Source organism: Mytilus trossulus, chromosome 4 (genome assembly GCF_036588685.1).
Source record: "Mytilus trossulus isolate FHL-02 chromosome 4, PNRI_Mtr1.1.1.hap1, whole genome shotgun sequence".
Taxonomy (NCBI): Eukaryota; Metazoa; Mollusca; class Bivalvia; order Mytilida; family Mytilidae; genus Mytilus; species Mytilus trossulus.
Window position 1 is genome coordinate 67260296 of NC_086376.1, and position 129239 is coordinate 67389534.

A 129239-nucleotide genomic window follows, 5' to 3' on the forward strand; every position below is an offset into this window, starting at 1 on the left:
ATGTAAAATCTGAAATTTGTAAAAGTTGAAAGGGAGCTTACATCAATAGATATAAACAATTCACCAAAGTTTCATGGACATTGGTGAAAGCCTTTTTGAGTTATTGTCCGAAGTGTTAAAAATCCCCCTTTTTTATGAATAAAGCCCCATAAATCCAAAACTTAAAATCTGAAATTTATAAAAATTGAAAGGGAGCTTACATCAATAGATATAAACAATTCACCAAACTTTCATGGACATTGGTGAAAGCCTTTTTGAGTTATTGTCTGAAGAGTTGAAAATCCCCCCTTTTTTATGAATAAAGCCCCATAAATCCAAAACTTAAAATCTGAAATTTAAAAAAAATCGAAAGGGATCTTACGTCAATAGATATAAAAAGTTCACTTAAGTTTCATGGATATTGGTGAAAGCGTTTTTGAGTTATTGTCCGAAGTGTGGACAACAGAAGGACGGACAACGGTATACCATAATACGCCCCGTCAAAAAGACGATGGGCGTATAAAAACGGTAAAGTGACGCTACCCAAATTTGTTCTTTATCTGAGTTTAGTGTCAATAAGTATTGTGTATATGTTTCATAACATTTGGTTGAGGAAAACTAACGTTAGAGTATGGATTCGAAAAACTCCACAGATAAAAAGGAAAATAAATTGTAATTTCAGGATTACGAAAACCAGCTATATATATTAATTTTTGCAACTTTCAAGAAACATGGTGATAAATGAGCTTCAAGCACAACAAAAACAAAAATGTTGCACGATAATTTTACCATCTTTGTTGAAAACAAATTAGACTTACCCATCAGAATGACCAGTATGTGGCCAGTGGGTTTAATGCGTTGTCAGGCAATCAGGTTATTGATATCCAAACTGGACATATCCAAACTGGACAAACATTAAAGAAACAAGAAAATTCCAAACTGTTTGTGGATGTCTCTTACTTTAAACTTGAAGGTCTTTTACATTTGAATGAATCCCCTTCATCTGTGAGATGAAAAATCACAAATTCTCTTATGGTTGGGGCCTGTTATCTATTTCTCGCATGAATAGATAATTCTCGTATCACACTGTCCGGAGTGTGATACGAAAAAGTGATACGAAAAATGCGTTAATTTGATTGGCCAACGAAACCTCCTGAAACGATATTGCGGCATTTTCATTGGCTATTCTTTAGGTCATTGTTGACAGTTAAAGGTCACAATGATGTACATTTCCTCCATTGCAACGGAGATAAGCGATTTCTTCAATAATATAGAAAATACGCACACTTTTCACCTTATTATATATTCTTATTCAAATATTATTACATTCTGAAGCGTACAAAATGTTTAAAAAAGTCTTATGAAGAAGATTGACGACGAACAGGACATATGACGTCACAATGCAGTTATGTTCAAGCGACTGGGTCGACGTTTCGCGGATTTTTTTTATTAAGCACAAAAAGCATGTTTACCATAAGAGAAATAGGTTTCACAACTCAGGAGAATTAGATATCGTTTGATATCAACTCTCTTTATTTAATTTAAATAGTAATAACAAACTCGCCACAGGCTCGTTTATTATTATATTGAAATTAAATAACTCGAGTTGATATCAAGCGATATCTAATTCTCACTCGTTATGAAACCTATAATTATTACATAAAAGGAGAACTATTTTTTTCAATTGGGTGTTAAAGATTTTGTAACACAAAAATATTTTGCATACCATTTCAAGGTCAACAATTATTGTCTATTTCTGGAAACACAAACAAGGAATTATTTCAGATTTTAATTTTTAAGACACAATGTGTGTAAAATAAATTTTAAAATGCTAAAATAATGCATTTTTAATTTACTGAAAATGCTGCTTAGCAGATATTGTTATTCAAATTTATTTGTAAGAGTTGGCTGGAATGCAAAAATGTGAAATGTCATTTTTTTTGTCTTTCTGAAAATTGAAAGAAAAAAAATATGAGGACAGTGGATCTGTTAACCAATAAATTAAAAAAAACTCTAGCTAAATTCAGTTTTAACAGCATAAAATTCTGTTTTTGTCAAGGTTTAGTTGAGTCAGTTTTCATAAACATGTGCAACAAAAAATGTAAATGAAGATATATTCCATACAATAATCTTAGATTTTTTTCGATTCCCAGTTTCTTGAGATTTACACAATAGTAAGAATAAAAACATCTTGTATTTATGATATTATGAGACTTTATTTCATTATTACAATATCGTCATTATAAAAATACAGAGATGTGATTAGATTGTCTTTGACTGCCTTATGTCATGATTTTGATGATTCTTTCAGAGTGTTCAGAGTGTCTTCAGACTTGTTCACAGTATATTTACAAGACATAAGCAGGGCTGCAAAGAAAAAAAAGACAATTTTACTACAGAAAATTATAACAATTTTTAAAATACAGCTATAAGATTTTAAATATCAATTTGTACCAGCAATAAAAATAGAGATTCCCAATTTACTGTATTCTTTGATATCAGATGAATACACTGTATTAACAAAATATGTGTGCTGATTGTTTTTAGCTATTTACTTGATTAAATTTATAACACTAGAAGTCAATAACAATTTATTTTTTGTTCCTATTGCTGTCTTTTAAATATATACCATACATCAATCTTCTTTTGTTCATATTCTGAATTTATATTCATGAAGGGGAAAAAATCTGCCCTAATAATTTTAGCTTTTCTAGCTTAAATACTACAAATTTCACTTAGAAATAGTTGTGTGATTACTATAAATTCAATTTCTTTTTGACATATCACATAAAAAAAGACGAAGTTATGGCCCCTTAATTAAGGATTATTTATTATAAACATCAGTTTTGGTCAAATTTTTCAATAATTCTTCACAGTTTTTAGCATAATAAACTTTGGCTGCTACCCCTGATCCAGCAGATTTTTGTGTCTATTGATTCAATATCATAATTGACATTCTTTTGGATCGCAGGTTGCAGCCTAGTGTTTCCTGATGCTTTTAGTCCCATTTAAGAACCAAAATTATGACCATTTTGACATTTAATTATTAAGTTCAAATTAAAGGCCATAGTGGACCTAAAGTGAACCATGTTCTTTAGGATATTGAAAGTAATCTTTACAATTTCAGAGGATCTGGAGAGTAGTAAAAAATCAGTCAAAAAATTAAATAAAAAAATGTTTACTTTTTTTATTATCAATGAAATTTCTAAAATATCTATTTTAATCATTACCACTTTAAAGTTCTTTTGAGCTTGCCCTGTTCCATTTGCTTGTGTTCATTGACAAGAGTTTTAAAGAAAACATTGTCCATATTTTCATTCTAATGTTGTTACTGATCTTTTTTGTTCCAATGAGAATTTCACTTTATCATCTTAATTTTCAGTGATGACTTCCTAATACCGTATTGGGGGTCATTTTAGAATTTATAATACAAAATGGCCAAAATAAATTCCACCAAATTAAAAGTGTAAATGCAAAGGTTTGAAGAAAATTTTTGAATCCTCCAAAATAATAACCACCAAAATATTTTTATACCTTATATAATGAAAATTGCAAAATTTTACACCTGCAAAAATAACCTGCTTTACAGTAAGTAATATACCTTCCAGTTCTTCTGAGGCATCAGACAATATAGATTCTTCAAATTTATGTGATGGTTCCCAGTATTCATCTGGTACCCATTTTGATGGTTTTGGCAAGTGGCTCATTGACTCACTTTCTTGTCTTGCTACAAAAAGGAAAAACAATCTACATTATCTCATCATTTTCAACTTGTTAATTACCAAAATGACAACAAAGGACTTTTTGAACACACAGAATCAAAACAGGCCATACCTTGACCTATAATGATTTCACTTCTATAAATTGTTACTTGGATAGCAAGTTGTCTCATTGACACTCCTACCACATCTTCCTATATATCTATTGGTCATAATAATAGTCTTTTATTCAAAAGCAATACAGCTTATAGAAATTTACCTATAGAAATATAACAGCATCTGTGAATAATTATATATATGTTTTACAATAAGAAACAGTTTGTTCCATCGAATCATTAGTAGAGAATGGCAACAAATAATATAAATAATCATGAAACATGCTACAGTCACCAGCAATCACCAATCAATCAATGTTAATATTTTTTCTAATTATGTAAGTGAATGAATTAAACAAAGTCACTATTAATTGACACTTGGTTTACAGAAACATGGCCATGGCCTTGTATGACACAAAAAGGCTATATCTCAGTGATGACAAAAATAACATGATATAAAGAATGCTGACTTCTTGCTTTTCAATACACTGACTGCAAAAAAACCTTGTAAAAATGTGTTGGAGTGACTCAAATAAACCTTGTTAAAATGTGTTGGAGTGACTGAAATAAACCTTGTAAAAATGTGTTGGAGTGACTCAAATAAACCTTGTAAAAATGTGTTGGTGTGACTCAAATAAACCTTAAAAAAACAATCAAATAAACACTACAAACCTTCAAGAGCCTCTTCTATCTTCTGACACAGCTGAAAGACTTCACTACCTCTTCCTATCAATTTTTCACCTAAAAAAACATTGAAATGTAATTTTTAAAATTCTATAAAAAATAAAAACTTTCAATAAATAACAAATAAAAATGACTATCAGTGAATAAAAATATAGACTTTTGCACATTTAAATAAAAATTGTATTTTGAAAGATTTTTAAGAATTTCAACTACATGAACTTGTTTCATAGATATACTGATGAGCCATAAGGCTCAAAGTTAATAAAGAATTTGAATTTTGATATTTTTAAATTAGACTCTTGGTTTATGTCTACATTCAACAGATGAAAATTAATTGTAGGTAATTTTGTATAAGAAGTTCATTGTACCGGTACTACTTTTAATTCAGCATAATAAAATGACATGCATATTTTTCTTGTCTCAAAATGGGTCCCAAAAAATTTTATAAAAAAAGATTTAAGGTGTGAAGAACTATAAAGAATAGAGAACAATTGTCAGAAATCAATAAGAAGGAAGAAAAAGTCCAAAAAATAAAAGGATCTTCAAATGAAGACCCCCCACCCCCTAATACATCGTCTGGATAGGCTAGGAGTCTTCATGTGCTCATTAGACTTGTGTAATCCCCATCACCAAGTCAGGCTTTCTGGAACATGTGTTGTTTGTTATTATTTGTCTTTTGTGGTTGATGCTATCTGGTGTACAGTTTAGTTTTATTTGTGATGGTCATTAATCCTTTGATATTTTATCCTGTTCACCAAAAATTAAATCAAACATCAGTGCATCAATGATAATTTAATTATGAAAATGCTATTTATGTTTTTCTATTGTTACTGTACATTTATATGATTCTACATTACCATCAAGCCATTCCAGGTTTGGGAACATGCTGATCATGTCTGTTCTGTAATTCCTGTTCATACATACAGGATTAGACAAATCATGAGTTCTATCACACAGTCTCAGGGTTTTCAGTTTGTCTAGTCCAGTAAGACATCTTAAACTATCGATGCTGAAAAAATAAGGACAATAAGTTTACAAACATTACATACATCAGGGCCTTTTACAGCTGACTATATGGTATGGGCTTTGCTCATTGTTGAAGGCCATACAATGACCTATAGTTGTTTATGTCTGTGTCATTTTGGTCATTTGTGGACAGTTCATTGGCAATCATACCACATCTTCTTTTTTATGTTGTATAGATATATTGAAAAAAAAAAACTTCATTCCTGTTCAAACAGATATTGAAAATCTAAATTATCATGGTCGCTAAGAGTTTGATATAATTTCTTCATACCATTGCAATACAATTTCTGAATGTAAACATTCAGGATCTATAGCACAATTGACCATGTAATATCCATTAGGCCAGGATTTAATTGCAATACTACAAGTATGATTAACAGCCTTTAAAGACATCACATTATTAATCTATTTCAATAAAATGTCCATACATAATGGTGTGATGTCTAACAGATATTCTACGTTTCTGAACCCGTTTTTATAAAATTAAAATCTAAATTATTGTATTCTTGCAACAGTAAATCCAAGAGTTTACCAACACATTGAACTTATTTGTATAGTGTGTAAACAAACCTCATGACTGTCTTTTAGTGTTTTTTAAATTTTCTTCTTACATACAACACTTCATGTATAAACAAAAAAATTTAGGAAAACAAAATTTGTTGTAAATACAGAATTACTTCCCTTGTCACAATTAAGAAGTTTTTGCAATCAAGATTTAGTGGTTTGATATATTATTGCATAAATGAGAAAAGTTTGTGGTAAATACAGAATTATCTCCCTTGTCACAATTAAGAAGATTTTGCAATCATAAAAAGTGGTTTGATATATTATTGCATAAATGAGAAAAGTTTGTTGTAAATACAGAATTATCTCCCTTGTCACAATTAAGATAAGTTTGTACAATCAATATTTAGTGGTTTGATATTTTATTGCATAAATGAGAAAAGTTTGTTGTAAATACAGAATTATCTCCCTTGTCACAATTACAGTAAAAGAAGTTTGTACAATCAAGATTAAGTGGTTTGATATTTTATTGCATGAATGAGAAAAGTTTGTTGTAAATACAGAATAACCTCCCTTATCACAATTAAGAGAAGTTTGTACAATCAAGATTTAGTGGTTTGATATATAATATTAATTGCATAAATGAGAAAAGTTTATTATAAATACAGAATTACCTCCCTTGTCACAATTAAGAGAAGTTTGTACAATCAAGATTTAGTGGTTTGATATTTTATTGAATAAATAAGAAAAGTTTGTTGTAAATACAGAATTACCTCCCTTGTCACAATTAAGAGAAGTTTGTTCAATCAAGATTTAGTGGTTTGATATATTATTTCATAAATGAGAAAAGTTTGTTGTAAATACAGAATTATCTCCCTTGTCACAATTAAGATAAGTTTGTACAATCAATATTTAGTGGTTTGATATTTTATTGCATTAATGAGAAAAGTTTGTTGTAAATACAGAATTATCTCCCGTGTCACAATTACAGTAAAAGAAGTTTGTACAATCAAGATTAAGTGGTTTGATATTTTATTGTATGAATGAGAAAAGTTTGTTGTAAATACAGAATTATCTCCCTTATCACAATTAAGAGAAGTTTGTACAATCAAGATTTAGTGGTTTGATATATAATATTAATTGCATAAATGAGAAAAGTTTAGTATAAATACAGAATTACCTCCCTTGTCACAATTAAGAGAAGTTTGTACAATCAAGATTTAGTGGTTTGATATTTTATTGAATAAATAAGAAAAGTTTGTTGTAAATACAGAATTACCTCCCTTGTCACAATTAAGAGAAGTTTGTTCAATCAAGATTTAGTGGTTTGATATATTAATGAATAAATGAGAAAAGTTTGACTTTCTTGGCAAGAAGCATAACATAATCTGTCATTGGTCAATAAAGAAATTTATAAAATTTTAGATATAATTCAATGCTATCAAGAGGAAAAAGGTTGAAGATTGCCTGACAATGTATAATTACGTAACTTGTAGTCCAAATAATTATGACGCCTTGGAATGCTATTTAAAACATTTGTTTTGACGCTTTCCTGCGCTTTAATGAAAAAAAGTATTAATATGTTTTAAAAAAAAAGAAAATTACCTGCCAATTAAATTTCCAACAAGATTCAAATGTTGCAAACTGTCTAGTGCCTGTAGTCCTTCTGAAAAGAAAAAACATTCACATACAGGTATATATATATATAAACCCTGACCCCTATACTACCACATTGTATTCTTTGTTTATGTTTACCTATCTAAAAAGTGCAGGTTTAGATTCTGCAACTTTATTTACATTTTAATGAAAGATTGCAGAGAGGTAACAATCATATAATCTGAGATATTCATGTATACATTGGTGGCCTTCAGCTGTTGTCTGCTCTATGGTTAGGTTGTTGTTGCTTTGACACATTCCGTATTTCCATTCTCAATTTTATGTTGTTTGGTTAGTAAAGAAATGATGATTTTTCCCATTTGTCTCCAAAGTAATATTATATTTTTCAAATTTAATAATTTTCTTTCTATACTTAAACACCATTTATAAATGATATGACTTAGCCTTTAAACATTGTGAATCTATCAATTGCTTTTTGTTTGAACACGCTTGAAACAGGAATTTGTGATTTTACAGTCTTAATTGACCAATACACAAATCTTCATTCCATCATCGTAAAACATGTTGTGCTGTATCAGAATCAGTTTAAATAACATTCAGATAAATCAGAAATTTAAAAAACAGTTCTCATAATGTAATACATTTATGAATCTGTCTATCAGATACTGTAAATTCAGAAATTATTGCCTGCATTAATTATTGCAATTTGTCATCCTGTTTAGTTCATATAAAATATTTCAAAATGCAAGTTTAAACTATTGCGTTTACAACTCAGTCGCATTTTTTGCATTAATAAAAACCTTGCAATAATTTCTAAATTTATAGTAATAGTAATAGATGTCATGTGACTGTAATGTTATGGGTTTTTGGTGTTTTTTTTATTATTAAGAAAAACAGGTTTAACCTTAGTACTATTTGACAGCTTCAGAGAAAATATTCAGGAAGCTTCGGTATGTGTTGAATGCTTATTTTTGTTATAACAAAGACATTGTCTGATGAAGGAGAACATTATTGTATCTGAATGGATATCAAGTGCTCCATAAGAGTAGGTATATTCCCCCAATGAATTCAGCAGCATATAACAGAGTGGTCATGCCATTTATAAGTAAAATCAAGTAGCAGACCATGAAAGAAAATTTAAAAACACATTGTATTAAGTAAACTTAGCTTTGTGAACCTGGTGTTATGTTTTTAGTTCTACTCACCAAGGGAGACAATCCTATTAGCAGACAAGTTTAACTGTGTAAGGTTGTTCAGTCCTGCCAATTTGGTCAGTTTTGATATGTCATTTCTGGCCAAATTAAGTCGTTCAAGTGATGCACATTCACTTATGCAACCTAAATCTGAAATGCCTACAAAAGAAGATAAACAGTAAGGCCAAAGTAGATGATGGTGATGTCATCAGGAGTTTTTCATGTGATGTGGTTCCTTTATAATTAAAGAATGTATTGTGAACTCTCAATGTTTATTTTGGTTAACTTGTGTTGTTCAATTGCTGTCTAAATACCAAATATTAATCCAAAAAATAAATGTACTGTTTGATATTGTTAAATGTTTATTGCCAGTGGACTACATTGTATTAGTGTAACTATCCAGTACAAACATCTCAAACGTTTAATTTCATTGACCTTTTATGTGAATATTTATAAAAACCAAGGATCATGTGTCAGTTGATAAAAAAAAGATGTAAAAGATTATATAAAAAAAAGAAAATCTTTAGTATAAAATATACTGGTTCATGCTTTAATGTACAATTGTATTCCTTCTTTGGATCATCACATGGTGTTCTTTTCTAAGTTGTTATCGCTGTCTTACCTAGTTCTCTTAAATTTAAAGAATGAATACTCTCCAAGTCAAATTCACCACTTCTTGTCTTCAGTAAAACTTTTGTTATTCTTCCATCTATTATAAAATAAAAAAAGAACAATGAATAATTTGATAAAGGTCTGAAAGTTTTCATAAATATGTCATAGATATAGGAAGATGTGGTATGAGTGCCAATGAGACAACTATTCATCCAAGTAACAAGTATGTCATATTTACATTATTATTCTAAAACATGTTTGAAAATAGTGTTTCAATTAAAAGTGTGAAAGCCACACATTTATGATATAACCTCAAATCAGACAAAAAAATAGCATACACCTGGATTTTAGCTATTTTTTACTTTGTTGTAGGGCCATAAATAACAACAAATCAATCAAAGTGTAAAAAATGTAATCCTATTCTCATGTTTTTCACATATTTATGAGTGTGTTAAGGGTTATTTTCATGTAACGTTTTCAGCCTTTTTATTTCATGTATTTTCATGTTTTAATATTTTTTAAATTTCTTGTTTTCTCATGTTTGGCTTGATTTTTGTCCTTCGTGTTTTCCTGTCTTTATTTTCTCCTTGTTTCCTGTTGGTGCTCTTAATTTCTCTTGCATGTCTTGGATTTGATTAAAAAGTCAGTGTGTTATAATCCTTCAGAAACTTGCGTAATCTAATAGAAATTGATGTATATTGTTAACATTCTACTTTTGCAATAAGTATGGTATTAATGAAGTCCATCAAATTACTATGAATAACAGACGAACATTTTTTCCAAATACAATGTAAGATGCAAGTAGCGGGCGATAAAAAGGTGACCACAAGGTCTTCATGTCCATTATAAATAATACATGCATGATCTCCTAGAACGGCTGGTACTTTATCTTAATCTTTACGATTTTATTTCCCCTGCTTCTTTTTTCCCCGATTTTTAGTTTTTGTGAAATGATTTTGCTATTTTTATTTCATATGTTTCAGTGTTCAGTATCCCCCCTTTTAAAGTACCACCCTCTTTTTTGTGCATTAGTGATGTATAAATAAAGTTAAGGATAGATCCTTTCAAGACATCATAAATACTTGGACTAGCAAAGGGCATGCAATTTGAATTCAGGCGCGGATCCAGAGGAATCCGGGTCCGTTCGCGCCCATTCACGTTTGCACCCACTCATGTTTGCCTCCTTTCACTTTCGCACCCTACATATTCCCACCCAAAGTCTGTTCGCACACTACATGTTCGCGCCCAATTTTTATTGGTTTTGTGTTTAATAACTTTGTAATCAAGGTTTGGTAAGTATATTTCTATAAGTATACTTGTTGTCATTGTCTCATTACAAAGTGAGACAGCATTATTATTACTGTGAAAGTACTTTTATTTGTGGGGTACCAATTTTCGTGGTTTTTGTGGATGACTTAATCCACGAATTTAAGTGTCCAACAAAATAAAACAACCATTGTCCAAATCAAGCCATGGAAAAATAACCATGGGTAGGTTTGACTACTGATATGATCTAGAGAATATATTGAATAACGCCAAATCTGAGAATACGTTCATAGCAGTCACAGAACTACAATCGCATGCAGGATTACCCATTTAATATTTAAGTCTAAATTGTACAACTTTTGATCTTTTAATTCGCATAAAAAATATTTTTGATCGATGAAAGTCAGATTTCCGGTATTGCTATGCGAGTATGATAAAGTGTTCATTTTACTTCATCATCATTCTCGTACATATTGGTAATAATAGTTTCATGCTGGGCTTGATTTTGATAAGAATTATTTGACAACTCAAGATACGTTAATAGCATTTCAATTTGTTTATGTTACTGTTTTCTTTATGTGACATGTTTATGGCCTAATTAACACCTTTGATGGTTTATAATCTGTTGATCACTCTTTATCATGGGTTTATAATAATGACTATATGATTTGGCACAACTTTTTGGAATTTTTGGGTCCTAAATGCTCTTCAATTTTGTATTTGTTTGGCTTTTTAACTGTTTTGATCTGAGCGTCACTGATGAGTCTTATGTAGACAAAACGCGTGTCTGGCGTATTAAATTATAATCCTGGTACCTTTGATAACTATTAATAAGTGTTATCACTACAATTTACACGGGTCAAAGTTTACTTTGCAATTTACTTCAATCCAGACCTGAGATCCAGACTATTTGTAACCTTCGTTTCTGAAGGCTTTAATTTTTCCATTATGTTTTATTTTAAAAACTAAAATCCACGAATTTAAAAACCCACGAACATGTAAATATTGCTCAAACCACGAAAATTGATACCCACGAATTAAAGTACTTTCACAGTATTTAAGTTTTGGAAAGTGTATTGTTAAAAAAAATAACAATCCTTTCTAAATAAAGTGGGATTCTGTCAACGTTTTATTTTGTCGCATGTTGAATAACTCTTAATCATGTTTTGGTAAGTGTATCGCTATAACTTTGTTTTTAATCATTGACTTGTTTTAAAATAAAGTGAGATTCTGACTACGTTTTTTTTTAGTGTGTTGAATAAATTTTATCATGTTTTGGTTATATTTTATTGTTTCATTGTTTCAGATCAAAGGGACCAAGCTGTTAAAAACAATTATCTGTTGTATTTTTCATTTAAAATCTTCAATGTTTTTCTTATACCAAGCTAAATAAATACATTCAGTATTTAAACCTAAGAAATTTAAAACAACAATCTGAATCTGGAATTCGAACTAATATTGGGTGTGAACGTGTAGAGTGCGAACAGATCTTGGGTGCAAACGTGCGAGGTGCAAAAGTGTATTGGGCGCGAACGGACCTGATACCGATCCAGAGGGGGGGTTGGAACCCCCCCCTTTTTTTTGACAATCACTGCATTTGAATGGGAACATGTAATTGGAACATCTCCTTTGTCCTGGGTTAGGAACCCCCCTGGAATTAATGCATAAGTTAAGGATTCACACTGATGTATAGTGACCATTTTTTTTTAAATTTTGGAATGTTTAATCATGATCTTTATTTTGTTTTTTTTCTTTCATATAAAAACAACTTGTGTGGATTTATCTCTTTAGCCCGGACATAATATTGCACCTTCCATTCCAAGATAGATCTGCTAAATCAGACAGACACTAAGAAAGACAGGTTCATGGATGGATCAGTCTCTCATTTGATGATTGTTTACATGTTTCTATTGACACTATACACAGTCCACAAAAAAACTATAAAAAAACTATAGACTCTAAATAAAAGATATATAATAATTTAATGACAACCTGAATTCAAAATTTTAACATTTGAATTAAATTTAATATTATACAGAAATATGAATGAAAACAATGTTATTTATTTTACATGGCGTGCATCAAATCGTGTTACATTGTTACTTCCGGTCACTTTTGTGGCGGCTCGTTCGAAAGACTACCTGCTTTAATGTTGAATTTAAACATGACAACAGGATAAAAGTTAATCAATTTATTTCATTCTTATGAAGATAAAAGAGTAAGGTAAATAGCTAAGTCATTTAAATCACGAAATGCAAATCCGTATGCAGCATAAGCAGGTGCTTTTGTCGACATTCAAAATTCTCAACTTTCTAATCTGCTTACTTTTGTGCTTGTTTTACCAATGAGGATGTTTGAAGGTCTATGAACCTTCTCCATGATTGTGTAATACGAATATAGTTATAATTTATCAAAAACAACTAACAAATAGACCAGCCTTTTGTTTATATAGTTATTCCCTGTTTTGTACATGAGGAAACATACACCTTGTATTTTATATAGGATAGCGATAGCCATTGACAGTAAAACCTTGTCTGACCCACTAAACAAGCCCCTGTGGCATAGGTTAGAATTCTCTAGTCAACCAGTGCAGATTTATAAATAGCGATAAGGTGTATTCACAGAACTACACATCCTGTCCACCATATATATTAAAAAGCTTTCTTTGAATATATATATTTACATCGTACGACGTATATATATATATATACAAAGTACGACGTATAGATATATATATATACAAAGTAGGTACAACATTTTCTTCCCGTTGCCAATATTTTATTCCTATTGACAGAGTGTCTAGTGTCGGTGGTGTATTATACATGTAGTACTATGAGGCTAAAGCTACGATTTATATCATACATTTCTCATTAATAATCCATTTTTGATGAGCCTTGGACTTATGTCAAAAAAGCGAGACATAGCGATCCTAAATTCCAGTGGTGGTGGGGGTGGCATCAACATTATGTCATTCTGTCATTGTACGTGGATAAAGTTTTAAAAAATTTAATAAATTTCTTTAACTATCCAGGATTTCCACCAACTTTGGACAAAAGCTTGTTTATGACCATAAGATAGTATTCAGAAGTAAATTTTGTAAAAAAAAATATTTTTTTCCTGTATTTTTCTTATACATGTACATGTATATGGACTTAGTTTTTCTGCCAGAAAACATTACATTCACTCTGTAGATAAAGTGGTTAAAGTTTTTAAAAAATTTAATAACTTTCTTAAACTAGAAAATTTTGTGTGATCATAAGACATGAGTAAGATAGTATCCAGAAGAAGATATTTTACTTATTTAATGGACTTAGTTTTGCTCCCAAGAAACATTACTAAACATTTTTATTATTCATTGTATTTAAGTGTAACAGTGCTTAAATTATTTGGCTGATATTAAATCTAACTTTCTTGAATTATCCTGGATTTCTACCAAACTTGGACAGAAGCTTGTTTGTGATCATAAAATCATGTCCAGAAGTAAATGTTCTAAGAAAAAAATCCTTTTTTTTTCGTATTTTATTTATAAACAGACTTAGTTTTGCTTCCAGGAATCATAACATTCACTCTGTGGTTAAATTTTTAAAATTTTAATTACTTTCTTGAACTAACCTTGTTTTTCTACCAAACTTGGGCAGAAGCTTATTTGTGATTTTCCAGTTTTCTGACAATAACTAAAAAAAAATGTCACCAATTTCAGACCTGCCAAATTTCACGATTTAGGCGTGTACTACACGATTTTGACCCTTTGCCACGATTGTACGATCGTGTTCCTGAAAAACCCTCTAAAACACAATTTGGTGAAAATCTACACGAAAAAAATATTGTTGTTCCCGATTTTGAACTGTGTCCAATGGAGGAAAATCGTGTTCAGCCAATCAAATTGTGTGTTTCTCTCGATCAAATTAATCAGCCAATCAAAAACGTTTTCTCTCAAGATTGTTTTAACATGCTAGATATTGAACTTGTGTTGTATTATCGATCCTCTGTTTGTTGGTCAGAATTGTAAAAACGTTTTTCAACTGCAAGGAGGTTCTTACACAGAATAAGAATAAAAGCATGGCTGATTGACAAACTTCAATGATGCAGTACTACCATGAATATAATAAATAATAGTTTATTCACTAATTTATTGACATTACATGTACACTTGCTGTAACATAATTTATTTATGTATTCATTCATTTAAAGTATAATGTACTATTCATTATTTTTCACAAGCCCCCCCCCCCCCCCCCTAAACCCCAACCCACATTAACATGAGGAATCCCTTAAATGAGGGACTACCCTTAGTCAAGGGGTCACTCTTGTAAAAAATAAAATAGAAAAATGTAGATTTATTAACTTAAAAATGGGAAATTCTGACATTATATTTGGAACAGCTTTTCTAAATGAAGAGTCCTATTATTTTGAATAACGGTAATAAAGAAGATATAAGGACAAGAACATATCAAAATTCTTTGACATGTGTTGACCATATAATACCAGATAGATCATAAGATGTATATTTCTTTGGGAAAAGTGTCTTCAAATAATATGAATGTGTGCTCATTTGTACTTAAAAAGTGGTTTGTAATGTCCTAACATTGAGGGGGGGATCCCTATGTGTTGTTCCCAACCTGATAAAGGTCCTTCTTTGTGTATAATTTTTAATTGGAAAAGTCAACAACTATCATGACTATTTAGTATCCTTGCACATGAAAATAATTCCTGGTCTTACAGCTACATGTTCATATTTTCTGCTGATATAATAACTAGTATCATGTAAATAAACTTAAATAAAAGGGATGTAAGCTCATCTTATAAATCATGCAAATATGACTCTTTTTCTAGACTACAAAACAGCACGCGCAAAACAGTCGTCGCAAAGAATTTTAAACTTTGAAATTGTTGTCGCATGCTAAAACCCCCATGGGCATTTTCAAAAGTTGGCAGGTATGCAATTTGCAAGAAACTTTCATGAATTGAATTGTTTATATCTAATTTATTTTTATAGATTTTAGATTTTTACTTTTTCAAGTTATTGGATTTTATTCATTTAAAAAGGAGGGATTTTCCAATTTTTAGACAATAACTCAAAAATGCTTTCAGCAGTTTTCATAAAACTGGTGAATTTTTTATATCTAATCTATTGACCATGTTGACATGAGCTCCTTCAATTTTCATTTATTTTCGATTTTACGTTATCAGAGTTATGTGATTTTATTTGTGATAAAGTGTGGATTTTACAGTTTTCGGTCTATGCTTTGAGCAGCTATCATGAAACTTTGATGACTGGTTTATATCTATTTAGATAACCTCCCTTTAGTTTTTCACGAGTATCTTATATGACATTGAGAAGTTATTGAACTTTATTCTTTACAAAATTGATGGGAGTATCAAGTACTCGTCATGCTTATGGCATAGCTGTTTATTAATTGTTGCTAGCTCTTAAAACATTTATTAAAATTTCATGTTTTTTGTGTTGGATTTTTCAGAGCTGTTAGTTGACCAATTGCAATGATGGGTGATCCACTTGACATGAAGCAGATTTTCTTCACCAATCTGCAAGTGCTGGGATTTGATGCAGCTGCAGAAGGACAAGACAACAAAATTCCCTTTAATAAGTATGCACATGTATTTAAAATTTTAAGTATAGAATACAAAAATGTATATCTAGTTTTGGGAAACATTTGGTTGATTACATAGGGAGTCACTGAGGCATGACTGGAGTGGCCCCCCTCTTACAGAAATTTCTGGATCCCCTACTGAGAATGGTGGGAGAAGAGTAACTTGTATGGAATTTTGTTCAAATTTTGGGGAAAATGGTATTATGTTTTTGCAAGACTTCCAATGTATTGCTTCTTAATTTTTAGAAAGAAATTAGACATAAGAATGGAGATAATACAGATACATTTACTTAAACAATGTGCAAGACATTGAAGCCAACATAACTAAACTAGTTGTAGATATATCCATAATAGTATTTTAAACCATTAAAGAAAGTCTATCAATAAACCTTGAAAATGTAGTAAAATTTGCAATTAGACATTGAAAAATTATATCGTAATGTATCATAAAAAAAAGTTTTTGGTCATGTTAAATACTGATTTCTACTTTTTATTTTACAGAAACATGTTTGATTTGCCAAATAAGAGGGGCAGTGAAGTTGTTTTACATTTCCTGTTTGAGAAATTAAACCCAGTCATGTGCAGAGAAGAGTTCAGGTAAATATATACTTCAAAACAAAAAATGAGATTTCATAAAATAATAAAGAAAATCATGATGAATGAGTGTTCAATGTCCAGTGACAAATATCATTCATTTAGCACAGAGTTGCGATTTTGATGGAACTTTGCTATAAATTGAAAATTAAGACTGTTTCAATTGCCATGAAAATAACTTATAAAAATAGCCACCTACTAGTTTCTTTTCTTAAACATGTGTTTGAGGAATGTAAGAAAATGATAAATATGTGTTTTAAACTTTAATATTTGCAAATAATTAATGTATAGTTTTATCTTTAATAGAATGATGTTTTTGATTTAATTTTGTGTTTACTTTAGACATTGTTGGCCCATAATTGACAAGCAACAAGAAGCTCAGTACAGAAGGACTTGTAATAACTGGTTGAATAATATATCAAAGGTATACATACATACAAATACTCTGGTATTGATATAGCAGGGTCATTATAAGTAGTGCAGTGTTTAAGAATACAAAAATAAGTGACTGCTCATAAATTTATTTGACATATCATATGCCTTGACTGAACTTCTTTAAAACAATCCATTCCAGTACTGTCCAATCAAACACAGATCAACACATATAGACCCAACCTCCATCAACTATTAACATGTGCTAAGGCAGTCAAAATAGATCTTTAGTTCTTACAATAAGTAAATTGATATGTGTATCTAAATGTTTCCTGTCTTTTTTTTATAATCGTAATTTTTCAAGTGCCACCACAATTTTATGAACTGGACTGTTAATTGTTTGCTAACATATGGGATAATTATGAGAGGCAGTCAGCTTGTCAATCCTTGAAAATCTTTTGAAGCCTTAGTTTGTGTTCCCTGAAAAGGTTTTTTTCGATGAAAACGTATTTACTCAAGATATGAGGTTGGAAGTATCATAAGTATTTCACATGTTTCAGAATGAACCTGACTCCCATTTACCCCGGATAACTGGATCCCTGTTCCTGTCACCTGGTGGAGATAAATTTATCCAGTTGTTACTTCATTTTTCCAGATATGTTCTGCAACAGGATATTGAAAGAATGGGTTTGTATCATTTCAATGCCTAATGTTTTAATTTTAATATGAGGAAGGTGCAACCCTAATTGCCAGCTTTATACTAAGACAATGTCCTATATATTGATTAGTTGTTGGTTGTTTAACGTCCAGTGGCAAATAGTTCATGCATGTTCAGAACGAATGTCCTAGGCTACATTAAAATATTGTTTATGTCTAAAAGAAAATTAAAAGTTCAGAAGGAAAATGTTTAGGAAACAATCATTGAACTTGAAAAGGCAGGAGGGGTAATGGTATTTTTCCAAAAAAAAAATATTCTGATACCCAAATTAATGAATAAAAAATCTGTTCAAGCATAGGACAGAAAAAATATTTTGAATCCAGATCTTCCCCAAAAATGATTTTATCTTTCAGATATGCAAAATAAATTGAACTTTTATATATCTAAAAAAAAATTAAAAATCCCAAACCGCACAGGTAAGTCTGTTCACAGTAGTTTTTTTTAGGTTACCTCAAATATTTATGTTGAAATATATTCAATTACATTTATATGTATAGACAGGAGTGTATTTTTCCTTAATTATTGTCTACCAGAAGTGATCTATCCTGAGACAATGTCTTCCATTCAAAGCTTTACAACCTTATAACATTACGGAATGAAGCATTCAATTCTTATAATTATGTTTTTTTAGCTACTTTCATAAAATAACAGGTTTAATTGATTTTTTATGCATTGTTTCAATGTTGTCACATGACAATTTGATGTCATTGATGTTATGGTTTATACTGAAATAAAACTTTTGGAATGCCTCATTCAATTTCTATGTGACTGTAACTTGTTATAAGTTGTTGTACTCTTTCAGATTACAATGTTTTAATCTTTGATTTTTTTTTTCTAGGGGGTAAAGATAAAGACCATCTGCGTTACCCAGAATTAACACAGCAAACAGCCTCCCTTGGTGAAGCTGTAGGGAATTCTGTCCAATGTTCCATTGTTAGGAACAGGAAACATTTATTGGAGGAATCTCAAATTATACTGGCGCTGAATAGGGAATGGAAAGAATATTCCAAGTAAGAATAAATTTTTAGACCTAAAATTCTGCAATTCATTTTCAATTTCATCAAAAGTTTTACAAGGAAAAATATCCAGTCATAAATATTTTAGTATAATTTCTTAATTTTTTATTGTGACATATTTTTTTTTATTAACTGTTGCTGAATAGTCATGATAGTATAATTGTTTAATTAAGAAATAATTCATGGGGGCTTGAATATATCGTTATTTTACCACGGGTTGGCCCTTTATGACACATATTTTACCCTGAGCGATAGCGAGGGGTAAAATATCGGCATAAAGGGACAACCCGTGGTAAAATCTAGATATATTCAAGCCCCCATGAATCATTTCGATTCTAATAGGACAAATACGGCAATTGTTTTGGATCGAAGCGCTCCAGGTGGAGGCCATTATTTGCCGTTCTCATAAATTAACGCACTTTTAGATTGGCGTAAAAGAACGGAGCAAACAGAAAAAGTGACATGCTCAAACTATTCACAAAACTTATTTAGATAGATTTGGATGAATTCTAATGATAATTAACTTATATGTCTTCTATGTATAAAAAAAATGGGCTTATACCACATTTTAGCATCGTTTGTTGACGTTTCCTTGTTGTGATGATTTTCGGTATCAGAAGCGTGTATTTTCCCGTAAAATGCTTAAATTATAACGTCATCATTCTATGACGTCGGGTACTTCATTCGTGAAAAAAACATATGAAGTGGGAGTACGATCGGAACAGCCAATGCAATATATTCATATTTTACCACGGGTGTGTACTCAAAGCGTTTGAAGGACGTCATGTTAGAATACATTATTTTTCACCTGTTTGAGATTTATGTTAAATATAGAAATGAAAGTCTATTTTATTATGTATGGATGTACTCATTCATTACCATATTTGAACAGATTAGTAATAAACAGAAGTTTTATGGACAATACAAAACTCATTTCAAGTGATACAGAAAGTGTATAAAGACACATTTAGATGCTAATTTGAATGTTTCATTCATAATTGAAAATCTGTTAAGATATTAAAAACATTGTTAAGGGTAATAATGCTCTATTTTTGTACATTATCCTGCAAACCACCCCTGCAATACATATCTAATTGAGTCGGTAATCAATTTGCACATTACCACATAAATGATCATGAAAACATTTATTTTCATTGACACATATATTATCATGAGAATACTGATTTTCATTAACACATATATTATTATAAGAATACTGATTTTCATGAACACATGTATATCTTTTTAAGATGTGTATACATCAGTTTATTTCTTTTAGTGAGCTGGTAAAAGATTATAGGAAGCTATCGAAATTGGCTAGAGAAAAAGACCACAAGATTAGGGAAGAGATACAGAAAACTACTGAGAGAGGAGCAGAAAGAGGGAGGTATGTAGTAATTGCTTTTTACCATTTTGTAGTGCATACAATTACCACTGTTATGCATGCAAGTGATTAATCAGTGTCCTATTGAGATTAAAATTAAGCTTTTTTGATACTAGGGAAATAGATATTTGGGGTAAAGATTGAATTAATGCAATCAAAACCTGAGAGGGACCAGATTGCTAAGTATAGTTTCCAGACCTAATCACTAATTTAAAATGCTGACAAACATTATGTATTGAAGTCAACATGTTGAACATCTTATGCATCTACATGTACATGTTAGGCAATTTATCAAAAAATATATGCTTTTATTTATATTAGATATTGAAATTATGCTAAAAAAAATCATATTATAAAACCAAATTGACTAAAAATAACTTTGTTTCAGTTGAATATAAGTAACATCGTTATACTCAAGATGAATCAAATTTAGAATAAATGTAAACAGATGTAAAATGATTTTACACATATATTTATTACTTAATCTTGTGTTATTTGTATGCTCTTGAAAGTGTTTTTGACTAATTTCATGTTATTCTGTTGCAGTCCCATGGTTAGGAAAAGGCGTTCAACAAATGCATATGAATATGATTTTGATCCTCAGTCAATTAAGAGAGCTCAGAGAGTTCAAGAGGTAACTTTATGGATTTGCTCTTTGGTGAAATATCGTTTATTGTAAATACATATTAGTTAGCATATATTTCAAATGTTTTTCAGATTCAGATATTTATGAAGAAAAGTGAATTGAATTCTAGGATATGTTAAAGTGAGCTGTTTATGATTGATAATTCACTCTTTTGATAAAAAAGCAATGTTTAAAGTAATTTCAGTACTAATTTTTTTAAAAGAATAAATTTATATGGTTAAAAGATATTTACATATGAACAAAATATATTTATTTTGAATAGGTCCGTGACTTATGGAAGCAGTTTGACGATTTCTGTATCAGAGAGGCAGCAGAGAGGGAAGTTATAGAGTCTATAGTAGATAAAACAATGAACAAATGTAAAATTAATGCTTCTGATGTCAACATTAAAGTTCCTGATCTATTACTGACAGAATGTGAAGACGAAATAAGAAAGGTATAAATAATGCAAATCGCCCATTTATTGTTGAGCCTGTGACAAAAGTCGCAGAAAGCTAAACATAGGGATAGTGATCCGGTGGCAGAGGAGAAAATGTAGAAAATGATGCTTTAAATGATGTATTATTGTGAGCCTTGTGTAGCATATATATTAATTTTGTTGTTTGATCTGATCACCATATTTAATATCCCTAATAAGTATGGAATGCTGATAAATAAAGACTTCAAGTACAACCAGGCAGTGCATTTATCACATAAAAAAGGAGAATAGGAATTACCAGACAACAGACTTCATTTCCAAGAAAACAGATGTACAAACAAAAACAAAACAACCTACAGTCCAGGTAGTCTGGTCTAGTACAGGCGTAAAATTGGATTTGATTAAGCCAAACTCCCTTTGCCTATCTAGAGCATTTTTGGAAAAAGACAATCACACTGTAGAAACCCATACAGTCCTACTAGCAACAACATTATCACTACCTTGAACATGTAAATAATAAATAACTTCTTCAGGAAAACAGCTTATATGCAGAAACAGCTGTTTTCTCTATACAGTTTGTCTGGATCAATATATAGGAGGTCATTTCAATAAAATAAAGAGTGTGTTAAAATAAACTTATTAATGTACGAAAGTAAGAAAAGTGTGATTAGTATTAAATAGCAAGTATAAATATGAATATAATAAAACATTTATATCCAAGAAATGATAGAGGTTGAAATTAAATTTCAATAAAACAATATGAATTTAATGGTACACAGTGATTCTCATAATGCCATAATGAATAGTATTTACATGCGATTGAAAGTCTTTTATATATTTTCAATTAAGAAATAATAGCCAGGTTTTTATTATTGTGAAAATGTGACAAAGTTGTAAACTCAATAATCTAAACTTGCATTTTGAAATATTTTATATGAATTAAACAGCATTTTTCTCAAAATCGTAAAGATTTAAATCTCATTTGAGTCTAAAATGACAAAATTGCAATAATAAATGCACACAACAATTTCTGAATTTACAGTAGTCAATTTTAATTATGCAACAATTTCCTAAATATGTAGCATATTGGCACACTGTCCACTCCTGGTGCAGCTGTTTTTTTAATTTCTAACACTGTTAATTTTTGTCTGTTAAGTGACTCTTTAGATATTTATTTATTTATGTTTTGCAATGATAGAAGTATTTTGTATATTCCAGAGACATGTAGACAGTAACTTCCATCATGGGAAGCTTAACCTTGTTAGTATAATACAGCTATGGAATTTATGTCTTCATTTGTATATAGAAAAAATACATCAAGGTGAGTTAATGTGCATATTTGTCAAAATCTAATCAAGTAGTCTGTCAGATGAAAGCAATGTGTTTGAACTTGGTTTTAGTTTAAACATATTTATTTTTAGTGGATTGGGAAACAAGTTTTGCAACTTATATTAATCCCTTTCCACTTTGCGGGTGCTAAACCATGTCTTATGATATACCTTCTTGAATTTTCTGAATAATAGTGAATAAATATTTATGATATAAGAAACACAATTACTGAAACAAAAAAAATAGCTATTTTGGCCAAACATGTAAATTGTGGCAAAATTTATTTGCTACTTGACTAAACAGCTACCCATCATCATCCTCAATTCGACTTTTCAGAATATAAAGGACTATATGTAATCTCATTGTTTGTACACCAAAATGAAAATAACGTCCTGTTATTGGTTGAATTTCAATTGTTTTGAAGGTTTTAAACTAATCAAGGTTTTGGTGTAATGTCAAGAGTGTACGCTTTTGAAAATATGACCCAGAATACATTAGATTCTGAAACGGCGAATTGACAGCCAAAAATTATCTCAGTTTTATATCTAAACATGATATTTGCACTAAACTTTTTTTCTGATGGTAATTGAAGTATTATGCCACTTGTTTGTAGCAAAACATTCAGGTTCTAGCAAAATGTATCAATGTAATATGATTAGTGGTTTTTTTCAATAGGAATATTAGTTTGCATGAGATAATATAAAAAAAGAAGTGGTATGCTTGCCAATGAGTCACCACAATGACACAGAAATTAACAACCACAGGTCATCATACATGTATGTGTTTTTCTACATCATTAGTTCTATGCATGACTAAAATTTCATCCCTTTTCAGCTGGTGTTCCAAAATTTGCAGAGGAAGTGAAAGCAGTAACAGATAAAGTACATACAAGTACAGCTTATCTTTTCAATACACAGTCATTAAAGGAGCAAATAGCGAGTATCTTGCCTGAGCTCAAGGAATCGATAGACTATCTCAGGAATAAAATCGATAAGGAAGTGACTATCTCCAGTACTCCACGGAGTTTACGAACTACTGTAAGTCCTCAAAGTTTTGTTCAAATTGTGGTAGGAAGAGACTGACAGTGCTCCTGCATTTCTTTTAATTAAGATGTTTGTAAATTTTAATAATTTTGATTTGTGCAATTTATACAAATTTAATAACTTTTTGCAAATAAAATTTTAGAATTTTGGCTTCTGCTTTATTAAATTATTTCAAGGAGAGGAATTCCCAATTTTGTTTACAAGCAATTTTATATCTTCTATTTATAGTTATTATTAAGAATTATTATTTGGATGGATCTTACATTTTAGATGACTTATGATTAACAAAAATTATGTTATAGATTTCCTATTACAAAACTTAAGTAAATAACACTTGTAATAATCAGATTCAAAACAGGACATTATTTATATAGTCAGACTATAATTATTTACTTCCATGTCATTTGAACTCTGGTGGATAGTTGTCTCATTGGCAATCAACCATACCACTTCTCCCTCATGTCCCTATTTATCACTGTCTGTAAAATAAGAAGTTTTTTGAAATTTCTCTAATTTGTAGAAATGAATATTGAATCTTATGATGCTATTTTTGTATAAGATATTACTTTATTTGGTGAAACAGCCATGAACTGATAATAAATTCAGACTATACATAGATATAGGAAGATTTGGTATGGGTGCAATGAGACAACTCTCCATCCAAATAACAATTTTTAAAAAGTAAACCATTATGGGTCAATGTACGGCCTTCAACACAGAGCCTTGGCTCACACCAAACAACAAGCTCTAAAGGGCACTAAATTTTGGGTTATACATCTTATCTCAATTATCATTTCTGAATGAATGTCATATTTGTCAACCATATTTGTTATTAGTCTGTAGGTATGGGTTTGATGGAACCTTCTCCACCTGTATCTTTCACACCAAGAAAAACAACCGAAATCACACCAGAGGGCACTGCAATTAAACTTTCTCCTGATGATGGTATGTACATAATGATTTTACATTTAATTTGTACAAAGTCATGACTATTTATGATGAGAGAAAGAACATATTTCAGTGTTTATTAGAGGACTCCCATTAATCGAAGTTGAGAGCAGGTTTAGTCACCTTTTGAGTCCATTTGTCCAGCCTTCTGTTAAAAAAACTTTGTGTAGAAAACCTTCGTCAAACTTTTCTTGGCTTTTATGATAAACATCAGCATGTTTGGATGAGAATGATTTTATAATAATCAGTTATACTTCAGTATACAAGTTACTTTAATTAATTGCATGCAGCAAAACTGGTCTTGGCACATTATTGGTCTTGTTTTAACAGTGATAGGATCCAAACATGCTGATGTTTATCTTTAACATTCATTATAGCAAATTGTAGAACAAAGGTTAATGTTGTTAAAAGCTAAATGAGCTGCAAAAAACAAAATCACATAATACTGAACTCCGAGGAAAATCCAATACAGAAAGTCCCCAACCAAATGGCAAAATCAAACGATAGATATGTCAAATGAATGGACAACAACTATCAGTGTCCTGACTTGGTACAGGCATGTAAAAAATGGTGGACCAAACCCGGTTTCCTAGCACTAAACCATTCACTTGTATGACAGTCACATCAAACTCCATGATATCCACAACAATGCGTGAACCATACAGACATAATAGATAAAATTGTCAAAATAGGGGTACAGCAGTCATCACCTTGTGTTACAAAGAGACACTCCTGATCACCAAGGACTCTTGGCCTTTTTATATATAGATTAAATAAGAAATGGAATAAAAGAAGACTCATAATGTCAATGAAACAGACACCAAAACTATACATCAAGTTCATTTAATATCTTGATTTGAAATACTGTGAAAGTACTTTAATTTGTGGGTATCAATTTTCGTAGTTTGAGCAACACATACATGTTCGTGGGATTTTAAATTCGTGGATTTTAGTTTTCAAAAAAACAAAAATGAAAAATTGAAGCCTTTAGAAATGAATGTTACAAATAGTCTGGATTAAGGGAAATTGCAAAGTAACCATGGACCCGTGTAAATCGTAGTGACAGCACTAATTAACCCAAGATAAAGTTATCAACAGGTTAAAGAACATCAAAGGTGTTTTAATTAGCTTATACATATGTCACTTAAAGAAATCAGTATTATAAACAAATGCTATAAACGTATCTTGAATTGTCAAAAAGTCCAGCATACAGTTATTATTTCCCATATGTACGAGAACTAAGAGGATATAGAATGAACAATTTATCATACTACCACATCAATACCAGAAATCTGACTTTTATCGAAAAAAATATTTTTATGAAAATTAAAAGATCAAAAGTTGTACAGTTTAGGTGATAAAAGATTAAATGGGTATATACATTTATTCTGCATACAGTTGTAGTTCTCAGATTCAATATATTCTCTAGATCATATCAGTAGTTAAACCTTCATGGCGATCTGTACAGGTCTTTATTTGGACAAGGATTGTTTTATTTCGTTGGACACTTAAATTTGTGGATAAAGTCATCCACGAAAATTGGTACCCCACGAATAAAAGTACTTTCACAGTATGTTGGTTAGTTTCACAACAGTTCAAAGTTATAAAGAAAAGATTTGTGGACTTTTGTCAGTGTTTTTTTTTTATGATCTTGCTGCAAGCAGTGCAAGCCAAAGGAGGCATTAAATGTTACCCAGTAACCCTTGACCATCTATCCCTCTGTTCTTTTGTTTCACCGCTCTTTTGATGGAAAAGCAAGCTAAGCTTGAGTGGGAGCATTAGTGTCCTTAGATACATTCTTCTTTAAGTTTTTGGTTAAAGATTGCAAAAACTTGATATTGACTACCTTTAATACACAACATAGTGCATTGGTCATAATATTCCATACATCCTTTCCATACACATTTATAGAAATTTATCAATGTAATATATGCTCAGATATTCAAGTCACACTGATACATTAAAGCAATATGTACCCTTCAGTGCTTACAGGTTCACAGGGATATAGTAAAAAGTAAGAATTTCAATTGAAGGATACGTATGACAGGAGCTATTTATTGTTTGGGAAAATGTTGTTACAGAATCATACATCTTGTCCAGGGAAGGAGATTATTACCATATAGAAAAGCATTGACATATTTAGAAGTAAAATTATCAATATAAAAGGTCCAAAATTGCAAAAATCCAGACCATGAAGTGGAATTAAGATATAAAGATATATTAGTGAGAAAAGTTTGAAACCTCATCTGATATCACACTTGAGTAATATTGTGTCACTGTATATAAATATATATAGACATTCAAATTAATCAAAAACATACTTTTCAGTTTTTTGTAAAACATTAAAACATACAAATATTGCAAAGCCTAATTCCATGAATTCAGAGCATGAATCCAATTTGTATGTTCAGTATAAAAGGCATTCTTAGTGATATTTTAAAAAGCTAATTTGGAAATGATTAGATTGATTACAATTTTTGTTTGAATTCGACGCTTTGCATTCTTATGACCACTACTGATCATTTAAAGTTAATTACAGTGACCACACCAGAGGCAGTCTCTAGAATTGCAGATAATGTTACAGGGACTGTTAGAAAGGGTCCAAATAATCTATTCCAAGGTACCCCAGTGTATGCTGGATCTGTTAAACAGGATGCAAGAACAACAGGAAGGTATTAACTACTTCTACCTGTACTACAAGATTGTTTTTCATTATTTAATTACATTTAATCGACATCTTAAAAGTTGAATTTTTATATCTGACACATGAAACATCTGAATGATTTTGATTATTTAAACATGTGACTTGTACTGAGATTCATTAAAAAAAATATTGAGGTTTATCAATTGAAAAGAAGTATGTGAACTTAGCAAGGAAGAAGGAGAGCAGTTTTTCACCAAAAATCTGGCACATTTGAAGCTTTATGTAGGAAACAGTGTGATTTGTATTAGTACAGGTTCAAGTCTTTATTCATAATGCTAGTCATCTTGAGGTGTTTTTTTTTACAGGTTCATATTTTATTTCAAAATAAGAATGTCAAAAGAAGAAACATTCAAATTCATGCATTTTTTATTATTTTTTATGTATCTGCTCAAGCAGCCATTTCATTTCAGAATTGATCTGTAAATTATATCAATTTTTGTATTATTAAAAAGCAGCCAGAACTTTTATTTTTATTAGAAAGTGATATAAACAAATCTAACAGAAACATGAAGAAAAAAACAATAAATTTGTGTATGTATCGTATTAAATTGAATGAAATCTATTGTAGGGTCAATTCTAAATTACCAAAGAAAACAAAAACAGAAAGTTCAAATTCTAGAACAGTAGATGTTAGAGGTCACTTGCATTCTACACCAACAAGAGCTGCTAGACCAACAGGAAATTATCATGGTATGGATATATAAAATTCTGCATTGGTCATGAAAATAACACAGTAATGTTTGAAAAGCAATGCTTCATATCACAGTCTACATATATTTATTCGATTTCATGAAAGAAAAAGTGAAAAATATCCCAACCAAAATTGTAAGGAATACCCGCATAAAATCTCTGATAGTTGTTTTTTTTTTTTTTACCAAAGTAAGAAAAAATATCCCTGTTAGAGGAATGCTACTGATGAAAACTCTGATTGTTGTATTTCTTTTGTGCCAACATTCCAGTAAGAGATGGACAACACAATAAAAATGTCTATATAGAAATTAAACATACCAAAAAAAATCTAAGTTTAAATGTTTTTTTGTTGTTAAGTAAAGAAATAAAAGTGATCCCTGAAATAAACGTATTTTGAAAGGATGCATACCTTGCCATACATAGTGAAATTCTTTTTTTTATTATCCAGAATTTTTCTGTTGTTTAGTCTATAATAATGAGAACTGTAATACTCTTTTATTTTGATGAACTCATTAACTTTTTATAAATTGTAAATTCTCATTGTCGTTTAGATTGGGATGGAATCATACAACAGCCAGAGACATTAATTTCACAGCTAAAATATTCACCACCCCACAGTGAGCAATCTTTTCATAGTGACAGACACATAAACAAGAGTAATATAACTCAAGCATCAGGAACCATAACTCCTAAGCTGTCTCCAAGATCTGACTCAGAGCCTGTTACTCCTAGGAACAAAAGTTACAACTCTCCATTTATTTCACCCAGACAAGGACAAAGGTCAGCAGAGGTCACACCAAGACAAGGTCATAGGTCACCATCAGACATGATAGTAGATGAGGTTATGGGATTTGGAATGGTTATGTCTCCTGGGATGTCAGGTAAATTTAATGATTAATGTGTTTTAATTGTGCAAGATATGTATTTATAAATTTATAAATTTGGAGGTTCTTTTACAAATTGTTTAAAGGGTAATAGTTCCAAAACATAGGATGTTAGTTTTCAGTTCAGTAGGATTATACAAGGAATGATAGATATTCAGGGGCGTAGCTAGAAAGAAACGATGTGCAAGCAACAACCGCCGAGCGGAGCGAGGCGAAAAAATTTTGGGACCCTTTTATGCAGGAAAATGGTTTTTTTCGGTTTTCGGTTATAGGACAGTTGATAGAGGAGCTTCATGTAGTTAGAATTTATAAACAATTTATGAATGTGAAACTATTTATAAAGCTGCTGAATAGAGTAAATCATGGTTAATTGAAAACATAAACTACACATTTTTCTAATACAGAATTTACTCGAAATTGTCAAAAATCTGCTCTTCGAGTCTAGGCCGAAACGAACTTCTCTATTTATTTGTCGGCAATATTCACACTATCCCGATGCATATGCAGTAATGCTAGCGATGATAACCTGTCATTGTTCATTGGTGATCGTACATTTGATTTAAACAGACGTAGTACATTGATAGATCTCCACGGTAGCACTCGCGAGATGTTATAAACCAGTGTACGTGTTCGCCATCGAGCGACCTTTCAATTGAATTCGTCAAAATTACATACCAGGTCAGTTTCGTATGTCTCTGACAATGTTGAGATTTGTTCGTTTGTTATATTTCCTACAACAGGAGGAAGAAGATAAGACACAAAGAAGCGATTTTCTGATAATACCAGACGCGACTCCACTCTCCAGTTCCATTATCATAGGCATTCGATTTTCATATGGTCTATAAACGCAAAATATAATGAGACTTTCCAATACTGTTTTGGCGTGTTTGCAGGATGAGTTGCTCTGTTAGTCCGTCGAACACATCGCCATGGCATAATTTCAACGATATCGAAGGGTTCTGATAAATCTCATGCCGATTGATACATCTCATTCCAAACAGATAAACCGTACTCTGTAAAATGTGCTCCGAAACTACATGTGTTAGACTGCGTATAACAAATTCAAATCTTGTAAAAGATACAAGTTACACTGTCCGATTTCGTCATGCATGATCTTCAATAAAACTTCTATTCTGAAACCAAATGCCGTTATTTAATGACATTTCATAAATTAAAAAAGGGACAACATGTGTGTTTCCTTAAAAATTTAATTTGTATTTTTTTAATTTTGCAATATTTTTTTTGGCATGCCGAAGCGATGTGCACGCAACTGCGTGTTGGCGTATAGGGAGCTACGCGCCTGATATTGATTAATAATTTTCTATAAAGAGAAGTCTTTTTAAAGAAAACACTTTTTGATTGACTTGTATTCTAAAAATGATAGGGGGAAAAGTTAGGCAAGATAACTTTGAAAAATTTAATTACATTTTAATTCTTTTATTGTTTATGCGAATTGATCATTTTGAAGTAGTTGGTGAATATCATCAAACAAAAGGTCTCTAAGTTTTGCACATTTGACAACAAAGTAACTAGGAATAGGCCCCTTATGATTTGTAAGATTATTCTGTTTTATATGATTAATATTTAAAATAAGAATTTGTAAATCTGTATAACTCAGTTTATTTAAGAATGACGTTTTGCATGCTGATAGTCACTGTAAATATCTTACTTTTCAGGTGCAGATGCATTTCGTACAAAAGCAGAAATCCCAAGAAGTCCTATTAGTGTTGAAGTCAAAATGATGTTTAGAGAGGCAATGTCCAATGAAAGTAGTCCCCAGTCTGACAGGTCAAGGTCTTCTAGAGGTCAAAAGTCAGCTGAACATAGTTTCAACATGAGTGATCATGGCTTAAACATTCAAAAGGACAATCCAACTTTTGGTTTTAAAAATGTTTCAAAAACTTTGAATAGATCCAAAAATACAACTTCAAGTTCAAACCAAATGGCACTTCAGAATGACCAAGTGTTGTCAAGTGATGCCATTAACAATTATAACGAGGAAAAAAAAACTAATGGTTCAGAGTTGCAAAAAGACAAATATTTAGTAGAAAATCGTCCAAAATCTCCTGTAGGAGAAACTTTAGACGATATTGAGACTGACCCAGAAGATAATTCTACAACATCTAAATTTAAATCAATAGAGAACAGTTTTAAAATACAAAGACCCCCGTCTCCTGTGGCTGAGTTATTAGAAAGTTTTGATTCTGGAAAAGAGGAATCAGACAAAATGTTGGAGGAGGAAGTTTTTCCAAAAGAAGAAGAGGATGATTTCTACTTAGAACAACCCGAAGGTTTACTCTCCTCAGAGGAGGCAGAGGACAGTCAATATGAAACCTTATCCAAAAAATTTGAAGGTAATTAATCTATAGTGTGTGAAACAACTTTTTGATTCTTTCCATGCTATTATTTGAAAATATACTGAAGGTTTAGCAGTATGAGAATGCTGTAGTGTTGCTGAAGAAAAATATATTTACTCCTTTTTGGTTTGAATTTATGATTGTTTTCTGTCTTTTGAAAAAATCCTTTAAGTATATGAAATGTGACCTTATGATAGGGAAAGCAATTGTTGAATTTTGAGTTGCAAAGATTTTTTTACTTGAAAAGGTGTCATCATTGCATATCATATAAAAAAGAAGATGTGGTATGATTACCAATGAGACAACTATCCACAAAAGACCAAACACAGACATTAACAACTATAAGTCACCCTACAGCCTTCAACAATGTCAGCATAGTCAGCTAAAAAAGGCCCTGATAAGACAATGTACATCCCCAGTAGTCTATTAATTTTTCACCAGACTTAAAAGGTTAAAAAGTCATACAGTTAAGTTTTTTGCAAGAATAAAATAATAAAAATCCTGTCTGAAGTTGTATGTTTATGTTACAATGTGTTTGCTGATACTCTATGTATGCTCTAGATAATATCATATGCCTGTATTCTTGTAGGTTTTAGTCAAACCTGCTTTGGAATCTTTCCATTGTCTTGATTTGGACAATAGTTATTGTATTCCATAAGACACTTAAATTCATTGAAAAAGCCATTCATAAAAACCATGAAAATTGTTACAACAAAAGTATTTTCACAGTTCATATTTTAAATTTCAGAACAAAAAGCTTTCATTCAACAAGAGGTCATTCCAAGAAGCCCTCTGAAGGATGAAATAAGACGAATGTTTAAAGAAGCAATGTCTGATGTAGAGGATTCACCATTACATAAAAGTAATTATTATTATGTTATGCCAGTTTGGTATTATACCTTCAATATAACCAAGCACACGATAAATTTTCTGCATTTTGTGAACTGAATAATTTGCCTTTTCTAAAACCTGTCCAATATTTTTTCCTAAAGTATGGTATCTTATTGGCATACACATTTCTGTTCTATTGATAAAGAATTTATATGAAGTCACCAAAATTTTATCAGTAGAGGAATCTTTAGCGAGGTTTTAAGATTTATCAGAAACCCATGCATACATAATTTTGCAATATGCTTTTTGGGACCCCCTACAAATTTATATAGCAATAAAATAAAAAGTTTTAATGCTAAAAAGATAATGGTAACCTATTTAAAAAATTTGAAATTGACCATTACCTTGATTAGAAATTTTTATTGAATGAAACTGCCTTACAATTTGATTTAATTGGATTTAATCAAATAGATGTATATGTTGGTTTTATTGAAAGAAGATCTGGTTAGAAGTTAGTTGAATGATAATTATACTGATAGGAACATTTTATTTATATTTTAATTTGAGACAGTAAAATCTTATTTTTTTTTAAATCGAAAGGTTTGACCTTCCATGTATGTAGAATATTAACTTATTGTTATATTTCTTTTAGGTAGTAATAAGCCTCACTCAGATAGCTTTTCAAGGTCAAATAACAGTAAAGGGAGAGCAGCAGGTATTGATGATAGTTTTTATGACCTGCAAGCAGGTATATTTGTTTACATAGCAAACAAAATTGTATGTAATCATGAATAATTCCTAACTGATTTCTATATATAGTTCATCAAATTGGGGTATAGGTCAATAAGACAGTAATCCAACGAAAATATCTAGAAGCAACATATAGTTTTCAACAATAGACTTTGTTGAGTTATACTGTTGTTAACATCCAATTAATCAAATAGAGAAATCATTAAGATACAATTTGTGACAAAGTTCTTAAGACATGGAATTTTCAGGACAATATTTGCATATGGGATCCTTGCAAGGTTAACGTGTTTGTATGAATTATTATAATCATGGGGTACAAATTTTCATGGATTTCATTAGTTATGGTAAACCAGGAATTAGTTTTCAATAGGCTTGTGTGCAGATTTTGGTAAATGCATAATCTCAAATTTCCACTGATTTAGGAAAAATATTTGTTCTAGAACTTCAAAATGATGAGTGGAAATTATAAATGTTAAGTGGTACCATGTAGGGATTTTCAGCCTGTTTATAGATAAAAGAATATGAAGTATGAGTGCCAATGAGACAACTCTACATCCAAGTCATAATGAGAAAAAAGTAATACAATTGTAGGTCAAAGTACGTCCTTTAACATGAAACTAGTGTAAAACAATTTAGACAGGAAAACAAACAGTCTTAATTAAAATGAACAAACAAGAAACACTTGGGCCTGTTCCAGAAAATACTATGTCCCCCCCAGAGACGGCAATTTTTTTTAACCCCCACCACCCACAGAAATAAAATTTAATTAGAACAGCACTCCCTTTGCATTTTGGTATTTCAAATACAACCACCCACATAATATTTAAAAAAATTGCCTTCCCTGGGGGGGACATAGTATTTTCTGGAACAGCCCTTATAAACATCATGTGCAATTACAGTTTATATTGTATATAATATTGATTGTATATTGATTTATTCTATTTTCAGGTAATAGCTTTGATTTGCAAGGAGCAGGTGATGGAATTGGTCTTGATGACATAGAAATGCCAGATATGCCATTAGAAGATTCTTTCTGTGAAAGTTATGGTGCAGGAATGTCCAACAACACTTCAAATTATTCTAACAAAGCTATTAATCGTGAAAGTGTAGGTCTTGATTTGATGTCATTCACACCAAAATCAGAGGTGAATTTATTTCAAACTTATGATGCAAGAAAATTAGACGAGGCAAAACATGATTTAGATGAAATATTTAGCCAAAGTCTTCCATTAAGGGTGGAAAACATCCGTCAAGCAGAGACAAAACAACAGCTGACAGAGAATAAAACACAATTGAAAGAGTTAGAAAAATCTATTGGAGAACTTGAAGGAAAATTACTGGAAATTAGTTCAAATGAGTTTCTAAATCCTGATTCAAAAGATGATTCCGATTTAATCGATAATTTAGACGATTCATTTGTACCTCTGAAAGGTGGTGTTTTATTTGAAGGTGGAACACCTTTAAAATCTAGGTCACTTCAGGACAAAGACGAAGTACCTATAAACAATAGTAATGATATACGGACTAGAATGCAACAACTCAAAGAGGTTGCCAAGAAAATTAGTTCAGATTTTAATGTATAGCCTGTCTCGCAGTATTAAATTATTTTTAAACTGGAATGTATTAATTGTTTAATTTAATGTATTGAATCCTTTTTAGCTGTGTTTAAAATGATAAGTTAGCGCATCTTATATGTATAAGTATTTATAATTATAATAGAATAATAAAAGGAAGAAAAATAGGAGTTTATTTAAATAATCGTCAGCAAAATTACGTCTTATTTAAATTTGTCTTCCTAATAGATTTTAATTCATTTCACTCGTGTTATAGTAGATCCTACAGTTTAAATGCTACAATTTATCTGATTTCTTGTTTTAGAAGACTTCAATGGTGTGTCTATTTTAGAACAATTGTGTATTGTCCTAACTCAGGCAAACTGACCCCCAAAGAACCTTGTCCAGAATACTGTTGTGTATTTTTCCATATTTATATGAAAGTGTAAACGTGTGAAATAACCAATCAATTTCTATTCTGAGTTTTCAAGGTACAAAGTTTTATCAGAGTAAGACATCATGACTTAAATGGTACAACTTAACAGATTTTTTCCCTTTTACAACAGAACCAACAGAACCAACAGATTCCTTTCTTACTATCTAATTAGTAAATAGTAAAAGTAATTTGATTAATTTTTTTTGACATTTGTTGTTAGGTAATTTTTTATATCCTCAACAATTTTAGAAAGTGTTAAAAAAATTTGTTCACTTACAAGAATTACATTCTTTTAATGTTTTATATAATTCTAAATCAAATTTCAATACCCGTAATTGCAATACTTAATTTTACATTGTCTTTGGTTGTAATATTTGCAGTAATAAATACACATGATGTATATTTTAATTTTAAAAAAGCTTGTTATAAGTTATTTTTTTAAGTTATGTTAGGCCATTTGTTAAGTGTTATGTATTATAAACAAAAAAGATATTTATTTGAAACATAAATGATTTGTTTGTACATTGCAAATAATGAAACATATACAGTATGTAATAATTACCACAAGGATATGTTGTATGTATTCAAAACATAGTTAAACCAGATGGTGCTTTTTCTTATTTGAAACTTTTTGTATGTTGCTTAATATCAAAACTATAAGAAAACATGGGTGTCTTTTCTTACCTCTTCACTGTAAACAACTTCATACTTTGTTAATCTGCAAGTTCTAGATAATTATAGGTTGACAAAGTTTCACATTTTTTTCTACAAAACTTGAAATTGTGCACCAGTTATTTTATATATTGATCTCAGAGCTATTTTGGAGGGATCTTTTACCAAAACCAGAGCTTCTTCATTCTTCTTGTATTGTCTCGTTCAAAAGATTCATATTTTTTGACATTTTGTAGCAGCTTTGTATTTAGATTCATCTTGAGAAATTCAGATCCTTGCTCTATAGATGGATTTTGATTGATAAAGTTTCAGCAAAAATAACTTTCCATTTGTAGCCTTGATGTAGGTTTTTTAAAATCCTTCATAAATAAAAATTCAAGGTATTATTCTGAATGCTAGCCTTTAGAAAAAGGGCTTTTCTGAACAAGTTTTATTTTTAGCCTTGCTTAATTCATCACTCAGAATGATCAAGTAAGGTTCTTTTATCAGACTAGTGTTTTGCATGTGTCACATGTGTAATCTGGTTAGTCTGATAAGAAAATCAATCTATTATTCCTCCATTAATAGTAAACAAGGGAAATAACTCCAACTCAAATTATATCTCTTTGAATGGTTGTTTCCTGTTTCCATGAAAATTGAAATGTTTGTTTCAGTCAACCCTTATTCCAGAAGTAAGTTTTATAAATATCTGCTGAAAATTGTTAGCAATTAGAACATAAAAAGCATATTACTAACAGCCACTTCCAAAAATATTTGTCAGTTAAATGTTTTCTGCTTTAATAAATCTAGTGGATAACAATGTCATTGTTTGGATTTCTTACATTTTCTTTTTTTCCTTTTGAATCCATGTTAGTGTTCCTAAAAGCATTAGTGACTAGGAATACGTTCCTGTGTGTAACCTGGCTGTTATGGGTATGAAAAATAAGCATTCTAGATATTTTATTTTTGTATTCTCTCATTGAAGTTTTTAACAAGATTACATGAAGTATATATTTTTTGTGAGAAATTCATGAATTTATTTTAAATATTTCATTAAATATTATATTGTATGCAAATAAGTGCTGGAGTTTTAGGATCTAATAAACTATTTGAAATGTTTGATTTATAATTATTCCAATGGCTGAAATATCGGCTTTCATATTGATCATCTAATCTTTACCTCCTTTTCATCATCAATGACTTAACCATATTGTAGTGGTAAACTTTTCAATGATTCACATTTCAACATTTTATGTCAGTGATACTTGGATAAAATATTCACAGTCCAAAAGCTAATAAAAACATTAAAAGAGCTGACAAACCAAAAAGGACCAATAGTCGAACCAAACCTAAAACAAGAAATCAGAGAAAGCATTAGGGAGATATAGATTCCTAAATTAAAAATCACTTCCATACATTACAAGAGATGAGTTGAATTTTAAAGTGAGATGCAATGTCATATCTTTACCTTCTTTCCCTGCATTGTACAAGACTTTAGTGAAGAGATATAAGAAGATGTGGTATGAGTGCCAATGAGACAACTCTCCATCCAAGTCACAAGTTTTTAAAAGTAAACTATTTTATAAGAGACATTTGTGTTATACTAGTTCAATCTTGGGTCCATATACTAAACGCTGTCCACAGATATGGTATAAAATAAATACATACAGTTATAAAATTGTTCATTTATGATTTGGAAGAAGTTTGAGGTCAGGCAGCTTTGCCATAAGAATAGTGCTACTTATTAATGTAAAGAATCTGGTTTGTTGTCATTTCAATAGCCTCTTTCTGGTATTTGTATCTGCAGTAAATGTGAAATAGTGTCAGTGAAAATATCTAAATGTTACATGAAGGATAATGTGGTCTATATTTGATGGCGAAGGACTTAAATAAACAAACATGTCAGTTCATCTGTCAATTTATGAACACAAACATTTGGGAGAGAATTTGAATGCAAAACAAAATTGAGCCACACAAATTGTGTGGATAAGCATCTCTTACTTTGCATACGTCTCCAATCATATGATTCCATAATTACATCTATTTACCTTAAAAACTTATATCAACCTGCCCATGGGGGTTTGGCAAGATGGCTGCTATAGTCCTAAAAAACCTTCAAGGGGGCCTGCAAATACATGTTAATGGTTTTTTTTGGCTTCTTCATACTTTTATAAGCCTTAAGTCATTGTAAAATTAATTGTTTTGTTTAAATTGAGGACAAAATTGGTCTTTCAAAATTTCAATTTGGGAGCCTCCATGGGGGAAATCCCCCGCAAATAGTGACAGTTGGCAGGTATGCTGTCTATTCACTTTTAGATCACATGACCCAAAGCAAACTGCTCAATTTTAGCTCACCTGCTCCAAAGAGCCACTTGAGCTTTATAAAGTTGTCCATCTACTTTAAACTTTTCTATAAAAATCGTCTCTGAATGTGCATCCAATTTATGGATTGAAGCCCAAAAATGCACATATCAAAAAGAAGATGTTGTATGATTGCAAATGAGACAACTCTCCACAAGAGACCAAATGAAACAAAAATTAATCATCAGGTGGATACAAATACAAATACATCTAACAAAAACACAAAATGAACATACCTTGTAGTTTATGACCATATAGTTCAATGTGTCAATAAAAAAGGTTAAAATGTTAAATTTGTACATGAATTTTATGAAAAATTAATATAGTTACAAATCAAAATGATAAAAAAGAAATTGATAACTGTCTGGATACTTTGTTAAAATGGCCAGTACAAATTACATGAAAATCCACATACTTTGAAGTTATTTCCTCTGAATGTGTTTTTTTTTAAATATTTTTTTGCATTTCCTTGTCATTTTTCCAAAATATATAGAGGAGTTAAAATGACTATACCCAAATTGTCCCTTTAGCAAAAAAAGCAGAGAAAATCTTACAAGGTACTTTTTTTAGTGACTTAACAATTGTATTTGTTATGATCTGACATGTTGAACATATTGAAACTCTTATGGAGAAGATGTTCTAAGTTGGTCATTTTTTTTGGACAATAAAATTTGTTTAAAATTTCAACACAGATAATTATATCTAAATGTACACAAAACACAGTAAATATGAATATATGATTTAATCACTAGAAAAGAAAAATTTACAGAAACTAAGTAAACTTTTGAAAATTAACAACTAAAATATGGTACAGGCATCCATTTCTTAAAAAAAAATATTTGGTGACCTTGAACTCATTTTAACAGTTTTTGCTCAGATGACTTTTTGTGTTTTGGTCTGTTTTTCTTAAACTATTAGCAATAGGTCAACAATATTTGTTGTATGGAACTGAGACTACTATAACACAGTAGTAGTCTCAGTATGGAAGGCATTGTTAGCTGTAAATGCCTGTCTGTCATGGTTCATCTGACCTTGACCTCATTAATTTTCCATGGTTCATTGTTCAATGTTTAATTTTCTTGGTTAATGTTAAGTTTATGTGACAGTTGTAATAGAGCTTTATATTTAAGATAATCAACATAATATCAATGATTAATAAAGAAGGCGACACATTTAAGCGTGTGCACTCTTATATTGTTCACGTGTTGCTTTATTTAAGAGGGCAACTTATTTTTGATTACTTCCCTTGGTTAAGCTCTTTAGTTTATTGCCTCGATTTCACGAATCACGTTTGGACAGCAAAAGGGACGCCGGTTTTCTGTTCACTTGTTTTGCAAATAATTCCAATACCTCTAGCAATCATGGTGCTAGAAGAGATGGGAGAGTTGTTAGAAATGTTCAAGCACAGTTTCCCCCTCTCTTTCCTATTTTTTGTCCCGATTCTTGTATTGATTTCACCCGTAAACACAGCACATGAGTTCTCAGCGTTTCGGATGCAGCAGTACGATCTTCATGGCTCGCATCATGGTAAACATATACATTTAAATTATGTGCACCCCCAAGCGTGCTTTGGGTTTGCCATCAAGCGCCAGACGTTCTTTTTATATTGTTCGATCAGGAAAATTCTCTAATGTCATTATAAAATATTTTGAGGTTAAGTAACGGATGTCATTTATTTTCTTTCAGCAAATACATTTGTACTTGGCTTAAATTATACAGTTAAGTCTTCTCTTTCTACGGGGGATTTGTACTTCATGTTTAGCAGAAATGTCCCTGAAAGACTAGGGGAATAGCTCTGGTAGCATGGATGGAGGCGATTACATACAGACACATAAAAACACATCTGCTTCCATTTCTACATTTTAATCAGACAAAGCTTGACATCACAAACATAAATACAACGTCAACATACTGGCAAAAGGGGAAAAACTCTCTTTCACATAGAAACCTAATCCAACCATTCACACTGATACATAGCACCACGGTTCGAAATTGTAAACTAGACGTCCATTTTATGTATGCCCGGCTGTATCAGAAGGGGCATTAAGTATTAGGCAGCAACCAGGCATGATTTTATGTTTTGTTTTATCCTGATGACTGTGCCCTAGGCACAGAAACATGTCGATCAATAAATTACTGCAGCAGTCCCTAAAGTGTTGTCTCTACATTTTATGTATTTTATCATAAGGACCCTGCATACCAGAGGTATTCACTTTATGGACTCTACTGTACTGCAGATTCATCAGGCGTTGGCTCATTTTTTGGGGAATTTATTTTGCACAGGTTTACCAGAGGTTAATCACCAAAAATTAGCCATTGAACAATCAGATCTTACTGTTACGTTTAACATTCCATTGTGAGGAAAGAAATTTATGGTTAAATGCAAAAAAACCTAAATACGTCTTTTTAGAACAATGTTTTGTGACTTCACGAGTAGAAAAATAACTATAATTATATAAATTGTCGCAAGTATGGAAAACTTTGATCTTTCCTTTTTAAACTACATCAAGTAAATTATAAAATTGTGAATTTGAATAGCAGGGAAGTGGACTAGAAATGGTAAATCGCAAAATTAAGCATCCCCTTAAAATAAGTTGGGTTACACAACTTTTAATAGGGAGCTTGAAAAAAATGTTGTACTGTTATGAATTTTAATCTATAACTATTGTTATGTCCCTTTTATTAATTTTGCAGGATGTCAAGCAGCACAGGTAAACATGGAAGCCAGACCAATTGATGCTAAAATGATCACAAGAAGATGCATTGTTACAAAAATGAAAGAGTTCACTATGGCCAAGTATCGTGACTTGATTCAGGAAAATGCTGGTGCATTACTTATCATACTGCCAAGAAATCTCACATCACTATCAGATGATGACAGACAGGTAACTAGCATTTAATTAACCCACTAACCTAAAGTCTAAAAACATATTAATTAGGATCTTCAAATGGCAAAGTAGGAGAAATGAGAAGTGTTTCTGTTTGTTTAACCTTTTCAGACCACGATTGACACTTCAGACAGCTGATGATGAGTCTTGGTTTACCTGGATTGAAATACCTCTTTTATATTTCCCGCTGAAAAACATGGCAAACACTATTGTTCTTTTTTTGTTGAATATCTGGATGAAAGTGTAAACATGGAGCTTTCCTCTTGTGGAAAACTGTCAAAATCAGATGAAATTTATGGATTTTACTTCAATTTGATATGAGGGAACAATTTTTTTGAAGAATTGAAGCCAGACTAGTATCGACTAGTATACTTGTTTGACAAAAATGCTGTTTGACAAAAATGCTGTTTTATTTACTAAACATTTGGAATGGACATCATTTGGTGACGAATTTTGGTCAACCTTGCTAAAAAAAAAATTTGCTGTTTAGGGATAGAAAATTACCGTTTAGGTCAAAAAGTTGGAATTTTAGAAATTTCTAATGTTTCAATGCCGAAAATATGCAAATTTTGATTTTTTTATGACAAAATTAACTTGAACAAAAAAACTGTCTATTGAATAAAACAAAAACATAAATCAAAGACACCTTTTTATTGATATAAAAATGAAAATTTCTCACTTGTGTCACAATAGATAGGGAAGCAATCATCACAGAGTAGATTCTGTCGAGGCAGGTATCATTGAAAGGGTTAAGTCAATGTTGGCTGTTTCAAAATTATGATACTATACCAGTTTTCGTCACATTTACATTCTGAAGAATAAAAACACTGCTCACCCTTCAACCTAAATTAATTTGTTCAAAAGGATTTATGTTGGTTAGATATACATCACAACAAAACACAGGTTGTGTAAATACATGTGGCCATTGCTTTATGAATTCAATCATGCTAAAACTAAATGAATACACTAAAGTACACAAATAAATGCTTAAAATAGATTTAAACTTTATCCAGATAATCCAGAGATCTTTTATGTGTAAATTCATTACTCAATTTCTTGTTGATATTTGTAATTCTAGCACTTACAGACAGTAGAGAAAGATTTAGCAGAGGAAGGGAGCGTTAGTATTCCTGTTTACTTTGCTGAAGAAACAGATGAGTTACTACAGGTTTATGATGCTATACAGCTTGGTAATACTGGAGACCAAGCAGCATCAGCTCTGGAAGGTAAAAACCTCAGTGTTCTACTATGTATCATGTTCTGTAAATTCAGAAATAATTGTTTGAATTTGTTATTGCGATTTTGTCATTTTGGACTATAATGTGATTTTAATTAACTTTTTACCTGAAATATTGCTCAGGTAACTTTGTTGTTTGAACACCATTTTAAATGTTTATGGAAGTATTACAATAATCAAAGTAGTATCAGAAATGGACCTAAAATTAAAAACAATCACATTATTTCAAAAGTGATTGTAAAGTTCTCAGTGAAATTTGAATTTCTGTCTCTGAAATTTGCACTGAAAAATAAGTATTTAAAATTGTTTCTTTGTACAAGTTTTAAAATATTTTCTTTGTTTAAATATTTATGAAATTGTTTCTTTGTATAATAATGGCGTCCTTATCCATATTCAGTATTGGATGAATATTAAATGAATAATTATTTCGATTTTTTTTAGCCTTGATGAGTGGGGCGAGTGCTAATGGTTTTCAGATGGTAGTAGGTGGACCTCAGTCAAAAAGTCTACCAGATTTCCAGATAACTAATATTCAGGTACAATATAAAGCTTTTATAGTCAATATGGAAAATAAAAGGTTTGGAAGATACCAAAATGAAAATCTGAACCCATAAATCTAATTAGAGACCAACAAAATTGTTTGTAAAAATGAAAAACAACAAAGATTAAACTTCTCAAAATCAAATATATTTTTAATACATGGGTAAGTGGGTACCATAGCGATTTCACACTAAGATGCATTATGATTCTCAGTCTCAATTGTTGGTGTGGCAAGTTCTAAAACAAACTGCCTTCTAACCTTCCCACACACTTTTTCTGCAACAACCCTTATGATAGCGTTTGATAATTTTGTAACGTCAACTAGTCTGTGTATTTTTGAAACACGCACTGGACAGATTATTACTCACATTTTGTGCCTATTTGTTCATTTCTTTAATGGAAAGATTTATAGGGTTAACTTTTAGTCATATCTGCACACAATAGAAAATATTTTTATCAAGGGAAAAAAAGAAGGGTCAGGAAAAGACATATGCACTATAGTTTAGACATGGCATATTTCTATTTCATAATGTTTATATCAATAATTTCAATTATAGGGCCATCTGTCAGGGTTTGGAATAGAAGAACAGTTACCTACAATAGCTATTGTGGCTCACTATGACGCATTTGGTGTGGCTCCTGTAAGTTTATAAAAATATAAAAAGAATTTAATAAAAGGCATCAATTCATTTTACTGAAAAATACTATAAAAAAAAACATATTTTGAGCAAGCAACAAAAATGGTGTTATATAGAATCACTATTGAAAGAACCATATTTAAGAGTACTCTCAAAATGTATGATAGTAACTGTCTTTGGGAAAATATTGTATATCAGTGATATGAGAAATAATTCTGGTTTGAAAATACATATTACTCTTATGCACAATACAAGTGTTCAAATTTTCTAGCAACTTTCCCAAGGTATTCTTAATTTTATCAACATGCTATTTTGGACAATTATTAAGCAAGAGGGCTCATTAAAAAAATGTAGGATGAGTTATGTAACATTTAATAGTCATTTATACCATAAACAATTTTTTAAAGTGCAATTTTCACACATATAAATATATACTTTTACATATTCTGTTTTATTAAATGTTAATCAAAACATTTTTATTTTAGGGTATGTCAGTTGGTGCAGACTCCAATGGTAGTGGTGTAATAGCTTTGTTGGAGTTGGCTAGACTGTTTTCTAAACTTTACACAAACTCCAGAACTCATGCAAAGTATCCTTGCTTCAAATTATTATATACTAATGTGGCGTAATCAACCAACAATCAATCAAATTATGATTGAGACAAAAGTTTGAAAAAAAATTACACAAATAAAAATAAATTAGTGTAAAGATGATTTTAATCATGGGTATGAATTAACTTTATGATGTCTTTCCTTAGATAAAATATTGTTCTCTATTTTCGTTTCATTGAAAATTATCCTTTTTGTCCTATTTCAAAATCAGCCATGGCTAGAACATGTAAAATATCCAAACTCCATGCATTTTAGCAAACCATTTTGCTAAAATAAAATATTTACAAATTACTTAGTCTTTAAAACTAGTGCAAAATTTATAAAGAATTTAAAATGAAATTGGATAGCTGTTAAGACTGCTGTACCTATAAGACCCTGCATCACATCTTCGTAATAACAGAATTGAATAGTTAAACACTTATTACTTTTTCTTTAACTTGTGCAAGATATAACCTCATTTTCCTGCTGTCTGGTGGAGGTAAATTTAACTACCAAGGAACAAAGAGGTGGATTGAAGACAATATTGAAAATCAGGGTAAGTGTATTGATTCAGATTAAAGCAAATATTTCATCCTAATGAAGCAAGTATCTACACTATATTATATAAAAGATTAAAACAGGATAGCACTGGGTTACAATCGGGAAAAAAACCATCTAGAAATTATTTAATCTGATCCTGCATTCTAGATCAATAAAGAAACCCCTAGTAGCTAACATGTAGAGGTATGTAATTGGGTGAAATTAAATGTCAAGTAAGAAAGGAAGCATTTACAAGATGCCACACAACCTAAAATAAAATTCAACAAAAATATATATTAAAAGGTTATACACCCTGCCACCACCAACACAACAAAAAAATAATGATATTAAACCTTAACATACAAAAAAAAATTGCAGAAACAAAAACAGTTTTATCTTACTGTGAACTCTGAGTCAACAAAATCATGTATTAATAGTTAGACGTCATGTATTGGAAAATTTGATTTGAGATATATAAGATACATGAACATTTTATACATAATTGAAAAATTGGGATAGAGGATTGTATGCTTTCTGAATTGTCTTTAGGCAATTAATCTTTCTTGAAAATGAAGCCATTCAGAAATATCAATTAACATAAATTTTAAGAATAAAACATTGGTTAAAAAATAGTTTCTTAAAATAACAAAAAATCATCTCACAACAACAGAAACATTGTGAATAGTTGTATTTTGATCTTTTACAGAATCAAGTCTGTTGACAGATGTAGCCTATGTTTTGTGTTTGGACAGCCTTGGTAGGTCAGACAATCTCTTCTTACATGTATCAAAACCACCTAAAGAGGGAACAGCAGGACATACTTTACTGCAGGTACTGTGTTGGAAGATAATTGTCAGAGATATCCAAACCATATTGAAATTAGCCTTGGAATACATTTCACTGCAAATGCAGGACACTGCACCTCAAATGCAATATATTTGTGAACATTCAGCAGAATATATAATAATTACATGCTTTTGTTAAGCTAAATGGTGTATACTCTTGTCATTCATGAAGTATTTTAGAATTTAAAAGACTTTTCTAAGTTATTCTTTGAAGAGAATTTGCAATTATGCTGTTCAAAATTTACCACAGAAATAAAAAGATGTCAAATAACCAATTTTACGAAATATATTTATTTATAGAACATAGAAGATGTGAGTAAGTCGTTCTTTGAAGAAGTTAAATTCAAGATGAACCACAAGAAGATTAACCTTGCTGAGGACATGTTAGCTTGGGAGCATGAGAGATTTAGTATTAAAAGATTACCTGCCTTCACAATGTCAAGTCTGGAATCACATAAAAACCCAGACAGAACATCTATATTAGATAAAAGGTAAACAAGATTCTTTACTCTAGACTTACTAATGTAAAATATCTACAAATATAATGCCTACCCATTTTAATATGAACTTAGAGCATGAAGGAATTATTTCTAATTGAAATCATGTAAGCTGCAAGGAAGTTTATGAAATTTATAACACAGCATAGCATAATTTTAAGAATATACATTATGGATTCAATTATTTTGTTGGTATCTGTCTTTTGCCAATTAATGGAGTTGTATTTTAGTTGATACTTGATATTGTGGTTTGTCAAAGTCTGTATTCATACTTCAATGAACGTGGTTTAGTCTGGAATATGGTTTATATAAATTTACCCGCATGATCAACAAAAAATTTGATAGAAAAACAGAAATATGATCTCAATTTAATCAGATTTTCTGAGTTTTCAAGTACAATTATATTGTTTCTTGTGGTGTCAATTGAAATTTGATAAACATAATTTCATTTACAAAAATGATTTTTTTTTATAGAGATTCTGTAGAAGTTTCAAAATTAACCAGAAACATACAGATCCTAGCAGAAGCATTAGCTAAACATGTATATAACTTAACTAGTCAGGGAAACCTTCGTCTGTTCTCAGAAGGATTGGTGAGTCAAATTTAAGTTGAAGACCACAGAAGTACTTTTTTTATAATTTTAAGTTCAACATTAAATTTATTAAGATATAGTTTCTAAACCATGGAAATTGTAGAATATTACTTATTTGGAAATATGTAACAAATAATTGTAATAAATATACTTCTATATATTTTTATCACCATATACCCATATACTTAGCAGTGTTGTCAAAGAGTGGGAAGGATGTGTTATTTGATGTGTATATTTTGGACTTTAACATTTCAATTTCCATACAAAGGCTTTGGAGTCATTAGCAATATTTGTAACATTTGTTTTTTGTATGCCCTTTGGGTTGAAGAATACTCTGATCACTAGTGCAAAGGTGAAGGTTGCAGCAGCTATTGTTAGATAGAAATTTTAGCAATAGTTGAGCTTCAGGGTATCTTTTTAACCACATGTCCTAGTTTTAACTTACTGGAATAGATAAATGACCATTTGATGAAGAAGACTTCGATTTTTGACATGACTAAATATTAGTGTTGTTCCGATGATGGGAATAAGTCGGAAATCAGTTGGTTGGGACTGGCGATGTCGATAATCGATTGGGATTTTGTTCAATCGATTGTCGTTAAAGTTTCCGGACTTTTAGCTTATTAACTTCCAGTCCGTTTCCGGTTCTCATTTTATATGCGCAGTCAAACAAAATATATCAGTCGATGACAATAAATATGTCAAACATCCTATAATTAAAGACATAACTAATTTCCTTCTTTCTTAACGTGACAGAAGCATTGACTTTACATATTTGCAGATTGATGGAATGTTATTTAAGCTTAATAACTTTGTATGAAATACCGGTACTTGTTCCTTGAGAGCGTACAAATATTTCAGATTTTAGACAAAATAATGTCTTTGCTTCATTAGAACGTGTTTCAAATTGCCTGATATTATTGTTTGATCCATTTGTAGCATCAAAAACGTCATATTCCTTTCCAAATTGCTTGCCAAACTTCGTTTATTTTTGTAAATTTTCCGAAATTCGTCCGCCATTTATGAAAATAAGAATCACGAATCGGATACAGTTCAACTACGTAATAATTCCGCATTCTTGCAATTATAACTTCAGACGCACGAATGACACAATGGACAGAAATTAATGATAACAAAAGTGAAAAATAGCATTCTACACGAATTAACAGACATTTGCCTTATCCCCTTTGTCTACTGCATATATTATAGTGCAAATGCATTGTTTTATTTTTTTCTGTTAATTTTAAAGGAGTAGGGGCTATAACAGCCTAAAATGGCCCCAGATTTTCAAAAAAATTAAAAGTTATATTTTGCCGATTTTTTGCGATAATTTACTAAAACATGATTCATAGAGTTGAGAAGTGTTGTTGTAATAAAAAAAAAACATGTTGATGACGTCATAATGGTGGGTGTTAATGACGTCAAATTATAGAAATGTACAAAAAATAACAAAAATACTATGTTCTTTCTCTATTTTGACCAACGCACCATGCTTGCACCAAAGAAAAAAATTAATATGTTGTTAAGCATATACTTTTTAAACATCCCCTAAACATTCTTTTTGGTGCAAGCTTGGTGCGATACTTTATTTTAACTTTTTCATTTTCAAGCAGTGCCATACTAGCCTAGGATTGTGGCTTTATAGTGAGATTCTTCTACCAAAACCCGATTTGTGCATTCCTATTTCTTGAATATTCTTAACTTTTAATTACCAAACAATAAAAACATGTCTAGAAACATTAAGAATGTATTCAAATTATTTATTGAGACTTAGTACGTAAAAAAAATCTTACTGAAAAACAACGAATTTGTACGGTGACTTCTAGATAGTAGACTGCGATAACGGATAAGCCCGGGTTAAAAAAAAAGCCAATTTTGCCAAAAATAACTTTGCTTATCTTATTGGGTTATAGTGCCTCAATCTTGATAATAATTTGTAGTAGATCGTTGTACTAAGATCTATAATGGTACAAAATACAGTCATTCAAGTCTAGAGGTTTCGGAACTCCGGTTTAAACTTTCCGCACTTGTGGTTCGATCATGATTATCATGATTATGCGGATCTGCAAAGTGGTGACATAAATACTGTAGCAACAAATCTGAATAATCGGTATGATTACGTTTATTGTAAGCAGAAAGATGAAGAATATGGTGCTGTTTGACTTAATTGGAGGTAAATATGAGAAATGTAAAAAAAAAAAAATGTTAGAAATAGTTAAAGAATTGAAGTTAGAATCGATCAATGAAGCGAACATGAGTTTAAAACAAAATGAACACAACGCTATATTTCTTTTTACTTTCCAGTGAGAAATTTCATTCAAAAGTATTTATATCGATCTTTACAAAATCAAAGCGAAAGAAACGGGCAAATAAAGTACTAAGAAAAACAGGCTGGGGAAAAAAAAAGAAAACTCGTCGGTCTCTGTGTGTTTGTAGTAACAGACCTAGGTTTTTGCAATAAATGTTAAATCATATAATGTTTTAGCAAATATAATTCTAAAGAAGTCTATAAAAGAAATCAGACATGTAGTGTACACAGTATTAATAAAAACAAGTTTACGCTTGCAGACGTCAAGCTTATAACGCGAAAGATTTCCACCAGTTTTAAATAGTAATATTTACGGTATTACATTGTGTCAGTTTTCATAGCTGCGATCGTTAGATCGTGGCGTTTGGAGAATGCCGTTTGAGATAGAACCTCACACATACCGAAATATTTTCTTTTTTGTTTTTTTCTTTCAAAAGAAACGGAGTTGTATGATTTATGTTACATGACAACATTAAATAATGTTTTTTAACGAACTCAATTATTTTCACTTTGTTGATTGAACTCTTTATAGACTATCTGTAATAAAATCCGATGGAGTCATACTCGGGTATCAGAGCGAAAATTAACAGCTTCTTTAAATGAGATTGTTTGTATACTACAATAAAAAAAAAACTATATTCTGTTTCAGACTCTTTTTTATGAAGAAGATAGAAGAAACATATTAATCTACCAATATTAATAGACAAGGTATGTGTGATAATACGCCTATATCTAAAGTAATCATTATACTGCAATACGAAGATTCATTATACCACATCTATTCTTTGTGCATGCTTTAAACAGTGTACATCAGAGCATACTAGTTGCACATACAATGGTGCATCTCAAAGGATATGACAATTTACAGCGATTCGCATACGTCTACTAGTATATAAATAATTATAACTGTTTATGGTTCTCTTTTCGTTTTATTTTTTTCAAATCGCATTCTCTATTAAAAAAAAAAACAGATTTGAGCTCTACGAGTAGTTGAAGCAGATAAATCACAGAATAAAATATAAAATAAAATAGAATAGATATGATTAAATACGAATACTAACATTCACTTTTTCTTTTGTTATTCAAATGTAACAATTTGTAATTCATTGTCTCTTTTAGTTGTAGTGTGTTGTTAGTTTGCTGTCTACTCCATGATTTCTTCATATTTGAACGGGTTTAATTTTTAGCTGAATTTAAAACAGTACACGCACAGTTTCAAAATAGAAAAAAATATTAATGATTTACTTGTAATTGAAATTGAATTTCTTTGTTAATACCAATAATATTCTATTTCATCTTTCAGGATATGTCTCAAGTAGCACGATTTACGTGTGTTCTCTGTACTAAGAGGACAAAAAATCATGATAGACGGTTTCTTGGTGGAGAAAGTAATAAAGGACTACGCAAATACTTGTACAAATATTTTTTCCTTAATGTTGATAGTTGTGATGTTATATGTGGAGCATGTAGACGTAATTATTACAGACAATATGATGACAAGTCAATTACCAATGCTAAACCAGACAAACAGGTACTACCAGCAGCAAGCACATCACAACAGACACTTGTTTCGCCTAAAACTATAACGTTGTCGCTGTCTTCAATAGGTGGAAGCCACTCAACCTGCTTCGTTTGCAGGAAACGAGGTCCTAAACTAATTGTTGTTTCTTCCTCAACAAGGCTAACTACATTTGTACAAAATAATATTATAATACCTGCAGGAGCGAGATGTTGCCCTGGTCATATTTCTGATGAGAATTTCAGTGAACAAGCCATTGAATGTTTATCTGACTTAAGAAAAACAACAGATTTTAACCGAAGTGATATTTTGGACCTTCTTCAAAAAATAAGAATGCTACTCCTAAAAAATGAAGACAAAAGATTGAATTTTGATAAAGACTCCACATTAAGTGATGCAGAGTATATCAGTTTAACAGGCATTGATAAAACATCATTCAGTGATTTAGCATCACATCTCGTCTCAATTAGAGATACGAAGGTGCGTAGTTCAAGGACATGCTTAGGCATTTTTTTGACAAAAATGCGGTCAGGTATGTCCAACAAACTTATGGCAACTATTTTTAACGTAGGAAAAGATTCGATCCGCCGAGCAGTTACAACAGTCAGAAAAAATCTTATGCAGACATTCGTACCAAAGCACTTAGGATTCAACCATATTTCTAGAGAGAACTTAATTGAAAACCATACTAGACCTCTTGCCCAGACATTATTTGGCAATGAATTCAATCCTGCAATTCTTGTAATTGACGGAACATACATATATATCCAGAAAAGCGGTCAATTTCAGTTTCAACGCCGTACATTTAGCATGCATAAGCATCGGCCTCTTGTCAAACCCATGGTTTTCGTAACCACTACAGGTTATTTTGTCAGCGTTATGGGTCCATACTTGGCAGATAGTAAAAATAATGACGCCAATATACTTAAGCATATAATTGCCTCAGACAATGAGCAGATTAAAAGTTGGTTGCAGAAAGATGATGTTTTCATTGTTGACCGTGGATTTCGGGACTCAATTGATCTGCTTGAGGAATTAGGAATACAAACAGAAATGCCTTCGTTCTTAAAGAAAGGCCAGGCACAGTTTACCACAGAAGAAAGCAATACTTCAAGATTAATAACAAAGATTCGCTGGGTAGTTGAATCCGCAAATGGCAGAATTAAGACATGGGTGTTCTTCAACCATGTGATGCCTAACTCACAAATACCGTATATTGGAGATTACCTACGTATTGTATGCTCAATATGCAACAAGTATTTCAAACCACTTAGTTCTGGTGATCCAGAGGAAGACCAACTACTTGGATGTAAAATGATTTATCTTTCTAAGCAAAATAATCTCCTTAAAGAAAAAATTGAGTCGGAAAATCTTGACCGCATTAGATCTAATTCTACTACTTGGTGTAAGATTGATGCTGCGTCTATTGAATTTCCTTCTATTACTGAAGAAGATCTCAGAAACCTTACCTTAGGCGTTTACCAGATAAAATTGGCTAAATCATACGTAGCTGAACATGTTACTGAAAACAGTGACTTTGAGGTACTAGTACATAAACAGGAAAACAATTTGATATGTGCAAAAATCCAAAGTAGACATGTTTCATCTAAAGCTCATTTGTTATGGATTCAATACGATGAAGTGACTGTTCTTGGCTGGTTCTGTAAATGTCGTGCTGGAGCAAGAGTAGTTGGTATGTGTACACACGTTTCGGCAGTTATCTGGTATTTAGGGTATGCTCGCTGTTTGGACATACCCTATTGTTCTGGTGACGATTGGACAAAATATCTCATAGATGCACGTAATATGCCAGAACCCGAAATTATTGATGAAAGTGATGAAAGTGACTGCGTTGAAGAATGATTGTGTAGCTCATGTCAACTTTTATGTTATGTGCTAAAATATTTTTATATCATGATGTTAGCAATCTATTATATTAAATCTTTCTTTGTTGAGAGATATGACAACAAAAAGGTAACACATGTTCAACCCCTTTCACGATTTCAAGAGTATGATATCTTACATAGAAGAAATCTTCAATAAATATGTTGAATTGGACCTTATACTAGTGCATTTTATTCGTCTTTGAGTTTGACTGTTCATTTGGTATCTATTGTCCCGCTTTTTTTTAACATCTTGGTATTGTAATTAAAGTTTTTAATGTTATATTCATATTTAAAAAAATAATGTATATATATGTAGTATGTCTGTATTACTGAAAACCATCTGTTCATTTACATAACTTAGAATTTAATCACTTTTAAAGGGTTTCATTCCATAAAAAGTTCTATTGAATAAATAAATAGTACTTGTTAAATAGTGGTTTACACAGACGTTCTTTTCACCACAACAAACATAAGTTACAGCAACCATCAGTAATTGTGGTGGGCATTTGAGGCATTTTCGCTCCTTCAAATTACAATTTTAACATATTGATGTTGTTGATAGGTAGCGGTTACTGTGGAAATACAAAATGCTGTGTTTTAACTCTGTTGAACAGTTTCTAATTAAACTATTTGCAGTTGTTCTTGTTCAAAATGACATATGCATACACACAGCCGGACACACAGAAAAAAATACAGATATACTAGATGAAATAATATAAACATATTCTACAAATTCTTAACGTTTCAAGACCATTGGTTAATTTGTGGTTAAATATACATGAACTAATGTCATTTTCAAGAAGCATCGATCAAACTGTCTGCTATTTCAGAAACAACAATTAAAAAAAGACTTTTGATTTTTTAAGATGAAACAAAATTTCCACACACGGTAAAAAAAGGGTAAGATTATGTATCATCATATTTTTGAAACCATGGTAACATATGCTATGGTAAATACAAATAATCGAGACCACAAAAGAGAAAGTATCTAACTATTTATTCTTATAACGTCTTTTTGTGTGTTTTGTATATAATAAGGTATCTTTGTTTTGAATTTTTAACTCAAATACGTGCAATAATAACAACACTAGTTTCAAAATTGATTAAAAATTCGTTTTTGGGATTAATAAAGGGGTTCACTTTGATGACGTCATACACAGTGATTTCAAGTAATATATACAAAATATATATATTTTTGGAAAGCAGACACCTATAGGATATTTTGAGAAAAAAATTGTCTACTTTTGAAGTGGGGCCGATTTTGACCCTTAAAGCCCCTACTCCTTTCTTAAAGTTAGCACTTTATATATTTTTTCTTGATTAGAAGCATTCAAATGTTAATACAGCTATGTTATTGAAATTGTTTTGTGAGTTACACCATTGAAATTTAGAAATGTTGGTGTCACTGTTGGTAATTAATGTTGTAATTATGAGATTAAATATGTTCAATATGAATCTTGATTCTTTTTAATTCATTGTTTTAACTGCTAAATAGATAATTATGTAATCTATAATTAAGTACGCCAGAATATGAAAAAGAAACAAAAGATCAAAAATGAATATATAAACTCTTCAATGATATGGAATATATACACATTTATAATTTAGACATGTACAATAAGACTAAATGCATGATTTCATTTAAAAAAGGGCAAGGTATTATGATGCGATTATAACCGATAGTCGGTTGGTTGCTGACAACCGATTGTAATAGATAATCGGTTGGTAATTTCAACTGATTATCCAACACTACTAAATATTATCCAGTTCACAACATCATTTTGTAAACTGAAGTTGGGCTAAATTTTGGGTTTCTAGATTATAGGTTTTGTACCAAAATGTCTAAGCTCCACCAAATCTTGCTTAAAAATTCACAATTTAAAAGTCAGGACTCCTTTTGATTTTTAAGTCAGAAGGTCAAAGGTAAAGTCATCTATAAAGAGAGAAATTTTAGGAAATATTGCTTGTCCAGACAATAAAGGAAAATAAAGTGCCTTTGAGTGAATAGGAGTATTGATTTTGAGGTAACAAGTTTAAAAACCAAGGTCACAGCAACATTTAGTTGACTGACTAGTGGTTTTCAATTCATTACCACAATTTACTGAACAGTTTCCAGTCTTCTTTGATACTGCCATAAACAATAAACTAAAAAGAAAAACTGTTTATTCGATAACTATTCACATACTAATAATACAGCCATATTTTATTGGAAGGAGGTACAGAAAGACTTGGTGTCTGCATGGTTAACTCAGCTCACAGCAAAATCAAGAGCCACACAGTTACTACATAAAGATCATCATTTGTTGAGCACATTAGAAGAAACCATGAACAGATATCTCAAGGATGTTAAAAGATCTACTTTGAAAGCAGATAAAAGGTATTACTTTAAGAATTTAGGATCTTGGGACATATTTTAAAGCATTGTCGCATTTGATTTTGATAGAAATATGCATTTTGTTGAAATAATTTTATGGTCTTTATTACCTTAACTATTTTAAAACTCAAAATCAAAATTCATGTTGCATGATTTTTTTGTCACTATCAGATTGTTTTAGAAAATTTGTTGAAATGTTTGACTTGACAATAATATACTTTTCCATAGATTTTATAAAGCTAAATGATTAAAAAATGTATTCATACTGTTGTACCAACTTATGATTTCATATAGACAGGTGTATGAAAAGATATCTTTATTCCATCTGTGTTACTCTTACTAATAATTGACATTGCTTCCTCTGAATAGAAATTGTTTCAATCTGAATATATTTTTTTTAATCTGAATAAAAGTTGTTTTATTCATACAGAACCAACAAAAAGGAAAATAAAATTAATGTCTCTTTATTAAATTTTGATATTATATACTTAAAAAGAATGATTTTTCATTGCATGAAAATTCTCTCTTAAAGGGGCACTAGCTACGTAATATGGAAAAAAAAATAGAATGTGATTTTGTTTGGTTCAATGATAAATAAAAGTGTAATGATGAAAATAAACTTTAAGCAGCCAGTTTGGTTCAATTTTGTCTAAATGAGCAACGAAACATCCCAGGTGAATTATTTACTTGCAATTGAATAAATCAACCTCATTTAATCCGTATTGATGTGACCTTTAATTTAACCCATAATCTATAGATTAGTTATGCATGAATTAGCCATTAAAAGGAAATGGGTGTCAACATTGAAAGTGAAACAAAGGCATGAAAGGTGAACCATTTCTTTGAATTACTCTATCCACAAGAAAAATCCATTACCATAAAAAATTATACTTATCTTTTTTTTTTAACCTATAACATGAAGTCAAACATTTTTTTTTCAAATTTAAATTTCAAAAGTATTATGACTACTATTATGTTATTTTAATCCCACATGAATCTGATCATATAATAATTGTGTTTTACAGGGACCCAGAGTTTATATTTTATGATGGATCTCAGTATGTAATGAGTGCCTACAAGTAAGTTTGTATTAGATTTTATTTTTAATAGATATACATTTAATGACTGGCTCTAACAAACTTTACAGCTTTAGAATTTGCTATTTCAGAATCTTAATGCATTCTAGGTAATATTTTCAAAAGGTACATGATTGGTTAACAAAGTCCTCATCAAGGTTTTACTAACCAATGGTGTACTTTTATTTTCTTTCTGTAGTGCTATCAATGAAAAAAATATTCTGAGGAGGCTTATTTGATAAAGTAAGGTTATATTCTTGATATGATTGAACTTTCTATGTCTAGAACAAATTTATAAACAGTTGCTAAAATGAATGAATGAAAAAAAAAATTACAGTGTTTATTGCTTTATGTCCAGTCGCAAATAGCCTCCAATAATATCAGTTTTATAACAATCATTTTCATTTATAAGAAAAGGCACACAGCTTATATAGCTTAGGTCTTCTTCTTTTTTTTTGGGGGGGGGGGGGAGGGGTTGTCCATATACATGGAATTGGGAAAATGTCAAAGAGTCAACAACCCAATCAAAGGCTGCCAATGGGTTGTCAACGAATTGAGAAAATTCAGTACCATGAGGTGGTCCTCAGCTGGCCCCTTAATAAATTTGTGCAGACTCACAAAAGCCAGAGGTTCCTGACCTGGGATAGCACAAAATGCAACAGGGTTCAACATGTTTTGTGAGATCCCAAACCTCTATATACCTCTAGCCAATGTAGAACAAGCAGATTAGTAAAATACATAGTAATGGCATTTTATTTTGATTTCAGTGTAAAACCAGCAATATTTGATCTCTTCTTAGCAGCAGGAATTGTAGCTTACTTAGGAATGGTTTATCTTGTTGTACAGGTATGTATTTTACTTGTTGTGGTTTTTGTCAGTTTCTGTTTTATAAAAACTCCTCAGAGCTTTTATGAATTTCTTGTGAACTCACAGCAGTTCTCCAAGAGTAAAGTATCGGTAGTGAAATGGCATGAAATTTGGATTTTATAGAGTGAGCTAAAAATGGGTAACATTACATTCCTTTAAATTTTGGGATACCTACCACCAGATGAAATATGAAGACAAAATAAAATTTTATTTACAAAAGACTGCAACTTGATGTTGACATTAAGACAAGTCCATAGTTTGATGATAACATTTATTTTTTTAAATTTTCATTGTATGTAAATGTTTTAAACATTTGATATAATTTTTAAAAGTTTATAATAAGAGAATGACATCTATTTCAATGAAGCATTCTCAGTTTGATGTCGATATAATGTATGTGAATTTCAGGCTGAAATTTGAAATTGAATTTACCATACCACTATAAAGATATAGCTCTATCTGAAAATTAACAATGGACAATATGCTGATACAGTAGTTGACACAGGCAATTTAAGTGTGATACTCATATCTTTTTTTTCCACCACCCTTGGAATTCTACCATAAATATATATATATATTATTATTAATTTTTTTTCAGAATTTCAGCTATGTATACCTCATCTTACAGAAGTTTTCAATTCCTAGAAAAACCAAAGTGCAATGAGAAAGGACTTGTTGTAAGTAGAATTTCACCATATTCATTCCTGAACTAGTTAAAAATGTCTTTTTATTTGACCCTGGTGAGATTCACTTGGGTGACACAACTCTTTCTTATAAAGGATAGAAAACTCAGCTTTTAAAATTTTCAGGTTTATTTAAATGTAAACAGTCTACAACTCAATTGAATTTAAACTAAGATTAAATCTAGGTGGTGTGAAATGTGTGGTAGACATGTTTAAACCTTTCTTATAGTTAGCATCAATACTTTGGTGAATATTATTAGTTGTGGTTCTATTGTCCATTTTCTTTACATAACCTCGACTGGAAATGGCATGCTGGAAGGTTTAAACATTAAGTTTGTTATAAAGAGAGTTTTAACCACTCTAATATAATGTAATTCCATACATTTATTATTTTTGACATATTAGAGAAAAAGCAGTTGTAATGTGTACATATTTTGAAATTGTAAATTAGATAATTTGCTTCACCCCGAAATGATATTTGACTTGAATCAACATCTTTGTGTAAGACATATAGTGGCAATTTATCTAAAATAAAAACAGCAGTTTTGGTGGTTTCTGCAAATTTTTTCCCCATCTTGAATTCAGGAATAGATGAGGCTTAAAGGTAATATATACAGTCAGAATTTTTTATGGATGCGTATTGTTGTCAGTTAATTTAATTAAAATCGCTGGTATCGTGGTATTCTAATACCTTTTATATTGAAAGGTTACATGAATATATGAATAACATTTTGTATTTACTTTTGTAGTTATGTTGAAAAACCTGTACAGAATACTACATTAACAACACAAGAATATGTTGTGAATTCCAAAGAATTGTTGTTTGTTCCAAAAGAAGCTCATGTTTTGTGAATATTATGCAATAACTGAACAAATTTCTATGGTCTTGGTGCATTTTGTTGTAAAAATGTTAAATCTGTGTATTTATAGTTTATATATCAGGAAGGAATGTGTGTCTTACAAATTTTTTTGACTGATTTTTTTTGTAGTTTAAGTTGCATACTACAGTTGGCATTTTAAAGAACAATGTCTATGTTATGTTGCAAAATTAAGTTTTCAAAATATGAGAAAACATCTAAAGAAGCATATTTTTTTAAAAATTTGTAGAATATTCTGTCAAATAAGTATGGTACCATTACTATATATATGTTTTATTAATACAGAATGAAATCCATTTTCTTTAAGTTTTACATACATGATACAAACATGATAATACAATAACCATACTAACCAATTTTTTTAATTGCATAACATTTTTTTTGAAAGGTATTTTTCTTTAATACAAAAGAGATCATTGTTGAAATTCTTCCCTTCTAAAACAGAAATTGATTATATATATTTTAAATTTTTAAACAAAAGAAGAAAAAAGTTTGAGAAAAATAAATAAAACAGGATGAAAGTTTCACAAGTATTTTATGTTTTTAAAATGTATTTCTTGATTTTCAAAAGGTAAATTTAAGAAAGTCGAGTCTGATACCAGATATACTGGACTGTTGATAATAGTTAAAAGTCAAAATGTCATTTTTCATGTTAAGTTACAATTTCTGTTTTAAGCTCATCTTCCTGTGTAATAGGGAATGTGTTTGTTTTGAAAGTAAAAAGATGAAAACTGGGTCATTGTTTATTCTTTTGAATGCAAGCATAAGATTTCCAAAGACAGCATTGTTAAAAAAAAAACACCAAAATATTTATCTTAAACTTTTGCTAAATAATTTTTCTGAAAGAGTTGTTTATTATCAAGGACCCTTGAAGAAAGCTGAGGAAGTTGTGGGGGAAAAATCATGTAAAGGTTTTCATGACTTTAAATTTATAATTAATGGACGTCTAAACTCATACATGACGTAATTGGTAGAAATGAAAGTTTAAAAGTAAAACAATTTGATTTTTTTAAGCATCAAATTGATAGCAGACAAATATCAGTGTTTTTGATGCTATAATCTGAGAAAAATACATCAATATGGGGTCTCAGATTTACAGAATTAAACACAACTAAGATTTATTTAGAATCCTTAAAATTTGGTATTGATTCAGTTTTTATCTTTTACATGAAGTTGCACTAGAACAAATATTTGTTATAAAACCTAAAGATAACCAGATTTTGTACTTAATATAAACATTTATTTATACAATCATTTTTGTGAATAAAATACTGAATGTTATTTCTTTCTTTTATATTCAAAGTTTTTTTCAAAAGGTGTGAGCTGTTACCGTCACTTGGAATCAATTATGCACTCTAGCTGGTTAACTTGGGATAAATATGTAATCTTATCTGATATAAAAAGAAGATGTGGTATGATTGCCAATGAGACAACTCTTCTCAAGAGACCAAATGACACAGGATTTAACAACTATAGGTCACTGTATGGCCTTCGACAATGTGCAAAGCCCCATACAGCAAAGGCCCAGAAATGACGAATGTAAAACAATTCAAAAGAGAAAACTAACAGCCTTATTTATGTACAAATAATGAACCAAAAACCAATATATAACCGCAACAAACAACAATCACTGAATTACAGGTTTTGGACTTTGGACCAGGTGTGGCACATACAAAATGCTGCAGGGTTAAACTAGTTTGTTGGTGCAAAACCTTTGGGCCAGGTGGGCTAAAAATAGCCTTATGTTTGATTCACAGACAATTTTCATGGAAACCCATTCCTTCGGAAATAATTGATATTACTCCTGTCCATATATGTTTGGGGACATCTATGATTAATAGACACATTTTTGTTCTATCTATTTTCTCTCAAATTTTGTTTTACATAAGTGATTATCTGTTGAGAACTATATAACAAAAGAGATGACTTCAATTTCCACATTTTTAAATATGATTAGGGAGCATCATTCAAGAAGGCCATTCAGATAGCTACTGAACAAAGATATTCTTAACATAAAGTTGTAGTCATCGCCGACTGCTTTTGTTACAGTATGCTCAATTTGCCACAGTTCTACAAGTCTTTTCAACGTTTGTGAAGATCCCTGAAATCTACTGAACATCAGCTTTTGACTTGAAACAGGAGAAATATCACTAGTTGAACAAGGTCTGTCACCCTGTCGGTACACCAAGTTCAATCTTTTATTTGTTGTATTGGTGCATTACACCACATACTAAAACAGCAAACATCAATAAGTACTGCATCATCACACAATAACTAGAGAACATATCAACAACATTACCAGCAAAGCCAGCAGAAGCCTTGTTTCCTACACAGAAATCTACAAATCGGCTCTTAAAGCATCAAAGAGCAAGCTTACAAAACTCTAGTAAGGCCATAACAGTATCATCAGAAACATATTGATCAAATCGAAAAAGTTCAAAGGAGGGCTGTGCTATATGTCACCAAGCGCCACAGAAAGAGATCAAGTGTCAGGGACATGATTAATGAATTGGGTAACCAAAGACTGGAACAAGCTTCCCTTGGAGATCGCCAGAGCACAGTCATTCTTATCTCAAATGACCAACCTTAAAAAATAAAGTTGAACATTTGTTTATCCTGTTTTTTAAAATGCAGAACCAATTTGCCAGTATATTCAGAAAGTTGAATGTGGGCAGTATATGAAAGAAGAAGAAGAAGAAAAAGACTATGAGGTATTGTCTGAAGTGTTATGTAGATTGCTATTTTTATTCGGTCAATGTGTTGTCTTGCCTTCAAGAATATTTAGACTAGGGACTACGTATTTAAAGATTGACATGTTGCTTAAAAAAGGGCATACGATACAGTTTTGATCCTGTATTTACAGTTTGATGAAAATTTCCATATAGGCTATTTTTTGCCTGATTAAATAAAATATGTAATAAAAGATATTACTTCATGTGCTACTTTTTGAGTTAAATGAGATCGAAAAATTGCATATATGCTCAAAATTCGGATTTCTGGCCGAATTTTCTCTTTCAAAAGAAAGCCATAACTTTTTTGTTTTAAAAGATACATAAATTAATTTTTGTTAAATAATTTATTTCTGTATTTTATTATTATCCTAAAAACCTATGCATTTTTTATTCAGAAATAACGCATATTTATCAAATAGTCATAAATTGAGTGAAAAACGTATTTTTTTTGCTGTATATTTATCAAATACGTTTTACGTTAGCAACGTCATTACCTCCCCTGTAACTGTATCGTATGTCCTTAATTAATTAAATAGTTTCCATTGCCGAAGATAATGTTGTCCCAAGTCTTGTACTGCTGTGTGCCGTTGAGTTGTCCCATTGACATAATGCACACATGACGTTATTCATTCCACAGGAAAGTTGAAAGATATGCCCTGTACCTGGAGAAGCGATCGCCACTCTTGTTTCCGTTCAGTAATATTTTTCTTCCAAAACTGGAAGAATTTAACCAACAGTCGGTTATTTCTTTTTACCTATATATGTGTATCACAAAAATACTTCTTTAATTTTATCATTCTCTTTTGTTATTTCTTTCATTTTATTTTTTGGCTACCAAAACGTGCACCTTTTATTTAGTTTTTGACCTATTTCGTTTTGGAATAATGGATTTCATTGAGTTTCCAAGTAGTACAAGTCTTATATCTGCTCATATTTTTCTTGTATACTTGATTTAAGATAGATATTTCACATTCGTCCTTTGCACCTTTATTTGTAATGTTACTACATGGTTGTTTTAGAGGGGAAAATGGCAAATGGAGATGTGACAGTGTAAAAAAAATACATGTTTTTTTTGTAATTTAGATAGTAAACTCTACATTTCAAAATAAAGATGACGTTATTTTTTTTTATAGAGAAACGGCCTAATTTGAAATGCTTTGACTATTTTAGAGTATTTGAAATTAAGTTTCGATATATATTCAATTTTATTTTTGTTGGTTCAAATTATTTTGATTTTTCGTATTTCAAGTGCAGTTCAAAGATTGAACAACGAAATTATTCTAATGAATCTAGATGATATTTTTCTTCAAGTTTTTTGAAACCAGAAAATTTATTTGAAATATCGATGTGTTAAGATATCTTACAAGTAGAAAAACTTAACCTAAAGCACCTTGTTCTCTGGTTGATAGTGATCGCATTAGCAATCATACCACATCTTCTTTTTATTATACAATTATATATATGTCAGCTACATCAGAAAGTTTCATTTTTTCACATCTTTATAAACATGCTTCAGCGGTTTTGTTTCATTATTTCCAATTGACATAACAGATCAGTATTATCAAAATAACCAGCGTGTTGAAATCAATATTTTATTTTTATGGTTGCAAATTGAAGAAGAATTGTGTGACAATTCTATGTGCATATAAATGAATGTCACATTCCCTGGAGAATGGTTGAACCTAAGGTTTTTAATGTATGGTTTATACATGGCACAACATATTTGCGTGAATATATTTTGTGGCGTTAGATTAAATAGTAAGAATTGCAAATTGCAATTTGAATATTTACGTTGCACCAAATAAAAAGTTCGCTCGTGTTATAACATATAAAGCCGGCAATTTGATGGAGATCAGCTTTGTGGTATTTTTCACCATTTTGAATATTAAAATAGCAAAGTATATGTTTCAAGATATAGTTGTTTCTAGGCACACAAAAATACATCGGACATGCACGTTCATCACCCCTGGATTAGTATCATATATCCACGGTATTTTATAAAACGCCGAACAATGCAAGATACAAGAATTTCTCAGTCCCATGAATTCCTGCAATCTTACATATGGGATATTATTCATTCTATTTGTAGATGTTACTATGTTTCCGAATCTACAACATTCCAAGTAATTGGATTCCTGAATTTTGTCGGTGGAGCACTTTTGCATCTTCTGCCAGGCCATGTCATTGTCTTAGAAGCATAGGTAGGTTTTCGTTCACTTAAACTAAGTTTTTGTATTGTCATAGATTCAGAAACCCATTCTGGATGAATTACAAAATATTCATGTTTTGCTCTATTTGGTAGAAATATTCCTCCGTCATTTGAATTGAAATGAGTTTCAGTTTCCGGTCTACTCGAAGTGTCACTACGTGCTGATGAGGCCGACCTAGGCACTTTGGAATTATGGGAATGTCTACTTTGATGTCCATTGACGAGTCTCATGTGATTGTTAATGTAGCTTGTATTCGGAACACTTTGGCTATACCATTGTTGACTAGTATTGTTACGTCTTTGAAAGGAGGCACTTTTTGTCGGTGACGGCGATTGGTCGGCCATTCTAGAACCTCCAATCCGATTTGATTTTTCGGCCATTCGAGAACCTCCTACAGTTATCCGATTCAATTCAAATATTCTCCCAACGTTTACTTTGTTTAAGTCAAGTGACTTCTTGTTGCCCAGCCTAAAAAAGAATTGCTTGATATTAATACATAAATTATAGTTAAGTTTAAATCATTTCTGTAGTTGATTTACATCTCTATGTATGGAGACCGCCATTTGGTTTTTCTTCTTTAAATAATGCGAAGAGGGAGTTTTCCCCCTTTTGCTAGGCTTATTCATTTTCGATTTTATACACAATTTTACTTGCTAAACATATGTTGAACGTGATATTCCTCATAAAATGTATTTATTTCAGGACAGTATAGTTAAAATCCTACTGCTCCACTTGGAAAATCAAATGGTTGTCGACTTATCTACAGCGAATAAACATTTGCACTTATGTTCGCGTACGTTCTTCTCTGTTTCACCATATCTTTTTGTTTTGCTATATATGTTAATGAAATTATTACAGTCCGTCTTCAAAACTTTTAAATCGGTACACCGTTTTATTTTGTGTTTACCTATTCCACTTACAAAGGCGGAGTTATAAGGGTTGCCCGGTCCTCTTATGGAGCTACAATTATAGTTACGGCAGATTTTTTTCATTGTTTCATTCTATCAAAATGTTGTCTAGTTTGAGGCCCTCGTGACCCCCTTTTTCAAAATCCTGAATCTGCATCTGACTGGTTCAAGTACACATACAATAGATCGAAACAACGTTGGTAAAATTAACATTCGTCAAATCAATTCGTTTAATTTAATGTATCATCACATTAAACACAAATCTGTCATAAAAAAAAAATTGCAAATTACATAGAATTATATTATTCATATTACCATCTGAAACATAATAAATTAGTTTAGAATACATTAGACATACTTCATATCTTCTTCAGATATATTTGCATCCCTAACTTCATTTATAGCATCTTTTGGTACAAGGACTGGTCTCGTCCTTTCTGATCCTGCTGACTGAATATTTCTTGGCTGCTCAGGGGTCTTCCATCGTTTCAAGCAGGCAGATCTTAAATGCCTTTGCCTATTTTCTGCCTTTTCCTTATCTCTATGGAGCTTGTAGGATCGGAGAGCCTTGTTCATAATATAATCATGCTCGTTGTCTAAATCTAAAATTATATATTCTTTAATTATAAAGACTTACCAGTAATGAAAGTGTGCAGAGAAGACGCTTTTCTACTGTATCGTCTGCGACAAGGCAGCCATGACAGTTTGGTAAGGAACAAATCGATAATAAGAGAAAATCCATTACAACCGATCACATCATCATAACTTAACGTTTTATGGCGTGTTTTGATGTGGATATCGACATTTTTTTACTGCTTTGTGCAATCTGATTAGATGACAACCTGTAATGAGTTTCTATTTGATTTCTATAACTCCTGGTCATTTATAATTAAGACATGCTGAAGAATCTGAAAGACTATCTCGGAATCCCCTTTAAAAGCTCTATTTTTGTAATCACTCACTAGACACTGGATATTATTATTTTAAGGAAAGCACACAACAGCCTGGTTACGGGTTTCTTTTATTATTTTCATAAATTTCTTGTTGCCACGAAATGTAAATAAACTAATAATCATTGTACACTTAAAAATAAAGCACACATTTGTAGACTTGTTTTACTATAGCCTTAATATAATTTCAGAAACCAAAGAAACTTTCAGGATTTATTAATATCAGCTTTTTTTATCACTATATATATAAGTTAAATGTTTTTTTTAGTTAAACCCAGTATATTGTTTTAACTATATTGCGAAAAGTATAAGGTTATCTCGAGAAGGTTATGCATCAATATCAATTATGAAATCTACCCGATTCTTTTTTTTTAATCTGAACTTCTTGTTTTGATTACACCAGTTGGAACTATTTGTTATACGAAACGTGTATGTGTCTGGTGTACTCAAATATAATTTCAATATCTTTGATGACCGGAAATTAGCACTTTATGCTGTAAGTTGACCTTTTGAAGAACATTGATATATTTAAATTATGGAAATGTTGAAGAACATGGAAGAAAAAATGTTTAGCTATTAATTTCATTAATGTTCAGCTGTAAAATTCATTAATGTTTAGCTATAAATTTCATTAATGTTTAGCTATAATTTTCATTAAATTCAATTAATGAAAAGAGAATTTCTATATGTGTCTGATAAGACAGGTCAGAAACAGTCACCGAGTAACAGAAAGGTTGGTCACGATCTGAAAGATTTCATGGAACGCCCAAAAAATAGTAGTAAAACGTAATGTCGGGAATTCAACAAAACTATTTTTTAATTCTAATGTACAAGGTTAGGTTATCTAGTCTAGCATGCATGGTAAAACAGCAATAAATCATCCTTAAAAAGCAAGCTTGTTTAATTTTTTAGGCGAACTCGAAAGGCAAGACTGTTACCGAGACTATTTGGCGGAGACGGTGGCGGTTCTCGGATATCACATGACATCAATGCTTTTGAAGGAGAGAACAGTTTGATTCCTTCTACACCTCGTATTTGACCTAAATATAGTAAAAGGAACTTAATGTTTTCGGACAGAACTTAATGAATATTTAGAAATTAAGTAGAGTCCATAACTTTATATAATTAAATGCAATTGATAATAAAGAAAGTAAATAAAAAAAGATAGAAGAAACATTTTGAAAAAATAAATAATAACATAAATTGTTGAAATAGTATACACATTTGTTTCAGGGTCAGCCAAAGCGCTCCTCCGGGTGCGGGAATTTCTCGCTGCATTGAAGACCCATTGGTGGCCTTCGGCTGTTATCTGCTCTTTGGTCAGGTTGTTGTCTCTTTGACACATTCCCGTTTCCATTCTCAATTTTACGTCGAAATATGTTGTTATTGTGAGTATCAAACCCATTATGTGTGATTTTCGGAAATTTGCCTGAATAATTTTCTTTCATTATTTCTCAGTTAAAAACACATACCATAAGTGTGGGCTACCGGTAATCGAATTGGTCCAATCTGGAGGCCTTCGGGAGTCTAAAAAAACAAATATAATAATTGTTAATTATAAAAAGGACAAGTTTTGAAACCTTCCATGTACAACATGAACTTAAATTATTGCATACATTACTATGAAGTCATGTCACAATGGCTTGAAAACTGCAAACAACAAAAACCACACCAAACGAGACTAACCATCTGCTTTGATAATAATTCCAAAGATCATCGCCATTGTACACACCATCACCTTTAATCATATTAAAGACAATATGTCAATTGACTCTTTTCTAACGAATCGAGAAGATTACCTTAGAATGTTAAACTGCCTTTATCTTTTACCTGAAACTGTCTATAGTATCAATAAAGTTATGGTATAAATAATTATAAGATTGATTTATTGTTTTCTGTCTGCTTGAGAGAAGAAGAAAAAAACACAAATTCATGATATATGAATTATTCAATTTCAGTCATTTGTAGATCTTTAAAGAGAGGTCACTGTGGCCGATTGGATTCAGGACAAACATGGGTACGGGAACAAGTCAAAAATATTGGACTAAAATGTAGTATCAAATCAGAAATTATTATATTTAGACAAATAATAAATAAATATAAAGTAGGTCTGTATGAAATTAACCAGTTAACCTCATTCTACTTCGATGTTTTTGAAAAATTCCTTGTGTCAAATCTCTAGTCCCACACTATAAAACTTCACTCAAGTAACAAAGTATATTACACCAATACATGTCTTTATCTTGAAAACATCACGCACATAAAGATCATCAAAATTATTAATTCGCTTTGAATTACATGCATTTCCTTTAAAATACCAGTTTGAACAATGTTATATTGAAATAAGGTTTTGAGTAGGCTTGATATTTCAATACTTAAAAACTTAAACATGAAGTGCAAATCTTGATTCTTAAAAGACTTCAACTTATAACTACGAGTGTCGATATCAGCATACATAGTCCGCACACAATCAAATATTTGTTCGGATTCTTTCCAATTCTTTGCAAAACAGTTGAAATTGATATAATTCGGTTCGCTTAATTTCCGAAAGAAAGGCTTACTACGTAGTACACAATAGTAATTGATTACAAGAGAATACACAGATTTGGTATGCATTCAATTAATAACTTGATTTACGATGCAAAAGGATTAATAATGTACATTTCATGGTAACGCGAGAGTTATTAATTTGGTTTTTAAATGCTATTAAAATTAGAACGTTGACAAATTAGCATAATCATATGATAAAACATAGACTTCGAGTAAATAAATATACATACTTATCAGACAGTTTGTAAATATAGAGACCCCTTGGTTAGATTTGGATAATGTGAATATTCAGCAAAATTACAGTGAGGAAAATAAAGAATATTTCAAATTCCACGATTAAAATGCTGTATAAATAATTGCATATTTTTTCAAGTTGAGGAAAATCGTTTTGTAAAGTTTTTGAGATAAAATTGGCTGCTTTTAAAAAATGATTTCTGTCCGGCAAACTTGTGAAAACAAAGATCCAGTTCGCCGTGGTGTAGTAACACTGTTTAAGATATTTGAGGTCAGTTGTATATCTTTCCTATTTTCTATTGTCCATTGTGCTGTAGGTCTGTCCCTCGCTTATTTACGAACAATGATTACCTCCTTCGTAATGTAAATTATTCTATATTAGAAACAATTCTTGAAAACGAAATAGTCCCTGGTTGATCCATACCTGCCAACTCTCACTATTTCTGAGGATTTCCCCCATGAAAGCTCTCAAATGGAAATTTTGAAATTGCAATACTGTCAACAACTTAAAAAACAAAACTATCTCTTTTTACCATGGCTTTATAACAAGAAGCAAAAAAAAACAACCCAACAACATTAAAATACATAAATACATTCGAAGGCATCCTTAAAGAGTTTGTAGCCTATACAAGCCATCGTGCACACAAAACCCCCATAGGCATTTTGAAATGGCAGGTATTTTGATTCAACATTGTATCTCTCTTAGGGTGCTAACTACACTAGGTAATCATTTCATGAGGCATCGAGGAAAAAGAACATATACAAGCCAGCACCACAATAGAATTGTGGAGCCAAAATGGCGGTGTGTTTTTTTGTGCAGACTTATCTTGTGAGCTATCTCGTTATAATCAGAATCTAAAAGTCGTTCTAGTATAAAACTGGGTACAACAATTATAATTCATTAACATTTCGAAGTCCTTGATATATATAAATGTAATAGTTGCTACTGGACAAGCAACGGTCTTCAATTGTAAACAAGAAAGAACATGATGATTAGATAAAGCTGATTACAAACTATACAAAATACTCTTCAGTTTATATCCAATTTCTGATAAAATGTGCAGACAAATAATTTCTCCATTCAATATATCAATCAATCAATCAATCAATCAATCAATCAGTCTTGAGAGAGAAAGAGAGAGCACATTATTTTTTTTCACGTATATAACTTTAAATATTTTCATTTCAATTCTTAACTTGAGATTTTTTGTATTATACCAACTGACATGTCTTTATCACCAGGAGTAGACTTTTTAACTTTATCAAAGGTAAATTTCGGTTTATTTAATAATTAAATACCGAGGTTAGCTAATTTACCCCGACCTTTAAAACATTAAGGAGTATAACATGAAATAAATGTACTTGTTCAAATTTTCATTTAAATTACAGAGCTATTTTCAATATTACAATTAAGGATCGTAAATAAGTAATATAATTTGGATTTCATCACGAAGTGTATATATTTGAGTAGGTTTGGGGGGAACTAAACACTATAGTTATGCCTCGCGTAGATCGAAATCTTTTAAAATAATATACCTAAATAATAAGTTGTACTCTTAGTTACAAAAGTACATATATAGCATTTTTGTTTATTTACAAATATAGGACACAATGAGGTTGTTTGGAACACTTTCTTCCATATTGTGTACTTTTTTTAATAAAACTTAGGTTACACCTTCTAATTTTGTTTAAACAGCTATTGGGGAATTCATGAATAGATGATAATACGGAAATAAGTGTTATGGCATGGCAGAGGTTTTTTCCTTACGGAAATAATTTTATGGCATAGCAGAGATTGTTATCGCTTTAACATAAATAGTCCAATTACTCATACCCTGAAATACATAAAATATGGTTCTCTGGTTTCCCGTCACCGCATTAACAAATATAATCCACTGCATTTCTGTGTACTTATACAAGATACATGAGTTAATATTGTTGTTTATGCGTTCTACCACGAGTACAACTAGTGTACATGTAATGTACTAGTATATTTTGTGATTATATTATACAACTAGCTAGTCCGTCCGTCCTTTCACGATCCGATAAATATTTTCGTCACACTAGAAATCAATGAATTCATATTTGGCCAGAAGCTTAGCATTGTGTGTTTCTAGTGCGTACTTTTCGGATCTGTAATACATTTGCGTCCTGTTAGCTGACACTTTGAAATTTAAATACTAGTATGTTGAATGGTAACTCATACTTTCGTTAGATGATTCTCACGAAAAACTTAACAGAAAACCCCTTTATTTGGCCATCAGCTCAATGACATTGATGATTTGTAACGTGTGATGTGTCACAAATGTATATTCATCGACTTCCAGTCTGTCGATACTTTTGGAACTGGTGTGCTTAGACAGACAGCGCGAGCAAATTCTGATTAATTTTGACTTTCTTTTTTTCTGAGCCAAGATAACATTAAAATAATAGTGATGCATAGGCCAGGATAAATAAATCCTAGAATAGCATGTCTATCCATTTTCTATATTTTGAGGGGATCGCATTGTCGAAGATTGTTTGTCATTCTGTACCGTTTTATAACTCTGACATGATTAAGGGGGTTGCAAATATATCTGCTAAGAAAAAAATGTTGATGGCCATTTATTTTGGTTTCAATAGGCATCAGTGAGTTTGAACTTGTATAGTTTTTGGATATCCAAACCTAATTTTTGTTTGACTATAAAATCTTTGATTTTTTTAGGATGGTACATATCTAAATACGCTACTTTCTATGCATTTTTAAACAAATTAAAGAACTGTATGGAAATATATCAATATTGAATTCAGGAGAAACAATATTTCTGTATTCAAGATTGTAAGTTTTAAAATTTTTTATTTTTTTTTTAACATTTCTTTATCTCCTATTTTGCAGTTGCAGAATCCGTAGCTCTCATTTTTTTTTTATTTATGTACATATTTCTTTGATTTTTACACTAATATGTTATATTGAAAATAATCATTGGAACCCTCTATGCTCATTTTAAAACAGTTCGGTATTTTTCAGTGATATCATCAGTTATGGTCGCCTTCTTTTTTTCTTATAAAATGAAAATCAAGGAAATGCTATACAACAGAAAAGAAACAAAATAGTTCTGTAAATAAAATAAAATAGAAAAGAACTTACCCACTTCTTTGGCAATCGTTTTCCCCATTGTGACCAACAATCATAAGATGGATAAACCATCATTTCATGTTAATTACGTTAATCAAACTGTTTTAAATCACAAAAGTTTTTAAATAAATATTTTAATAGCATCCAAAAAGTACATGTAAAAAAACACCACACTGTGAATGACTATTCAGTTGTTGACTTAGCTCTTCAAGTGCATAGAAACTTGGCAAAGAACAAACACGAACTACTATTAATTACAAGATTTTAATAATTAAACACACTAGTGAAAATTTCCATTGTACCTTTTTTCTCGTAGGTATTGTAAATTCCGGGGCTTATCTGAGGTAATTAAAATCGTGGTTGTATTTTAACCTCCAGCAACTTACAGATGACCAAAGATTATGTAGGAATATCGCTACTTTCATGGATCTCTTTCAGGCAACTGTTCGTTTCAGTGTATGAAATAAACAATCAACAAATTAATCTCAGGTGCCATGTTATTTACCAACTTTCGTTAACAGGAGTTTTCATTAATATTTGATATTATAATTTTTTTTATCGAAATGAGCCAAAACATCGCGTGTTGTGTGAACTTGGTGCGAATATAATAAATTTATACAAAACTTGACTTGTTTTTGGACGATTAAGAATTTGGAAGATGGCATCTCATTTAGGAAGGAGTATAGTGATGACGAAATATATGTTTCGTTAACGGTCTTGTGACGTCCGTTTTGTTCAGTTTCAGCTTATGTGTGAGTTAGTGTGTCTTAGAATTGCTCCTTCACTGATCTACACACCGCTAAAAATACTCTATTGTCATGAATTCGGTAATAGATTCTAATTTATGACCATCTTCTTTGCAACATTGATTTTTAAAGATAAGCTTATAATACTGATTTGAATAACCTGAGATTACTCACTTAAAGTAGTCGTGTCATAAAAATATAACATTCATGGAATAAAATTTAATCATTATTAAAACATATTACATTCATACGTGCTTGTAAGTTTTTCAGTTTGGATTTATACTCAACATATCGCATTGTTTCGGAGTGTTAGTTTTGGTATTAATTTGACAAAGAACGACAGATGAATTTGATATGAAATTTGATATACCATTGATTTTGCTAAAGGATATAAATCGAAGTCTTTTTATTTCAATTTTATCTCATATACCACAACAAAAAAGCTTGTTGCTTAGACACTTATGGCTGAAAAGTATTAAGTATAAATTAAATTTTCTTTTCAAAATGCGACAACTTACAAAAGCTTTAACGATACCTCATGTTCATTTATTGAATGCATACTTCATTATCATACTATAAAACATTTAAAATATATACATGTTTTCAATAAATTAATATGTAATGCATGTGCAAAACATTATACAATTATGTATATCAAATCAGGAACATATATATTAATATACTGTTCCCAGATCAAATTTGGAGGGCACTTTCAACTTCAGAATTTTAATTGGATACTTATAAATTTGACAACGAAATTTTGATTTATACGTTCAAAATTGAAATCATTGCTCAACTTGTACAGTTGAATAATGAAGTTAATTATACAAGATTTGGAAGCTTAAATGTTATAGAGATTTTGCAATAATCTATTGGAAAATCCCAGACATTAATATAGTACACATGATTAATTTTTGTCTTCAATATACTCATTCCAAAATGACAACGAAAAGGGAATGTTCACGTCAAAACGGGGTTTGTATTCATTGTACGCATTTATACACCCTCACCGTGATATGCCTGTAATAATTGCCAATGGTCATAAAACACAAATCCACCAACATCAAATGATTTCTGTGGATAAGAAGGTCCGAGAACACAATTAATTCGTAGTGCCTTTCGTTTAGAACATAAATGAAAATAAAAAAAAATCCCACCTGCGCTTTCTCAAAGAAACTTTTACAGTGTGTTGTACTACTTTTGGGACAAATTATATCAAATTTATAGAAAAATTCATCGCCTCTAACTCAAAATATGGACAATTTTATGTTTAGGGCGTCTTGAAATCTTTTGACAGCTTCCGAAGTGCTCATTTTCAACCTTTTTCAGCTGGACCAAATCACTACTTTCCTTTAAAATTCTGGACCCAATTTCTTTTTACAGTGTAATTTCATCCCCCTACTTGCAATTTGAGGCATTGAACATAGAGAAATAAATTTGGAAGGGGTATAAAAATTAATGGCAAGTAACCCACTGTCAACACTAGGGACTATATTTGGTGGTCTCGGACCAGAAGACGCGGTATGAGTACCAATGAGACAATCTCCATCCAAGTCACAGTGTATAAAATGTTAATATATTTGAACACACTAATTCATAAATACGTTTAAGAAAAGCGAAAAAGAAGGTTCGAATGAAATACTGGTGTACAGAACTGATGCAGCTTCATACAGACTAACACGTATGCATATCTATCTTTATAACCGAGTATGAAACCGTTACAACCCGAACAAGGAAGTTAAGTCTCACAGCTGTGTTTTAACCAAGAAAATGACCAGTAGCAACTTTAGAAAGGTTTAGAATTGAGATCTAACATATCTTTTAAAGGGTGTATATCATAAATGTATACAAACAAGTCGACACTTTAAACTGCAAAAGTCATGAACCAAAAGACGGTCGTAATCCTGCGTTAAGTATGCTGTGTTTTTGCACAGTAATATTTGAACTGGCAGGAAGTGTTAGTTTTAGTATTAACTTTTCAAAGAAGAATACCAAATAAAACTGATACCAGATCAAATAGTATATTGATTGGGGATCTTGTTTCATTTAATATTGGGAAATATACGGCGACAACTTGTGAAGTTATTTTCAGAATATAATTCCTTACATCTCGGTATTAAAGTTTTTATCAGGTAAAACTGTGTTGATATTGAACCTTTGTATATGTTAAGATACTCTGCTATTGATTTCTAAACCTAAATATTACTTACTTACTTACAGAACAAAGAGGTATATACAATGGTAACATGTTAGAAAGAAAGAAAAACTAACCCCATGCCGCTTCAATTATTGTTAACATTTGATTTTTATAAAAAGTTGATAAATGGTTAAAAGAAAAACTTATGTCTTTTTTGTATTTTTTTCCATTTTTATTAAATATAAGAGTTAAACGAAAGGGCTAATCCCGCGTTTAACTTGTGTAGTACTAGATAATCAAGCTACAATAAAAAAAAATGCAACGGGAGGTCTTAATATGCTTGGCTATTATGACACGCATAATCAAATGTTGTAAAAAGTATATAGGTAACACAATTTCAGAGACATCTACTTCCTTTGGATTATGGCGGACAGATGTCTCATTATAGCAATCACAGCACAAATCCAAGTGGAGATGACATGGACAGACACAAACCAGAAAGTGTATACCGAATAAACTGATACTAAGAAATATTTCGACTGAAACTAAGTAATATTTCGACTGATACTAAGTAATATTTCGACTGATACTAAGTAATATTTCAACTGATAATAAGTAATTTTTCGACTAATAACAATCAGATGAAAGTTACTGGAAGTAAGATTGAGAATTAAAATGAGGAATGTGTCAAAGAGACGACAACCCGACCATAGAACACACAACAGCAGAAGGTCATCAATAGGTCTTCAATGCAGCGAGAAACTCCCGCACCGTGTATTGATGACCAGAAAAAATGGCCAACATGATTAATAGGAAAGTCCCAAGAGAAAAGACAATCATATACTGAAATTAACAGACAAAAAGTTATAAAAACAGAAATAATCTTGTGAGACTTGAATGCTCCCTTGGCAACTTCCCCCTTAATTATCAATTTACCTCCACATTACGATATTCCTCTGCTAGACGATACACTGACATCATATTTTGAAGAATTTTCCAATTTATTTTGTTTTTCGTATACTTCCTTTTCGTTCTTCTGATTTTAAGTAATCCAACAGACAAACAGATAATTATTTACTGTTGCAAGACTTTGTAAACGTCAATGCAATTCAGATATCAACATAGTCAAAATGATCCGTTTGCCTTGCATGTTTAATAATTATTTTCAAATATATGTAAAAATGTATTTATTTTTCAAAGCATATTAAATTTTATGTATATCCATCCAGAATACTAATTACAAAATATCCTATTTATGTTAGGATTCAAAATCGTATAGACTTATTCATTTGATTTTAATTTTAAATCACCGTATTGACACAAAATGTATATAACTTAAAACGTCGTCATTACGCATGGTTCAGTTTTGTGAGATTATCAAAATAGGATAGAAACTTTTGCCGATGTCAAAACGCCCTACACATAACAAATCGATTGGGTCTTGTTTACAGATATATATTAATTTTCTGTAAGATTAAAGAGTCGAAAATTAATCAAAATTTGTCGTCAAAATCTACTGAAGGAGTTAATCATGTTTAAACGGTTTGTAAAGTTACGCTAGGATGGATTTAAAATGCTTGATTGAATAATATTTCTGGAAACAGCCACCCGTGATTGATTAATGGAACATTTTTTACAATATTTAGGACAAAGACTTTGATCCTATAGTATTCGATCACATTGTTAGTGGAGGAAAGATAGACTTCAGAGGCGGATTTTAAAGGGTTTTCAGGAGACCGCCCCCTCTTGTGTGAAAAAAGTTGGTTGATTATATAGGAAATCACTGAAGCAAGACTGATCGAAGCGGACCCCCTCTTAGGCAGTCAGTGCTCCCTTTTAAAATGTCTGGATCCGCCACTGGATTTTTTTATATTTAAAGCATATATGACAAGAGCTCATACGTTATAAGACGATATTTTGTGTCCCTTAAACGACCTCTCAAGACTTAATTTAACTTGCGCAATACATACAAAAGCATATACTTTTCTATTTGTTGTGTAACAAACCTAAGGGCCAACTGAAAGTGTAAAGAAATATGGTCTCTTTTCCAACGCCCAACAGGAAAATCGACATTATTGAAGAACGTCTGTTTGACTTTGCGGAATGTATATAATCGAAGATACATCTAAATGGAATGAAAAAGACAAATCTTATGCAGTGGGCAAGGAATGTGCTACGTTTTTCACACGTGAACAACTTTTGTATCAAAAAGAGCTCTGTAGATACATTGCCAGTTGCAAGACCAAATGTGTCCCCTGTCTGAAATACCCTCTTTCTCAGTTGGTGTTAATTTCTTGCATTTTATCCCAGATGACCCTGTTTATAGAAACTACTTACTAAAACAAAAGTATTAAACTGTTCTCATGCATAATATGCATTAAATATTTGCCACTGAGCGTTAATCAAAACGCCATCAATTTTTCAATTTGAGGGAATTGGGTGTCAAAACAATTCAAAACGTGACATTTTTTCAAGACAACTGATATTCATTTTAAACCATTTTCCCTGGTTCGAACTTTTGTTTGCTATTTTCTCTTAATACATCTTAGGATGAGATGAAATGACCAGACACACCATAAGTATTCTGTGTAGCTTATTCTAACTACTTCTACAATTCGAATTATTATTATTAGCACAATTCAATATTTATTTATTCAAAATCAAACGTACAGTTGCGATTGATGTCGGATAACATTTCGACTGGGAAAAAAATATCTAGGCGAAAACCTTGCCAAAGATATATAATTGTGTAACGTGCGTTATGTCCACAAAAGACTTTACATGTCGCTCGAATCAAACAGTTGAAGGACAAAGCAAGTAAGAAGTTGAAGCACGACCTACTTGCCCCTTTAAGAGACAGTCATATCTATAAGCAATTGAAAAGACTGAGACACTTTCGGCCATCATTTGTATATCAAGAGATCACTACACATCCCATCTTCGCTAGCCAAGGGTTACGATCCACTCCCGCTCTCTTCACGGGAGTGGATCGTAACCCTTGGCTAGCGAAGATGTACACATCCCGTCATGTTGGAATAACTACGTGAAAAATATGCTTATACCGGTACCGACATATGAGTGAAAAGTTTGCGCTAAAATAGTTTTTTTTCTATTTTTTCTCTGAATTAAATATTTTTGAGAAGTCACAGACAAATTTACGGTTTAGAATTTCTAGCAATTGTATTTAAGGCTAATTAGTTTTAAAATTCAAGTTCTTTTAAATAAATTATCTCAAACATTTTTTAAAAGCTAAGGAATACAGGAACACAATAGGAGAAACATGCTATTCAAGTTTAACGTCATTATTACTATTACATAATCTTATTCCTATTTAAATTTTTCTAATCTTTCTGTTTCTTTGTTAAAGTTACTGACACGAAATTTTGTAATTGTCTATTTTTAAATTAATATCTCATCATAAAATAGCTTCTCTACAAGATCTGAACTTGGAAGAGTGAAATATTTCTCAATTTGGTCCTTAGATTTATCATGCAAAACTTTAAACCTGAAACATATTTAAAAGTAGCTTTCATGTTCTTAAAATCCGAAAGATCGAAGGAAAACTGCATTTGATCAGCAAATTCCTTCTTTTTCGTGAAATTCGTTTCTAGTATGAAGTAACTATAACATCACAATATTATTAATCATACTTTACTCGTTTATCGTTTTGATCATTATACATTTTGGTATCTTCATCGTGAGTACATACGAATTAGTCTGTCTCATGGACCGAAAACCTGATTCAATGTCTCATGGACCGAAAACCTGCTTTAATGTCTCAATATTAGTCCATAGACCAAAGAGTCATTGAGTTATATAAAAAAAAAAAATGGGTAGTTTCCAGTCTGGCAGCTAATCAAGATAAAACTAGAGGAGGCTTTATGTAAAAAAAGAGTCTGTGTCGATCAACGGCATCAATAAGCATCTATTAGCATCTTCAACAATGGCCACTCTCCAACATTGAAACTAGAACATAATTCATAACGTTAAAACTACCTTTGTTGACCTCCTCTTACTATGATTATTACCATTATAATTTCTCTCTATTCTATAATTTTTTTCCAGTATGAACAGGACAAACTCGTCATTTAAAGGCAGTTTTCAACTGACAGTTTAGGGAATAAAATTGAGAAAGGAAATGAGGAATGTGTCAAACCGACAACAACCCGACCATAGTTTAGACAACAGCCGAAGGCCATGCACCAATGGGTTTTCAATGTTGCGAGAAACTCCTGCACCCGTTGGCGTCCTTCAGCTGGCCCCAGTGGCGGATGCAGGTATTTTCGAAAGGGGGGATGCTAGCCCAGGGCAAAGGGGGGGTGCAGGGGGGTGCAAACATATGTCCCGATTCAAATGCATTGATCGGCCAAAATAAAGGGGGGGTGCAGACCCCCGGAACCCCCCCTCTGGATCCGCCACTGGGCCCCTTAAAAAATATGTATACTAGTACAGTGATAATGGACGGCATACTAAACTCCTAATTATACACAATAAACTAAAATTAAAAATCATACAAGACTAACAAAAGGCCAGAAGCTCCTGACTTGGGACAGGAGAAAAATTGCGGCGGGGTTAAACTGTGTTGACTTATAATTTTACATTAACTTACACTTTTTCTTTATCCACTATACAATTGCGCAAAAATGTAAAAAAAATATCAAAAGCACCATTAAAGGACAATAGCTCTACAGAGTTGACTGACAATTTCGGCCACCCGGACATATCAGTAAAATTGGTCCTGTTAATCAGTTTTGCATTGGTTTTTATATTAAATTTAACGTTAAATTTCATATAAGAGAGAAAATATAAACAAAGATCATAATCAATAATTTAAAAAAAATCGACTCGGAACAACCTTGACAATATCGAGAGAAATCACTAAAAAATTAAAATAAATGTCAAAGTTACTAACATGGTATTGACATTCTCTAAAGGAAAATAAATAGGATTTACTAGTTTATAAAAAAAGCATCAGTATTTCTGATAAATAGAAAATAATTACCATTCAAACAATGACTGATTTTTATCTCGTTTCGTTAGCAGAAATTTATTTTAAAGATAACACTTTGACAACTTCAAATCTTTTATATTTTTTAAAAGGTATGATTTCAGATTACGGTTTATCGCTTTTATAAGATAAACCAATTTAATTAAAGAGAAATGATTATTGCCTCATTCGGATCCGGTTCTTGTTTCCCGCCAATCAACGTCACATGACTCGTCAGCATTACATTGCACTAGCCAATCTTGTAGATATGTAAAAGTTTCAAAAAATGCAATCGTAAAAAATCTTTGACATCCGCATATCATGTTCTAATATTTTGAAATGAAACTATCGTAGAGACCAGACAATTCTCCAAGAAAGGATTTTCATTTGCAAGGGTCAGCAAACGACGATATTGAAAGGTAAACCGAACTTTCACCACACATCCGATGCCACCAACCGAGCCATCAACACGAGGAACACATCCAGCTTCTTTCGACATGTTAATGTTTGTGAGATTATTAGAACATTTTAATAATGTATCTTCGCCATAAAAGTTATACAATGCTCGAATGACAGGGACAGCTTCCAATTTGTCAGTGGCTCATTGACCGGTGATCAATTTAATGGCAGAACAAAATCTTCACACCAGGAGCCCCCGTTTAGAATATCACACAGCACAAGATGCACTTGTAAGGAAAACACGATTTAAAAGAAGGAAAACCACTGATCCAAAGAATTCACTACCTGCATGTTCCAGCGGTTTGCAGATTTCGTCAAGCTTTAACCTCGGTATGTTGAATTTATATATAAAAAAGAAAAAAAAAAAAAAAAAAAAAAAAAAAAAAAAAAAGTTGATGTTTTGTGGTGTATAATTATTCTAAATTAATTGATATTTATCTCATTAGGAATGAGATAATCTGATGGTGATAAGATAAGATTACAGAAAGAATTATTTATTATTATAATTTGATGTCATATATTTAATTCGTGGACTTTTTTACATGTCTGCTTTAATGTACATAAATTATATAACCATGCAGTCGTTTTGAAGACGCACCTAGCGTTATTACACAAAAGATACACACACGAGGGCAATAAGTGCAAATTCCTCATCTTTATTTACTTTATAGATTCTACCACTATTATACACAATTTTACACTATGTGTTAGATGGCTAAGCTGACGTGTAATAGATGAAATACACTATTTGAGAGTTAGAAGACAAATTTTGTGGCGGATGACGCGATAGCTTTAGATTAAATCCATCAGAGTCGATGGCTTAGATTAAAATATTTACAAGTGGAAATCCTTTGAACATGTACAGTCTTAAATATTTCCTAAACTGTTTGATACACTTAAATCGGCATTACTATATAAAAAAAAAAAAAAAATGTACATACATTATGCCTACTGTTTTCTCGTTTGACTTGTTTAACATTCTTTCTTTTTGGTTTTTAATTACTCTTTAATGCAGTATCATGGGCTCTGCTCATTGTTGAATGCAGGACAATGACTTCGTTTAATGCAGTATGGACACTGCTCATTGTTGTAGGCAGAAAAGTTACTAAATGTTATTAATGCGACTTGGGCTCTGCTCATTGTTGACGGCAGTACACAGACTTATTGATATTAATGCAGCATGGGCCCTGTTCATAAATGAAGGCAGATAAGTGACTAATTATAGTTAATGTGGCATGGGCTCTGCTCAAAAATGAAGGCAGAAAAGTGACTACTAATAATTATAGTTAATGTGGCATGGTCTCTGCTCAGTGTTGAAGGCAGTAAAATGACTTTTTGTTATTATTTTATTTGCCGTTTGTTCTACTGTGAAGAGTTGTCTAATTGAATCATACCACTTCTATTTACACGAGTGAGCTTGTTATGTATATATTTATACTTTTCAATTTGCGTTATTTTCTTGTTAGCTTGCTTGTTTTAATTTTTGCATGTTTGCCTAGCTATTTTCCTTATGCATGTGTTCCTGTTGTAAATATGCTTATATTAAATTTGATATATGATTTTGATTTGAAATATCACGTCAGTTGAACTTGTGAGAGATTTGCAGAGCTCATGTTTACGTTGTTGAATCCTACATACCAAGCCCGACCCTAAATTTTCTGACTTGCGTAAATATAATTCATATAGTGATACAAGCAAATATAGTTATACAAGCAATAGTCTGTACAGGTTTCAAATAGCTTACTTATGCTCATGGACAGGACAATTAGTTTACCAACAAGTCAACTTAGAGCAAATAAGAGAATTATGTGCACTATTCACACAATTATCAAATTACTTTATAACTCACGAAGCAGTAGACAGAGCATGGTACACAACATCCTCTATACTTTGAAGTGCGATAATGTTATTGTATATATACCACATGATACATGTACATGTATTGTTTAGATTATTTTTGATTGTCTTATCTAACTCAGATATGTGAACATTGATGTTTTAATACGTTTGTATTTTACTATCATATTTATTTTACATGTCGGCACGAACTATGGGCTTCCCCACATCTATTTTTAGAAACAAAACAAATATGCGGTATATAAGTTACTGTTAAGGACTTTTACAAACGAACACGCATATTATCCAGATGGGAAACTCGATGAAGTTTTAAATTTATTTCAAATACTCTTGATCTATTTCCTTCTATCAAAAGGAACAGTTAGCATTCTTATCTAGAAGCTGATGGACACAATCTTTTTAATTCTAGTCGGAATAAATCAACTATCCATTACTTAAAGTAATACCATGGAATTTTACTTTAACACCTCGTTCTTTTAGGTCACAAAAAATATTCGACGCAAAACTATTCAAGATAGAACTTTCCGAAAACATGTATTCGAATTTTTAAGTACTACTAGGAATGCATAGGGTAGCCAATTTAGTATAGGAAACGCCTAGTTCTTTTAGGTCACAAAATATATTCGACGTAAAACTATTCACGTTTGAACTTTCCAAAAAAGCGGCACATACTGCTTAGTTGTATCCGAATTTTAAGTACTACTAGGAATGCATGTGATTGCCAATTTAGTCATGTTAGTACATGATATGTGGTACTTTCTATGTATTGATTGATATGATTTTTTTTTTTTTTTTTTGTGTACGTTCTACTCCCTTGGTTTCTAAAATATTGGTCACGTTACTTGTTTAAATTAATATATAGATTAGCCTATACAAATGTACACGACTTTGAAGGAGTGCCTAGGATATAGCACTTATTATATATACAGGTAATGTATTTTCGTAAACTTTGTAGAGGACAATAAAATTGAAAATGGAAAACTAAATTATTAGTGCATATTACAGATTAACAAAGCAATTGAGTAGATTCATGGCATACCACCATCTTGCATTGTACTTTTGCAGTGACCAATCAGTCTAGTTATTACCCAAATCTCCGAATGTGTACACACTAACACAGATGTTCAGTTTTATTGATTATACATGTACTGTTTATTTTTATGAAGAAACTTCCTGATTTATCGCATTATATCTCTTAGAAATATTTTACAAGTTCCAAACATATATGTGCTTCAGAATACATTTTGTTCAACTAAGCCGGTTAAGGCGAGATAACTCTTTTAGTAAACCCATTTGTTATTCATGATCGGTTTATCAGTGGATGTATTACTGATAAAATAAATTAATGCGTTTTATGATGATAAATATATATATATATATATAACATGGATAATACAACGAAAGAAGTGATATCTTCAAAAACAGCACCTTTATAACAAAGCTATTACAAAAGGAAAAATATGATTGTCTAAGATTCAAACATATTAACAAAGAATAATGCCTTCTTAGCTAGTTCACCTAAATGGACCTTTAGGTTGTAGGAAAAGGGGGGGGGGGGGGGTTCTTGTGAGTGTGTATAGACACACTCAAGTGGCAAGATTAAGGGGTTATGATCGTTTCCCGTAATTGTACGTCGGATCATATTAGGTTTTTACTTTCCTGCGGTACCGCAGGAAGTTCTGTTGAGACCATCTCGTGTCTACCCTGAGTGGCCGGTTCTGAATTGGTACCAGTTCGAGCTTGACTGTTAATGATACATAGTATGGCCTATGTATTCAGTGTTTTATAATATAAAAAATGTTAATCTTTACTCCCCTGAAACCAGGGGGTGATGCGAATAAGACCCGACGTATTTGGGGATCATAACCCTCGTTCTCTTTAGAATTTAACCTGGAGGAACTTGAGCATCCATTGCTACCAATGGTGCACAGATTTGTCAGTTAAAACTAGCATGTCGGCATTCTGTAATCATGTCAGACCTCGTCATTCTAAGTGAACTGTGGCCGTTATTTCCACAATAGTTATTTGTTTGTTATGTTTCTGCCTAAAAATGGATTCTGTGATTAATACGGTTTATCGCTTTTATAAGATAAACCAATTTAATTAAAGAGAAATGATTATTGCCTCATTCGGATCCGGTTCTTGTTTCCCGCCAATCAACGTCACATGACTCGTCAGCATTACATTGCACTAGCCAATCTTGTAGATATGTAAAAGTTTCAAAAACCCACCCACCTCCCCTTGCAATCTGCCATCTTATAACAATTCTTGTGTCTGCTGCTGTTTTATTTATCTTTTCAGAATGACCAGAACATGCCGGATCCATAACTTTTTGGACAAAAAAGAGGAGACAATCAAGCCGATGGATTTGCTAGCTGAACCATACGCTCGAGAACTATAATAATTATGTCAATGCTAATTTTCATGAATGGCTACCACCTTTATCTAAACATTTAGACACATTCAGTGCGAAAATGGAATTACCAATACCTGGTATTAGTTCTTCGCCTAGATGCATTTAACTTTTGACTTTATTTGGATAAAAATCATGCAGCATTTATTTTAATTACTCGATTCTAATTGTTCATTGTTTTGTAATAAAATCATTCGTCACAGTCAAAAAGGATGTCGGGATCTGGCAAGATTAAGGGGTTATGATCGTTTCCCGTAATTGTACGTCGGATCATATTAGGTTTTTACTTTCCTGCGGTACCGCAGGAAGTTCTGTTGAGACCATCTCATGTCTACCCTGAGTGGCCGGTTCTGAATTGGTACCAGTTCGAGCTTGACTGTTAATGATACATAGTATGGCCTATGTATTCAGTGTTTTATAATATAAAAAATGTTAATCTTTACTCCCCTGAAACCAGGGGGTGATGCGAATAAGACCCGACGTATTTGGGGATCATAACCCTCGTTCTCTTTAGAATTTAACCTGGAGGAACTTGAGCATCCATTGCTACCAATGGTGCACAGATTTGTCAGTTAAAACTAGCATGTCGGCATTCTGTAATCATGTCAGACCTCGTCATTCTAAGTGAACTGTGGCCGTTATTTCCACAATAGTTATTTGTTTGTTATGTTTCTGCCTAAAAATGGATTCTGTGATTAATAAACCAATATTTCAGTTTCTATATATCAGATCTCACAACACTCTGACCAATATTTGTGTTATTAAAAGTCACTTGAAACTTTTGTACTTTAAAAGTAAAAATATAAGTGCCATTCATAAATGATATACCGATATATTTTAAACATCAGGTTTCATGTGACCTTGTTTTATTTCAAAACTTGAAACTTATAATTAAAAAAAAAAAGTATACTTCAGACCACCTAAAGATGTTGAAAATTGGAAATTCAAAATACAAGAATATCTTATTAATTTACTACAATAGTTTTAGTTCTGATATTTGTAACTGCTTTATTTATTGGCTAAATATCTAAATAAGAGCAAAAGTTCACCTTGGATTTATGATTAAAAATATACTTATATATGCATAAATATAATTGAAAAACATATAGGTCCTATGATAGTGTTAATCTTGGATAAACGATTGCCAAAGTTGCAAAGGTGCGTAAGTTACATATTAAAATAAAAGAAGATGGAATACTTGTGACCAACAAGGAAACGCTCATTTGGACGATATTCAACCTTCCCGTTTTCTACAAGTTATTACTTTTTTTATATTACATAATACGAATTAACTGATCAATCTGATGTCCCCCGTGATATAAGACCAAACTTCTCGGGTTTACATTAATGCTACAAAAGAAGAGACGGGAGATACAAACAGGACACGGGGACATATCTTTGAATTTTAGAGGATACATGTAGTTGTCTCATAAGCAATCACACCACATCTCCTTTTTAATATTCTAAACTCAAAAGTCGATATAAACAGAAAATGTTATGGCAAATTAACGAAAAACAACGTAAAGGCAAACACATCCACAAAACACTTAATAGAAAACATGTAGTTGTCTCATTAGCAATCAGAAAGCCTGCACCAAAATAGGGATGATATCAGGTGATCCAGGTGGGTAAGCAGATCCCTACCCACTACTGGCAATCATTTTCTAGTCGTGCAATCATTTTAGTACATATTTGGTGATGTGTATCATTCTGTGATGTCACAAACGTGAAAGAGGACATAATTATGCTCACCATTTTTATATGCACGTTGACTGACGTATTATGGTATATCGTCGTCCGTCTGTCCGTAAGTCTGTCGTCAAAATGTTGCACACTACCTAAAAATATGCTTTGAGGATTTTTTATGAAACTTTTCTTTTGGTGACTTTTTATATACCTATGAAATAAGCTTCATTATTATCACGTATAGGAGTTATCTCACAGATTGATAAAGTGAGTAAATATAAAAAATCCGAGTGTATGTTTTTTTTTAAAGCTCAGCTATCAGGTAAACGTAATCCTGCTTAAAGTTTGCAAATAATTAAAATTCATAGCATTTGTACCACCGAAAGAGTTGTCGGATAAAAGCTGAAGCAGATTTTATCATATAGACGTTATATATTCATTATTTAAGTGTGAATACTTATAGAAATATAATTAGACTGTGTCTAAAATTTAGCCGAACAATGTTTTAAGAAAGCAGCTTTTTTGTGACACATCAAAGCTTACAACTGCTTGGTCTTGGAATTGGTAGAATTATTTTAAATTAACGAGGGTACTTCGGTCAAAGTTCACCTAATGACATACCAGCCCCCATGAAAGTCCATGATTTGCAAGTAAAGGGGAAATCCAAATTTAATTTGGACCAAAAACAGGAAAAGAGATGCACAATGGCATTACATGGTTTAGGTTCTAGAAAATTGAAACTAACCAAGAATGACAGGTAATAAAAAGGGTCTATAAGAATTTCACGTTAGATAGTCCAGAATCATATATAGATTTAGTATTAGTACCTAGTATAGCATTATCGTCAAATTTAATAAGCAGGCTTGGTAGAAATGTTAGAGATATTAATATTATTTTTCATCTTTATCATTTCAATTGAAATATCTAATTGTATGCTCAACACAACTGTCAGTTTTTACAGTTCATTCAAAACGAACAAATTAAAAAACTCAGGCATGAATGTAATGCAAAGGATCGTTTTCAATTTGAAACTGATATGAAGTATACGACGGTTACCTGTTGAGAACACTCAATTCTACATCAAAAGTCAGGGGGGAAATACTGATTAAATTTTAATTCACGGTTTAGTTGATCGTCAAGATTTGTATTTAATGAACTGTCTTTGCTGAATGTGTCAGCTTGTTACATATTGAACCTCTATTGTAATAATTATATGTTTAGAACATAAGTTTTCAATAAGTACGCTGGTTTTCATTTGCATTTGAAAAGTGTCAAAACGGTCAATTATTTTATTTTACAAAAGGTTAACGATTGTGACCTCCGACTTCGAGGGATAGTAATCATATCAGAATACATTTTTTTAGTTTGAAAGTAATGTCAACATCAGGGTTAATGTTAATTTTAGTGGAAATACTTAATCCAGAAAAATTTCTGAGCGTTTTTTTGAAGCGACGCTTCATGATAAAATATTTGTATCTTATCGTCATAGTCAAGTGACATAGAGCAATTTTTTGAGTATTGTGAATAAAATGTCCAATCAATTCAAGCTATCATTTCTGCGTAACTTGTTATTTCTTTCACAATATTTTACTTGCGAGCGGTAATATATGTATAGGCCTAACACTCATTTACTCTTTGATAATATGGTTATAGCGGGAACAATTGACAATTGTCTCTGTACAAACTAGTACCTTTCTCAAATAATCATAATCAGTAGATTGTTGAAATATGGTGGAATTTAAAAAATAAAGAATCTTAATAACTTGCCTACAGATTTTACAAAAAAGTTTCAATACTAGTACATCATTTTACCAATGTGTTCTTTTTTTCACTAGTATACTTAAAATTTAGCATCACAACCGTTCAACTTCGAACTAATAACGATTTAGAAGTACATTAGGTATTGCATGCCGATTTTACAACATTTAACCAGTTATTCATATTTTGGGCAGTTTTTCTTTTATTTGGAAAGGAAAGAACTGCCAAATGCAGATGTATACGGTACTCATACGTAGGGCTACTACACTGACATCTAAAACAATATGTACCCAGTTTCATTTTATTACTAATGGATCTGTTTGAAAATAAAGGAAGATGACACGCTCTTTACTTTTTATTACATTTTTTAATCTTTCCTTCAATAATTTGTCCAACAATATTTGAAAGGCTTCTGACGTATATCCTTCTGATAAAAACATTAATTTGGTATTTTTAATACTTTAGTCTATTTTTAATCAATGATTGCAAAAAAAAACTATAGTATCGGGAGTAATTTAACAGATAGCTTTTTAAAATAAGAACTGAATCGATTTATTATGAGAGCATTAATTTATAATTTAAATACATGTATACATACATGACTTTTTGTGCTTTAGTTTGCGTAGGGGATATTTGAGACAACATACCCTATATACGTAGAGATATTTGAGACAACAAATCAAAACAACCGTCAGAAAGCGAAATCCCAGAAGTACATCGACAGAAACTTAATAGGCTACTCAGAGAACATTATTTGAAGGATGGTTTGGGTTTAAATCTCAATTCTAATTTCCATGAATATTAGAACCGAATCGAGTTACATTTGTATGACAATACTAATTACTACGCATGGTAGTTTTGCTTTCGTAAAAGTCAATCTTTTTACTATACTCTTAGAAGATTATGTTTTAATACTTTTAACTAAATTGTCATAAAATTAAGATAAATGTATTCATAATTTCAAAATGATTATTTTTTTAAATTCCATTTTCCCTATGTAAGTTAAAAGCATCAGAATAACCGGATACTATACTTTTGACCCCTGATCATATATACATGTATGATAATTTCACAAGATTTAATCCTAAAACTGATTTTATCCTAGAGATAAAAATATTAAAAGCAAGATCCAATTTATATTTTTTTTCGGTGCAAAATATAGTGCCGTTTTTCGCCGGACATTAAACCTTTTAGTTTAGTCTTTTAGCGTTATTGCAAAACTTAGTGTCACTCAAATTCTCTCTCCGTGAATACAATTGGTTTAGGCCATTTTGATAGATGGATAATTCACTATAACATACAGTAAGAATTTGTCTCGTTAATAGAATAAAAAGAATAAAATTAATTGACTTACCACTTTCAATTGTTCAAGCCATTTTGAATATCTGTCCCTGCATAACAGAGGCGGAAAGGACATTTCAACACAACCATCCATTTTGTTAGACAATGATAGTCTCAAAAATTTAGATTACATTCAAAGAACGAAATCAATATTTCATGTGATAAATAAATAAATATTTGTACATGTATATTGCAAGTATTACGTACAACAAAACTTTCCTTTATAACTCAAAAGTTTTGATATTGATTGGGTATATAACCGTTAGAAGTTTCTTTGTTGAAACTTATTCATTTAAAATCCATTTCGATGTTTATATTTATGGGGACATGTCTTATTTGATATACAAATATTTAGAAGTTTAATTAGCATTTTCGACTAAAGTGTTCGGAAAATTAATAAGTAAAATTTTAGCATGACAAATAGTTTAATCGCTCGATCTTGTTAACTAATTATTCAACGTATCCGACTTTAAAAGGTTCGTAGACAGGTATATACCTAGACGTATAGTTCAAAGCTATCTTTAACTGGATTATGTAATAAAATTTGGACGAGAAAGTTAGATTGTATGTAAAATTCCGATGATATGAGAGATACCTAATGCTTGGTTTATTTCCATCCAAAGACTTATTTCAGGAATGATACAACTAAACAGAGTACTAGACACAATGGTTGTAACTATTCGTGATCGGCATCGGTGGTCGAGTGGTCTGGTAGTCAAACTGTATCACTTGCCTGTCAACATTGATGTTTGGAGTTCCAACCCCGCTCGATCTTAATTGACTCAAAAGTGAGTTTCATGTGGAAGGTCGTGGTTCTCTCCGGGTACTTCAACTTCCTCCACCATTAAAAAACTGACCGCCACGAAATAGACAAAAGGGTTGAAATTGGCGTTTAACACCAATCAACCAATCAATCAAAGTTACAAAACATAGACTTACCCATTTTTTTGGGCAGGTTGGGGGACTATGAATATATAGCAATTACACAATAAACCGTTATTAAATCCCACAAACGAAAATTTATTATTATTTTTTTTATTTGGGGGGGGGGGGGGGTTGATATTTATAAGAATCAGCTTATCTGCCTGTCTGTCTGTCTGTCCGGAGTAAGATTATTATCTTTTAGATTCAATGTAAAGGAATTTCATTTTGTTCAGTTTATCAAGAATTTTGCCCCTTTCATTAGAACACCCTTTTCAGAACCAGCATTATCATCGCAAATCCTCCAACTTGCTTTGCCATTTTAAAAATGAAACAAATTCATTGTTAGATCTAATATGTAGACGTTCATATGGATAGGATTTTCCCGGTCCTTTGAGGTTTTGTTAGTTATGTGCCCTTTGTCATCGCATTTCCTATATGGTTCATTATATAAACACGAGACTTGCATTTGTAAGATCTTATAAATGTGTGATAGGATGTCCCTGTACATTGAGTTCTATTTTAGTTATGCCCATTTGAACTTAGAAAGTTTGGCAGATCCGATCTTGAATTCACAAATCCGGCCATATCATTTATCTAATCTACTAAAAACTTAATGCATTTGGTTAGCTATAGACCATTACGTGCAGATTTGCATGTAAATAGGATCCTCTGGTCCGTTGATTTTTTTTCAATTGATTACTAAAGGCGTTTGAGACTACATCAACTAAAACATCAGAAAAAAACCCCAGTGACAGTTCGGTTGACATCCTTCACCCGCCTACCCAATAGGTTTATTATCTCATTCATGTGTGTCCTGTATATATATTGAAATATTAATTACTGGTGTGTAGTTTTAAACATTCGATCAAGAAAATATCCAGATTGTAAGTAGAGTTTCCTCCCATTGATTACAGTTTGAGTATTTACTATAGAGGAAACAGGAAAAGTAGGAAATAAAGTACAATTCAGCAGTTTAGAGTCATAAGAAACCTCAAATAAAAAAAAATAATGCATATGATTTTTATAACTCAATGAATAGTTTTCATTATAAAACTTATGTACACATACTTTTTTCTGAAGAAAATTCTTTAATTTATTCATATTTAGAAGAAGTTTATTTTATTTGAATAGCTTCCTTCCAGCATGCAATTCCCCCGACATTCTTTCCGTATGCAAGGTGACCTCAGTGTGACCCATCTCGTAAAAATCTGGTGACCACAATACGCATTGATGTCCTTAAAATAAACTATTATCTGAATTCACATGTTAAACACCTGCTCAATTTCCATGCTTTTTTGTTTATTTTTCGTCAATTGTTGACAAACAGGTGACAATCGTTAAACTTCGGCTTCAAAACACAAACTTTAATTACCTGCCATATTTTCACAACAACACTGATCGAATGAAAAAAAATTTGACAATTATACGAAATTTACACGAAAAAAATGATAAATTCGAGCACAGAAGACTAAGTTTATGATGTTTGTATGCATTGGTTCAAGAATTGGAAGAAAATTATTTTTCACCGGTCACTCGTTTCTTATGACTTTAAAATATTCAAACTATAACTATCATGTCTTCTAAGTAAATGTGCAAGAAATTATGGGACAAACATAAGATCTGTATTGGAGAAGATAACTTGTTAAAACTATAAAACCTTATAACTTTAATAATTAGAAGTATTGGGTATACGTCATGAAGAAAGCAAGCCAATGCCAAACATAACCACAAGACATTTATAAGTGCTAATGCGGCGTAAAGCAATCAACAATCAATCAATCAAAAGACATAAACGTGTCTGTACAAAATTCTAAATCGTTCCGGGTGCATAATAGTTGTAAATAGATCAAATATGACCAGCCACAGATATGCCATTAAACACTAATTCTAAAAAATGACGAAAAAATATTAACCACTACATTTACAAAGTTCTTAACTTGATTCAAGCTCATGAAAAAGTGGCGGAGTTAAACACTTTTGTTTAGATCTAAACGTTTCTGTTTTAATCTTGATGAGTGTTTTTGGAGATTATACAATAAACCCAGTACTGGAAAGGCATTTAAAAAAAATCAAATACCTATGGAGATCATGCGATTCTCTAATCTTATGTTTGTTTCCTTGATTTGTGTTTTTTTAAATCTTGAATGGGATTTGAACATCGACAGACTACTGTCGCCTTACCAGTGTATGTAAAGTGCGGATCCTAAAATATCAATTTTACTGTATATGCCATAAATGTCTAATGTAGAATGATAAATAAACAGACGACCTTTTTTGAATTTTTGAAGAAAATGAAGAAAATTAGTTGAAATGTATATGTTCAGAAATACATGATACTAATAAAACAAAGAAAGCGATGCGAGCGGGGTTTTATCGCGCCTAAAGCCATCCAGCTGTGAATTATATACCAAAATAGGTGAATATTTAGGACATTTCACGAACAGATCGTGCAGGTGCTTTATAACTAACAGATAAGATGTTTTTGTAGTAAAAAATATTCATTTTAATACAATTATTAAAGTTGTATAACGTAGAATATGTTTTGTCATTTAGTTTCTTCATATTTAACTAAATTCCACTATGATGATTTCGTAATGCTAGTCATGTTTACTGTCGAATAATGATACTATTCTTTCATTTTCACTGTGGAGCGAATCATTAGTATTGTATATGCGGTGCATTTTCACTGTATAATTTTTTTTTATCTATTACAGCTCATTTCTTTAAGCATGTAGAGCAAGACTTTAGTTGATTTGCTTGCTTTTTTTTTATTGGATAATCATTATGATAACACCCAATTTAATTCAAATATTAAAAGTACAGGTTAAACTATGCCTATTCATATTGTTTAAAAATGTCAATCTTATTTACAAAGTTTGTATAAACAATTATACAAACAAAGCAAGCAAGCCAACCAAAATTTTGTTTTACATGCATTAGGAAATTAGCTGTAAAGCCTTAATTTAGCCGACTTGCTCAAACAAAACATAAAGTAAGAGAAAGATTTGATAAAATTTAACTTACGGAGGAAAGTTTGGTTTTAAAACACTCTAATAAATTCAATAGAAATAACATTTATTTCAAATGTATTCCATTTAGTTTCTTATAAAGCGTATAGGGATCTTTATCCTTATTTTTTTTATCCATTTCCATGACACTTCACCACTAATTACGTACATCTTGATATAGATTGCAACTTTGTTTTCCCGTTTAAAAGGTTTTACAATGAAGCCCTTTATAACTTGCTGTTCGGTGTGAGCCAAGACTCGATGTTGAAGACCGTATTTTGACGTATAATGGTCTACTTTTATAAATTGTGACTCGGATAGAGAGTTGTCTCATTGTCACATACGACATCTATATATGGCTCAAAAACGAAACGAGACGGGATAAAAAGGGATAAAAAAAATCAACGCTACTTTTTTAAAATATTTATAATGGGCTTAATATGAGTCAAAATAGAGTAAAATAGTGGGTCGCATTTGGGTATAAGCGTCACGCCGGATTGCCGATTTTTTGCAAGCGTGACAGGTGAAAGTCAAATGATTGTGTAGTGAAAAACGGGAAATGAAGTCTAGCGGGCCACGGATAATTACAAAAAAATAGAACTGCATAGTATAAGCGGGATACGGGTATCTGACAAAACAATAAGCGGAATACGGGAATCTGCCAAAACAGTAAGCGGGATCCGGGATCAGAACCCCCCAATGAGACCCCAGAATAAGATATTTTTGTATATTCATCCTATTGTTACAGTCATGCCTTCAATAACAAATGTATCCGATGCATGCATTTTTTTATTTTTTTGGTCCCTCTTTCAATTTTGTGGGGTCCAAATTTATAGACAAAAGTCCTTTAATATAGATATTTGGAATTCGTTGACATGCTGAATCTAACCGTGTATCTAGTTTGGGGATTTTTGGCCTAGTTGCTGAAATAGCCCACATAGAGTTCCAAAGGGTCTAAAATCAACAAAAAATAATTGTAGCATGCATTTCGTGTACAATAACCCAAATGTGCATGGTTTTACCTCTGCAGTAGTATCCATTCGCGGATCTAGAATTTTTCATAAGTAGGGGCCCACTGACTGCCTAAGAGGGCCCGCTGCTGTAACGCTCCGGACAGTGATTCCCTATTCCCTATATAAGTTAAAATCAAGGGTAAACGTAATCTGAATAATACAATATGACATTTTGAGAATCGCCTTTGTTACAAGTTTGAAAAGCTATATATTTGATGAAGAATGAATGAGGAGTTTGTATTTCAATTTGAAAATACATGTATCATAAATCCTAAAGTCATCAACTAAGTTTTTTTTCATTTGTTGCAAGTGCATTTATCACATAATTCTACTATAAAAATTCCTCGCATCTTTGAAAATTCTACATTAATAATGACTGCACTAACAGTGATAATTCATCGCATCTATAGTTAAAAATAATCGATATGCTATATTATGCTGCTTTTATAACACTTATTTGAACTTTAATGCTATGTTTGTATATTATAAAGACATATCACAATGAAAATATGTTAAAGCTTAACTTAAAATCCTTTAACTTGATATTTTCAAAACGTAAACAAATACAGTTTTCCCATGATCCTTTATTCTACACTAGACATACCCGCATATAACAGTAAAAATGAACTAGCTGGATTCGCACTTTATAATATACACTGCTTACTTCAAACGACTGTACACTATAATAACTAACACAACCAGAAATAAATAACGAATTAAATCATTTAAAAAAATGCTCGCACGTGCTGAAAGCACCCCTTCCGGTTAGAAACCATGCCGTCCTACTCATAACATAATAAGAAATGAACTGTTTACAAGACAAGGATTTTATTTGGCTTTTAAAATATAGAATTTAGCACAAAGTAATGTCATTAGCAATACATGCTATTGTGCAATACCCAACATAAGCTATACAGAAAAAACATAATATATTTTAGTATTGATTCAAGCTGTAAATAAGCAAATTGATATTTATCTCCCCAAACAACGAGACACCGCGAACAACAACAACATAGGTATTACCTTTTTCAATAAGTCTATCAGTTCAAGGTAACACTCATTTGAAAGTCACTTCCAAGAAAAATGTTGAACGTAAACGTGTCGGAATGCGCCTTAGTCATGTTAGTGTCTTAACTTACCATTGACATGCATACTCTTTCATAACCGGTATCGCTCCACATGTTTGATGTTAAAATCAATAACTGGTTGATAAAGAGACAGAATATATCAAGAGGAAAGTTAAATTCATAAGCCGAACACGAATAGAGAATGTCATGGTACAAAAAAAAAGTAAAAACGATCAAAAGACCTATAACATTCTACAAAACACAACATATTAAACTAAAGACTTTGCAACTCGAACCATACCAAAAAAACAAGTGTGCTATCAGGTGCTGCGTTATGGTAAGTTTATAGTTAATGTATAAAATCATCAGATACTTACCAGACTTTAATAAAAAGAAATGCACTTTCTTTCATTATCTATACTATTAAACGAGAAGACCTCATTTTGGGTGTCGCTTCTCTTCTTTCCACAAAAAATTAATCATCATGCCTTTGTGTCCTATAGGTACAGTGCATAATCGCATTTGTCATCCGTTCATATGATTATTCAGATTGAGTTATTTTGGGAGAAAAACGAGAAAAAAGGTGTCCGGATATGTTTCCGTCTTTGGACGAAATTTTAAGTCAGGTTAGACTTCCGGTTTGCGTTTTTCTGTATACTTTGAACATACATATACTACGAATAAAGTGTATTTTCTGTATGATATCCGGCATTGGACGAAATTTTAGTCAGATTAGACCTCCGGTTTGCATTTTTCTGTATACTTTGAAACAAATGCATATACTACAAATATAGTGCATTTTCTGTCTGATATCATCATAGTTTCAAGTTTACTATCCACGGCGGTCACAGAGTTTATCAAATAGAAATCGATGGGTCTGAATAATATATCAATGACCACCGTGGATCGATTATTAAACTGAGAATTGAATGTAAAAAAAAATACACTTTATTTATAGTAATGAATGAAAGGGAGAGGGGCAGGACCTTTTCGGGACGTCGGCAAAGGGTGTTTTTAAGATCGAAATTTCAGGATTGACCATTTCGGGATCCGGGATTTCTTTTTTGAAATTTCGGGATGTCGGGATATTTAATTTGTATTAAGTTTGGAACCTCGGGATTTCATGTTTTTAAGCCCTGGATATCTGAATCAGGACCCCTTTGATCCCCCTTTATGAATGATCATTATATACAGATAAGCGCTACAAATTATTATTAAAATTAATAGAGAACATACATAAAAAGGGATTTTTTTTGTGGAAAAAGGAGAGCCGGGCTAGAAAAACAATTATCCTGTCCCAAATTACCTACTTTTGATACCATTTCTCAAATTCTCCAGTCATTATTTTTTTTACCAAAAAAAGAAGATGTGGTATGAATGCCAATGAGACAGCTCTCCTCAAGAGGCCAAAATGACACCGGACTTAACATTTTAATGTCACCTTACGGACTTCAACAATGAGCAAAGCCGATACTGCATAGTCTGATATAAAAGGACCCGAAATGACAATATAAAACAATTCAATTGAAAATCTAACGGCCTGATTTATGTACAAAAAAATGATCGAAAAACAAATATGAAACACATAAACAGACAACAACTTGGCACTGAATTACAGGCTCCTGACTTGAATGTTCATAATATACTAAATGTATCTTCATAATGAATTTAATAGAAAACAAAAAAATGGGAATTTGGAAATAAAGGAGGAGGGTTAAAGTACCTATGACTTTTGATTCTTTTCCTGAAATTCTCAAGTCATAAAATCTTTTACAAAATTCGTCCTGCAACACTTTACATACTTTCAACCACGCTCTGAATGCCCGCGATTTCGCGGGTGTGTTCTAGTATATTATAAAGGCAAAAGTAGTAAACCGGTATTCAATAGTCATAAATCGATTAAGAAAAACAAATCTGGGTTACAAACCAAAACCAAGGGAAACAAATAACTATAAGAGGGAAACAAACTCAAGTAACAACAGGAACATTGCAATGCAACAAAATCAAACGCCAACACACATATAAACGAATTATTTGATAACTTTATTTGGACTTGGTACAAGACATCTTGAGATATAACCGGTGTTGCCTTATTCTTGACCTCTGGAAATGTCCGATACATGCATAGAAATTGTACTTACCAAGTTAACAATGGTCTGACTCCGCATGGATAATATGGGATCTCGAATGTTCACTTCCATGGTTGCAGTGAGATCTATGTATCTAAATTTCCTTATATACTGCATTCAATTAAAACTTAAAGTTAGACATAACTGAATATATCTCATTCTGATTTATATTCAGTCCGTACATATTCAAAGCAAGAAGCTTTTATTTATTTACATGTATAATATTTAAAGAAAAAAAATTACATACTTAATTTGCTACAAATATCAAAGGAAAATCCTCCGCCTTGGTTCCGTACATGTGAACCAAGCGTTGTGTAGGAGTCCTAAATATCACTGCATGTTTTGGTATAAAACGAACTCCCTGGAATACAGTCAAGATATATAGGAGCAGCTTGAATAAACGTTTTAAAACTAGCTTTTTGTTACTTGCTTGAACTTAATGTCTATTCCTTTTTTTCTGTTTTTTCTCTTCATAACTTTCTAAACAAAGCTATTAGTGACATTCTCTGGATTTTTGTTAGCTGATTTTCATAGTATTTTAAAGTTTAGACTGCCATTACCCTCTTCCACAGGGCAACTTACTGAATATATGTGAGATTTAGCTTTTCAGAACAGTCCAGTTGTATTTGGGGTAGGTGTTTTTAATGAAATTATTTTGATTATATTTTCCCTTTTAACAAGTTAGAATTAAACAATCTACTTAGGGCTTTTGGTGCGTCAAGTATAGTTGCAAAAAATTTGTGATGTTGCTCTGTAGGTGGTAACTGAGGATGTTAACATTCTTAATTAGTATTATTTTGTGGGTGATAATATTCATTGTAGTGAGGGGATTTACTAGTTATAATGACGAGCACATTTCAAAACTTATATATTAGGTGAATCAGCGAAATATGATTATAAAAAGACGTTTTTTTATTATTTATATTAGAATAAATTAAGTTTTTGGGACTTCCAGTTAATGGATGCGTATCATTGAGTTGCACGTACTACATGCACTGAAACAGGTATGTATGAACTGAGAAGACCAGATACTTGATGCATGTGGTTAGGTTTTCATTGGAGCGCTCTACATATTTCTAGTATAATTAAATGAAACTTTCAATTTTGACGATTTTCTTGGTTTATTTTTAAGAGACCAAAGAAGTTATGTGACTAAAAATATCTACTACTTCCTATAATATTGCAAAGGATAAAATGATAATCTGTCCGCTTAATATCTTCAATTACGAGTTCACGATGACTTATAAACATAACAAAATGCAATTTTAACAAACTTGGTCAAAAGTAAAATCACAAAAATACTGACACCGAGGAAAATTCAATCGAAAAGTCCCTAATCAACTGGCAAAATCAAATGTCAAAACACATAAAAAACGAATGGACAACAACTATCATATTCCTGACTTGGTACATGCATTTTCAAATGTAGAAAATTGAGGATTGAACCTGGATATATATCGCTAAAACTCTCACTTGTACAACAGTCTCATCAAATTCTGTGATATTTACAAAGATGCGTGAACAACACAGACATTAATAAAATAGTCAAAATCTGGTCACGGCAGTCATCACTGTGTTATAATTTTCAAAGAAACTATTATACAAAAAAGCACAAATGTATCTATCAGATTAAAAACACATTCATTGCTTCGCGTGTCTGACGTAGGAAAATTTATACGTCACATATAGGAAGTGGTCAATTTAATTATGCATATTTTAAAGGAACACTCGCTGTCAAACTTATTATCATCGATTTGACTAAAATTCTCATATTTGATTTATCACCATATAAACCATTTATCCAAAATATAAAAACATATAAATTAAACAATTTACCAGGCATGGGATCAATAATATGTAGCCCTGTGTTAGGTGCGTATTTTAGTCTTGATGCCATCTAATTTATTATCAAGTTGACTTCCGCAGGCCTTCGACTATCATATTAGCGATATAAACATAAATATAGATGTACATGGGGAGCAAACTCGTGCATTTCGATTTGTCCAGGTCTGTTAAATTTCATGTTATAGATAAAAATATATGTTAATCTTCTTTTTAGCCGGTATAAAAATGACTTTTTTTTTGTGAATCGATTTAGTGAATCAAATTATTTACCTTCGTTTCACTTGCAATATCAAAATTCCTTGCAATTAAATATTCAAATAAATACGGACCAATAAGATCGAATTATTTACTTGCAAGTGAATAATTCATCATCAATGTTTTTAGCTTAATTTGACAAAATTAAACCATATACTGGCTGCTAAAAGTGAATTAGTATTTCACAATTTCACTTTCATCAATTATTGAACCAAAAATTAGCTAGTGCCCCCTTAAGGTAATAATCTAAAATACGGACAACATATTAGATTAAAAAAAAAACATCAATTTTAAGAATACTGTGGATTCATTTTTTTTCGTGGGTATCAATTTTAATTGATTTAGGAAAACTTGCATTCACGCGGATATTTGATTTCGTGGTTTTGCCGATTTCTGTGTACAAAGTGTATTGCAAATTTGTAATTCGTAAAACATTTAGATTACAGGCATTTTCTAAATTTAGGTATTTTGTAAAATGACTGAATTTTCAAATAATTTATAAAATGCCAAAACCTTGACAGGCATTATACAAAATGACCAAAAATACTATAGTCATTTTGTAAAATGACCGAAATTTTCAAACAAAATTCGACAAATTGCCTTTTCAGTTTCAGGCAATTTGTAAAAGAAGAATATCATTGAGACAAAAACACAACATCTTGCAAAGAAAATAACTAATGGTTCGGTAGAACTAATTTACCCCCAAAAAACTAGATAAGAAGGTGTGTATATCATATAATATTTTCATTTTATTGGAACTACGTCAAGTAGGTACTCACTCCTATGTTCTACACTCTGTATTTCAGATACGAGTAGTGAATTGATGAATATTTTGTCAAAATGGCAAAATTGTTCCTTCATAAGAGCAAACTTAACAATCAAATTTCCAGAAAATCGAGAGCATATTTCAAAACAGTAAAATGAAACATATGAAGCAGAGTAAAAGAAGTTTGTTTTTAATTGATTGATAAGATAAATAGATATAACAAAAATATTTTCATGTCAGATTTTCTATAAATGCATTAGATTTAGAGTTATAAGCCAAAAGATGCATTTAACCCTAAGTTATATTTATAGCTATGTTGGCCATGCTACTCTTATGTTGATTGTAGCTAAGTTTGGTTAAATGAGGCCTAATAGTTTCAGAGAAAAGACAAATTACAGTGCTTTGGCAGGATAAGTGACTCCTACTATAGATGCATCACTCCTCTGGGGATATTTGCTTTAGTCCGTTAAAAGCTATAGGTTAAAAGATACAAGTCAATCTAATCATGACAATGTACTTTCATTTCTTTTGGAACACACAAAAAGAAGATATCCGTGTGTGACGTGTGTGCTTATTGCGAAACACGAAACCCAATGTTGTTGAACGTAAAGTTTTATCAGTAAAGGTAATGAAAAAGCTAAATGTAAGGTGATTCAAGTATTTTACACTAAAATGTATTTGCAAAAAATCAGGACAAATATTGTTTAACAGTTTTGTCATCGAAACATTTTGAGAAATAATTAATTCACGAGTTCTTCGCATATGTGAATTCAGTTAAATTTTCTTTTTGATTATTTAAACTCTTATTTTTTTAATTCAGTTATTATCATATATAAAACTGCTCCGGAGATCAAAGCTTTCAATTGGTTTTTGTATAAACATTTCATTCTATAAATTAATTTCAGTCATTTTGTAAAATGCCTTTCAATTTTTCAGGCATTTTGTAAAATGCCTAGAAAAATTAGTTATTAAATATAATGACTGAATTTTGCAGGCATTTTAGAAAATGCCTAAAGTTTTCAGTCATTTACAAAATGCCTAAATTAAGAAAATGCCTGAAACATATACAAACGAAACTCACGAAAATTGTTACCCAACGAATAAAAAAATCCACAGTAATGCATTAATATGCTTGTGCATGTTAACACTTTATAGACTTCATAAACAGACGTATGGTCCTTTCACAAAAGAAAAACAAATGCCACAGAGTGAACTAAATATATCGACACCACATAAGTTTTCTGGTCTATATCAGATTAGGATGTGTCTGTATCCCAACTGTCTAAATATATGATTGATTGGTTTTAGTTCTTAACCAGAACAGTCGTCTGTCTTGTAAATTTACCGATTGTGACTGAATTTATATTCGCATTGCGAATAGTGCATGTACAGCAAAAGTTGCTTACCTTATCGATGTACCCGATCTAGCCCATTTTGAAGTTCATATAAATCCCTATCTTTAGGGTTTTATCTTGATTTTTATCACCTGAATGGGTTACTTGGATTTGAATATCGGTAAATTATTGTTACTTGATTTATATATTTAATCGAACAATAAGAAATGGTTTTCTTAAATGCACAATTTTGAAGACCAACAGTAATTATGCTAGAAAAATTATTCAGATTAAAAAAAAATGTTTATAGTATTATAACCTTTGGGTAGACATATTTTGTGAAAAAAAGTGTGGCAGATTCATTTTGAAAATCAATTATAATATAAATGACAACACATATCAGTTTAAGTGCAAGCAACATTTACACTCATGTTCAAAAGTTATAAAACATTAAAAACAATATTTGAGCATCAAACCAAAAACGGACGTACATAATACAGGCACACCCCCGTCGTCAGGTCGAATTACAAGTTTTCAAAGCTTCATTTTGCTTTTCTCAACTTAACTTCGGTTTGGATTATATGATGTACTTATTTAAAATCTAGATGTACGCAATGAATTATACAGTAATCTTACTATACAAATTCTTGATGTATCCAATGTGAAAAAGAGATTCATTTTAAAAACATCGAAATACCAAAATATTATAAATTTTCGGAACATTAATAAAAAATTGGATATGGCTGTATGTTTGAAACTAAAAAAAGGCTTGTATTGAATAATCTAACATGGAATAAAATAATCAGGAGAAAGCCAAAACTTACACAGCCAAATTGTTCAAACAACAAATAATTTCTGTATCTCACGTATTTTAAATTCATTTCACCTTGGATTCTTAACATTTTCTCACGTATTTTAAATTCATTTCACCTTGGATTCTAAACATTCAACGAAAACGTTAATATTTACAAGTCCATATACTTGAGATGTCAAAGAAACATTCTACAATTACAATATTTAAACACTCATGTACTGAAGTGCACTATTTCAATTTAACTATATTCTGTCCTATTGATTTAAGCAAAATAAAGTCAGTTTTTCACAATTATTCTATTTTATGTAGAACTGCAACAGTTGACAATTCAATCAATTGATAATCTATCGTTTAGGATTTGAAAACACTGATTTTCTCTGTTGATCTATGGATTGTTTTGCTACTTTAGGTGTCCGTAAATTCTTCTGGTCAAAAATTGTTCAAGACTGGTGCATGTGCAGATTCTTCTAGTTACTTGACAATAGCTCGCAGGTCGTTACGATTATATACGGTAATATGCACGTTCAAAGAGCTTAATACATTGCATCATAAGAATTTACATATTATGTGTTGAATCTGTTTGTAATGAGATTTACTATACTTTCTATGCAACCGATCAAGGGATAATGCATTATTTTGTATACTCAGTATACCAACCTATAAAGTGAGACAGTGATTGGTTGAACCTCTGATAAGGTCAATGGTTCGTTTTACTTCCTTGTGATAGAAGCAGGTAAATATACAATTTACACAGTTATACTTTTATTTTTCTATACTCATTGCTTGTGTCATGGTTTCACATTATTTATCTGAGTAGTTTTTGAGTTGCTATATTTTAGCGACCATACAGAGTCTACACAATAGTTATCTTTCCGGCCATTATGAACATGATGAAAGTAATACAAGTTCTAACGACATCTTTATCCTTACACATACAACATGTCTGTTCATGATAAATCGTTATTCACTTGTGACCTTAATCATTTTTTTATTGTTTGTTGTTTCAAAATCTTCAGTAGTGGTTGTGGTATATTTGAGAGACCCAAATGATTGGATTTACGAAGTTAATAAAATATACTCGTCGACCAGAGACGATGCACAGTTATATCCATAAATTAAGATTAAGAACAAATCTAAATATTAACGTATAACAAAATACACATTTTTTTTAAACTTCATAAACCTCGTTGAATTTGTAATGTAAATGAACACATTTTCATTGTATGTTGTCATTGTGATTGATTTGTAATTTTATTCATTTATCTCTATATATCACATATATTTTTTTACATCCCCCTCCCCGTTCATCTGTTGACACTTTACTGTTTGCAGACTATCTTTTCCAATTATCATCAGCTCAGAAGTCAGTTCTTCTGTTCTGACATGATATATAACAAATTTTTATAAAATTATCCTTCTATCAAACTTGAAATTATAAAGAAACCAAGATTTAAATGTCTCAAAACAAAGTTGACCTTATTAGGTATTTGGCTATTTTTAGTCATATTTAACTTTCTTATACGCAACTAACTTTCAAATATTCGGATTAAAGCGTTCCTGATGAAGTTTTTTTCCAGTTTTTATGGATTAATCGAAATGAACCTGAACTAGACGTGGAAATAGAATATCACTTTAACCGGTAGCTTTATTTTGTTGCCTCCTTAGTATCGTCTCTGTCTCTCCATAATTACTCCACGAAGTGACCTTTTGATTTCATTTTCATTTTACAATTTAATACATCAAACGAGAAAGCGATAGTTATTTTTTACATTGAGATGACGACGAGGGTGACAATAGGTACTGATTGTGAACATTACGAAAAGTAAGTCTCTTTGGAGGTTATTTGTTCAATTTTTATTTTACTTTTTGATACACTAGAATCAGCTAATATGATCCTCAAGTCGACTGCAAGTACCCAGTGTATTCATAATATGCGTTTTTGGTTTCAAAAGACATTTATTTGATTATGTAATCCATTGCATAAATCTATGAATTATTACAAGTTTTTTATTTGTTATAATTTTTTTTCGAAAAATACACCAGGTTTTCAATCTAATAAATTACAGTGGAAAATGGAAAATAAAAAATAAAAATCAAGACAGTAGTAGCTTTAATACAAATACTAGGCCAAAGAGTGCCAGCAAGTAATAAATAAGTTCCAGGAACTTTATCTGTTGATAATAATTCGCGTTATCAATATCCAAACGCACCTTTTCCCTAGACTATATTAGGGGAAACATGTAGATTGATATACACGAGACAATTCCTCCTTGAAAAGGGAATACTCAATATGTCAGAAGAACAATTCTCTTTTTGCTGTTGTTCATCTCCACTTTTGTTCAAAATTTTCAGCGTTGATATAAAAAAAAAATTACATTTGAGTAAGTTCCAGATTAAATGTTTTGTTTTACAGGTTATGGCAACATCAAGTGGTACTTTATGTGGTGTTTGTGAATCACAGCAAGTGACGACAGACGCATCCTTCTGGTGTCCTGAGTGTGATGAAGGTTTGTGTTCAACATGCTTAAAGTATCACAATGGTTCAAAATCGACTAGAAATCACGAGGTCATCTCTGTTGATAACTACAGACAGCTTCCGTCTTTTGTGGCTAGTGTCCAACATTGCTGTTCTGAACACGACAAAAAATACCAGCTTTACTGTCTACAACACGAAAGTCCATGTTGCCCCTTATGTGTTATCACCAACCACAAGAAATGCGACTTACAGTCAATTGATGAAATTATTAAAGATTCCAAAACGTCCGCAATGTTTGATGATGTGAAACAAAGAATGAACGACATAAAGGTTAATCTCAAAAGAATTATAGATGACCGAGATCAAAATTTATCAAAGGTACAACTGCAAAAAATGAAAATACAGTCTGAAATACAGACGATGCGCGACAAAATAAATCAACATCTAGATACTATCGAACAAAATATACTACAGGAGTTGGGTGATGTGGAAAAGGGAGTTAGTTCAGAGATACGATGTATTCGTACAAAACTTCTAAAGCACACGAAAAACGCAGAAGAGCTAGATATACATATTTCTGCTATTAAAAAGTATGCATCTAACCTACAGATTTTTGTTGGAATGAAGAAGATTGAAACAGATATAGACCATGCAGAAAAGTTTATGGTGTCATTGTTGGAAAATGGAAGTCTACAACAAGTTGATCTCGACTTGAAAGTTGATAAAAAAATGTCCGACATATTGACCATTGTTGGATATGGTAAGATATCCAGAAGTTCCACTGCCCCTACAGTTTCTATGCAGGCCGGGAAAAATAAACAAGCTCAATACTTTGTATGCCCTCCTGTCGGAACGAAAACAATCGATGATATACACATTTCTTCACATAAGAAGCTTAAACTCCCAGAGGTTTATATAGGAAGACAATTGACAGGATGTACAATATCTCCTACCGGTAAGATTATTCTTGTAGACTGGGGTTATCGCACTGTATTTGTCTTACACGAGGACGAGTCAGTACTGTTTCAAATAAAAACACAAAAGCCGCCATTTGATGTCAGTTTTATTGATGAAAACATAATTGCAGTTTCCCATGGAAATCGTGCACCATTCAATATCGAGTTGATAAACATATCTTCTGGTAAAATAGAGAAACAAATCAGAATTTCAAAAAAGTGTCATGGTATAACAAATGAACAAGATAGGTTAATATATTGCTCAGAAGGAAACGGTATTCTGTCAGTTGATGTTTCTGGTAACAATGCTTGCACTGTAGTGGAGCAACCAGAGATGTCTGATTTAAATTACGTTACAGCCTCTGGAGGTAAACTGTATCATACAAATTCTACAAATGATACCGTAACATGTTATACCATTACAGGGGAGAAGGTTTGGGAATACAACGACAAATCAATTCTAAAGAATATACGTGGTGTAACTACTGATAAGGACGCCAATGTTTACGTTGCATCCCATGGAAATAACAGTATCGTCGTTATATCACCAGATGGAAAACACGCTAAACGTCTTCCGGGGATGGATGGTAGTTTATATCAACCGCATGGTATTTATCTTGACAAAGCCAGTAACAATCTGCTTGTAGCATGTTATAATGGTAGCGCTCATATGTATAAAGTGTCGTGAGAAATATTTCCCTTTTAATTTCTAAATCTGAATTTTTACTTGAATGTCTAATTACAAGATCCAATCTTTTTTAATGATGTTTGCTTATTTTATAATGACAAATATGAGAAATTACCTCTTTTAGAATTAAAAATAATTTCATTCATATTTAACTCTTTAGAAAGCTTTTGCTAATTTTCTATTGTTTCTACTTCTTACAGCATATCCAGGAGAAGCATATACATTTTTTTCCCTGAAGAATCTCTTACAACCAACTGTTTCGTTGAAAACGCATTTCATTTTATAAATATGTTAGCGTTTCATTCACGTTTCATTACTTAATTACTATTTCTATTATTAGATTGTTAGCTTCAGATTGTAACTTTTCCATACCACTCATACCACTCATTCCTGTGTCAATTTGCTAAAAAAAATAACACTTTACAAGAAACTTATACCAAGAGTCCATTAAAATCAATTGAAAATCAGGAATAATCTCTTTTATTCCTAACGATCTTTCCGTGAAATATAATATGGTAGGCTACACTTGTTATCTTCTTCGGTATTATCTTTAAAAGTCTTTAAGATTTTTTTCAATTATAGACTGACCGGGAAAGGAAAAAAAGATAACAAAATTTAAAATTGTAATTCCAAGTCACCCCATTTGTCATATTTTTTTTGCTTGATATAAACACATGAACCTTTAAAAAATGTTTGATCTGGAAAGAATGAGTTCATATTTAAAACTTACATTTGTATATTCAGAAAAATCTGTTTACAAAGAATATATCATCTAAATATCTGTGGGTTTTGTCAAACAAATCAAGCAAGTTGTGTTTATGTAGATTCTTGATGCATTTTTTCCGTAAATTAAGATTTATAAATCTACTATAATGTCACAATTATATCTACTATGACATCAAGATTGTGTAAGAAATAATTCAAGCCAGGCGTAGATATGTTTTCAATTAACCATGGGTTGGGCATTTATATTCGATTTGTTTTCATTTAACCGTAGGTTGGTAATTTATGTTCGATTATTTTATACCGAGCCTAAGCGAGTAAATGCCCAACCCATGGTTAAAGAAAACAAATCTACGGCTGCCATGAATTATTTCGATTCGTGAAAGCCCTATACACATGATACTGTTTAGCTGTTCTGTTTAAGTATTTTGTATTTATAAACATAACTTTCCTTATTTGTTATTAAATATGGTTACAGTGTGCACATTCATCTTACTTTATTTAATTCAATTATTGTCTAGTTTCATTATGATTATTATTTGAACATAGTATGCCAAACTTTGTCGACAAGTTCGCTGAATATTTGTTTTGATGTATGCAACCAAATATCTTTTTCCCTTTGATTTGCATATTGAAATATTGGAATATAATTTACATCTTTAATGATATTTAATAACAATTTTAATAATTCTAGTCTATTTATACAGTAGAATAATACATAAACTTATGAAACCTTTTGATGTCAACAATTCGTACATACGTGCTGAGGTCAAATTCAGAAAAAAAACAAATTTTGGTATGAGGCTGAGAAACTTGGAAAATAAAAAAAAAGTTATTATTTTTATGACATTGACCTTACGTTGTATTTATGATGCAACTTAAATGTATGCATTGATAAAGATTTGAATTGGAACAAAAATTTCAAACTTAATATTTTCATCCCTAAATGAACCCTTGAATCTGGGAAAAGTGATCCATGATGGAATTGACATGGCACAAAATATATGTGTTACTATATTAAAGAAATAAATATAACTAGTTGCAGTATAAATCATTGTTTTTACTCATTTCAAGCTAACAATTTTCTTCCATTCACATGCATCAGAGGATTTGTAAATACAAACATATCAAAAATAAATAAGTCTCCAACAATTTATTATCTTACTTTATATTTAACAAATTAATTGTCAACTCCTCTGAATCCATACAAAGTCGGAAATATTTGTGATATGACGTATACGTGTAGTGTTTTGTTACTCCTAAATTTGTCTTTAAATAATATTTTTTCACAGAAAAAAACACACTTTTTTCTGAAAAAATAACCAAATTCGGAATAAGTTATCGATTCGTGGCTTTCGCGCATACTCAGTCGACCTTCTGCCCACGAAACTTAAACACTCTGTTTCAACACCTATCCAATTTAACCGCGATCTCCCGGGTTGTTCTAGTATTACTAGAAATAGATGAAACATATATAGCTAACATAGTATTACTAACCTAGTGGACGTACCCGGTCGGACTCCGTTTAGAGAATATGGGATTAAGTATGGTCACTTCCGTGCTTGTGAAATGAGATTGACGTATCCTTTAGTTTAGATACTGATTTCGGTTAAAACTCATGTTTAGCAAAACTTTCATATATATAATTAAGATTCAGTATGCAGTATACAGAGTAATCAGTATCTATTATATTAATTATAGATTATTACATGGCATTTTCCATATGGCCCTGGTATCAGCCCAAGACTCCCATATCAAGCCAGAGGGCTTTAGCCCGAGGGCTTGATATGGGTCGTGGGCTGATACCATGGGCTATATGGAAAATGACATGTTATAATCTATTTATCACATATTTTCAAGCAGGAGAAAACAAATAGCTTACACCAAATTATGTTTGATATTTCATCAAAAAACAAAAAGATATTTAACGAAAACAATAAATAAATGTATCACTGTGCCGTTGAGTTAAAAAAGTTCGTATCACAGTTGGTTAACAACGTTTTGTGAAAAGTTTCAGAAATAAATTAACAATAAATATATTAATTCTATGAATTGCAAATATTAAACGACTTTAACAGTCTATGGAAGAAGCGTATCGATAAAAACTTTTCTTATATCAATGAGCGATATTGTCTAATATCAATTGTAAACATGCAGACATTTCATGCGGAAAATGTTGTTTTTGGCAACGAAAAATTAAGTAAATGCTAACTTTTAAATTTATTGTTCAAATATAAACAACAATTGAGTCTAAATATACATTCAGATGTTAGCTAAACGCTAACGTTTATGTCCGTGTAAAATTTGAAGTGCTGTGTTTTTCTCATATACATAAATAAGCAATGCGATACTTTTAAAATATCAATGCGATACTTTTAAAATATCATAGCGGTGTTTTTGTTATATCAATATTAGCACTTATTAGTATCAATATTTGACTGCTGTATCCATATTTTTACAATTTTACCCATTATGTCTGTTTTGTTTACGCAACGTTGTAAATATGACAGAATTTGATGAGACTGTCATACACGTGAGAGGTTAAGCGCTATAAAACCAGGTTCAATCCACCATTTCAAAATGTAAAAATGGTAGTACCGATGTGGTTTAATAAACAATATCGTAATCAAATAGCTATCAAATTATTGTTCACATACTATATAACATTAATTTTTAGCAATTTTATAATGAACGCACCGAAATAATATATATCTGATATGCTCGCAATGCATGCATGTAAGACTTTCTTTATTGATAAAAATGAAACTAACGTGTGATAAAGATGAATCATACTGTTCTCGTTCAGATTGATTCGACAAAATCTGACCTGTACTTTTGAATCTCCTTTTTTTATACAAATTAGACCGTTGGTTTTCCTGTTTGAATGGTTTAACACTAGTATTTTTTTTGTTCCTATATAGCGTGGTACTTGCTGTGATCCAGGCTCCGTGTTTAAGGCCCTACTTTGATCTATAATGTTTTTTTACTTGAAACAAATCATTATACTTTGTGGAAAGTTGTCTCATTCGAACTCATGCACCATCTTCTTATATCTATAAATCTTTAAAATATCCCTTTATAAATAACTGCTCTCTAGACCTCCACAAAAGAGGGACGAAAGACACCAAAGGGACAGTCAAACTCGTAAATCTAAAACAAACTGACAACACCATGGCTAAAAATGAAAAAGACAAACAGAAAAACAATAGTACACATGACACAACATAGAAAACTAAAGAATAAACAACACGAACCCCACCAAAAACTAAGGGTGATCTCAGGTGCTCCGGAAGGGTAAGCAGATCCTGCTCCACATGCGGCGCCCGTCGTGTTGCTTAGGTAGCACTCCACAGTTAGGTGTGTAGTTTCGCATTTTGGCCCCTGTGGATTTTTCAAATATGAGAGCTAGTGTGCAATAAAATTCATTTTTGGATAGCTGAGTATTAAAATAGCCTTTGTATTGGGTTTATATGAACATCAAGGTTATGTAATGTATGTAATATAGGCTGTTTTCTGTATGACAGTCCGTATTTGCATGTCCATACCATACATTGGTCCGGCAATTATTGCAATGTTTTTTTCCAACTTTTTATCGCACGAACTTTGTGATTGGATTTTACGAAAAAATGAGGCGAAAGACACCCATTTTTTATTTGATCATTAGGAAGATTTAAGAAAACAGTTTCTAAAAAGGTATAACTCAAAGGCATTGAAATTCTAGTTTGATCCAATTTTTTGGGGGATATATGACATGTTCACCCCCCTTTTTACAATATTTTATGGTAAATAAATGCAGAATGTTGCCATGGATACACATAAAAGGAATTAATTTTCATCCTTTTAACTTTTGAAAATTGAATCTATGGAAGATACTGATTACATACATATGCACATGTACAACACAAATAGTTAGATTAATGTATTAGAAATCCAGGAATAGGAGATGATAAAACATTTTGGGGCTCATTTTTAATTTTATTTTCTAACTGTGGAGTGCTACCTTATGGCACATCAGAAAGCACAAAAATGCACTTTTTAAGATAAAATTGACCACAAATCTTTAGTCTTTTATGTTCTTGTTTTAGTTCTGAAGGTAAAAAAACTGCTAGGAATGCAATTTATGTTAATTTTATTGTTTACTGTCCTTAGCAACCAAATATACACATTTTGACACTTAGACATGTTGCGGTCTCAAATTTGTACTCCGTAAGCTTTGCCCTTTTAACCAAAGATTGCGCTTTATATAATAATCTCAGAATGTATCGCTTTATATTTTTGAATGCGAATAAGTCAAATAAACATTTTTAGCAGGATTTTATATTATAATTTGGCATTAATTAAATTTAATGATGCCAGTACTGTTAGAAATTTATACCCTGCTTGAGAGCTTCTAAACCAAGCTTAGGTATGCTATTTACATCAAAAATTACCTAAAAGTGCTTTCAAACACCTAAAACTTGTACAATTTGTCCTCTTATAAGGTAATTTTATAATTTCAAATAAAAAAAAGGGGCAAGTTTTAGAAATTTACCCCAAAAATGAGACAGACTTGAAGTTTTTCACTATGATCCAGCATTTATTTTTAAATCACTTTTTGTCGCGTTTCAACATCAACTGCTAACCTCCATAAAATCTTTATTACTGAACCAAATTTAAAAACTAAGGTACCATTTTCATCGTAACAGCTAGTAGAACACAGAAAATATAAAAAATGTTGAGGCAAAAGGGGAAAAATTTCACCTTAAGGTAGCACTCCACAGTTAGGTGTGTAGTTTCGCATTTTGGCCCCTGTGGATTTTTCAAATATGAGAGCTAGTGTGCAATAAAATTCATTTTTGGATAGCTGAGTATTAAAATAGCCTTTGTATTGGGTTTATATGAACATCAAGGTTATGTAATGTATGTAATATAGGCTGTTTTCTGTATGACAGTCCGTATTTGCATGTCCATACCATACATTGGTCCGGCAATTATTGCAATGTTTTTTTCCAACTTTTTATCGCACGAACTTTGTGATTGGATTTTACGAAAAAATGAGGCGAAAGACACCCATTTTTTATTTGATCATTAGGAAGATTTAAGAAAACAGTTTCTAAAAAGGTATAACTCAAAGGCATTGAAATTCTAGTTTGATCCAATTTTTTGGGGGATATATGACATGTTCACCCCCCTTTTTACAATATTTTATGGTAAATAAATGCAGAATGTTGCCATGGATACACATAAAAGGAATTAATTTTCATCCTTTTAACTTTTGAAAATTGAATCTATGGAAGATACTGATTACATACATATGCACATGTACAACACAAATAGTTAGATTAATGTATTAGAAATCCAGGAATAGGAGATGATAAAACATTTTGGGGCTCATTTTTAATTTTATTTTCTAACTGTGGAGTGCTACCTTATGTGATTACAAATCCGGTAAATATTCTAATTCGGTAGGTCAAATTCATGAAAGGGAAGGGGATTGTAGTTACGACGTAAGGAACATATCCGATATCATTTGTGAAACGGTTATTCCATAACGGTCAACCAACTCGTGATGGCGTCCGTAAAATTTACGAAGGGATGATTTCAACTTCGCCATTTGGAACTCTTGGTTTAATAGCTTCCTTGTGAGCAGTAACCCTCTATCAAGAAAATCATGATAGGAAATGCAAGCACGGGAATATCGTATCAATTGGGAGATATATACCCCGTATGCAGGTGCTGCTGGAATGTTACTACTTAGAAAGGGAAAGTTCACAATTGGAAAGCTGAAATCATCTCTTTTGTCGTAAAGTTTTGTCTTCAACCGACCCTCATTGTCAATTTCTAGATGTAAGTCAAGATATGAAGCCGACTTAACTGTATCTGTAGTATCCTTTATCTCCAATTCGATGGGATAGATGCGATCCACATAGTCACCAAATTTTGAATTGTTTAGTGAAAGAACGTCATCTATATAGCGGAAAGTAGAGTTAAAGGATATTGCTAACTTCTTATCTTTCTTCCTAAGAAGTTCCTGCATGAAGTCAGCCTCATAATAATAAAGAAACAAGTCAGCAAGTAGAGGGGCACAGTTTGTTCCCATTGGGATGCCGACAGTCTGTTGAAAAACACGTCCTCCGTACCTAACAAATATGTTGTCAATCAAGAAATCAAGCATCTTGATAATATCGGTTTCAGAGAATTTTTTGTTTGAATCAGAATGGTTCTTTACAAAGTATGATTTATCCCTCCCCAAGACAAGATACTTGTATCTACGTTGGCCATTCTTTTTTATGAAGCAAAGTAATACCAACTCTTTTAATTTGTCTTTTAGTTTGGAATGTGGAATACTTGTGTAAAGAGTAGAAAAGTCAAATGTTTTAATACTGTTACAAGATGAAAGAGAGTTAGATTGTATGTACTCTAAAAGATCTTTGACAAACGTCATTTGGGTGCTGAATCTTTTGTACAGTGCAATATAAACTAGTACACTTCTTAAGCTTTAACGGTAACGACAGTTATGATGGTACAAGAACGATTACGTCAATAAAAATACCAAATAAACAGCACTGAAAGATCAAAATTTATAATTCTAGTATGACGTCGATTTGTGAACAACACTGTGACAAAATTCTCGATGGATCTAAACTTAGCGCAGACTCAGAGGTATACATAATAATTGCTGTTATGTACAATATACTTTCCGCGTAAATATACATGCATTGGAACCTATTTGCAGACCCTTTGCCGATGTTATTGTTTTAAAAAGTGCAATTAAAAATAAATAAAATATTATTCTTATTTGGATGCATAATAAAAGAAAGTAATGCATAATAAAAAGAAGTAATGCAGACTCGGACTTCTCTTGAACTGAATTTTAATGTGCGTATTGTTATGCGTTTACTTTTCTACATTGGTTAGAGGTATAAGGGGAGGGTTGAGATCTCACAAACATGTTTAACCCCGCCGCATTTTTGCGCCTGTCCCAAGTCAGGAGCCTCTGGCCTTTTTTAGTCTTGTATTATTTTAATTTTAGTTTCTTGTGTACCATTTGGAAATTAGTATGGCGTTCATTATCACTGAACTAGTATATATTTGTTTAGGGGCCATCTGAAGGACGCCTCCGGGTGCGGGAATTTCTCGCTACATTGAAGACCTGTTGGTGACCTTCTGCTGTTGTTTCTTCAAATGGTCGGGTTGTTGTCTCTTTGACACATTCCCCATTTCCATTCTCAATTTTACTTGTAAGAGCTCGGAGAAATCAATAGGATAAAATTCGAATATCACGGCCCCATCCATGTGTAAATTTCAAACAATCTATGGCTTTCCTAAATTATTTCTAAAATATAGAAAATACGTATACACATTTGGATTCGAGCGTCACTGATGAGTCTTTTGTAGACGAAACGCGCGTTTGGCGTTTACATCTTATCTATTTGTTTTCTAAACATTTTTTTTGGGCATTCATTGTAGAAATGAATTTATAACAAGCGATACGGATTGTTATTTTGCACTAAGAAATGTAAGCGTATTTATACGATCGGTTACTAGTCAAAAACTAAGGTCAAATCTCTGGTAACAATACAGCGGAATGTCCTCGCGGTTGTCGCGATGTAAAAACATTAACGGTACCAATTTTCCTGCACCAGATGCGCATTTCGACAATACACGTCTCTTCAGGGATGCTCGTAGCCAAAATATTTGAAATCCAAAGCTTATATAAAAGATGAAGAGCTATAATCCAAAAGGTTCAAAAAGTTTTAAAAGTATAGCCAAATCCGTGAAAGGAAACAGAGCTTTGCATGAGGGAGATACATTCCATAATTTATAATAGTTTCTAAAAATTTGCTACAGAAAATTTAAATAACACAAAAAATCCGTATTTACATGCCAGTACCAGTACCAAGATACTGGCTACTAGGCTGGTGATACCCCCGGGAACTAACAGTCCACCAGCAAAGACATCGACCCAGTGGAAGTAATAACATTAACGGTCCTAATTTTCATGCACTAGATGCGCATTTCGACAATACATTGTCTTTGAAGTAATGCTCGTTGCCAAAATATTTGAAATCCAAAGCTTATATAAAAGAGGGAGCTAGAGCTATAATCCAAGGTCCAAATTATATAGCTAAATTTGTAAATAAGCGTCCATGTTGATAATAAATACAGTTTCTGTTTCACAAGATTTTTGATTTTCGTTCGATCTGAAGTTGTTCAATTTATAGTCTGAGGCTACTCAGATGGTATCTTGAAAGATCGGGACAACAGCATTTGTACATTTTAATTTGTTTGGAATATTTATTTTACCATTTGAATATTCATTGCTGTATTGAATTGGATTGTTTGAATGAATGTTTTTTTTCTTTTAAGTAATGATTTTTTTTTATTTCGATATTACCCATGTGGATAGGCTATAGGAGTGTGACCTCAAGGGCGGATTCAGCCGTTTTTAAAAGGGGGGTTTCAAACCCAGGATAAAGGGTATCAACCATATATCCCCATTCAAATGCATTGATCGGCCAAAAAAGGGGGTTTCAACCCCCGCCCCCCTCCGGATCCGACACTGGACCTTTGTTAGAATCGAATAGGTCGGTAGACTATTTACAACCGCATTCAAATTCCGCCATTGCATCATCACTTCAAATAGAATTTGTCGGTTAAAGCATGTGATTGCAAAACAATAGACTGAACAGGTTGTTAACACTTTCAAATATCAATAGGGTCAAGCAACATTTTAAAAATGATAAGATCGTTTAAGCGTTAATTTTGTTACAGAAACAAAATTTTAGTGGTATTGATCATCAAACATTAAGCCGGTCATGAAATAAGTTTGTGAATTATGTTTGCGGTTCTTTTGACATGCATTGTGACGTGTCATCGTATTAATTCTATATTAGAAAACTATAGCATTTATATTAGAAAAGTATCGCATTCATAAATTTTTGATATTAAAAAAATATCGCTATGATATAAGACAAACATCGCATTGATATTTTAAAATATAGCAGTATTTTTGACTTATAGGCGATTTTGGCTTATCCAACAATTTAATTCATCTCGATTGCATTCCACATAATTTGCTACATGACATTAATTGAATTTGTACATCTACAAATGATAAATCGTGCATTTATGTCTCATTTATTCAACAATTCAATTTTCTCGTTTAAATACATCTTGCTGGTATAACTTTAAAATAATTCATGGAAATTATACAGCAGACGTATGTCTTGTTAAATGTCAGCCTGTTTTAAGAAAAGAATCATTACTTTATACCCAGAAATCTTCGTTGCTTCATAAAAATGTAAACATTCGTCTGAGATTTCCCACAATGCAACTCGTTGATATAAGACAATATCGCTCATTGATATAAGAAAAGTTTTTATCGTATCGCACCTTCCATAGACTGTTTAAAGTGTTACATTACAAATTCTTCTACAGCACATTTGTAACTTTCTAAATTTCTTTTCATTGTGTTTAACTTGTTTACAAGTAGCCTTTGATTGAAAGGTCACCGGAAGTTAAACTCGGGGGCTTGATATGGATTTCGAGGGCTGATATCGATATCGGCCCCGATGGCTGATAACCAACCTTGACTTCCGGCTATTATTGGCCATGCAAAAACGTAAATATCAGTACAAAATATGTGATAATGTGTTATATTTAGAGAGAAAAAAATTGTACTGTTATGGTTTCGTATTTTTGAACAAATAATCATGTATGAGTACTTCATATCACTTGTTTTAATATACAACAAACTCCCTGGCAAACACTCAAGATATGTGTGGCAATAATTCCATATCTCCTTTTTTTATATATTAGGGCTTCTTGGTGCGTTAAACATAGTTGCAGGATATGTGTTATGTTAACATTCTTGCCTAGTATTCTTTTGTGGGTACAATGTTCATCGTATTATTGCTAATATATTGAATATTAGCTGACTGCAAGATCTGAGAAGATTTCCCAGTTATGTTGACGAGTATATTTCAAACGTTATACGAAATGCTTACCCTTCCGGAGCACATGATTTCAATCCCGGTTTTTAGTGGAGTTCGTATTGTTACTTATTTATTATTTGTAAATAATTATAAAAGGTTGTAACTATTGATGTAAATTTCTTTTGGTTTTATGAGTCTTTGTTTACTCCTTGGTTTTGATTGTTTTAAAATCTCTAATACTAGTATACATGAATAAGATAAATCATCGAAATATGATTAAAAAGACGTTTTTATTATTGATGTTGTAAGACTTCCAGTCCATAGTTCAGCATCACCGAGTTCAATAAATAAAAAAGAATGTACTACAGGGACTTAAACAGGTATGAAGGAACCGAAAAGCACATACCAGTAACATGAAAAATGTGGTAAGGTCGTTATTAAAGCGCTCGGCATATTTCCATAATCATTTGAAACGTTCAATTTGAGGATTTACATAATATATAACATAGTTGTTTTGTGTAGTGTTGTGACCAGGGCAGTAATGTAGCTCAAAAAATAAAAATTAGCAACTTCATCTTATAAAATTGTAACGGAAAGAATTAATAATCTGTCCACGGTTTTAAGATGACTTCATTTAAGAATTGAATGCTCTTTTTTGTAAATTTATTGGGGTGTAAAAGTGTTGACCGAAGTACATTTTGTATGCAGCGCGGAAGCGCTTCATACTAAAAATGTGCGCACGGTCAACGCTTTTACAACCATATAAAGTTACAAAAAAAGCATTCAATACTTATAATTACATTTTTACCTATAGGTTCATGAAAACACGCCTTTTATTAAGTTTTTATTTCATTAACCTGTGCACTTTATTGTGAGACCTCTTGTCATCGTGAATGGAATGGTGCATTGTGTAATGGAATTGATTAAGGAATATCACGAGATTGCTAATTAGCCAATCAGAATAACGTATTATAATGAAACATACATCTAATGTAATTATTAATATAACAAAAAAAAAACAATTTACCAAACTTAGTCAATTTATGCATAGTTTTAGGTAATATTACATTTGATAACTAGCAAGGTAATATTAAATACGAGCAACATATTTACCTACAGAGATATAAGGAAACATATTTATTTCAGTAACAAAAGGTTTGTTGCTCACATACATATTAGTCAAATAAGGTTACGTTCGTGCATGTTTACACTAAACAGATTTCATAAACAGAAGAAGTAGGCTCATTACACAAAATGTACTTTTTAATGAGTTATGAGTAAGAACTAAATGAGTTTTAGTACTATTAAATAACATCATAAATTAGAAAAAAATTAAAGTGATACAACCGACTCTCAACAATATGATTGCGAGGCTTAGGAGTCTTACCGGAACAATCGTTTGTTTTAAAAAAAAATATTGTTTTTTTTTTATACTTCAGATTGTGATATTTTGACTGGATTTTGAGTATGACTTAGATTTTTGCATGGCGTCCTGTTACGTTTGGAAACTTTCCCCGTTTATGGTTTTCACATAAATTTATCAGCTTTACGTCAATTTTCTGTAATTGCACAATTGGATTACCAACAGTAGGGAAGACATATATCTTTAAAACAAGGATGAGAGATTCATTTTGATCATCAACTACAATATAAATGACAAAAAGTATACGTTTCAATGCAAACATCATCTACTCTCAAGTTCAAAAGTTAACAAATACACGAAAAATCAGAATGAGCTTTAATAAAAAAAAAAAAAGTAAAATCACAAAAATACTGAACTCCGAGGACAATTCAATCGGAAAGTTCATAATCACATGGCAAAATCAATTGACAAAACACATCAAAAACGTATGGACCATAAGATAGTAATAACATAAGCTGTAGCTCCCGAATTTTTATGAACGAACATTAATCGAGATAGAAAATTACTATACATATCTTTGATTTTTATTTCTGAAGCGTGATTCTGATTTTAAAGACAATGAAATTGTAATGGAATAAGACAACAAAAAACAAAAAGCAATATCTAGGTTGTTAAATAATATTATTTGTTATGGAATTGCAAGACGTCATTTTCGGTAAAACAGTTTTACCCATACTTCTTCATGGGTGTAAAATTTGCGATTTTGAAAATTTAGAATGAGTTGAAAGATTTCTTTTGTGGTAGCGAAAACATATTATGATACATTTGAAACAATTGACCTTACATTTTATAATCTCTGGAGAGACAGGTAGTTATTTCATTATCATACATGCAATGTTGGTCGTATACATGTTTCTTATGTAACCTTATAAAAACGAGTAGACAATGATGTTACATATTCAGTCTTTATATGATTAATTGTTTATCTATTTGAATAATTATAAATTCGAAGGTAATCAAAACACATAACATATTTGTGGACTAGCGAATATTAGGAATCAAAATAGTATTTTGCTGAACTTTACAGATTTCAATAACCGTATAAAAGAAATTGAAATAACACTTGTACACAGTAACGGATATAAAATGATAAAGTAACTCTATATTTATATATTATAGAATATTGAATTCCAAATATCATAAGATATAATAAGATATATTTTTCCATTGAACTCTATATACCGGTATAAAAAGTATTAAAAAAGAACCTTTAAAGTAAATAAAATCAATCGCTTGAATATATTAGACAAAAGGAATTATTACAAAACAACTGTCATATTCCAGACTTGAGACAGATATTTTCCGAAATTTTTTTTTGGGTTAAACTTTTATAGTAACAAAAAAAGACAATAGTATCATACCGCTGTTCAAAAGTCTCAAATCGATTGAGAGCAAACAATCCGGGTAACAAAATAAATCCGAGACAAACACATCAACTATGAGTTTGACTGTCCCTCTGGTATCTCTCGTCCCTCTTTTAAGAGGAAAAACAACGGAAGAACAGACCGTACTTTAACCTATAATGGTTTACTTTTATAAGTTGTGACTTGGATGGAGAGTTTTCTCATTGACACTCACATCTTATGATATAAAAAATCATTTGAATAAATAAACATGGTCATAAAAGATAGATGCCAATCTTTGTAATTAAACGTCTCTTTTGCCATTATGACGAATCATTTCAACTATGCAGCGATTTCGCTAGTGTCGCTGACGTTGACTATGCTTTATCACAGGAACGCATGCATTCAATAAAAATGTATCACATCATTGGTCAATCACATCGAAATGGAATCTACTCGGGTTTAGTGGCATGGCTATCGCAACCGTAGTACAACACTAAAAGCTTATATTCCATGAGGCCCTTAAAAATGATTCTAAAACAGATATGCCAATTCTTTGAACATCGTGTACCTGAATTCAACTTAAACGAGTGATACAATATGAACACTAAATACAGTCAATAATAGACATTTTATATCAGGAAAGTTAATGTTGATGCCAATAAGCCGTATCTAACTTTAAAATGGCAATTGATTGCAGTACATAAAAACCCGGTCTAACATGGAAATATACTTAATCCCGTTAATATCTTTATCTTATACATCTTGTTGTGAACTATCTTTTTGGTAGAACCTTGGGATCTAAATCCCAAAATAAAGCTATTTTAACCATTCATAAATTTTGCATGAAATGCAATGAGAAAAAGCCATAAAGCCAATACCCACGGCGAATTCTAAAATTAAAATACTGGCATCTTACAATCTAATATTTTACGAACAACTGAATTATGATATATGGCAGAATTATCGTACTTGTCTATTTATTGATTCGAATGTACAAAACACTGTGATATTATCAAACCTTATATTTCATGTATGAAGTGATTTAAGATATGCATAGTTTAACTTATCAGTACAATATCGAATTAAAAGTATACAAATAATTCGATTAAATATGTACATTAAAGTTTGTTGAAATAACACCTTTTACGTGGAAATATTACACAATGCTTCGAATGGGTAGATGATTCGGAGAATTCAATGTTCTGTAAATTCATTTAAACCAATCAAATTATTTCATACAATCCATGTTTACTTTAATTTATTCTACAGGAGATAACACATTGCTCGTGTACGTAAAGCGTAAATCGTTAAATTGCTGAATGGTGTATGCAAACGGATAAAGCGATTCGTTATGTTTTTTTTGGGAACAACTGAAAAGAATAATATGTGTGTCCTTATTAAAAAAGCATTAGAATGATTCATCATTTCGTTAATATTCTTGATTTTTACCATATATTTTATTGTCTGCCTTCACAAAAATACATTTCACGATTCGCACATTCTGTATAGTGAAACTTCTTTAATTCACCACAGAAGGAAGTGTAGTTTTCGTTGTGAAACCTCTTTTGTAATGCACCACATATTTAACACCAGCCAAGAGAGTTTGTGGACATACAACTGAACACTCAAACTACTTTGATATGGCTCAACGAGCAATAAAAAATGTGAAAGAAGACGTATTGAAGTGTCCCATATGCTTGGATCCATATACAAACCCACGGATGTTACCTTGCGAACACACATTATGTCTGGAATGTTTGACTGAATACATAACAGTAGCACGTAGTAGTTTGGGAACTTTTAATTCATTTATGTGTCCAACATGTAAAGATAATAATCAAATTGATCCTAAAATGGACAGTGACAAAGTTGCAAAGACATTTCCCGTAAGTACGTTCTTGGAAGCTATAAACCAAGCAATAAACCAGCATGAATTACCTGAACTTTCTTGTGATATTCATGGCAAACGACCAATGGAGTTTTATTGTTTTACTGATCATTTACCTTTGTGTTCACACTGCTTATTTAAAAACCATAGAAATCAAAAGTGCGAGGTAGTGGCTGTAAACGAGTGTTTTGAAAGAAAAAAATATCAACTTGAGGAAATGAAACAGAAACTTGTCAATCAGATTAAAGAAATGGATGAAGTTGTATTATGTTCATATAAAAGGAAAACGCATAAGGAAAGTATTAAGCAAGCTAAACTCGTTTTGAACAAAATGCAGTCGGACCTGGCAGTCTTCTACCTTAATGCTGGGAATGAAATTGATAATGTGAAAAGGGCACTTGACAATGTGCCATATATAGAAGACAACACCGAGGATGAAGAAATAAGGACATTAAAAATAGAAGTGGAAGAAACAAAGAATAGGCTGGAAAAAATTGATAACGGTCTTAATTTTTGTGTTCATTTTGACAATATAAAAAGTCGATGTGATGACTTAATATCAAAATATAAACCGTTGAAGGAAAAGAGTGAAACAAATTCCAAAGTGGTATTTGTTCCAAAGTACTATATAAGTTCTATAGTAAGGAAACCAAAACCATTATTGGGAACAATCAAAAGTCAAGGGCATGAGATACCGCTATCTGATTACACTGTATAGTTTTGAACAATTGAGATTATATATAAAACTGTTTTTCAAAGGTTTAAATAGATGCTTTGTTCTTAATATCAATAATAATAAAAGTGGTTTTTCAACAAACAGTAGGCATGTAGAAACACAATGTGATTTTTTGTCTTAAGACAACCATCATACAGGAGATTCTCAGTAAGAATAAATATAAGCTTGCATTATTCTTTATTTGCATCCAATAATGACAACGATGGCCGATGAAAACTTTACTTTTCAACCAAAGAAATGATTTTAGTTTTCCTTATTTGAACTTTCCATTTCTTTTCAGACTGATATAGACCATGCAGAAAAGTTTATGCTGTCATTGAAGTCAACAAGTTGATCTCGACTTTAAAGGGAATCGACAAATGTCCGACATATTGAACATTGCAGGATATGGTAAGATATCTAGCATAATCACATCCCTACAGTTGCCGTAAAACAGAGAAAAATAAACAAGCCCAATACTTGGTTACCCTTTCGGTCGGAACGAAAACGATTAATGATATACACCTATCTTCACATAAGACGCTTACAGTTCCAGGGGTTGTTAACGAAGAAGAATAACAGGGTGTGTAATATCTCCTATCGGCAAGGCTATTCTTTGGAGATATCACAATGTATTTGTTTTTCACGAGGACAAGTCATTAAAATTTGAAATAAAAACACAAACGCCGCCATTTGATGTCAGTTTTGTTGATGAAAAATCATTGCAATTTCCAATGGAGATCGTGCACCATTAGAAATCACGGTGACAAACATATCTTCTGGTAAAATAGAGAAACAAATCAAAATTTCAAAAACGTGTCACGGTATAACAAATGAACACAAGAAAGGCTCATTCCTATATTGCTAAGAAGGAAAATGCATTCTGTCTGTTGATTTTTCTTGTAATAATTCATGCACAGTATTGGAACAACCAGAGATGTCTGATTTGAATCACGTAACAACCTCTGGAGGTAACTTGTATCATACCAATTCTACTAATGATGCTGTTACATGTTATAAAATTACAAGAGAGAAGGTTTGGGAATACAATGATTAATCAGTTTTAAGGGCTAAACGTGGTGTCACTAGTGACAAGGATGAAAATGTTTGCGTTGCGTGCAAAGGAAATAACAGTATCGTCGTTATATCATCCGATGGAAAACACGCTAGAAGTCTTGCGGGAAAAGATGATGGTTTATATCAACCTTATGGTGTTAACCTTGACAAAGCCATGAACAATCTGTTAATAGCATGTTATAATGGTACCGCGCATATGTCTAAGGTGTCGTGAAAAATATTTTCCTTTTTATTTATATGAATTGGCTAATACGAGAATGTTAATTTACTCTATCACATAGCTGAGAGGGTAACAACTTTTTTGAATGTTACCCTCTCAGCCAGACCAATCAAAAATCGATAATTTAAAGGACAAAAGAAATGAAAAACAATGATAAAGTTCTATGTTTTGGCTCAGAATTTATTATTTGAATGTTAAAAAATAAATAAAACATCTTGCTTGACTTTTGTTGATTTTTTAAATACAAGTATCCGTAACTTTGTAGTGCACGTGACGTCCTAGAAACTACTTTACAATATGACTCTGCCACATTGTTACTCCTCGAAAATATTTGTGCAACCGCGGCCAACCGCCTAAGCCGCGGTTAACAATGTCTTCTCGGGTTAACAATCTTCTCTATCACCCTCCCAGCAATGTTGTATTTATATAACGACAAATGCGAGATCTCCTTTTAAAATTAAAGATAATTGTATTTATGTAAACACTTTATAATTAGCCTGCTTTTGTAAATATGACACTTTCGATTGTTTCTTCTCCTTATCGTTTATTCAAGAAAAACAATTTTTTTTTCTGAACAACCAACTGTTTGTTGAATACGTACGCATTACCTTATCCAAATATGGTAGCGTTTCATTCAAATATCATTACTTTTACCCGGTAATTATTTCTATTTTGAGATTGCTAGTACAATATAGTAACTGTACCGTTCTACTCATTCATGTATTTATTTGCTTGAAAACAATCAATAGTTTACAAGATAATTACGGCAAGAGTCTATTGTAATAAATTGAAAATTAGGAATATTCGCTTTTATTTATAGCTATGTTTCTGTGATATATAATGTGGTAGGCTTCCTTTGATTTTTTTCTATTACTTACTGAGAGACCGGGAAAGGAAAAAAAGTACAATATAAATGTGAAAATGAATTGTTCAATTTCAAGTCAATCCGCCTATCATTAATTTTTGCTTTAATGTAAACACGCGAACCTTTAAAATAAAGGTAAAAAAAGTTGCCTGTTACTATTATATAATGTTTGATCTAGTAAGAATAATTTCATGTTGATACCTTTGATTTGTATATCAAAACAAACCTGTTTACAAAGAATATATCATCTATATATATGTGGTTTTTTGTTAAACCAATGAATCAAGTGGTGTTTATGTAAGGTCTTAATACAGCTTTTCCTTATTTTAAGATTTTTTTTTATCTACTGTAACATATCGATTATTTCAAATATGTCATCAAGATTATTTATTCTATGACATCAATATTTTGTATACTAAGACATCATGATTGTATCTACTATGAGATCACGTATATATTTTGTAAAAATCACGATTATTTTGGGATACCTTTGGTCACATCAATGTTCTATATCAGCCAATTAAATGTCCATATCTTTGCTGTAATGATGTATTCAGATAATTGGCCACTTGAACGATTTTTACAAACACATCCATTCTCATACAATGCCGAAAATGATTTTCTATAAAAATAAATCGAAAGAAATAACTCATTACTATTTCGATTTTTGTAATTACGCATTGGTTGATTGTGTCTGTGTGGATTAACTTATCATTCATTGACACGCAATTCTAAAATAACCACTATCGTTCCACAAGTTTGATAAACTTTTTAGCCGAACAAGAACTGACGATACCATGACAATGAACCGAAAGATAAAGACTGAGCCGCATAAAAAACCGGGTGATCTCATATGTTTCTGAAGGATGAATAGAATTATCCAGATTTAGAGTAATTTCTCGCAATCTTCGCCTCACCCGATATGAATTCTCGTATTGGAACAATTGTACACTGTGTCACTAATAGAATAGTTAATAACTCACCAAAGTCCATTGATATTTGGAGTTCTTAGTTTTTAATGAAATAATTTTTCTGAATTTTTCTTTTAATAAGTTAGAAAAAGTCTGTTGACATTCTTGCTAAATATTCTTTTGTATGCGGCAATATTCATTATAATTAGGGGTATTAGTTCACTGGTATATATGAGAAGATTTTCCAGCTCTTATGACGAGCACATTTCAAAACTTACATATCAGTTAAAATCATCGGGTTGGGAGTAAAAAGACGTTTTTATGATTTATTTAAAAGTAAATTAAGTTTTTGGGACTTTCATTTTATAAATGAGCATCACCGAGTTCCTCAAAAAAAGAATGTACTACATGGATTAAAACAGGTATACATGTACTGAGAAGACAATTTACCTAATGCATGTGGTTAGGTTGTCATTGATATTTCCGTAATCATTGGAAACTTTTAAAATAATTTCCTTTTTTTGTGAAAGGGTGGGACAAGGGATTGAAGTCATAATACTTTGCTCAGTGCTCGGTCCACGAAAATCATGTTTGAAATATGAAATCAGCATTTTGATTTGTTGATTTTGGAGCACTCGAAAGTTTATGACTCCAAGGTCAGAGCAGTTGTGTTGCTCAAAAGGGAAAAAAAACCAGTTAGTTTAAGCATTTAAAAGATAAAATGATAATCTGTCCACTTAATGTTGTGAATTGCGATTTCCCGATGACTGCATAGCATTATTTTGAGAGAACAAAATATGTTGCTCATCCATCAACATAAACTGGAGTAGACTCCTTACACAAAACATGATCCTATTGAGTTATTAGTTAATTCTGGTACTCAATTCTCAGCTGATAACGCAGTGATCTCGAGGTCTTAAGATTGTCACGGGTATAATTGTCTGTTATATACTATTTTTTGTTTTTCATGTCCGATTTAGTCATTTAGATATGAATTTTACTGTGATTTATACTTAGCGCCTTACTTCTTTTGGTTTATGGTTTTCATCTTCATTTGTATTACTGTAGTGGATTGGTGTGATTTCAATATCGGTAAACTATTCTTGCTAAATTGGTGAAATAATTAAAACAAACAATAGTAGTAAGCGTTTTACTATAATTTTCTATTAATACACAGTTTTGCAGACCACAGTTAATATTTTGTGGAAAAAACAAGATTAAAAAAAAAATACATCGATAGTATCACCGACTTTGATAGACATAAATCTTATGGACAAAGAATGGTAGTTTCATTCTGAAAATAAATTAAACGATATATGACCAAACATCCCCCTTTATTGCAAACACCACCTACAATAAAGCCCGAAAGTTATCAAATACATTACAAAACAAATACTAGTATTTAAACAAAACGGACGTACACACAACAGCCGAAACCCTCTTAATAGGTCAAATTTACAATAGAAACAAGAATACTAAAATGCTACCATTTTTTTTTTTTAGCATGAATTAGATTTAAAAAAAAAAGAATGTCGTTTATAGAATATTATATACTGTGGATTCATTATTATTCGTTGGATACCAATTTCGTGGATTTCGTGGGAACAGACAAACCACGAAATTAAATGTTCAACGAATACCAAATTTTCTATAAGCTTGTATGCAGATTTCTCCAAAACCACGAAATTAAATATCCACGAACATATAAGTTTTCCTCAATCCACGAAAATTGATATCCACGAAAATAAATGAATCCACAGTACTTGATTAAATTAACTTTTATTAGGAATGAGACGACCTCCCGTAATCAAATTACATTTTGTATAAACAGTTTCTGTATACTACGAGTTTTTGTTTTAAATTTATTTCACCTACGCGCAACTAAAGAATTCAAAAGTCCACATGATTGAGATTTTCAAAGAAACACAATAAATACAGTCACCTAATGTAAACACTTATGTATTGAAGTGCATTATTTCAATGTATCATATACTGTCTTTTCGATAAAGACATTTATAACAGAAATCTGTGGAAAAAAAAAAATTGATCCCATGATTACTACATATATTTGATGTGCAACATTAACATTGTTTATTAAAAAAAACCAATGTTTTGTCACATATGGTTGTGCATCTCTTTAAAAAAATTAAAAAAAACCACAGAAATGACAATTTGGTCATACTTGGTATCTAATGACACTATTAATGCTCTAACGATAATGTATAAATGTTTCCCGTGTAGGCTTTTTTGAAATGTCATGTAAAATGTTGAGTGCATCTATCCAATCGAACTGAAGATAGTGTACACAAAAAAGATACAGTTTATCTCAACCTAAACTTCCATCTAGACATTGACAATGAAGTCGGTTGAAAACGAATCTTTTCGACAAAAGAGACGATTCCAGCTTTCTAATTGTGTATCTTCCATTTCTATGTAGCAACATTTGAGCAGCGCCTGCATATGGAGTATATATCTCCCAATTGATAAGATAAAAGATATTCTAGGGGTTGTGTTTACTATCATAATTTTCTCGATATAATTGAGGTTAAAGCATAAAGGGGAGCTTTCAAACCAAGAGTTCCAAATGGTGAAGATTAAATCATTTCTTCATAAATTTTAAAGACGCAATCACTAGTTGGTTGATCGTTATGCAATATCCTTTTCATTGTTATTAGCATAAGTTCCAAATGTCATAATTATTATCTCTTTTCACGAATGTGATCTACCGAGTTATGTTTATTACCGTTATGTACTAATATAAACACAACAGGTACCACATGTGGAACATGATCTGCTTACCCCTTTTCGAAGCACCCGACATTATTCCCAGGTTTTGGTGGATATCGTTTTTCCCCATCTTCAGTTTTTATTCTGTTTATTGTGTACTGTTGTTTGTCTGCTCGTCTTTCTTTCTTTCATTATTTTTATCTTTGTCACTTTATTTTCGAATTATAAGTTTGGATGTCCCTTTGGTATCTTTCATCACTCTTTTCATCCCATCTGTATATAAGACATCGTGTAGCAAATAAACTCATCATAGATACCAGGTCTAAATTTTGAATATACGCCAGACGCGCGTTTCGTCTACAAATGACTCAGAAGTGAGGCTCGAATCCAAATCATCTTTTTGGGAAACCCTTGTGATCTAAATCCAAATATAAAGATTTTTTCACAACCTTTAAATTTGGCATGAAATCAGCGAGATACACCTTTTTAAAGCACTTATCCCAATAATACTGGCAACTTACATACTTATATTTTGCAAACATCTAAAGTATGATATATATGACAAATTTATAATTTGATCTTGTTTATAAATTCGAAAGAACAAAAAAATTGGCATGCTCAAAGTTTATATTTTATTTATCAAGAAATATGAAAGATGTGCATAGTTTAACTTTATATATAAGTATACTATCGTTTTAAAAGTATGCAAATTATTGTTTTTGATATATGCATTAAGAGAACACGATAGTTTGTTAAGATAACACCTTTTATGTGGAAATCTTACATAATGCTTTGAATTCGTCCATGATTCAGAGAATTCAATGTACTTTAAATTCATTTAAATTCATATAATCAATGTTTACGTTAATTGGCTGTAACGGAGGTTACACAACTCGTGTGCGTACAGCGTAAATCGATAAATTGCCAAATGGTGTGTGCAAAATGAATGAAGCGATTCCTTGCTTTTTGCGATCCACTGAAACAAAAAACGTGCGTGTCGTTGATAAAAGCATTCAAGTGATTTATTAGTTCGCAAATATCTTTTATTTTTTATCGTTAAATAGCTTGCTTTCATCATATGTACAATTTCATATTCGCACTTTCTGTATATCGTGTATATTAATTCATCACAACAAGGAAGTTTATTTTTTGTGGACATACAACTGAATGCACAAATTACTCTAAAATGGCCCAAGTAGCAATACAAAATGTAAAGGTAGACATATGGAAGTGTCCCATATGCTTGAATCCATATATCAACCCACGACAAGAATTTGTGAATCAGATAAAAGAAATGGATGAAGTTGTATCATGTACACATGAAAGGAAAATTCATAAGGAAAGTATTGAGCAAATTAAACGTATTTTAACAATCTGAAGTTGAATTTCGGATTGTTTTACCAAAATGCTTTAGATGAGATTGATCGAATGGAAAGAGTACTAGAAAATGTGCCATATATAGAAGACAATTCTGCAGATGAAGAAATTGGAGCACTAAAATGTGAAGTGGAAAAAACAAAGACTGAACTGGAAAAAATTGATAGGGGTTTAAATTTTTGTGTGCATTTTGATAAATTGAAGAGTCAGTACGACGAATTAACATCTAAATTTAAATCATTGAAAGAAAAAAGTAAGGAAAATTCCAAAGTGTTATTTGTTCCACAGTACTATATAAAATGTTTAGTAGGAGTGCCAAAACCATTATTGGGAAAAATCAAAAGCCAAGGCAATGACATTGGATAACCTAAGTAAACGGATTATGTTTGGAAATAACTGAGACTATGAATGACTATGACAATGTACTTAGCAAATAGGTTAAGAAATACATTATTTGTAATGACAGCATAATTGTCATGTTATGATGACGTTATATTTTCTACCAACAGTCGGCATATAAGCACACACTGTGTTCCTTTCCTTCCCGACTTGTTTCTTTATTCCAATGAGGCATTTTCAAGACCACGACATAATGTATGGGCCGCCAAAAAGCAGGAGCCTATAATTCAGTTATTATCGTTTGTGCTGTATTTCATTTAATGTCCTCTCACTAAATAAACGTTGTTTTAATGAAATTATGTATATTTTCCCCTTTTAATAAGTTAGAAAAAGACTAATTAGGGCT

At 31.4% G+C, this 129239-nt stretch overlaps 7 protein-coding genes across 11 annotated transcripts; 5 read left to right on the top strand and 2 right to left on the bottom strand.

Moving 5' to 3' along the window:
• Positions 1 to 2175: 2175 nt before the first annotated feature.
• LOC134715801 (leucine-rich repeat-containing protein 61-like) lies at positions 2176 to 12612 on the bottom strand. Its single transcript, XM_063578247.1, has 8 exons — positions 12506 to 12612; positions 9440 to 9526; positions 8830 to 8976; positions 7613 to 7673; positions 5335 to 5486; positions 4466 to 4534; positions 3581 to 3706; positions 2176 to 2346 (listed from the first exon to the last, which is right to left on the bottom strand). Exons 1-8 carry the CDS (start codon positions 12510 to 12512, stop codon positions 2267 to 2269), a joined length of 729 nt encoding a protein of 242 aa, XP_063434317.1. The 5' UTR covers positions 12513 to 12612; the 3' UTR covers positions 2176 to 2266.
• A 183-nt stretch (positions 12613 to 12795) lies between these two features.
• Positions 12796 to 36679, top strand: LOC134715802 (uncharacterized). Of its 2 annotated transcripts, none has more exons than XM_063578248.1 (19): positions 12796 to 12918; positions 16173 to 16301; positions 16806 to 16901; positions 17241 to 17322; positions 17831 to 17957; positions 18827 to 18998; positions 20284 to 20391; positions 20935 to 21022; positions 21297 to 21470; positions 22671 to 22773; positions 23616 to 23818; positions 24661 to 24769; positions 27312 to 27444; positions 28045 to 28166; positions 28718 to 29047; positions 30727 to 31404; positions 32156 to 32269; positions 32891 to 32986; positions 33937 to 36679. In XM_063578248.1, the coding sequence occupies exons 2-19, from the start codon at positions 16195 to 16197 to the stop codon at positions 34569 to 34571; spliced, it is 3477 nt and encodes a 1158-aa protein (XP_063434318.1). In that variant the 5' UTR covers positions 12796 to 12918; positions 16173 to 16194; the 3' UTR covers positions 34572 to 36679. The 2 variants fall into 2 exon arrangements, with proteins under 2 accessions (XP_063434318.1, XP_063434319.1); XM_063578249.1 differs by having other exon boundaries at positions 32891 to 32953.
• Positions 36680 to 39247: 2568 nt separating this feature from the next.
• Positions 39248 to 59228, top strand: LOC134715803 (BOS complex subunit ncln-like). 2 transcript variants are annotated; one of them, XM_063578250.1, is made up of 15 exons: positions 39248 to 39516; positions 40684 to 40874; positions 41956 to 42103; positions 42556 to 42650; positions 43212 to 43295; positions 43778 to 43881; positions 44350 to 44438; positions 45129 to 45253; positions 45568 to 45758; positions 46239 to 46356; positions 54283 to 54446; positions 55469 to 55522; positions 56287 to 56365; positions 56985 to 57063; positions 57819 to 59228. In XM_063578250.1, the coding sequence occupies exons 1-14, from the start codon at positions 39351 to 39353 to the stop codon at positions 57048 to 57050; spliced, it is 1674 nt and encodes a 557-aa protein (XP_063434320.1). In that variant the 5' UTR covers positions 39248 to 39350; the 3' UTR covers positions 57051 to 57063; positions 57819 to 59228. The 2 variants fall into 2 exon arrangements, with proteins under 2 accessions (XP_063434320.1, XP_063434321.1); XM_063578251.1 differs by having other exon boundaries at positions 56985 to 57060.
• On the top strand, positions 49971 to 52046 carry LOC134714348 (uncharacterized). Its single transcript, XM_063575588.1, has one exon. The coding sequence runs from the start codon at positions 49971 to 49973 to the stop codon at positions 52044 to 52046; it is 2076 nt and encodes a 691-aa protein (XP_063431658.1).
• Positions 59229 to 62257: 3029 nt separating the features above from the next.
• Positions 62258 to 88337, bottom strand: LOC134715804 (uncharacterized). Of its 3 annotated transcripts, none has more exons than XM_063578252.1 (4): positions 88044 to 88337; positions 66220 to 66274; positions 64156 to 64399; positions 62258 to 63357 (listed from the first exon to the last, which is right to left on the bottom strand). In XM_063578252.1, the coding sequence occupies exons 1-4, from the start codon at positions 88122 to 88124 to the stop codon at positions 62775 to 62777; spliced, it is 963 nt and encodes a 320-aa protein (XP_063434322.1). In that variant the 5' UTR covers positions 88125 to 88337; the 3' UTR covers positions 62258 to 62774. The 3 variants fall into 3 exon arrangements, with proteins under 3 accessions (XP_063434322.1, XP_063434324.1, XP_063434323.1); XM_063578254.1 differs by lacking the exon at positions 88044 to 88337 and adding an exon at positions 74466 to 74870; XM_063578253.1 differs by lacking the exon at positions 88044 to 88337 and adding an exon at positions 70659 to 70839.
• A 13534-nt stretch (positions 88338 to 101871) lies between these two features.
• LOC134715805 (transcription intermediary factor 1-beta-like) lies at positions 101872 to 107047 on the top strand. The gene is made up of 2 exons (XM_063578256.1): positions 101872 to 101918; positions 103599 to 107047. Exon 2 carries the CDS (start codon positions 103602 to 103604, stop codon positions 105303 to 105305), a length of 1704 nt encoding a protein of 567 aa, XP_063434326.1. The 5' UTR covers positions 101872 to 101918; positions 103599 to 103601; the 3' UTR covers positions 105306 to 107047.
• A 13307-nt stretch (positions 107048 to 120354) lies between these two features.
• On the top strand, positions 120355 to 121320 carry LOC134716762 (tripartite motif-containing protein 12A-like). The gene has a single exon (XM_063579768.1). It carries the CDS (start codon positions 120355 to 120357, stop codon positions 121318 to 121320), a length of 966 nt encoding a protein of 321 aa, XP_063435838.1.
• The last annotated feature ends 7919 nt before the right edge of the window (positions 121321 to 129239 follow it).

Coding starts and splice junctions, on each gene's coding strand:
- LOC134715801 (XM_063578247.1), bottom strand. Junction 5,487..7,612: donor GTTGGAAATTTAATTGGCAG/GTAATTTTCTTT, acceptor TTATTTTTTCAG/CATCGATAGTTTAAGATGTC. Junction 3,707..4,465: donor GATAGAAGAGGCTCTTGAAG/GTTTGTAGTGTT, acceptor TCCTTTTTGTAG/CAAGACAAGAAAGTGAGTCA.
- LOC134716762 (XM_063579768.1), top strand. CDS start 120,355: ATGGCTCAACGAGCAATAAAAAATGTGAAAGAAGACGTATTGAAGTGT.
- LOC134715802 (XM_063578248.1), top strand. CDS start 16,195: ATGATGGGTGATCCACTTGACATGAAGCAGATTTTCTTCACCAATCTG. Junction 16,902..17,240: donor ATGTGCAGAGAAGAGTTCAG/GTAAATATATAC, acceptor TGTTTACTTTAG/ACATTGTTGGCCCATAATTG. Junction 28,167..28,717: donor ACCAACAGGAAATTATCATG/GTATGGATATAT, acceptor ATTGTCGTTTAG/ATTGGGATGGAATCATACAA.
- LOC134715803 (XM_063578250.1), top strand. CDS start 39,351: ATGGTGCTAGAAGAGATGGGAGAGTTGTTAGAAATGTTCAAGCACAGT. Junction 43,296..43,777: donor ACGCATTTGGTGTGGCTCCT/GTAAGTTTATAA, acceptor TTTTTATTTTAG/GGTATGTCAGTTGGTGCAGA. Junction 45,254..45,567: donor CAGGACATACTTTACTGCAG/GTACTGTGTTGG, acceptor ATTTATTTATAG/AACATAGAAGATGTGAGTAA.
- LOC134714348 (XM_063575588.1), top strand. CDS start 49,971: ATGTCTCAAGTAGCACGATTTACGTGTGTTCTCTGTACTAAGAGGACA.
- LOC134715804 (XM_063578252.1), bottom strand. CDS start 88,124: ATGGATGGTTGTGTTGAAATGTCCTTTCCGCCTCTGTTATGCAGGGAC. Junction 66,275..88,043: donor GGCTTGAACAATTGAAAGTG/GTAAGTCAATTA, acceptor TTGTTTTTTTAG/ACTCCCGAAGGCCTCCAGAT. Junction 63,358..64,155: donor ATATCTGAAGAAGATATGAA/GTATGTCTAATG, acceptor ATTCTTTTTTAG/GCTGGGCAACAAGAAGTCAC.
- LOC134715805 (XM_063578256.1), top strand. CDS start 103,602: ATGGCAACATCAAGTGGTACTTTATGTGGTGTTTGTGAATCACAGCAA.